The sequence below is a fragment of the Amia ocellicauda genome, unplaced genomic scaffold (assembly GCF_036373705.1).
Source record: "Amia ocellicauda isolate fAmiCal2 unplaced genomic scaffold, fAmiCal2.hap1 HAP1_SCAFFOLD_31, whole genome shotgun sequence".
Lineage (NCBI taxonomy): Eukaryota > Metazoa > Chordata > Actinopteri > Amiiformes > Amiidae > Amia > Amia ocellicauda.
Window position 1 is genome coordinate 1,163,090 of NW_027102876.1, and position 140,811 is coordinate 1,303,900.

A 140,811-nucleotide genomic window follows, 5' to 3' on the forward strand; every position below is an offset into this window, starting at 1 on the left:
AGTAGCCTAATGTTTAGTGCATGCTGAAGACTTGCCGCTTCTCAGTACGGACATTTCTGATGATTGAGGCCACAGTTGATCCTGAGTTGATTCTGAGGTTTGATTGAATCATTGTAGCTGCCTTAGTCATGGTCATGCCATGATTTACAACATGTTCTACAACTATTTCTCGGATTTCACTGGACACTATTTGCTGTTGCTGCCGCTGTCTGGTCCGTGGCCTTGTCCTCTACCACGTTCCCCCAACACCTCTCAAATGAGGCCCATGGCTGCCTCTCTGGTGAGGCCTAAGCCCTCCTCTATGACGAGGCCCACGACCACCTCTCAGAAGGGGTGCATGTCCCCTTCCATTCCTTTGACCACCACGTCTTCCTCCTCCCACTGCTTGACCTCTATTGTGACCTGGATGACCTGCCGGCTCCATGTTATCACTGTGTTGCTCGGGTGGATAGCACTCATTTCACTCGATACTCGTACCACAATGTGAAATCAATCATCAATAACCAGTTGGCAGTATTGGAAAAGCAATTACAAGGGCCTGCATACATACAGTAATGTCAAATCTGATGTGGAAGAACAATCATCTTCAACCAGGTTGGAGCGTTAGTTGCAATGCCTTTAATACACGCAGCGTGGAGAGGAACAGTGACTCAAGAAGATCCCAAAGTCGCTCTGCCTTCATTTTAACAGTCAGAGCTTTTATACACAAAAATCAAAGAGCTGGTTATAATCAGAAAGTCATTACTATGTTATCTTAAAAGTTAGCTAAGCAGAATTTATATCATTATAGGACAGAGTTCATAGATCAACACATGGATTAGGGAGCAGGCACTTCAATCATACTGTTTGACATTGTCTCCAAGATTCTCATCGTAAATAACAAGCAGAAATCAAACTACCTTCTGGCCTGACCTTCTAGCTTGACCTTATCTTTCTTAAGTATACAAGAGAGAAAAACAGGTATTAGAGAAAGAATTTCTAACTTTCCTTCCACACTGAAAACATGGTGTGGAAAAGTGCTACATGATGATGAATGATGATGAAATATTACATCCATAGATAATGTAGTTCAACTGGTTCATGCTCCTCGGTTATTGGTGTCAATGGATCTCATTATCCTGAAACTTTCATGATCGAAACATGGAATACTGTTCGTCAGTTTCCATAAAACTATGAATTAAGAGTAATGCAACAGTCACTTATCATTTTGAGCAGCTGTATCAATTGATAGTTAGATCTTTGTAATGAAATGAATAGACAGTGATCTCAGATGTAATGTGTGAATTGCATTTTGAAATGGTAATACTTTGACGTTAAGTTGTATCATTTTAGTTCAATGAACAAATGATCTGAGGTTGATGTGTATTGTATCCAAGCAATTGAAAAATGTGCATTTTGATCATCGGGTGTCAGTTTAGTGTCTAGAGTTTTGAAAAATGACATCAAGGTTCTGAAATGAGTGCCAAAGTGATTGTAAAAAAGTGTAATATCAGGGGACAGTGGCTATTACTGATCTGGCCTTCCGTGGCCTCTGTATTAATGTAACAGGTCACATTGTATGTGTACACTGATACTTGATAGTATAATATAGTACAAGTAAAAAACATACATAGGTATCATAGAAGTATTTTGCAGAAATGATTAAGGATACTTATCAAAATGGAGAGGAAATGCTAAATCCAGTCTCCCCAGGCTGAGCTTCTATTGCTACACCTGCTAAGTGGCTGCTGGCCCCACTATATGGATAGAGCCACACCAAGTACAAGAGTCTCCCCATTGCTATTTATATCTCCCTATCCAGTCTTCTATACGTGTCAGGTATACAAGTGTGTGTGTGTGTGTGTGTGTGTGTGTCTGTCTGTCTGTCTGTCTGTGAAAGTGTGTGTGTGTGTGTGTGTGTGAAAGTGTGTGTGAGTGTCTGTCTGTCTGTCTGTCATGTAACTTGCACATCTGTTAGGGCACCATTAATGCAGAGATGTACACATATTGTTTATTTTCCATATATATGTATGTATGTATGTATGCATGTCCAATTGCTTTGACAATACAAATGCACTGAATTGAGACAGAGAGAGAGAGAGAGAGAGAGAGAGAGAGAGAGAGAGGTGCTAAGGCACATTTGTAACATAAATTAGGGAACATTTGAAACATGCTTAGGGAACATTCATAAGAACATAAGAACATAAGAAAGTTTACAAACGAGAGGAGGCCATTCGACCCATCATGCTCGTTTGGTGTCCATTAATATCTAAGTGATCCATGGATCCTATCCAGTCTATTTTTAAATGTTCCCAAACTTTCAGCTTCTACCACTTTCCATCTTGAATGCCTTGAAGCCCAATTTCCATTTGTTGTCCCCTGGTGCGTGTGTCCCTGCTGATCTGGAAAAGCTCCTCTGGTTTGAGGAACCTTTCATGATTTTGAAGACTTGGATCAAGTCCCCACGTAATCTCCTCTGTTCCAGGGTGAAAAGGTTCAGTTCCCTCAGTCTCTCCGAGTAGGACTTTCCCTTCAGACCTGGAATAAGTCTGGTTGCTCTCCTCTGAACTGTCTCTAAAGCAGCAATATCCTTCTTGAAGTGTGGTGCCCAGAACTGTACACAGTATTCCAGATGAGGTCTAGCGCATTGTACAGTCTTAACATTACTTAAATTCTACACTTTTGACGATATACCCTAGCATTCTGTATGCCTTTTGTATTGCTTCCCCACATTGTTTGGATGGAGAAAGTGAATCCACATAGATTCCTAGGTCTTTCTCATGCATTACTTCATCTAGATCTGTACCTCCCATAGTGTAATTATAGTGGACATTTTTGTTTTACTGCATGTATTACCTTGCACTTGTCCACATTGAATTTCATTTGCCAGGTGTCAGCCCACAACTGAATTTATCTAAGTTCCTCTGAATAGCATGTGCTGCCAAGATTGTATCTGCTAAGCCACCTATTTTAGTATCATCTGCAAATTTGACAAGGTTGCTAAGTATCCCAGAGTCCAGATCATTAATATAGATTAGAAAAAGCAAAGGCCCTAGTACTGATCCCTGTGGAACTCCACTAACAACCTCACTCCAGTTAGAAGTGACTCCTCTAATCTGTTTCCTATACATCAACCAGTTCATAATCCATCTACTTACATGACCCTGAATGCCTACAGCTTCCAATTTGAGGATCAGTCTTTGGTGTGGAACCTTATCAAAAGCTTTTTGGAAATCTAAGTATATCATATCATATGCTTTCACGTGATCTACAGCTGCAGTTGCATGTTCAAAAAAATGTATTAAGTTAGTAAGACATGATCTGCCTCGTCTAAACCCATGTTGACTATCTCCAAGAATATGGTTTTCATTGAGATGCTCCTCTATTTTCTGTCTAATCATTTTTTCCAACATTTTACAGGTGATGCAGGTGAGACTGATTGGTCTGTAATTTCCTGGCTCAGTTTTGTCCCCTTTCTTGTGGATTGGTATGAAATTTGCTGTCTTCCAGTCAGTGGGAACATCCCCTGTTCTAAGTGTCATTTGAAATAATCGAGTTAACGGCCTATACATAATTTCCCTCATTTCTTTAAGTACTGTTGGAAATATCCCATCTGGCCCAGGTGATTTGTTTGATTTTAATTCTGCTAGTCCCTTTAGTACCTCCTCCTCATTTATCCTGATCTCTCTTAGGGTTTGACTGGATTGATTGTCAACCTGTGGCATGTCATCTGTTTTTTCTTTTGTAAAAACCTCTGTGAAATACTCATTTAGAATATTTGCCACATCTTGTTCATTTTCCAAGATACCTCCATTTTTGCCCTTTATCTGTTTCACCTCCTCCTTAATTGACCGCTTGCTGTTGTAATTTTGAAAAAAGCTCATTGCATTGGTTGTAGCTCCAAGAGCTATGTTTCTTTCTATTTCCCTCTTTGCTTTCCTGATCCCTTTCTTAAGATCTCTTTGCAGCTCAACATATTCTATGTATTTTGTTTCATCACCATCCCTTTTGTATGTGCTATACAACATTTTCTTCCTCTTTATATTTTTTTGCATGCCTCTGGTTTGTATGTATGTATGTATGTATGTATGTGTGGAAGGAAAGTTAGAAATTCTTTTCTCACAACTGTTTTTCTCTCTTGTATACTTAAGAAAGATAAGGTCAAGCTAGAAGGTCAGGAGGCCATAAGGTAGTTTGATTTCTCTTTGTTATTTACAATGAGAACCTTGGAGACAATGTCAAACAGAATGACCTACGTGCCTGTTCACTAATACCATGTATAGACCTATGAACTCTGTTCGATAATGATATATGTTCTGCTTAGTTAGCCTTTAAGATAACATAGTAATGACTTTCTAGCATGTATGTATGCATGTATATATATATATATATATATATATGTATGAATGTATGTATGTCCAATTGCTTTTGACAATACAAATGAATTGAGAGGGAGAGAGAGAGAGAGAGAGACAGACAGACAGACTGACAAACAGAAAAACAGACACACACACAAACACACACACACACAGAGCCAGCCAGCCCGCCAGCCAGCCAGTCAGCCAGCCAGCTCAGCGATGACATCACGAGCCTCTCTCAGCTGACTGCTATGACATCACAGAGCACGTACATTCCGTTGCTTGCCGTCTGTCAACCACTCAGTCACTGCCAGCCAGACTGGCTGGCTGGCTGGATGTGGGGGCTGCTTGCTGCTGCTGCGTACCTTAGCAAGCTTATTTGCTTGACCGGCCTTCCTACTCCTCTGCCCACATGCCCACCTATGCCTCTACTCCAAGATACTTATACAATAGAAAAACTATGGTAATAATAATATAGCCCAAGACAAAAAATATTAATCTTTCTAGACTGTATTAAAGTTCAGCACTTCGGAAAAATAGAATTATTTTGTATTTCAATAAAACAAAAATTATTACTGGTATCCACACACCCAACCAATGTAAATGTCACGGACGGTGTTAATTAGCTCCTTAATCACCATTACTTATTATATTTATATTTCACTTCACTTTATGCAATATGGCTTGTGTATTTTGTTTGGTTCTATATTGCCATTATTTTGTGTGTTGATTATCTTTCACTTTATTGTTTAATTTGTTATTCACTTAGTATTATTTTGATTGTTTGCACGCGTGCCTTATTATTTTTGTTTCTTCTTTCTTTCACAACTCACCTGGGTCCACCTGCACTCTTCACACGCGTCCCCACTTAATCACCCTGCCCTGGGAGAGGAGAGGATTATCTGCTGTAGTCCACTTTCCAATGTGGGAGGTCTCTGCGGCTCATATCTCATTCAATTATTTATTCATTTATCCTACATCAAGTTTATTTATTTTCCCACGTTTCATTCAATCACCATCAGAAGCTCTCTGTGCTAAAAGTGGCAGCACATTTGTCTCACACACATCAAACTCACCTTTTCCTGCTTCCCAAGCCTTATCAACTTACTCAGACCCTCGTCAACTTACTCAAACCCTCTTCAACTTTGGTTAACATTGCTCTGCATTCTAACAGCTATTCTTTCTCCTATTCTTAATTTCTTACAAGAAATGTATTCAGGTTTTTTTATCAATATGTTTTATTTATATTTATACAGATGTCACTCCATTATTCGTTTATTGAAGTCATATATGTACCTAACAAAATATTAGCCAATAGGCCATTGATCTCAATAATGATTCCCATAATCCTAGGACACCTTCTCTTTTACTCTTCCTTTCCATTCTTACTTTTCTCCTGTAAAGCATTTTATATTACTTGAGCTTACTTATTCTATAGTTGTAATCTTATACTTCTGCGGTATCTTACCCTTTTCCTACATCACTCATCTTAAAACCATGGTCTACTTTGACTTTCATTTCAGGTATTATATGCTAGGCACCAATAACCAAACATTTTCTGAAAGACTGTAACATGTCACCAGACTGTTTACATTCTCCTGCTTTCACAGGCTGTCAGGGCTGCACCAGGCTCTCTTCTAGCCTTTCGTTTCCTTGAATTTGACTTTTGACAGAGCTTGTCCATAACATGATGTTTAACAAACAAATTCTGGTTCTTCTTGTGGAGACACCATGACTATTTATGTATTACTATTATTATCCATCTGTTTATTCAATGTATATTTTGGATTACTTTTCTTATAATAGTCTTTCTTTCTGATTTCTGATGCTTGAGGCACTCTGTATAGAGCCAAAGATCCTCATGAATATGATAAATCTGTTGTTACATTTTTAAATATAATTCTAAAATGATTGCCAAAACATAGACATTTACCTTATATCACCTTCAAACTATACATATTCATAAACACACAAAGCACATACACATTGATATCTAAAGATAATTCAGATATCCGATCTGTGGCATGTTTTATTGACCCTGCAGTGTCTCAAACAGCCCTTATAACTTATTATTTAAGCTTATGATTATTTAGAATAAAATGTCAAATAATCCCACTCGATTATTTCATTATTTCACTATCTCAGTTTTCTTGATCCATTGTGAAAAAGTTCTGTTATTTCCTCCTCATCTGTAGAGGCTACATTAGCCCACTCCCCGGTCTGATATTCTCGTAGTAACTGTATCCAAATGTTGGGCGGACATTTAGCCTTCACGATGATGTGTACATCGTGCGGGTGAAGGAGGTGAATAACCATCTTTTCATCTAAAATATCCCAAAAAGTTGTGTTACCCTGGTTTGGTTTTAATTTTGGGAGGGACACCCATATCATTTCTTTTTCTCCTGGGGAGAAGGGGACATGGGTTTTAGTCGTATAGACTATTGATTGACCTTCCTCTTTACTCTGTCTAGTTTTGACTTGCATGGGTGCAGCTGGGACCGTTTTCAGAGCGGTCAGATCTGGATACAATGTATTATTATAACCAAAATCAGTGATTGATTTATATTCCGGATTATATGGGGGAGGAGCGCTAGCAAAACCTCCTTTTTCATATTCCCATGCTTTGCGATCTAAATCATCCCAATCGGGCCTGTCGTCCTCGGAGTGATCTGTGTCGCGACGCGCTGCTAACACGGCAGCACATCGCGCACCTACACCTTCACCTTTTCTGACCACTTTTCTTGCCCTTCTAATTTGCCTTGTAGTTCTATTAATTCTATCGTATTTTTCACAACTTCTTCTCTCAATTCACATTACTGTTTATGATGATCTTCCATTTCTGTTATTTTCTTTTCTTGATTCTCACCAACCTGACACAATATCACAATTCCTTTCTCTGTCTTATCTGGTTGTTGTTGCTTCCACCAGTCCCGGTGCTCCTTCGGAGACCAGTCTTTCTCCCAACTTCCTTCCAACATTTTCTTCTCTACATTCTGTTTTTTTATTTCTCAAAAAACCAATAATGCTGGTGTCACTCACTGTGACGATTTATCTGAAATATTACATTATTATATATTATTTTATGTATATATATTATAATAAAAACAAACACTCCAGTAAGGTACGGACACCCGTACATGACACTGGCTAAGGTAAGGGAACCCATAAACAACCATAAGCACCCCCGGACCTAGGACAGACTGTAACTTGCTAACTTGCTAACTTGCTAACTGTTTTGTTTGCTTCACATCGTTTGCTGCTAGTTGCATGCCAAACGAGTTCGTTCTGTCCAAAATATAAGCTTTTTTCTTCTAATAAACTCAATAAAAATACAGTGCACTAGCAACTATTTCCCTTTCAAAAGTTGTAGTCCCGTTTCAGTTAAAACAAAATGTGTTCTTCAAACAAAGAAAATACTTGTGTTTCTTTTCCCTCTTTACCTGTTCTTATCACAAAGCTTCTCAACACAATCTCAGGTGCAGGTGCACTCTGCGCTATCCTTTGCCCGAGCTTTGTCCAGGAAAACTCACTGTAGCCATCTTAGTTCAACACGGGCTCTCCTTACCTGCGAGTCACACGGGTCCAGTTCACTTTGCAAGTGAACAGTCTCTTCTCAGAAACAATAAGGAAACTTGGAAAGAAACACAATCCCAGGTCGGTGTTAAAAAAAAGTTCTTTGTTTTCATATTAAAAGAAAACATTTGTATTTTCTCTGCACACTTCACAGCTCCAATTAGCACACTCAACTAATCCCTGCCCCCCTCAGAACCGTCACTAAAGAAAGGTACTCACAGTCATTTTAAATATGACATCCTGTAGTGTTTCATTTCAAAATATGATCTTATTATCACTTGAACCAAATAAATCCTTTGACCCACTAATACCAAATTACAGTTATGGGGGCCACAGATGTGATTTGAAAATACGATCTTCCATGTCTTTCTGTTGTGTTTTGACCTGGGGATCTGTAATTGTCCAAGTGGCTACTGCACATGTACTTATTTAATATTAAATGTGTTATTTAATTAGGCTTGGTTCTGGTGAGCATGTACAAGACGTCAGCTTTTTAAATAACTGTGTGTATTGGATCATACACATTTTAGAAATACTCTCTCAAACTTCCCGCATTGGTACCTCACCAGGGAGGTAGAAAACAGCAATAGCATTGAAAAAGTGTGATTGTAGTTCTGCTCTTCTGCAATATATTTCTACAATATCTTTAACATCTTCTTTAACATTGTTTTAAAGGCTGGGACCAATATGGTGGAATATCTCCAACACACGGACATTGAGAGACTCGACCCCTTTGTGCTGCTGCTCAGAGACCAACTCTCAGTTGTCTCTGAGTAGGCTATGGATCAACTTCCTTTCCTAATATGAAGGAGACCATGGATACAAAACCTATGAAAAACAGGTGATTATTGTTATTCTTCTCATTATAAACTACTTAATACATCTCTCCCATAAAGTACAACAGGATAGTGGTGACGTCATTCAGGATTGGATTGCCATTGGTCAAAAGCCCTCTGAGAGAAATTGTGTGGCGACACTCCACACTCTTAGAAGAAATTGTTCTGCACAGAACCATAAAGGGTTCCTCGAGTAATCGCTCTGGTGGATCCCTTTATGGTTCTATGTAGAACCCCTTCAAAGGGGTTACATGAAGAACCCCCAAACATAGCGTTCTACACAGAACCATTCGTTTTAAAATGTTATATATAGAACCCATTCAAAAGGGGGACACGTGCTATACCTGAATTTGTTTTCCAAATACAATCTTTAAAAAATGTATGAGTTCATATATACAAACACACATACACAACGTAGAAATCGCACTACTAGTGAAGTAACTTCATTTACATTATATGCCACAACTCCTCAATTTGGAACGCAAAAACAAGACATCTGATGTAAAAGTGTAAACTAATTACGAACAGCACTTTTGATTTTTATCTTCAATTCAGGGGCTACTTATTCGAACAGTAAACTGTATTCTCTCTTCAGAGTGACTGGAATGTTTTTGCCTACATTCAACTTAAATATGAAAGTTTCCAAAAACGGCATAGTTTTCTTTAAGGCTATTCAATGCCAAACACAAAATTCTCTCTGCTTTCAGTGCTTGTCCTTCAGCACAATTACACAGGTTCATGATGTTCTCATTTCAATACATTGTTTTCTTATTTAAACTATTTGACTTTGAGCTTACATTGAGAATAAAATCACTTTTGCAAGTAAAACCTGGCCAAGAAAGGAAGCAGCACTACAATAAAACAATACACAGAATACAAAGCAGTTCCTTCAAAAGTGAAAGTGATAAAGAGTGATGTCTGTCAGTAAATTACGTTGAGATACATATTGGTTATTTTGAATTAGGAGTCCAACTTCAATAACTTCTATTAACAAGCCAAAATACAGATCAGAATTACGGGTAATTGAAAATAATATGTAGCGCCTAGGTAAGCTTGGATGTGTTCAGAGAAACACTAAAAACGGACCTTCCTCACACCCGTCTTGTTGAGGTGGACGTGGTCATACAGGTGATGTGGCTGGATGTCTCAGTGGTGTGCCAGGTGGACGTTGGGGAGGAGGGCACATCTTCGGGATACTTCTGCGTTGATGGCCTGGATGATGTGCAGGGGCACGTCTGTGCGGGGCAGCAGTGTGGAGATGGTGATTTTGGCAGTTTGGAATTCCTCTGTGGCTTTCTTTGCCACCTGTCTCAGGGCTGAGGCCACATCGCCCCTGCGGGCACTCAGGTCGTTAGTGCCGGTGTGGATGAGGATGTGTTTGACCTGGCACAGCCTCCTCTTGGAGAGCAGCTCCAGGGCTCTCTGTGCTGTCGGGCACCAAAGCTTTTTCACTTTTCGCCCAGGGAAGAGGCGCCTCTCATCCAGGAACTTCCCATTGGAGTCGCTCAGAATGACCACCTCTGTGTTGACCTGCCACTCCGGGTTTTGCGTCGGGAGTGGTGGGGGCAGCGGGTGTGTTTTAGGGGAGTGGCGTTTCAGGGGTTTGTGTATTAGTGGCAGGTCTGGTGATAGTGGGGGTGTCAGGAGTGGTGGGGAGTGTGGGTGGATCAGTGGGTGCGTCAGTGGGTGCGTCAGGGGTTGTAGGTGTTGTGGGGTCAGTGCAGTGCAGTCTCTGTGCTCCTCTCTTAGCTTCTCCAGCTGGCTCTGCAGGCTCCTCAGCTGGCTGTGCTGGGGTGTCCTGGTCAGCTCCTCCCTCGCTCTGTGCAGCTCCGTCCTCAGGGTTTGGCTCTGCTCCTCCTGGTCTCTTACTGCTGCTCTCAGCTTATGGATCTCAGCCTTGTGGTGCATCTTTAGTCCCTGAACTCCGCAAACTTCAGCTCCAGCACTGATAGGCATTCCTTTAGTGTTTTAATGTTGCTGGAGAGTTTTGGGGAGACAGGGGGGCAGTCTGTGGGAGATGGGGCAATGTCTGGCTCCGTGTGGCTGGGGGCAGACTGCAGGGTGGCCGGCTCTGGCTCGTGTTTCTCTACCTCAGTCTGCTGCTTTGAGGTGTGGAAGCCGAGAGATAATTGGTCCAGGCTGCTCTCGCTGTCCTGCACCATGATGGTCCCGTTGTGGTATACATTAAAAGTGAGCATCACACTGTCTGTGTCTTTCTCTACCAGCACTGAGATCTGCCTGCCTCTGCTAATGCCCCTCTTGTTGTTATTGGGGTATGTCTGGCACAGGGTTTTGTGAAAGGCGGTGTAGAACAGTAGATTGTTCTTGACCCTGTTTTCTCCTTTACCGGTGTAGTCTAGGATGAGGGTCTCAGGAGATGCTCTCATCACAGCTTGTTTGTAGTCCTTCTTAGCCTGTGCAGAGCGAATGTCTTCAGGGTATCGGATTTCAAAAGGCAGCTCTGCAGTCAGACTGCTGTTCGATAGATTTCTATCAGTCTCAGTGGCAGTTGGGCTCTCTCCTACTGTCACTCTATTCAAATTGGAGCTCTGCATTTTCATTGGCTGAGTCAACTACTGAGAATGCTTATTTATTTTATTAATACATATTTTTTTGTTTAATTATTTGTCTCTATAGGTGAAAGGTCTTACCTCCAATTCTTGTCTTCAGCTTTTCTTTTCTGACTTTTCTTCCTGAACTGTCTCTCTGCTTTCTTCTTTTTGTGTTTCTCTTAAAATTAATATTTTTTGAATACTTTTTCTTCTGAATTTCTATTCCATGTCTTCTGTGTATGTTTATAGTGCTATATATTCATTTGTAAATGACAAATTAAATCCGCTTATGTATAAAAACAAATGTTTTTTAGGAGCTCATATTCCTCTCTCTCTCTCTCTCTCTCTCTTTCTCTCTCTCCCTCTCAATTCAATTCATTTGTATTGTCAAAGCAATTGGACATACATACATATACATACATACATACATACATACATACATACATACATCTACACGGAAAATAAATAATAGAATTATGAATCACAATAAGATGTAATGAAGTACAGAAAATGAAAATGTAAAAAAATGTGATCTTTAATACATACAAATAAAGAAAATAGGTTTACTATTTCCAGATTCCTTTTTTGAAATACAATGACATGCATAACAAACAAGTATTTACATTATATTTACAGCCGGTGCTCGTGTGTCACTGTGTCCCTCAGGCTGTGGTAGGCGCTGACATATTGGGCAGCCAGGGTGGCTGTGTGTCCCTCCCCCAGGAGGACTGGCGTTTTTCTTTTTTCTCAGTTTTGTCACAGGTTGGGTGGGCATCCATTATGTTGTTACAGAATTTGTCCCTTATTTTGGGCTAAAGCTTTCCGTGGAGGGGAACGTGGATCAGTTTGTACCATTTTTGGGAGAATCTGCCTTGTTGGGGCGGAGCTGTGACCAGGTGAACAGCAGATCGGGCATAGGTGGGCATGTGGGCAGAGGAGTTGGAAGGCCGGTCAAGCAAATAAGCTTGCTAAGGTACGCAGCAGCAGCAAGCATCCCCCACATCCAGCCAGCCAGCCAGTCTGGCTGGCGGTGACTGAGTGGTTGTCAGACGGCAAGCAACGGAATGTACGTGCTCTGTGATGTCATAGCAGTCAGCTGAGAGAGGCTCGTGATGTCATCGCTGAGCTGGCTGGCTGGCTGGCTCTGTGTGTGTGTGTGTATGTCTGTGTGTGTGTGTGTGTGTCTGTTTGTCTGTTTTTCAGTCTGTCTGTCTCTCTCTCTCTCTCTCTCTCTCTCTCTCTCTCTCTCTCTCTCCTCTCAATTCAATTCATTTGTATTGTCAAAGCAATTGGACATACATACATTCATACATACATATATATATATATATATATATATATATATATATATATATATATATATATATATATACATACATACATGCATACATGCTAGAAAGTCATTACTATGTTATCTTAAAGGCTAACTAAGCAGAACATATATCATTATAGAACAGAGTCCATAGGTCTACACATGGTTTTAGGGAACAGGCACGTAGGTCATACCGTTTGACATTGTTTCCAAGGTTCTCATCGTAAATAACAAACAGAAATCAAACTAGCTTCTGGCCTGACCTTCTAGCTTGACTCTATCTTTCCGCCTTATATACTTGGTGAATAATTGAGGAAGTAGCACCAAGTGACCACATTAGGCTGCCTGAGGGTTTCTGGGGAGTGTAGTTGTCTAGGGTCGGTTTTCTTCCCTAGAGTGCAGACCTTGCAGCAGACCTGGCCTGACATGTCTGCCATGTATGACCCTGCCCCTTGGTTTGTCCCACATCCTCCCCCCCAGCTGCGACCCCATAGGTCGAGCGACAGCCGCAAAAAAGCATGCACCCGGGACAGCCCATCAACATTCCCCATGGCCTTCCCTGGCCTGTGCTGCAGGGTGAAATGAAAATGTTGGAGACTCAAAAACCACCTCATCACACGGGCATTCCTGTCTTTCGAACGATGCATCCAAGTGAGGGGGGCATGGTCAGTGATCAGGGTGAAGTGCCTGCCCAACAAATAGTATCGAAGACTGTCCAAAGCCCACTTCACTGCCAAACATTCTTCTTCAACTACCAAATAATTTATTTCATTGGATTCCAACTTTCTGCTAAGGAACAACACCGGGTGTTCGTGATCACCCATTCTTTGGGACAAAACCACTCCGATCCCCACCTCAGAGGCGTCCGTCTGGACTATAAATTCTTTCTGAAAGTCAGGTACCATTAAAACGGGGTTGCGGCAGAGCGCCTCCTGTAGGCTCCGGAAAGCCCGGTTTGCTGTATCACCCCATCTAACCATATTGGGTTCTGTAGCCTTAGTCATATCAGTCAGAGGGGCCGCTAAGGTAGCATAGTTGGGAATAAACCTCCGGTAATACCCAGTTAACCCTAAAAATGCCCTAACCTGCTTTTTATTGACAGGCCTAGGCCAAGAGTTTATGGCTTCAACCTTGGATATTTGGGGTTTCACCATACCCCTCCCTACTGTATAGCCCAAGTATTTGGCCTCTTCCAACCCCAAATTGCATTTGGTTGGATTAGCCATCAGGCCTGCTGCATGTATTGAATCCAATACCGCTTGGAGCTGAGACAAATGTGATTCCCAATCTGGACTGTGAATGACCACATCATCTAAATATGCTGCCGCATACGTCCTGTGTGGTCTAAGTATGTGGTCCATCAACCTTTGAAAGGTGGCAGGAGCACCATGCAGGCCAAAGGGCATCACTGTGTAGTGAAACAGACCATCTGGGGTTGCAAAGGCTGTTTTTTCTTTGGCACCCGGGGTCAAGGGAATCTGCCAGTAGCCCTTGGCTAAGTCAATAGTTGAAATATAGCGAGCATTCCCAATATTCTCTAACAATTCATCTACTCGGGGCATTGGGTATGCATCAAACTTTGAAATTTCATTAACCTTTCTAAAATCATTACAGAATCTCCAGGAGCCATCAGGTTTGGAAACCATGACTATAGGGCTGGACCACTCACTGTGGGATTCTTCAATAACCCCTGCCTCCAGCATTTCCTTAACCTCATTTCTAATAGTGTTCCTGCGAGCTTCTGGTACCCTGTAAGGCCTCATATTTACCTTCTTTCCTGGGAGAGACACAATGTTGTGAGAGACTAAATGGGTACGCCCCGGTATGCCTGAGAAAACTTCCCTATTACGTATTATCAAGTCGTTCACCTCCTTCAACTGGTCAGGTGACAAGGCAGCTGCAATATTCACCTTCGGTGTCCCTAGTGGCTGAGGGGGGTAAGTCAACATCAACACTTCCCTGTCCTTCCAGGCTTTTATTAAGTTGACATGATATATTTGTTCTGGGGGTCGGCGGCCGGGTTGCTGAACCTTATAGTTCACTTCCCGTATTCGCTCTATAATCTCATAAGGTCCCATCCACGTAGCCAGAAATTTACATTCTACAGTGGGAACCAACACCAACACCCTATCACCAGGCTGGAACACCCTCAGTGTAGCCTGACGATTATAGGCGAATTGTTGGTGTTCCTGTGCCTGCCTTAGGTGCTCTCTCACAATGGGAGTGACTGTGGCTATTCTCTCTTGCATAGCATTGATGTGCTCGACTACACTCCGGAAAGGAGTGGAATCGTGTTCCCACGTTTCACGGGCTATGTCTAATATCCCCCTGGGGTGCCTCCCATATAACAGTTCAAAAGGCGAAAAGCCCAGGGAAGCCTGTGGGACTTCCCTAATGGCAGACATCAAGTAGGGCAGCATGAATTCCCAATTTTTCCCATCCTTATCGATTACCTTTCTTAGCATGGACTTCAGGGTCCTATTAAATCTCTCAACCAACCCATCTGTTTGTGGGTGGTAGACTGATGTTCTCAACTGCTTAACCTGCAACAATTTACACAGATCGGTCATAACCTTAGACATAAAGGGTGTGCCCTGATCTGTTAATATCTCCCTCGGTATCCCCACCCTACTACACATCAACATTAGCTCTTTTGCAATACCTTTTGAAGCCATGGTCCGCAGTGGAATGGCTTCTGGGTACCTGGTGGCATAATCCAAAATAACCAGTATATACTGATGCCCTCTGGCTGATTTCGGGAGAGGTCCCACCACATCCATAGCTATCCTAGCAAAGGGGGTCTCTATGATGGGCAAAGGGACCAGTGGGCTTCTGAAGGCTGGTTTAGGAGCATGTAGTTGACATTCAGGACATGAGCTACAATGTTCTGTCACGTCTGCATGTACGCCTGGCCAGTAAAACCTCCTCAGGAGTCTATCCTTGGTTTTGTCCATCCCCAGATGTCCCCCCAGGATATGCCCATGTGCCAGATTGAGAACTGTTCGTCTGAATGGGGTGGGAACTAGCAATTGCTCCACAATGTCCACCCCTATCTTATTTACACGGTACAATAGGTCATTTTTTACCATAAAATAAGGATAAGCTGTTGGCGGGTCTGCAGTAGTCATAGGGGTCCCATTTACTACCTTCACATTTTCTTTAGCATAGTGTAGAGTGAGATCTCGCACCTGTGCGCTGCCAAAATCAGTGGGGAGTCCCTCTAACACTGACACTTCTACATTGTCAGCTTCAGGGGTCTCTATGAATGGATTCTCACCCACCCTGCTAGTGCTGGGTTCCTCACCCTCCATAGGGTCATCTACGTCACTACATTCCACCCCTATGTTTTCAGTTTAATTTTCCCCAACCAAAACCTTCACTGTCGACTCAACTGGAACCAGGTCTACTTTTAGCTCTAGTTGTGGGATCGAGGCAACTTCTGGCTTACAGTTTTCAGTGTGCATTTCCAATTTACTATGTTTTCTATCTAGTTTTCCAAAATTAGGAAAATATCGTCCCAGTATCACATCATATGGCATGTTGGGTACCACACCGACTTCGTAATCTAGTTTCCCGGCCTCTGTCTGTATGTTTACAAGGGCTGTGGGATAGGGGCGTGTGTCACCATGTGTGCATGTGATACTGAGCTCCTGATGTCTATCCAGCTTGTTGGTCGCTACTAATTTTTCTGTGACCAGTGTAACCATACTGCCAGAGTCGAGTAGAGCAGCCACTTCTTTCTCATCGACTATCACTGTACACATGTGTTTTGGATTAGGTACTCCGCCTATGAAAACATCCGTCCCAACAGGGCAGGCATAAAATACCGGTTTCTCTTTCCCCATATCACACACATTACATTGCATTGGTTCCTCTCTACCTGGGCAGTGGGCCGCAATATGTCCTACTTTGTCACAATTGTAGCAGACAATTGGTTGTGATGGTGACCCCCTATAACCCTTAGTCTCGGCTTTAGGCCCCACCTTTGCCCCCCCCAGTCTTGCTCTTTTCTTCCAGTCCAGCGCGTCATGTTTCCCAGAGTACTTTGGAACCATCTTACCCGGTCCGCTGGTTCGTCATGGCCTGGGGAACGAGTTTTTAACCTCCGGTACATGCTCTGCTGCTCCGGCTGTATAGAACCGCTCTACAATGGCCACCAAGGTGTCAGCGGACAGCACCTCATTCTGGCCAACCCAGCGTCGAACGTCCTTGGGCAAACAGCGTTGGTAGTTGTCAAGGACTATGGCCTCCACCACCTCGGCTGATGAATGGACCTCTGGCTGTAGCCATTTCCTGGCCAGATGGATCAGATCAAACATCTGCGTTCAGATTGGTTGTCCTGGTTGGTAGGCCCACTGCTGAAACCGATGTGCCCTCACTGCGGTGGTCACGCCCAATCGGGTCATTATCTCCGCTTTCAATTTATCATAGTCCTGGGCGTCCTTCAGCTCCAGATCAAAGTACGCTTTCTGTGCATCCCCTGCCAGATAAGGTGCCACAAGCCCTGCCCAGGAATCTTTTGGCCATCCCTCTCTCCGCTGTCCTTTCAAAGGTCATAAGGAAGGCCTCAACATCGTCCTGTTTTGTCATTTTCTGCAGAAAGTGATTGGTGCGGGGAGTGGAATGGGTTGCAGCCCCCTGTGGCCCAATCCTGGTTGCAAGTGCTTCAACACTCTCTTTCAGCTCTTTAGTCACCTTTTCCTGCTCTTCTCTAAACATTTTATTTGTATCATGCTGGACCTGCAGTGCTTCCTGATGCATCCGCATAGCATCCTGGTGAGCCACCTGCTGCACCCTGGTCGCTTCCTGTTGGGCTATTACAGCCTGTAGTTTTTTTTTTTTTGGATAAAAAAATTCACTCAGCCAGTCTGGGTTTCATGAGGTGCTGCCCGCATTCTACACCAAATGTGACAAAACGCCTTGGCTGTACACATGTGCGGGTCTTCTCTGTGATCTTCTTAGGAGTAAAAACCAGTCATGACCCAGGGAGGAGGTTGCAAATACAGGGCTGTGCCTGTATGTTTACTTCAAACAAAACAAATCTGAAAACAAAACCTAACTCACACTGGAGTTGTAACTAATCTTACATAATCATTCTATTTTAAACAAAGTCTGGAATAAATAAGTCTTGGCTTTCTCCTTATGAGCTACCTCTGTTTTCCAGATAACTCACCCTATTGTCTCTCACTTCTCTCTCTCTCAGGCCCGCCTTATATACCTGGTGAATAATTGAGGAAGTAACACCAAGTGACCACATTAGGTGCTAGAATGGCTGCCTGAGGGTTTCTGGGGAGTGTAGTTGCCTAGGGTCGGTATTCTACCCTAGAGTACACACCTTGCAGCAGACCTGGCCTGACATATCTGCCATGTATGACCCTGCCTCTTGGTTTGTCACAATACATACATACATACATATACACGGAAAATAAATAATAGAATTATGAATCACAATAAGATGTAATGAAGTACAGAAAAAGAAAATGTAATAAAATGTGATCTTTAATACATACAAATAAAGAAAATAGGTATACCATTTCCAGATTCCTTTTTTGAAATACAATGACATGCATTACAAACGAGTATTTACATTATATTTACAGCCGGTGCTCGTGTGTCACTGTGTCCCTCAGGCTGTGGTTGGCGCTGACATATTGGGCAGAATGTGTCCCTTATTTTGGGCTAAAGCTTTCTGTGGAGGGGAACGTGGATCAGTTTGTACCATTTTTGGGAGGATCTGCCTTATTGGGGCGGAGCTGTGATCCAGGTGAACAGCAGATCGGGCATAGGTGGGCATGTGGGCAGAGGAGTAGGAAGGCCGGTCAAGCAAATAAGCTTGCTAAGGTACACAGCAGCAGCAAGCAGCCCCCCCATCCAGCCAGCCAGCCAGTCTGGCTGGCAGTGACTGAGTGGTTGACAGACGGCAAGCAACGGAATGTTCATGCTCTGTGATGTCATAGCAGTCAGCTGAGAGAGGCTTGTGATGTCATCGCTGAGCTGGCTGGCTGGCTGTGTGTGTGTCTGTGTGTGTGTGTGTGTGTGTGTGTGTCTGTTTGTGTTTGTCAGTCTGTCTGTCTCTCTCTCTCTCTCTCTCTCCCTCTCAATTCAATTCATTGTCAAAGCAATTGGACATACATACATACATACATACATGCTAGAAAATCATTACTATGTTATCTTAAAGGCTAACTAAGCAGAACATATTTCATTATAGAACAGAGTTCATAGATCTACACATGGTTTTAAGGAACAGGCACGTAGGTCATACCGTTTGACATTGTCTCCAAGGTTCTCATCGTAAATAACAAACAGAAATCAAACTACCTTATGGCCTCCTGACCTTCTAGCTTGACCTTATCTTTCTTAAGTATACAAGAGAGAAAAACAGGTTTGAGAAAATCATTTCTAACTTTCCTTCCATACAATAATACATACATACATACATACGGAAAATAAATAATAGAATTATGAATCTCAATATAATGTAATGAAGTACAGAAAAAGAAAATGTAATAAAATGTGATCTTTAATACATTCAAATAAAGAAAATAGGTTTACTATTTCCAGATTCCTTTTTGAAATACAATGACATGCATTACAAACGAGGCTTAGGTGGGCATTTGGGCATAGGAGTAGGAAGGCCGGTCAGGCAAATTAGCTTGCTAAGATACGCAGCAGCAGCAAGCAGCCCCCCCATCCAGCCAGCCAGCCAGTCTGGCTGGCAGTGACTGAGTGGTTGACAGACGGCAAGCAATGGAATGTACGTGCTCTGTGATGTCATAGCAGTCAGCTGAGAGAGGCTCGTGATGTCATGGCTGAGCTGGCTGGCTGTCTGGCTGGCTGGCTCTGTGTGTGTGTGTGTGTGTGTGTGTGTGTGTGTGCGTGTGTCTGTCTGTCTGTCAATTCATTTCAATTCAATTCAAAGGTTCTTTATTGGCATGATCTATCACAATATTGCCAAAGCAGATACAAATGTTCTATCAATCAAGACAAAACATTGCAATACAAGATTCAGTGGAACAAATATAGTACACATTGAAATAAAATTAAGTAGGATATAAACCATATTTGTTGTTTGTATCAAAATTTGTGTCATGACATCAGAAAAATCACTGTTTTTATTTTGTTTTGCACAGGCTGGTGTCTACACACTGTCTCGCAGGCTGTGGCAGGTGGATACATATTGCGCTGCTAAGAAGGCAGTGCGCTCCTCCTCTCCCAGCAGGACGGGGAGTTTGCAGCAATCGGGGATCATGCTGAACTCAGGGATATGCATTTTTAATATTTTAAAGTATGTCTCCCTGATTTTTGTGTATTTAGGGCAGGACAGCAGGAAATGCGCCTGTGTTTCGACCTCCCCTAGGTCACACTGGCTGCACAGCCGCTCTTCTCTGGCAACCCAGAATTTTCTGTAGCGGCCTTTTTCAATGGCGAGGCTGTGGTCACTGAGCCTGTATTTAGTTAGATTTTGTCTCTCTTTTATATTTTGGATTTTTAAGTATTCAGCCAATGTAATGTTTCTATTCAGGGCCCGGTAGCATTCCAATTTGTTTTGTAATTCTAATTCGTGTCTCTAATCTTTTGTGTATTTGCTTTTCAGGTACATGTCAATTTTCCCAATTGTTGTTGTTTTGGTCATTGTGTGTTCGGGCTCTGTGAGCCTCAGAGCCGTGGGGGCGTTTCTGTGTACGTGTAAGATGTTTTTATTAAATTCTAGGTGGAATATTTCCATGGGGCTTTTGTCCCAATTGTTGTTATTGAGGTTCATGAGGGGACCCCACACTTCGCTCCCATATAGCAGGATTGGTTGGATGATGGAGTTTAATATTTTAATCCAAATAGTTATTGGTATTGTTGTTTTCCCAAATTGTGTCTTTATGGCATAAAATGCCCGGCGTGCCTTGTCTTTTAATGCGTTTATAGCCAGGCTGAAGCTCCCTGACGCACTGATGGTCAGGCCAAGGTAGTTGTATCTGGTGCAGTGCTCTAATCCAGTGCTGCCCAGAGTGAAGCGGTACCTGTTTCCCTGAGATGGGGCTTTTTTCTGGAAAACCATAACTCTGGTCTTGTCCAGATTGACTGCCAGGGCCCATTTCTGACAGTACTGCTCTAGCAGCGCCAGGTTCTGCTGAAGCCCCTGCTCTGTGGGCGACAGCAGCACCAGGTCGTCTGCGTAGAGCAGGAACTTGATCTCTGTGTCATGGAGAGTTAGGCTGCGGGCGTCAGACTGCTCCAACACTGTGGCCAACTCGATGATGTAGATGTTGAACAGTGTTGGACTCAGACTGCAGCCCTGTCTCACTCCCCGCCCCTGAGTGAAGAACTCTGTTCTTGAGTTGCCAATTTGAACTCCGCATTTGTTTTCAGAATACATTGATTTAATGATGTCATAAACTTTACCCCCTACACCACTCTGTAGAAGTTTATAAAATAATCCCTTGTGCCAGATTGAGTCAAATGCCTTTCTAAAGTCTACAAAACAGGCAAATATTTTTCCTTTATTGTTTTGGGTATATTTATTTATGAGGGTGTGTAGAGTGTAAATATGATCGGTTGTGCGGTGTTTTGGTAGGAAGCCAATCTGACTCTTATTCAGGACACTGTGCTTGGTAAGGAAGGCCAGTATCTGGGCGTTGATGATACTGCAGAACACCTTCCCCAGGTTACTGCTCACACAGCTGCCCCAGTAGTTATTGGGGTCTAATTTGTCTCCACTTTTAAAAATCGGGGTGATCAATCCTTGATTCCCGACCTCAGGGAAACACCCGGCTCTCAGCACCAGGTTAAAGAGTTTGAGCAGAGCCTCCTGCAGCTGCGGGCTGCTGTGCTTCAGCATCTCAGGGCTGATGCTGTCGGGGCCGCTGGCTTTCCTGGGTTTGAGGATTTTGAGTTGATGTTTTAGTTCCTGTATTGTAAATGGGTTATCTAAGGGATTTTGGTTATTCTTAATGATTTCTTCCAATTTATTTAGGTTTTTTAATATTTTAACCTGTTCTGGCTTTGGATTGTTTTCAACATTTTGGTAAAGTTTTTCAAAGTGTGTTTTCCAGATTTCTCCATTTTGAATTGGTATTTCATTTTTTGTTTTTGGGGTATTTATTCTGCCCATATAGTGGTCTTTTTTCTTACTGAGGAGTTGCTTGTAGTGCCGCAGGGCCTGGCAGTAGCTGAGGCGAGCCTCCTGGTTGTCGGGCTCTCTGTGTTTAGTGTTGGAGAGATGTCTCAGGTGTTTCCTAGAAGTTTCACACTCCTGGTCACACCACTGTTCTTTTTTTCTTTTAGACGATTTCATATTTTGGTTTTTAATTGTTTTAATGTTTGATTTTAAAGCCAGTCTCTCAAATATTTCATTCAGTGTTTTGGTGGCTGAGTTTATTCCGTTTTGGTTTATTTGATAGTGTGAGGATTGATATCTGTCTAACATGTTTTCAATCTCATCACTATTCAGGGCTCTTGTGTAGTTCTCTGTGCTGGGCTCTGACCATCTCTAACTGGGTGGCAGGGAGACCAGTTTTGTGGGAAGTTTGGCTCTGACTTGTGGCTGCGCTGATCTTTTTAGGTAAAGTGTTATTTGGCTGTGGTCTGATAGTGGAGATTGTTGTCTGACTATAAACGCATTGTTGGCTTGTGGGTCCAGGTCAGTTATGGCGTAGTCCACCACACTGCTGCCCAGAGCCGAGCAGTATGTGAATCTCCCCAGAGAGTACCCCCTGGTCCTGCCATTGATGATATATAGACCCAGGCTTTTACATAGGCGCACTACCTGCTTCCTGCTCTTGTTTACCACGCTGTCGTGGCTGTGTCAGTGTGGAGGTGTGTGTGTGGCACAGCGGGGAGTCTCCGAACAGGTGTGTGTTCCCCTCTGTATTGATGTAGTCCATCTCTCTGCCAGTCCTGGCATTGAGATCGCCACACAGCAGTACAGAGCCCAGGGTCTGGAAGTGGCAGATTTCGTTTTGAAGCTCATGAAAGCCTTCCTCATTATAGTAGGGGGAGTCTGCGGGTGGCATATAAATTGCACATAGGTATATATCTGTGTTATTTTGTAGGGTGTCTTTTCTGATTTTCATCCACAGGTGTGTGTCTCCTCTCTGTACTGGGCATAGGGCTGCTCGGAGCTCCTCCCTGTACCACACGATAATCCCCCACGAGGCCCTGCCACACCTGACTTTGGGTTTTTTATAGGAGGGCACAATCAGCTCCCTGTATCCATTGTATCCATCCAGTGTATAGACATATCTGCACAGCACCAAGTCTCTACAAGAATGAAAACATCTGAACTATTTACAGTGTTGATCAGTTCAGGGCCTGTGCTCTTCATTCCAAAAGTTGAGGAGCGTAAACCCTGCATATTCCAACTGCTTATTTTAAAGGACATGTTAATATATTTTATTATACTTGTCTCTTCTACATAAGAAAGTTTAATTTGTGGTCTACAACTGATATTATATTACTACTAATAATTATACATGGATATACATAATAATCACTCAAAGATTTTATGTTTGCATCAAAATATCAGAATAATTAAATCACATTTTTTCTTACTCTCCATCTCCACAACCATATATATGTGTGTTGAGGCTCAGTTAACTCAGCAGTGTGGAACAGATGACACTGAGGAGTTGCCTTATCTGGGCCAGCTGGGCAGCATCGGGCCTCCAGGCTCTGGAAGCCGCTGCTGCGTGGCTGTGTGGCTGTGCTGGTCCCCGGCTGTCCGCTCTGCTGTGCTGGACGGGCCCTCTGGGGATGGGGGGGTGGGGAATGGGGCCGCGGGGTCTCAGGGGCTGGGGCTGGGGTGGAGCCGGTGGCTGGGGATGTGGCCGGGGGCTGGGGGGTTTGCTCCTGGTCTCGAGGTGGGGGTGTGTGGGGTTTCGGCCCAGGGTTGTGTCCTTGAGGACCTTTGAGATGATCCTCACACCCGTCTTGTTGAGGTGGACGTGGTCATACAGGTGATGTGGCTGGATGTCTCAGTGGTGTGCCAGGTGGACGTTGGGGAGGAGGGCACATCTTCGGGACACTTCTGCGTTGATGGCCTGGATGATGTGCAGGGGCACGTCTGTGCGGGGCAGCAGTGTGGAGATGGAAATTTTGGCAGTTGGGAATTCCTCTGTGGCTTTCGTTGCTACCTGTCTCAGGGCTGAGGCCACATCGCCCCTGCGGGCACTCAGGTCGTTAGTGCCGGTGTGGATGAGGATGTGTTTGACTTGGCAAAGCCTCCTCTTGGAGAGCAGCTCCAGGGCTCTCTGTGCTGTGGAGCACCAAAGCTTTTTCACTTTTCGCCCAGGGAAGAGGCGCCTCTCAACCAGGAACTTCCCATTGGATTCGCTCAGAATGACCACCTCTGCGTTGACCTGCCACTCCGGGTTTGCGTCGGGAGTGGTGGGGGCAGCGGGTGTGTTTTGGGGGAGTGGCGTTTCAGGGGGTTGTGTATTAGTGGCAGGTCTGGTGATAGTGGGTGTGTCAGGAGTGGTGGGGAGTGTGGGTGGATCAGTGGGTGCGTCAGGGGTTGGAGGTGTTGTGGGGTCAGTGCAGTGCAGTCTCTGTGCTCCAGTGATGTGTAGCTCCTCTCTTAGCTCCTCCAGCTGGCTCTGCAGGCTCCTCAGCTAGCTGTGCTGGGGTGTCCAGGTCAGCTCCTCCCTCGCTCTGCGCAGCTCCGTCCTCAGGGTTTGGCTCTGCTCCTCCAGGTCTCTCACTGCTGCTCTCAGCTCATGGATCTCAGCCTTGTGCTGCATCTTTAGTCTGTGCATCTCATCCCGGAGCTGATCACACAAGGAGGTCTGGGCCAGGGTGCTCAAGGTCTGCTCCCTGAACTCCGCAAACTCCAGCTCCAGCACTGATAGGCATTCCTTTAGTGTTTTAATGTTGCTGGAGAGTTTTGGGGAGACAGGGGGGCAGTCTGTGGGAGATGGGGCACTGTCTGGCTCCGTGTGGCTGGGGGCAGACTGCAGGGTGGCCGGCTCTGGCTCTTGTTTCTCTACCTCAGTCTGCTGCTTTGAGGTGTGGAAGCCGAGAGCTAATTGGTCCAGGCTGCTCTCGCTGCCCTGCACCATGATGGTCCCGTTGTGGTATACATTAAAAGTGAGCATCACACTGTCTGTGTCTTTCTCTACCAGCACTGAGATCTGCCTGCCTCTGCTAATGCCCCTCTTGTTGTTATTGGGGTATGTCTGGCACAGGGTTTTGTGAAAGGCGGTGTAGAACAGTAGATTGTTCTTGACCCTGTTTTCTCCTTTACCGGTGTAGTCTAGGATGAGGGTCTCAGGAGATGCTCTCATCACAGCTTGTTTGTAGTCCTTCTTAGCCTGTGCAGAGCGAATGTCTTCAGGGTATCGGATTTCAAAAGGCAGCTCTGCAGTCAGACTGCTGTTCGATAGATTTCTATCAGTCTCAGTGGCAGTTGGGCTCTCTCCTACTGTCACTCTATTCAAATCGGAGCTCTGCATTTTCATTGGCTGAGTCAACTACTGAGAATGCTTATTTATTTTATTAATACATATTTTTTTGTTTAATTATTTCTCTCTTACCTCCAATTCTTGTCTTCAGCTTTTCTTTTCTGACTTTTCTTCCTGAACTGTCTCTCTGCTTTCTTCTTTTTGTGTTTCTCTTAAAATTATTATTTTTTGAATACTTTTTCTTCTGAATTTCTATTCCATGTCTTCTGTGTATGTTTATAGTGCTATATATTCATTTGTAAATCACAAATTAAATCCGCTTATGTATAAAAACAAATGTTTTTTAGGAGCTCATATTCCTCTCTCTCTCTCTCTCTCTCTCTCTCTCTCTCTCTCTCTCTCTCTCAATTCATTTCATTTGTATTGTCAAAGCAATTGGACATACATACACATACATACATATACACTCACCTAAAGGATTATTAGGAACACCTGTTCAATTTCTCATTAATGCAATTATCTAATCAACCAATCACATGGCAGTTGCTTCAATGCATTTAGGGGTGTGGTCCTGGTCAAGACAATCTCCTGAACTCCAAACTGAATGTCTGAATGGGAATGAAAGGTGATTTAAGCAATTTTGAGCGTGGCATGGTTGTTGGTGCCAGACGGGCCGGTCTGAGTATTTCACAATCTGCTCAGTTACTGGGATTTTCACGCACAACCATTTCTAGGGTTTACAAAGAATGGTGTGAAAAGGGAAAAACATCCAGTATGCGGCAGTCCTGTGGGCGAAAATGCCTTGTTGATGCAAGAGGTCAGAGGAGAATGGGCCGACTGATTCAAGCTGATAGAAGAGCAACTTTGACTGAAATAACCACTAGTTACAAACGAGGTATGCAGCAAAGCATTTGTGAAGCCACAACACGTACAACCTTGAGGCGGATGGGCTACAACAGCAGAAGACCCCACCGGGTACCACTCATCTCCACTACAAATAGGAAAAAGAGGTGAGACATTCAGATGGTAGAGTCAGAATTTGGCGTAAACAGAATGAGAACATGGATCCATCATGTCTTGTTACCACTGTGCAGGCTGGTGGTGGTGGTGTAATGGTGTGGGGGATGTCTTCTTGGCACACTTTAGGCCCCTTAGTACCAATTGGGCATCGTTTAAATGCTACGGCCTACCTGAGCATTGTTTCTGACCATGTCCATCCCTTTCTGACCACCATGTACCCATCCTCTGATGGCTACTTCCAGCAGGATAATGCACCATGTCACAAAGGTCGAATCATTTCAAATTGGTTTCTTGAACATGACAATGAGTTCACTGTACTAAACTGGCCCCCACAGTCACCAGATCTCAACCCAATGGAGCATCTTTGGGATGTGGTGGAACGGGAGCTTCGTGCCCTGGATGTGCATCCCACAAATCTCCATCAACTGCAAGATGCTATCCTATCAATATGGGCCAACATTTCTAAAGAATGCTTTCAGCACCTTGTTGAAGCAATGCCACGTAGAATTAAAGCAGTTCTGAAGGCGAAAGGGGGTCAAACACAGTATTAGTATGGTGTTCCTAATAATCCTTTAGGTGAGTTCATCGTAGCTCTTAATACTCTCTTTCTGTCTGGAGGAGATATAATTGAAGTAATGTACACGTACCCGGCTACTTTCAACACCCATTGCTGCACTGATATTTTTCCCTCCATTTTTCTTTATCCATTTTTTTTTTGCTGGAAGTTCCGTCAATACCCGTCAGCCTTTAAGAGACATCATGCAGCCAGGCCTCTTGGCTTGCGGCCACACCGTCCTGAACGCGCCCAATCTCATCAGATCTCGGAAGCTAAACGGGGCAGGTCCTGGTCAGTACTTGGATGGGTGACCTCCTGGAAATTCCAGGTGCTGCTAGCTTTTTCGTCTCCTGGGTAACTTTATCGTAGCTCTTAATACTCTCTTTCAGTCTGCAGGAGATATAATTGAAGAATTGTACACGTACCCGGCTACTTTCAACACCCTTTCCAGCACTGATATTTTTCCCTCCATTTTTCTATTTTTTTTTTTTTTTTTGCTGGAAGTTCCGTCAATACCCGCCAACCTTTAAGAGACATCATGCAGCCAGGCCTTTCGGCTTGTGGCCACACCGTCCTGAACGCGCCCGATCTCGTCAGATCTCGGAAGCTAAACGGGGCAGGGCCTGGTCAGTACTTGGATGGGAGACCTCCTAGAAATACCAGGTGCTGCAAGCTTTTTACGTCTCCTGGGTAACTTCATCGTAGCTCTTAATACTCTCTTTCTGTCTCCAGGAGATATAATTGAAGAATTGTACACGTACCCGGCTACTTTCAACACCCTTTCCTGCACTGATATTTTTACCTCCATTTTTCTATTTTTTTTTTTTTTTTTTTGCTGGAAATTCCGTCAATACCCGCCAGCCTTTAAGAGACATCATGCAGCCAGGCATCTCGGCTTGCGGCCACACCATCCTGAACGCGCCCGATCTCGTCAGATCTCGGAAGCTAAACGGGGCAGGACCTGGTCAGTACATGAATGTGAGACCTCCTGGAAATACCTCGTGCTGCAAGCTTTTACGTCTCCTGGGTAACTTTATCGTAGCTCTTAATACTCTCTATCTGTCTGGAGGAGATTTAATTGAAGTATTGTACACGTACCCAGCTACTGTCAACACCCTTTGCTGCACTGATATTTTTCCATCCATTTTTTTTTTTTTTTTTTGCTGGAAGTTCCGTCAATACCCGCCAACCTTTAAGAGACATCATGCAGCCAGGCCTTTCGGCTTGTGGCCAAACCGTCCTGAATGCGCCCGATCTCGTCAGATCTCGGAAGCTAAACGGGGCAGGGCCTGGTCAGTACTTGGATGGGAGACCTCCTAGAAATACCAGGTGCTGCAAGCTTTTTACGTCTCCTGGGTAACTTCATCGTAGCTCTTAATACTCTCTTTCTGTCTCCAGGAGATATAATTGAAGAATTGTACACGTACCCGGCTACTTTCAACACCCTTTCCTGCACTGATATTTTTCCCTCCATTTTTCTATTTTTTTTTTTTTTTTTTTGCTGGAAATTCCGTCAATACCCGCCAGCCTTTAAGAGACGTCATGCAGCCAGACATCTCGGCTTGCGGCCACACCGTCCTGAACGCGCCCGATCTCGTCAGATCTCGGAAGCTAAACGGGGCAGGACCTGTTCAGTACTTGAATGTGAGACCTCCTGGAAATACCTGGTGCTGCAAGCTTTTACGTCTCCTGGGTAACTTTATCGTAGCTCTTAATACTCTCTATCTGTCTGGAGGAGATATAATTGAAGAATTGTACACGTACCCGGCTACCTTCAACACGCTTTGCTGCACTGATATTTTTCCCTCCATTTTTCTATTTTCTTTTGTTTCTTGCTGGAAGTTCCATCAATACCCTCCAGCCTTTAAGAGACATCATGCAGCCAGGCCTCTTGGCTTGAGGCCACACCGTCCTGAAGATGCAAAATCTCGTCAGATCTCGGAAGAAAAACTGGGCAGGGTCTGGTCAGTAATTGGATGGGTGACCTCCTGGAAATACCAGGTGCTGAAAGCTTTTTACATCTCCTGGGTAACTTCAGCGTAGCTCTTAATACTCTCATTCAGTCTGGAGGAGATATAATTGAAGAATTGTACATGTACCCGGCTACTTTCAACACCCTGTTCTGCACTGATATTTTTCCCTCCATTTTTCTATTTATTTATTTTTTATTTTTTGCTGGAAGTTCCGTCAATACCCGCCAGGCTTTAAGAGACATCATGCAGCCCGGCCTCTTGGCTTGCGGCCACACCGTCCTGAACACGCCCGATCTCGTCAGATCTCGGAAGCTAAACGGGGCAGGGCCTCGTCAGTACTTGGATGGGAGACCTCCTGGAAATACCTGGTGCTGCAAGCTTTTTACGTCTCCTGGGAAACTTCATCGTAGCTCTTAATACTCTCTATCTGTCTGGAGGAGATATAATTGAAGTATTGTACACGTACCCGGCTACTTTCAACAGCCTTTGCTGTACTGATATTTTTCCCTCCATTTTCCATTTTTTTTTTTTTTTTTTTGCTGGAAGTTCCGTCAATACCCGCCAGCCTTTAAGAGACATCATGCAGCCAGGCCTCTTGGCTTGCGGCCACACCGTCCTGAACGCGCCCGATCTCATCAGATTTCGGAAGCTAACGGGGCAGGGCCTGGTCAGTACTTGGATGGGTGACCTCCTGGAAATACCAGGTGCTGCAAGCTTTTTACGTCTCCTGGGTAACTTCATCATAGCTCTTAATACTCTCTTTCAGTCTGTAGGAGATATTATTGAAGAATTGTACACGTACCCGCCTACTTTCAAAACCCTTTGCTGCACTGATATTTTTCCCTCCATTTTTCTTTTTTCTTTTTTTTTTTGCTGTAAGTTCCGTCAATACCCGCCAGCCTTAAAGAGACATCATGCAGCCGTGCCTCTCGGCTTTCGGCCACACCGTCCTGAATGCGCATGATATCGTCAGATCTCGGAAGCTAAACGGGGCAGGGCCTGGTCAGTACTTGGATGGGAGACCTCCTGGAAATACCAGGTGCTGCAAACTTTTACGTCTCCTGGGTAACTTTATCGTAGCTCTTAATACTCTCTTTCAGTCTGCAGGAGATATAATTGAAGAATTGTACACGTACCCGGCTACTTTCAACACCCTTTGCTGCACTGGTATATTTCCCTCTATTTTTCTTTTTTTTTTTTGCTGGCAGTTCTGTCAATACCCGCCAGCCTTTAAGAGACATCATGCAGCCAGGCATCTCGGCTTGCGGCCACACCATCCTGAACGCGCCCGATCTCGTCAGATCTCGGAAGCTAAACGGGGCAGGACCTGGTCAGTACATGAATGTGAGACCTCCTGGAAATACCTAGTGCTGCAAGCTTTTACGTCTCCTGGGTAACTTCATCGTAGCTCTTAATACTCTCTATCTGTCCGGAGGAGATATAATTTAAGTATTGTACACGTACCCGGCTACTGTCAACACCCTTTGCTGCACTGATATTTTTCCATCCATTTTTCTTTTTTTTTTTTTTTTTTGCTGGAAGTTCCGTCAATACCCGCCAACCTTTAAGAGACATAATGCAGCCAGGCCTCTCGGCTTGCGGCCACACCGTCCTGAATGCGCCCGATCTCGTCAGATCTCGGAAGCTAAACGGGGCAGGGCCTGGTCAGTACTTGGATGGGAGACCTCCTAGAAATACAAGGTGCTGCAAGCCTTTTACGTCTCCTGGGTAACTTCATCGTAGCTCTTAATACTCTCTTTCTGTCTCCAGGAGATATAATTGAAGAATTGTACACGTACTAGGCTACTTTCAACACCCTTTGCTGCACTGGTATTTTTCCCTCTATTTTTCTTTTTTTTTTTGGCTGGCAGTTCCGTCAATACCCGCCAGCCTTTAAGAGACATCATGCAGCCAGGCATCTCGGCTTGCGGCCACACCATCCTGAACGCGCCCGATCTCGTCAGATCTCGGAAGCTAAACGGGGCAGGACCTGGTCAGTACATGAATGTGAGACCTCCTGGAAATACCTCGTGCTGCAAGCTTTTACGTCTCCTGGGTAACTTTATCGTAGCTCTTAATACTCTCTATCTGTCTGGAGGAGATTTAATTGAAGTATTGTACACGTACCCAGCTACTGTCAACACCCTTTGCTGCACTGATATTTTTCCATCCATTTTTTTTTTTTTTTTTTGCTGGAAGTTCCGTCAATACCCGCCAGCCTTTAAGAGACATCATGCAGCCAGACATCTCGGCTTGCGGCCACACCGTCCTGAACGCGCCCGATCTCGTCAGATCTCGGAAGCTAAACGGGGCAGGACCTGGTCAGTACTTGAATGTGAGACCTCCTGGAAATACCTGGTGCTGCAAGCTTTTACGTCTCCTGGGTAACTTTATCGTAGCTCTTAATACTCTCTATCTGTCTGGAGGAGATATAATTGAAGAATTGTACACGTACCCAGCTACTGTCAACACCATTTGCTGCACTGGTATATTTCCCTCTATTTTTCTTTTTTCTTTTGTTTTTTGCTGGAAGTTCCATCAATACCCTCCAGCCTTTAAGACACATCATGCAGCCAGGCCTCTTGGCTTGAGGCCACACCGTCCTGAAGACGCAAGATCTCGTCAGATCTCGGAAGAGAAACTAGGCAGGGCCTGGTCAGTAATTGGATGGGTGACCTCCTGGAAATACCAGGTGCTGAAAGCTTTTTACATCTCCTGGGTAACTTCAGCGTAGCTCTTAATACTCTCATTCAGTCTGGAGGAGATATAATTGAAGAATTGTACATGTACCCGGCTACTTTCAACACCCTGTCCTGCACTGATATTTTTCCCTCCATTTTTCTATTTATTTATTTTTTATTTTTTGCTGGAAGTTCCGTCAATACCCGCTAGCCTTTAAGAGACATCATGCAGCCCGGCCTCTTGGCTTGCGGCCACACCGTCCTGAACACGCCCGATCTCGTCAGATCTCGGAAGCCAAACGGGGCAGGGCCTCGTCAGTACTTGGATGGGAGACCTCCTGGAAATACCTGGTGCTGCAAGCTTTTTACGTCTCCTGGGAAACTTCATCGTAGCTCTTAATACTCTCTATCTGTCTGGAGGAGATATAATTGAAGTATTGTACACGTACCCGGCTACTTTCAACAGCCTTTGCTGCACTGATATTTTTCCCTCCATTTTTCTTTTTTCTTTTTTTTTTTGCTGGCAGTTCCGTCAATACCCGCCAGCCTTTAAGAGACATCATGCAGCCAGGCATCTCGGTTTGCGGCCACACCATCCTGAACGCGCCCGATCTTGTCAGATCTCGGAAGCTAAACGGGGCAGGACCTGGTCAGTACATGAATGAGAGACCTCCTGGAAGTATCTGGTGCTGCTAGCTTTTACGTCTCCTGGGTAACTTTATCGTAGCTCTTAATACTCTCTATCTGTCTGGAGGAGATATAATTGAAGAATTGTACACGTACCCAGCTACTGTCAACACCCTTTGCTGCACTGATATTTTTCCATCCATTTTTTTTTTTTTTTTTGCTGGAAATTCCGTCAATATCCGCCAGCCATTAAGAGACATCATGTAGCCAGGCCTCTCGGCTTGCGGCCACACCGTCCTGAATGCGCCCGATCTCGTCAGATCTCGGAAGCTAAACGGGGCAGGGCCTGGTCAGTACTTGGATGGGAGACCTCCTAGAAATACCAGGTGCTGCAAGCTTTTTACGTCTCCTGGGTAACTTCATCGTAGCTCTTAATACTCTCTTTCTGTCTCCAGGAGATATAATTGAAGAATTGTACACGTACCCGGCTACTTTCAACACCCTTTGCTGCACTGGTATATTTCCCTCTATTTTTCTTTTTTTTTTTTGCTGGCAGTTCCGTCAATACCCGCCAGCCTTTAAGAGACATCATGCAGCCAGACATCTCGGCTTGCGGCCACACCATCCTGAACGCGCCCGATCTCGTCAGATCTCGGAAGCTAAACGGGGCAGGGCCTGGTCAGTACTTGGATGGGAGACCTCCGAGAAATACCAGGTGCTGCAAGCCTTTTACGTCTCCTGGGTAACTTCATCGTAGCTCTTAATACTCTCTTTCTGTCTGGAGGAGATATAATTGAAGAATTGTACACGTACTAGGCTACTTTCAACACCCTTTGCTGCACTGATATTTTTCCCTCCATTTTTCTTTTTATTTAATTTTTTTGCTGGAAGTTCCGTCAATATCCGCCAGCCTTTAAGAGACATCATGCAGCCAGGCCTCTTGGCTTGTAGTCACACCGTCCAGAACGCGCCCGATCATATCAGATTTCGGAAGCTAAACGGGGCAGGGCCTGCTCAGTACTTGGATGGGAGACCTCCTGGAAATACCAGGTGCTGCAAGCTTTTTACGTCTCCTGGGTAACTTCATCGTAGCTCTTAATTCTCTCTTTCTGTCTCCAGGAGATATAATTGAAGAATTGTACACGTACCCGGCTACTTTCAACACCCTTTGCTGCACTGGTATATTTCCCTCTATTTTTCTTTTTTTTTTTTGCTGGCAGTTCCGTCAATACCCGCCAGCCTTTAAGAGACATCATGCAGCCAGGCATCTCGGCTTGCGGCCACACCATCCTGAACGCGCCCGATCTCGTCAGATCTCGGAAGCTAAACGGGGCAGGACCTGGTCAGTACATGAATGTGAGACCTCCTGGAAATACCTCGTGCTGCAAGCTTTTACGTCTCCTGGGTAACTTTATCGTAGCTCTTAATACTCTCTTTCTGTCTGGAGGAGATATATTTGAAGTATTGTACACGTACCCAGCTACTGTCAACACCCTTTGCTGCACTGGTATATTTCCATCCATTTTTTTTTTTTTTTTTGTTTTTTGCTGGAAGTTCCGTCAATACCCGCCAACCTTTAAGAGACATCATGCAGCCAGGCCTCTCGGCTTGCGGCCACACCGTCCTGAATGCGCCCGATCTCGTCAGATCTCGGAAGCTAAACGGGGCAGGGCCTGGTCAGTACTTGAATGGGAGACCTCCTAGAAATACCAGGTGCTGCAAGCCTTTTACGTCTCCTGGGTAACTTCATCGTAGCTCTTAATACTCTCTTTCTGTCTCCAGGAGATATAATTGAAGAATTGTACACGTACTAGGCTACTTTCAACACCCTTTGCTGCACTGATATTTTTCCCTCCATTTTTCTTTATATTTTATTTTTTTGCTGGAAGTTCCGTCAATATCCGCCAGCCTTTAAGAGACATCATGCAGCCAGGCCTCTTGGCTTGTAGTCACACCGTCCTGAACGCGCCCGATCATATCAGATTTCGGAAGCTAAACGGGGCAGGGCCTGGTCAGTACTTGGATGGGAGACCTCCGAGAAATACCAGGTGCTGCAAGCCTTTTACGTCTCCTGGGTAACTTCATCGTAGCTCTTAATACTCTCTTTCTGTCTGGAGGAGATATAATTGAAGAATTGTACACGTACTAGGCTACTTTCAACACCCTTTGCTGCACTGATATTTTTCCCTCCATTTTTCTTTTTATTTTATTTTTTTGCTGGAAGTTCCGTCAATATCCGCCAGCCTTTAAGAGACATCATGTAGCCAGGCCTCTCGGCTTGCGGCCACACCGTCCTGAATGCGCCCGATCTCGTCAGATCTCGGAAGCTAAACGGGGCAGGGCCTGGTCAGTACTTGGATGGGAGACCTCCTAGAAATACCAGGTGCTGCAAGCTTTTTACGTCTCCTGGGTAACTTCATCGTAGCTCTTAATACTCTCTTTCTGTCTCCAGGAGATATAATTGAAGAATTGTACACGTACCCGGCTACTTTCAACACCCTTTGCTGCACTGGTATATTTCCCTCTATTTTTCTTTTTTTTTTTTGCTGGCAGTTCCGTCAATACCCGCCAGCCTTTAAGAAACATCATGCAGCCAGACATCTCGGCTTGCGGCCACACCGTCCTGAACGCGCCCGATCTCGTCAGATCTCGGAAGCTAAACGGGGCAGGACCTGGTCAGTACTTGAATGTGAGACCTCCTGGAAATACCTGGTGCTGCAAGCTTTTACGTCTCCTGGGTAACTTTATCGTAGCTCTTAATACTCTCTATCTGTCTGGAGGAGATATAATTGAAGAATTGTACACGTACCCAGCTACTGTCAACACCATTTGCTGCACTGATATTTTTCCCTCCATTTTTCTTTTTTCTTTTGTTTTTTGCTGGAAGTTCCATCAATACCCGCCAGCCTTTAAGACACATCATGCCGCCAGGCCTCTTGGCTTGCAGCCACACCGTCCTGAACGCCCCCGATCTCATCAGATCTTGGAATTTAAACGGGGCAGGGCCTGGTCAGTACTTGGATGGGTGACCTCCTAGAAATGCCAGGTGCTGCAAGCTTTTTACGTCTCCTGGGTAACTTCATCGTAGCTCTTAATACTCTCTTTCTGTCCGGAGGAGATATAATTGAAGAATTGTACACGTGCCCGGCTACTTTCAAAACCCATTACTGCACTGATATTTTTCCCTCCATTCTTCTTTTTCTTTTTTTTTTTTTTTTTTTTTTTTGCTGGAAGTTCTGTCAATACCCGCCAGCCATTAAGAGACATCATGCAGCCAGGCCTCTCGGCTTGCGGCCACACCGTCCTGAACGCGCCCGATCTCGTCAGATCTCAGAATTTAAACGGGGCAGGGCCTGGTCAGTACTTTTATGGGTGACCTTCTGGAAATACGAGGTGCTGCAAACTTTTTACGTCTCCTGGGTAACTTCATCGTAGCTCTTAATTCTCTCTTTCTGTCTGGAGGAGATATAATTGAAGAGTTGTACACGTACCTCGCTACTTTCAACACCCTTTGCTGCACTGATATTTTTACCACCATTTCTCTTTTTTTTTTTTTGCTGGCAGTTCCGTCAATACCCGCCAGCCTTTAAGAGACATCATGCAGCCAGGCGTCTCGGCTTGCGGCCACACCATCCTGAACGCGCCCGATCTCGTCAGATCTCGGAAGCTAAACGGGGCAGGACCTGGTCAGTACTTGAATGTGAGACCTCCTGGAAATACCTGGTGCTGCAAGCTTTTACAACTCCTGGGTAACTTCATCGTAGCTCTTAATACTCTCTATCTGTCTGGAAGAGATATAATTGAAGTATTGTACATGTACCCAGCTACTGTCAACACCCTTTGCTGCACTGATATTTTTCCATCCATTTTTCTTTTTTTTTTTTTTGCTGGAAGTTCCGTCAATACCCGCCAACCTTTAAGAGACATCATGCAGCCAGGCCTCTCGGCTTGTGGCCACACCGTCCTGAATGCGCCCGATCTCGTCAGATCTCGGAAGCTAAACGGGGCAGGGCCTGGTCAGTACTTGGATGGGAGACCTCCTAGAAATACCAGGTGCTGCAAGCTTTTTACGTCACCTGGGTAACTTCATCGTAGCTCTTAATACTCTCTTTCTGTCTGGAGGAGATATAATTCAAGTATTGTACACGTACCCGGCTACTTTCAACACCCTTTGCTGCACTGGTATTTCTCCCTCCATTTCTCTTTTTTTTTTTTGCTGGCAGTTCCGTCAATACCCGCCAGCCTTAAAGAGACATCATGCAGCCAGGATCTCGGCTTGCGGCCACACCATCCTGAACGCGCCCGATCTCGTCAGATCTCGGAAACTGAATGGGGCAGGGCCTGGTCAGTACTTGGATGGTGGACCTCCTGGAAATACCAGGTGCTGCAAGCTTTTTACGTCTGCTGGGTAAGTTTATCGTAGCTCTTAATACTCTCTTTCTGTCTGGAGGAGATAAAATTGAAGTATTGTACACGTACCCGGTTACTTTCAACACCCATTGCTGCACTGATATTTTTCCCTCCATTTTTCTTTTTCTTTATTATTATTTCTGGAAGTTCCGTCAATATCCGCCAGCCTTTAAGAGACATCATGCAACCAGGCCTCTCGGCTTGCGGACACACAGTCCTGAACGCGCCCGATCTCGGAAGATCTCGGAAACTAAACGGGACAGGACCTGGTCAGTACTTGGATGGGAGATCGTCTGGAAATACCAGGTGCTGCCAGCTTTTTACGTCTCCTGGGGAACTTCATCGTAGCTCTTAATACTCTCTTTCTGTCTGGAGAATATATAATTGAAGAATTGTACACGTACCCGGCTACTTTCAACACCCTTTGCTGCACTGGTATTTTTCCCTCTATTTTTCTTTTTTTTTTTTTTTTTTTTGCTGGAAGTTCCGTCAATACCCACCAGCCTTTAAGAGACATCATGCAGCCAGGCCTCTTGGCTTGCGGCCACATTGTCCTGAACGCGCCTGATCTCGTTAGATCTCGGAAGCTAAACGGGGCAGGGCCTGGTCAGTACTTGGATGGGAGACCTCCAGGAAATACCTGGTGCTGCAAGCTTCTTACGTCTCCTGGGAAACTTAATCGTAGCTCTTAATACTCTCTATCTGTCTGGAGGTGTTATAATTGAGGAATTGTACACGTACCCGGCTACTTTCATCAGCCTTTGCTGCACTGGTATTTTTCCCTCTATTTTTCTTTTTTTTTTTTGCTGGCAGTTCCGTCAATACCCGCCAGCCTTTAAGAGACATCATGCAGCCAGGCGTCTCGGCTTGCGGCCACACCATCCTGAACGCGCCCGATCTCGTCAGATCTCGGAAGCTAAACGGGGCAGGACCTGGTCAGTACTTGAATGTGAGACCTCCTGGAAATACCTGGTGCTGCAAGCTTTTACGTCTCCTGGGTAACTTCATCGTAGCTCTTAATACTCTCTTTCTGTCTGGAGGAGATATAATTCAAGTATTGTACACGTACCCGGCTACTTTCAACACCCTTTGCTGCACTGGTATTTCTCCCTCCATTTCTCTTTTTTTTATTGCTGGCAGTTCCGTCAATACCCGCCAGCCTTTAAGAGACATCATGCAGCCAGGCATCTCGGCTTGCGGCCACACCGTCCTGAACGCGTCCGATCTCGTAAGATCTCGGAAACTGAGTGGGGCAGGGCCTGGTCAGTACTTGGATGGGTGTCCTCCTGGAAATACCAGGTGCTGCAAGCTTTTTACGTCTCCTGGGTAACTTCATCGTAGCTCTTAATACTCTCTTTCAGTCTGGAGGAGATATAATTGAAGAATTGTACACGTACCTGGCTACTTTCAACACCCTTTGCTGCACTGATATTTTTACCACCATTTCTCTTTTTTTTTATTTGATGGATGTTCCGTCAAAACCCGCCAACCATTAAGAGACATCATGCAGCCAGGCCTCTTGGCTTGCAGCCACACCGTCCTGAACGCCCCCGATCTCATCAGATCTTGGAATATAAACGGGTCAGGGCCTGGTCAGTACTTGGATGGGTGACCTCCTAGAAATGCCAGGTGCTGCAAGCTTTTTACGTCTCCTGGGTAGCTTCATCGTAGCTCTTAATACTCTCTTTCTGTCCGGAGGAGATATAATTGAAGAATTGTACACGTACCCGGCTACTTTCAAAACCCATTACTGCACTGATATTTTTCCCTCCATTTTTCTTTTTCTTTTTTTTTTTTTTTTTTTTTTGCTGGAAGTTCTGTCAATACCCGCCAGCCATTAAGAGACATCATGCAGCCAGGCCTCTCGGCTTGCGGCCACACCGTCCTGAACGCGCCCGATCTCGTCAGATCTCAGAATTTAAACGGGGCAGGGCCTGGTCAGTACTTTTATGGGTGACCTTCTGGAAATACGAGGTGCTGCAAACTTTTTACGTCTCCTGGGTAACTTCATCGTAGCTCTTAATTCTCTCTTTCTGTCTGGAGGAGATATAATTGAAGAGTTGTACACGTACCCGGCTACTTTCAACAGCCTTAGCTGCACTGATATTTTTCCCTCCATTTCTCTTTTTTTTTTTGCTGGCTGTTCCGTCAATACCCGCCAGCCTTTAAGAGACATCATGCCGCCAGGCATCTTGGCTTGCGGCCACACCGTCCTGAACGCGCCCGATCTCGTCAGATCTCGGAAGCCAAACGGGGCAGGGCCTGGTCAGTACTTGGATGGGTTTCCTCCTGGAAATACCAGGTGCTGCAAGCTTTTTACGTCTCCTGTGTAACTTCATCGTAGCTCTTAATACTCTCTTTCAATCTGGAGGAGATATAATTGAAGAATTGTACACGTACCCGGCTACTTTCAAAACCCATTACTGCACTGATATTTTTCCCTCCATTTTTCTTTTTCTTTTTTTTTTTTTTTTTTTTTGCTGGAAGTTCCGTCAATACCCGCCAGCCTTTAAGAGACATCATGCAGCCAGGCCTCTTGGCTTGCGGCCACATTGTCCTGAAAGCGCCCGATCTCGTCAGATCTCGGAAGCTAAACGGGGCAGGGCCTGATCAGTACTTGGATGGGAGACCTCCAGGAAATACCTGGTGCTGCAAGCTTTTAACGTCTCCTGGGTAACTTCATCGTAGCTCTTAATACTCTCTATCTGTCTGGAAGAGATATAATTGAAGTATTGTACACGTACCCAGCTACTTTCAACACCCTTTGCTGCACTGGTATTTCTCCCTCCATTTCTCTTTTTTTTTTTTGCTGGCAGTTCCGTCAATACCCGCCAGCCTTTAAGAGACATCATGCAGCCAGGATCTCGGCTTGCGGCCACACCATCCTGAACGCGCCCGATCTCGTCAGATCTCGGAAACTGAATGGGGCAGGGCCTGGTCAGTACTTGGATGGGAGACCTCCTGGAAATACCTGGTGCTGCAAGCTTTTACGTCTCCTGTGTAACTTTATCGTAGCTCTTAATTCTCTCTTTCTGTCTGGAGGAGATATAATTGAAGAATTGTACACGTACCCGGCTACTTTCAACACCCTTTGCTGCACTGATATTTTTCCCTCCCTTTTTCTATTTTTTTTTTTTTTTTTTTTTTGCTGGAAGTTCCGTCAATACTTGCCAGCCTTTAAGAGACATCATGCAGCCAGGCCTCTCGGCTTGCGGCCACACCGTCCTGAACGCGCCTGATCTCATCATATCTCGGAAGCTAAACGGGGCAGGGTCTGGTCAGTACTTGGTTGGGTGACCTCCTGGAAATACCAGGTGCTGCAAGCTTTTTACGTCTCCTGGGTAACTTCATCGTAGCTCTTAATACTCTCTTTCAGTCTGGAGGAGATATTATTGAAGAATTGTACACGTACCCGGCTACTTTCAACAGCCTTTGCTGCACTGATATTTTTCCCTCCATTTTTCTTTTTTTTTTTTGCTGGCAGTTCGTCAATATCCGCCAACCTTTAAGAGACGTCATGCAGCCAGGCCTCTCGGCTTGTGGCCACACCGTCCTGAATGCGCCCGATCTCGTAAGATCTCGGAAGCTAAACGGGTCAGGGCCTGGTCAGTACTTGGATGGCTGACCTCCTAGAAATACCAGGTGCTGCAAGCTTTTTACGTCTCCTGGGTAACTTCATCGTAGCTCTTAATACTCTCTTTCTGTCTGCAGGAGATATAATTGAAGAATTGTACACGTACCCGGCTACTTTCAACACCCTTTGCTGCACTGGTATTTCTCCCTCCATTTCTCTTTTTTTTTTTTGCTGGATGTTCCGTCAAAACCCGCCAACCATTAAGAGACATCATGCAGCCCGGCCTCTTGGCTTGCAGCCACACCGTCCTGAACGCCCCCGATCTCATCAGATCTTGGAATTTAAACGGGGCAGGGCCTGGTCAGTACTTGGATGGGTGACCTCCTGGAAATGCCAGGTGCTGCAAGCTTTTTACGTCTCCTGGGTAACTTCATCGTAGCTCTTAATACTCTCTTTCTGTCTGGAGGAGATATAATTGAAGAATTGTACACGTACCCGGCTACTTTCAAAACCCATTACTGCACTGATATTTTTCCCTCCATTTTTCTTTTTCTTTTTTTTTTTTTTTTTTTTTTTTTGCTGGAAGTTCCGTCAATACCCGCCAGCCATTAAGAGACATCATGCAGCCAGGCCTCTTGGCTTGCGGCCACACCATCCTGAATGCGCACGATCTCGTCAGATCTCGGAAGCTAAATGGGGCAGGGCCTGGTCAGTACTTCGATGGGTGACCTCCTGGAAATACCAGGTGCTGCAAGATTTTTACGTCTCCTGGGAAACTTCATCGTAGCTCTTTATACTCTCTTTCTGTCTGGAGGAGATATAATTGAAGAATTGTACACGTACCCGGCTACTTTCAAAACCCTTTGCTGCACTGATTTGTTTCTCTCCATTTTTCTTTTTTCTTATTTTTTTTGCTGGAAGTTCCATCAATACCCGCCAGCCTTTAAGAGACATCATGCAGCCAGGCCTCTTTGTTTGCGGCCACACCGTCCTGAACGTGCCCGATTTCGTCAGATCTCGGAAGCTGAACGGGGCAGGGCCTGATCAGTACTTGGATGGGAGACCTCCTGGAAATACCAGGTGCTGCAAGCTTCTTACGTCTCCTGGGTAACTTCATCATAGCTCTTAATACTCTCTTTCTGTCTGGAGGAGATATAATTGAAGAATTGTACACGTACCCGGCTACTTTCAACTCCCTTCGCTGCACTGAAATTTTTCACTCCATTTTTCTTATTTCTTTTTTTTTTGCTGGCAGTTCCGTCAATACCCGCCAGCCTTTAAGAGACATCATGCAGCCAGGCCTTTTGGTTTGCGGCCACACCGTCCTGAACGCGCCCAATCTCATCAGATCTCGGAAGCTAAACGGGGCAGGACCTGGTCAGTACTTGGATGGGAGACCTCCTGGAAATACCAGGTGCTGCAAGCTTCTTACGTCTCCTGGGTAACTTCATCATAGCTCTTAATACTCTCTTTCTGTCTGGAGGAGATATAATTGAAGAATTGTACACGTACCCGGCTACTTTCAACTCCCTTTGCTGCACTGATATTTTTCCCTCCATTTTTCTTTTTTCTTCTTTATTTTGCTGGAAGTTCTGTCAATATCCTCCAGCCTTTAAGAGACATCATGCAGCCAGGCATCTCGGCTTGTGGCCACACCATCCTGAATGCGCACGATCTCGTCAGATCTCGGAAGCTAAACGGGGCAGGGCCTGGTCAGTACTTAGATGGGAGACCTCCTGGAGATACCAGGTGCTGCAAGCTTTTTACATCACTTGGGTAACTTCATCGTAGCTCTTAATACTCGCTTTCTGTCTGGAGGAGATATAATTGAAGTATTGTACACGTACCCAGCTACATTTAACACCCTTTGCTGCACTGATATTTTTCCCTCCATTTTTCTTATTTCTTTTTTTTTTGCTGGAACTTCCGTCAATACCCGCCAGCCTTTAAGAGACTTCATACATCCAGGCCTCTTGGCTTGCGGCCACACCGTCCTGAACGCGCCCGATCTCGTCAGATCTCGGAAGCTGAACGGGGCAGGGCCTGGTCAGTATTTGGATGGGTGACCTCCTGGAAATACCAGGTGCTGCAAGCTTTTTTCGTCACTTGGGTAACTTCATCGTAGCTCTTAATACTCTCTTTCTGTCTGGAGGAGATATAATTGAAGTATTGTACACGTACCCGGCTACATTCAACACCCTTTCCTGCACTGATATTTTTCCCTCCATTTTTCTATTTTTTAAAAAAAAAAATTTCTTGGATGTTCCGTCAATACCCGCCAGCCTTTTAGAGACATCATGCAGCCAGGCCTCTAGGTTTGCGGCCACACCGTCCTGAACGCGCCCGATCTCATCAGATCTCGGAAGCTAAACGGGGCAAGACCTGGTCAGTACTTGGATGGGAGACCTTCTGGAAATACCTGGTGCTGCAAGCTTTTTAGTCTCCTGAGTAACTTCATTGTAGCTCTTAATACTCTCTTTCTGTCTGGAGGTGTTATAATTGAGGATTTGTACACGTACCCGGCTACTTTCAACACCATTTGCTGCACTGGTATTTTTCCCTCCATTTTTCTTTTTTTTGCTGGAAGTTCCGTCAATACCCGCCAGCCTTTAAGAGACATCATGCAGCCAGGCTTTTTGGCTTGCGGCCACACCGTCCTGAACGCGCCCGATCTTGTCAGATCTAGGAAGCAAAACGTGGCAGGACCTGGTCAGTATTTGGATTGGTGACCTCCTGGAAAAACTAGGTACTGCAAACTTTTTACGTCTCCTGGGTAACTTTATCGTAGCTCTTAATACTCTCTATCTGTCTGGAGGAGATATAATTGAAGTATTGTACACGTACCCGGCTACTTTCAAAACCCATTACTGCACTGATATTTTTCCCTCCATTTTTCTTTTTCTTTTTTTTTTTTTTTTGTTTTTTGCTGGAAGTTCCGTCAATACCCGCCAGCCATTAAGAGACATCATGCAGCCAGGCATCTTGGCTTGCGGCCACACCATCCTGAACGCGCCCGATCTCGTCAGATCTCGGAAGCTAAACGGGGCAGGGCCTGGTCAGTACTTGGATGGGAGACCTCCAAGAAATACCAGGTGCTGCAAGCCTTTTACGTCTCCTGGGTAACTTCATCGTAGCTCTTAATACTCTCTTTCTGTCTGGAGGAGATATAATTGAAGAATTGTACACGTACTAGGCTACTTTCAACACCCTTTGCTGCACTGATATTTTTCCCTCCATTTTTCTTTTTATTTTATTTTTTTGCTGGAAGTTCCGTCAATATCCGCCAGCCTTTAAGAGACATCATGAAGCCAGGCCTCTCGGCTTGCGGCCACACCGTCCTGAATGCGCCCGATCTCGTCAGATCTCGGAAGCTAAACGGGGCAGGGCCTGGTCAGTACTTGGATGGGAGACCTCCTAGAAATACCAGGTGCTGCAAGCTTTTTACGTCTCCTGGGTAACTTCATCGTAGCTCTTAATACTCTCTTTCTGTCTCCAGGAGATATAATTGAAGAATTGTACACGTACCCGGCTACTTTCAACACCCTTTGCTGCACTGGTATATTTCCCTCTATTTTTCTTTTTTTTTTTTTGCTGGCAGTTCCGTCAATACCCGCCAGCCTTTAAGAAACATCATGCAGCCAGACATCTCGGCTTGCGGCCACACCGTCCTGAACGCCCCCGATCTCATCAGATCTTGGAATTTAAACGGGGCAGGGCCTGGTCTGTACTTGGATGGGTGACCTCCTAGAAATGCCAGGTGCTGCAAGCTTTTTACGTCTCCTGGGTAACTTCATCGTAGCTCTTAATACTCTCTTTCTGTTCGGAGGAGATATAATTGAAGAATTGTACACGTACCCGGCTACTTTCAAAACCCATTACTGCACTGATATTTTTCCCTCCATTTTTCTTTTTCTTTTTTTTTTTTTTTTTTTTTTTTGCTGGAAGTTCCGTCAACACCCGCCAGCCATTAAGAGACATCATGAAGCCAGGCCTCTCGGCTTGCGGCCACACCGTCCTGAACGCGCCCGATCTCGTCAGATCTCGGAAGCTAAACGGGGCAGGACCTGGTCAGTACTTGAATGTGAGACCTCCTGGAAATACCTGGTGCTGCAAGCTTTTTACGTCTCCTGGGTAACTTCATCGTAGCTCTTAATACTCTCTTTCTGTCTCCAGGAGATATAATTGAAGAATTGTACACGTACCCGGCTACTTTCAACACCCTTTGCTGCACTGGTATATTTCCCTCTATTTTTCTTTTTTTTTTTTGCTGGAAGTTCCATCAATACCCGCCAGCCTTTAAGACACATCATGCCGCCAGGCCTCTTGTCTTGCAGCCACACCGTCCTGAACGCCCCCGATCTCATCAGATCTTGGAATTTAAACGGGGCAGGGCCTGGTCAGTACTTGGATGGGTGACCTCCTAGAAATGCCAGGTGCTGCAAGCTTTTTACGTCTCCTGGGTAACTTCATCGTAGCTCTTAATACTCTCTTTCTGTTCGGAGGAGATATAATTGAAGAATTGTACACGTACCCGGCTACTTTCAAAACCCATTACTGCACTGATATTTTTCCCTCCATTCTTCTTTTTCTTTTTTTTTTTTTTTTTTTTTTTGCTGGAAGTTCTGTCAATACCCGCCAGCCATTAAGAGACATCATGCAGCCAGGCCTCTCGGCTTGCGGCCACACCGTCCTGAACGCGCCCGATCTCGTCAGATCTCAGAATTTAAACGGGGCAGGGCCTGGTCAGTACTTTTATGGGTGACCTTCTGGAAATACGAGGTGCTGCAAACTTTTTACGTCTCCTGGGTAACTTCATCGTAGCTCTTAATTCTCTCTTTCTGTCTGGAGGAGATATAATTGAAGAGTTGTACACGTACCCGGCTACTTTCAACAGCCTTAGCTGCACTGATATTTTTCCCTCCATTTCTCTTTTTTTTTTTGCTGGCTGTTCCGTCAATACCCGCCAGCCTTTAAGAGACATCATGCCGCCAGGCATCTTGGCTTGCGGCCACACCGTCCTGAACGCGCCCGATCTCGTCAGATCTCGGAAGCCAAACGGGGCAGGGCCTGGTCAGTACTTGGATGGGTTTCCTCCTGGAAATACCAGGTGCTGCAAGCTTTTTACGTCTCCTGTGTAACTTCATCGTAGCTCTTAATACTCTCTTTCAATCTGGAGGAGATATAATTGAAGAATTGTACACGTACCTCGCTACTTTCAACACCCTTTGCTACACTGATATTTTTACCACCATTTCACTTTTTTTTTTTTTTGCTGGCAGTTCCGTCAATACCCGCCAGCCTTTAAGAGACATCATGCAGCCAGGCGTCTCGGCTTGCGGCCACACCATCCTGAACGCGCCCGATCTCGACAGATCTCGGAAGCTAAACGGGGCAGGACCTGGTCAGTACTTGAATGTGAGACCTCCTGGAAATACCTGGTGCTGCAAGCTTTTACAACTCCTGGGTAACTTCATCGTAGCTCTTAATACTCTCTATCTGTCTGGAAGAGATATAATTGAAGTATTGTACATGTACCCAGCTACTGTCAACACCCTTTGCTGCACTGATATTTTTCCATCCATTTTTCTTTTTTTTTTTTTTTTGCTGGAAGTTCCGTCAATACCCGCCAACCTTTAAGAGACATCATGCAGCCAGGCCTCTCGGCTTGTGGCCACACCGTCCTGAATGCGCCCGATCTCGTCAGATCTCGGAAGCTAAACGGGGCAGGGCCTGGTCAGTACTTGGATGGGAGACCTCCTAGAAATACCAGGTGCTGCAAGCTTTTTACGTCACCTGGGTAACTTCATCGTAGCTCTTAATACTCTCTTTCTGTCTGGAGGAGATATAATTCAAGTATTGTACACGTACCCGGCTACTTTCAACACCCTTTGCTGCACTGGTATTTCTCCCTCCATTTCTCTTTTTTTTTTTTGCTGGAAGTTCCGTCAATAACCGCCAGCCTTTAAGAGACATCATGCAGCCAGGATCTCGGCTTGCGGCCACACCATCCTGAACGCGCCCGATCTCGTCAGATCTCGGAAACTGAATGGGGCAGGGCCTGGTCAGTACTTGGATGGGAGACCTCCTGGAAATACCAGGTGCTGCAAGCTTTTTACGTCTGCTGGGTAAGTTTATCGTAGCTCTTAATACTCTCTTTCTGTCTGGAGGAGATATAATTGAAGTATTGTACACGTACCCGGTTACTTTCCACACCCATTGCTGCACTGATATTTTCCCCTCCATTTTTCTTTTTCTTTATTATTATTTCTGGAAGTTCCGTCAATATCCGCCAGCCTTTAAGAGACATCATGCAGCCAGGCCTCTTGGCATGCGGACACATTGTCCTGAACGCGCCCGAACTCATCAGATCTCGGAAGCTAAACGGGGCAGGGCCTGGTCAGTACTTGAATGTGAGAACTCCTAGAAATACCAGGTCCTGCAAGCTTTTTACGTCTCCTGGGTAACTTCATCGTAGCTCTTAATACTCTCTATCTGTCTGGAGGAGATATAATTGAAGAATTGTATACGTACCCGGCTACTTTCAACACCCTTTCCTGCACTGATATTTTTCCATCCATTTTTTTATTTTTATTTTTATTTTATTTTTCTGCTGGAAGTTCCGTCAATACCCGCCAACCTTTAAGAGACATCATGCAGCCAGGCGTCTTGGCTTGTGGCCACACCGTCCTGAATGCGCCCGATCTCGTCAGATCTCGGAAGCTAAACGGGGCAGGGCCTGATCAGTACTTGGATGGGAGACCTCCTGGAAATACCAGGAGCTGCAAGCTTATTACGTCACTTGGGTAACTTCATCGTAGCTCTTAATACTCTCTTTCTGTCTGGAGGAGATATAATTGAAGTATTGTACACGTACCCGGCTACTTTCAACACCCTTTGCTGCACTGAAATTTTTCCATCCATTTTTCTTATTTCTTTTTTTTTGCTGGCAGTTCCGTCAATACCCGCCAGCCTTTAAGAGACATCATGCAGCCAGGCCTCTTGGTTTGCGGCCACACCGTCCTGAATGCGCCCGATCTCGTCAGATCTCGGAAGCTAAACGGGGCAGGGCCTGGTCAGTACTCAGATGGGAGACCTCCTGGAAATACCTGGTGCTGCAAGCTTTTTACATCACTGGGGTAACTTCATCGTAGCTCTTAATACTCTCTTACAGTCTGGAGGAGATATAATTGAAGAATTGTACACGTACCCGGCTACTTTCAACACCCTTTGCTGCACTGATATATTTCCCTCCATTTTTCTTTTTTCTTTTCTTTTTTGCTGGAAGTTCCGTCAATACCCTCCAGCCTTTAAGAGACTTCATGCAGCCAGGCCTCTTGGCTTGCGGCCACACCGTCCTGAACGCGCCCGATCTCGTCAGACCTTGGAAGCTGAACGGGGCAGGGCCTGGTCAGTACTTGGATGGGTGACCTCCTGGAAATACCAGGTGCTGCAAGCTTTTTTCGTCACTTGGGTAACTTCATCGTAGCTCTTAATACTCTCTTTCAGTCTGGAGGAGATATAATTGAAGTATTGTTCACATACCCGGCTACTTTCAACACCCTTTGCTGCACTGATATTTTTCACTCCATTTTTCTTTTTTCTTTTTTTTTTTGCTGGAAGTTCCGTCAATACCCGCCAGCCTTTAAGAGACATCATGCAGCCAGGCCTCTTGGTTTGCGGCCACACCGTCCTGAACGCTCCCGATCTCGTCAGATCTCGGAAGCTAAACGGGGCAGGGCCTGGTCAGTACTTAGATGGGAGACCTCCTGGAAATACCTGGTGCTGCAAGCTTTTTACATCACTTGGGTAACTTCATCGTAGCTCTTAATACTCTCTTTCTGTCTGGAGGAGATATAATTGAAGAATTGTACACGTACCCGGCTACTTTCAACAACCTCTCCTGCACTGATATTTTTCCCTCCATTTTTCTATTTTTTTTTTTTTTTTTTTGCTGGAAATTCCGTCAATACCCGCCAGCCGTTAAGAGACATCAGGCAGCCAGGAATCTCGGCTTGCGGCCACACCGTCCTGAACGCGCCCGATCTGGTCAGATCTCGGAAGCTAAACGGGGCAGGACCTGGTCAGTACTTGAATGTGAGACCTCCTGGAAATACCTGGTGCTGCAAGCTTTTACGTCTCCTGGGTAACTTTATCGTAGCTCTTAATACTCTCTTTCTGTCTGGAGGAGATATAATTGAAGTATTGTACACGTACCCAGCTACTGTCAACACCCTTTGCTGCACTGATATTTTTCCATCCATCTTTTTATTTTTATTTTTATTTTATTTTTCTGCTGGAAGTTCCGTCAATACCCGCCAACCTTTAAGAGACATCATGCAGCCAGGCGTCTTGGCTTGTGGCCACACCGTCCTGAATGCACCCGATCTCGTCAGATCTCGGAAGCTAAACGGGGCAGGGCCTGGTCAGTACTTAGATGGGAGACCTCCTGGAAATACCAGGTGCTGCAAGCCTTTTACATCACTTGGGTAACTTCATCGTAGCTCTTAATACTCTCTTACAGTCTGGAGGAGATATAATTGAAGAATTGTACACGTACCCGGCTACTTTCAACACCCTTTGCTGCACTGATATATTTCCCTCCATTTTTCTTTTTTCTTTTATTTTTTGCTGGAAGTTCCGTCAATACCCTCCAGCCTTTAAGAGACTTCATGCAGCCAGGCCTCTTGGCTTGCGGCCACACCGTCCTGAACGCGCCCGATCTCGTCAGATCTCGGAAGCTGAACGGGGCAGGGCCTGGTCAGTACTTGGATGGGTGACCTCCTGGAAATACCAGGTGCTGCAAGCTTTTTTCGTCACTTGGGTAACTTCATCGTAGCTCTTAATACTCTCTTTCAGTCTGGAGGAGATATAATTGAAGTATTGTTCACATACCCGGCTACTTTCAACACCCTTTGCTGCACTGATATTTTTCACTCCATTTTTCTTTTTTCTTTTTTTTTTTGCTGGAAGTTCCATCAATACCCGCCAGCCTTTAAGAGACATCATGCAGCCAGGCCTCTTGGTTTGCGGCCACACCGTCCTGAACGCTCCCCATCTCGTCAGATCTCGGAAGCTAAACGGGGCAGGGCCTGGTCAGTACTTGGATGGGAGACCTCCTGGAAATACCAGGTGCTGCAAGCTTTTTTCGTCTGCTGGGTAACTTTATCTTAGCTCTTAATACACTCTTTCTGTCTGGAGGAGATATAATTGAAGTATTGTACACGTACTCGGCTACTTTTAACACCCTTTGCTGCACTGATATTTTTCCCTCCATTTTTCTTTTTCTTTTTTCTTTTTTCTGGAAGTTCCGTCAATATCCGCCAGCCTTTAAGAGACATCATGCAGCAAGGCCTCTTGGCTTGCGGCCACACCGTCCTGAACGCGCCCCATCTCGTCAGCTCTCGGAAGCTAAACTGGGCAGGGCCTGGTCATTACTTGAATGTGAGACCTTCTGGAAATTCCAGGCGCTGCAAGCTTTTTTCGTCACCTGGGGAACTTCGTCGTAGCTTTTAATACTCTCTTTCTGTCTGGAGGAGATTTAATTGAAGAATTGTACACGTACCCGGCTACTGTCAACACCCTTTGCTGCACTGATTTTTTTCCCTCCGTTTTTCTTTTTTTCTTTTTTTTTTTTATTTGCTGGCAGTTCCGTCAATACCCGCCAGCCTTTAAGAGACATCATGCAGCCAGGCCTCTTGGTTTGCGGCCACACCGTCCTGAACGCGCCCAATCTCATCAGATCTCGGAAGCTAAACGGGGCAGTGTCTATTCTGTACCTGGATGGGAGACCTCCTGGAAATACCAGGTGCTGCAAGCTTCTTACGTCTCCTGGGTAACTTCATCATAGCTCTTAATACTCTCTTTCTGTCTGGAGGAGATATAATTGAAGAATTGTACACGTACCCGGCTACTTTCAACTCCCTTTGCTGCACTGATATTTTTCCCTCCATTTTTCTTTTTTCTTCTTTATTTTGCTGGAAGTTCCGTCAATATCCTCCAGCCTTTAAGAGACATCATGCAGCCAGGCATCTCGGCTTGTGGCCACACCATCCTGAATGCGCACGATCTCGTCAGATCTCGGAAGCTAAACGGGGCAGGGCCTGGTCAGTACTTAGATGGGAGACCTCCTGGAGATACCAGGTGCTGCAAGCTTTTTACATCACTTGGGTAACTTCATCGTAGCTCTTAATACTCACTTTCTGTCTGGAGGAGATATAATTGAAGTATTGTACACGTACCCAGCTACATTTAACACCCTTTGCTGCACTGATATTTTTCCCTCCATTTTTCTTATTTCTTTTTTTTTTGCTGGAACTTCCGTCAATACCCGCCAGCCTTTAAGAGACATCATGCAGCCAGGCATCTTGGCTTGCGGCCACACCGTCCTGAACGTGCCCGGTCTCGTCAGACCTTGGAAACTAAACGGGCCAGGGCCTGGTTAGTACTTGGATGGGTGACCTCCAGGAAATACCAGGTGATGCAAGCTTTTTACGTCTCCTGGGTATCTTCATCGTAGCTCTTAATACTCTTTATCTGTCTGGAGGAGATATAATTGAAGTATTGTACACTTTGTCTTAGGGACAGTCTGGCTAGCAGTGACTGAGTGGTTGACAGACGACAAGCAACGGAATGTACGTGCTCTGTGATGTCATAGCAGTCAGCTGAGAGAGGCTCGTGATGTCATCGCTGAGCTGTCTGTCTGTCTGTCTGTCTCTCTCTCTCTCTTTCTCTCTCTCTCTCTCTCTCTCTCTTCCTCTCAATTCAATTCATTTGTATCGTCAAAGCAATTGGACATACATACATATGTATATATATATATATATATACATACATACATACATCCATACATGCTAGAAAGTCATTACTATGTTATCTTAAAGGCTAACTAAGCAGAACATATATCATTATAGAACAGAGTTCATAGGTCAACACATGGTTTTAGGGAACAGGCACGTAGGTCATACCGTTTGACAATGTCTCCAAGGTTCTCATCGTAAATAACAAACAGAAATCAAACTATCTTCTGGGCTGACCTTCTAGCTTGACCGTATCTTTCTTAAGTATACAAGAGAGAAAAACAGGTGTAAGAAAATAATTTCTAATTTTCCTTCTACACATATATACATACATACATACATATGTAGCGTTATGTTGGGTGTATTTGGATAAGAGCATTTGGGCTCTGAGCTGAAGCACTGATCTAAAGAAGACCTCTCCCCCCCCAAAGTTATCAGATTTCCTTAGCTCATCAGCTTGGAACTGGTTTGCATCAAAGTGACAGTTTTGGGGAGGATGGCACCGAGAAGAGGCCAAATAGTTTGGAATTCTGCTATGAGATGTCTGGAGAAAGGGGCCTGTAGGTGATAAAAACTCTTTGAAGTGGATGAGAGCCGAAATCCCGACATAGAGCTACGAACCCAGGCCAACCGGCGTTTCCAAAAGATGGCATGGATTGACATCAGTCATAAATAAAGCGAAATCCAATCTCAAGAACTCAGGGACCAATCACCTACTGATCTGACAGACTATAAGGAACAGCGGACAGTCTTTCTCTCTCTCTCTCTCTCACCTGAACCAGAAACTCGCTGCCACAGCTCAACCTGTAGCTCTGTTGCCAGAACCGGAATCAGAAACCAACCAAGTCTTTGCCGGCAACAGAAGAGTTAAACTATGAGAAGGAGATTGAGCGAAGAATTATTTTAAAGGACTTTATTAAATAAATAACTTCACAGACCCACCTGATCAGTGGAGTTTTACAGCTGGACAATTGACTAAGTCGACTGAATACGAAAGTGTCAGTCACTTAAATAGCTATTTGAGTCTTAAGAAACTTGACCCTTGGAACAAACAGGGCCCTGCTTTCCTCAAAGACTTCGTCTTCAAGTAACTACGGTGGAACCATGCTTACAAAGAAGATTTTGTGCACAACCTTGGAGCCTTCAAACCAATGGAAAATCTGTTTGGAAACGACTCTACATTCCCGAAACCCCAACTTCCAGGTGCATCGACTGAGTGGAAGTTCTTGGACAAAGCCGAACCGGACTGCCTTTGTTCCAAACCACACGGACCTCGTGCCGTGTGCTGTTATCTGAGCCCGAAGCCAGAGAGGCCTCTCTGCGACGAAGTTCACATAAGTTTAACAGTTTGGAGTTTGTGATTCATGACATTTGAGAAATCAATTAGAAATGTTAATCTGTGATTCATAACTCTAGAATGTGTAATATCATTTAGTTTTCTTAAATATAAATGTGAGTTGCATTAAACTGTTTTGTTGATAATTTTAGAAATAAAATCTGTCAACGCCGAGAAATATCTTCTCATTCCTGTTTAACTGTTTAGTCTGAAATTGACACAAGTTAATAGACATTAGATTATTGGTGGCCCTGCCTATCCTTAATCATTGAATAATAATCAGTTAAGGGAAATTGTGGTAACAAATAGGATCTTTCTCGGCACCTAAACGTAAATGAGACTGATATATATATAACGAGAAGTTACCTGACATAAATACTAACCTGCGTAGTTATTTAATGTCTGACTAATAATACTAACGAGAGACTCACCTTCGTCTTACTAACCGGTATTGTAGTCAATGTGTTTATAACCTTTTTTGTTTAACGATTTGTTAAACGGAATGTACGTGCTCTGTGATGTCATAGCAGTAAGCTGAGAGAGGCTCGTCATGTCATCGCTGAGCTGGCTGGCTGGCTCTCTGTGTGTGTGTGTGTGTGTGTGTGTGTGTCTCTCTGTCTGTCTGTCTGTCTGTCTCTCTCTCTCTCTCTCTTACTCTCTCTCTCTCCCTCTCAATTCAATTCATTTGTATTGTCAAAGCAATTGGACATGCATACATACATACATACATATATATGGAAAATAAACAATATGTGTACATCTCTTTCTGCATTAGTGGTGCCCTCACAGATGTGCAAGTTACATGACAGACAGACAGACAGACACACACACACTTTCACACACAGACAGACAGACACAGACACACACAGAAACACACACACATACTTTGACAGACAGACAGACAGACACACGCATATTATGGGTCTTTGTTGGGTAGTGAAATGGGTAGCATCAGTCGCAGTGTGGGTAATGTCAGGGAGCCAATCATAGTCCCCGTTCATATCGTGGCGCAAAGCATTCTGGGAAAAGCAACTAAACACGTTTAGTCATGTATTTGTCCATAGTTTACACATGAGATGAAAGAGACAGTATGACGTATTGAGCACCTGGGATTCCTCATGTGTATGTGAGGGGCAGAGGAACCGGATCCCAAGTGTGCGTCCCAGGTGCTATAGGTTTCAAAGCATGCAGGGGAATAGGCACCCCACCCTGACACATAAAGAAGACTGGATAGGGAGATATAAATAGCAATGGGGAGACTCTTGTACTTGGTGTGGCTCTATCCATATAGTGGGGCCAGCTGGTGCAGCAATAGAAGCTCAGCCTGGGGAGACTGGATTTAGCATTTCCTCTCCATTTTGATAACTATCCATAATCATTTCTGCAAAATACTTCTATGATACCTATGTATGTTTTTTACTTGTACTATATTATACTATCAAGTATCAGTGTACACATACAATGTGACCTGTTACATTAATACAGAGGCCACGGAAGGCCAGATCACTAATAGCCACTGTCCCCTGATATTACACTTTTTTACAATCACTTTGGCACTCATTTCAGAACCTTGATGTCATTTTTCAAAACTCTAGACACTAAACTCACACCCGATGATCAAAATGCACATTTTTCAAAACTCTAACACTTTTTTACAATTGCTTGGATACAATACACATCAACCTCAGATCATTTGTTCATTGAACTAAAATGACACAACTTAACATCAAAGTATTACCATTTCAAAATGCAATTCACACATTACATCTGAGATCACTGTCTATTCATTTCATTACAAAGATCTAACTATCAATTGATACAGCTGCTCAAAATGATAAGTGACTGTTGCATTACTCTTAATGCATAATTTTATGGAAACTGACAAACAATATTCCATGTTTCGATCATGAAAGTTTCAGGATAATGAGATCCATTGACATCAATAAACGAGGAGCATGAACCAGTTGGACTACATTATCTATGGATGTAATATTTCATCATCATTCATCATCATGTAGCACTTTTCCACACCATGTTTGCAGTGTGGAAGGAAAGTTAGAAATTCTTTCTCTAATACCTGTTTTTCTCTCTTGTATACTTAAGAAAGATAAGGTCAAGCTAGAAGGTCAGGCCAGAAGGTAGTTTGATTTCTGTTTGTTATTTACGATGAGAATCTTGGAGACAATGTCAAACAGTATGATTGAAGTGCCTGCTCCCTAATCCATGTGTTGATCTATGAACTCTGTCCTATAATGATATAAATTCTGCTTAGCTAACTTTTAAGATAACATAGTAATGACTTTCTGATTATAACCAGCTCTTTGATTTTTGTGTATAAAAGCTCTGACTGTTAAAATGAAGGCAGAGCGACTTTGGGATCTACTTGAGTCACTGTTCCTCTCCACGCTGCGTGTATTAAAGGCATTGCAACTAACGCTCCAACCTGGTTGAAGATGATTGTTCTTCCACATCAGATTTGACATTACTGTATGTATGCAGGCCCTTGTAATTGCTTTTCCAATACTGCCAACTGGTTATTGATGATTGATTTCACATTGTGGTACGAGTATCGAGTGAAATGAGTGCTATCCACCCCAGCAACACAGTGATAACATGGAGCCGGCAGGTCATCCAGGTCACAATAGAGGTCAAGCAGTGGGAGGAGGAAGACGTGGTGGTCAAAGGAATGGAAGGGGACATGCACCCCTTCTGAGAGGTGGTCGTGGGCCTCGTCATAGAGGAGGGCTTAGGCCTCACCAGAGAGGCAGCCATGGGCCTCATTTGAGAGGTGTTGGGGGAACGTGGTAGAGGACAAGGCCACGGACCAGACAGCGGCAGCAACAGCAAATAGTGTCCAGTGAAATCCGAGAAATAGTTGTAGAGCATGTTGTAAATCATGGCATGACCATGACTGAGGCAGCTACAATGATTCAATCAAACCTCAGAATCAACTCAGGATCAACTGTGGCCTCAATCATCAGAAATTTCCGTACTGAGAAGCGGCAAGTCTTCAGCATGCACTAAACATTAGGCTACTCTCAATTGTCAAATGACTGTATACTGCATACCAATGTGTAGCACAGAGTATAGTGTGCCTTTTGAAAGAAATGCAGACAGAGTGAAGCAGCTGATGACTGAGTATGTTCAGGTATGTTCAGTTTCAAGATGCCTCTTGTGAAAAATGGTTGTGAGAACCTGAACCTGAACACAGGGCTGATGGAAATTCAGAAGTACAGTAATCAATCCTTTGTTTTACACTAAGCCAGGTGAGGAACACTGCAGTTGACATTTTACTGTAGTTTTGTTCTTTTTTGTAGCTAATTATTGTTGCATGGATTCAAAGAAACCTATGGTGTGATTTGATTGTATTGCATCAATACATTTCAGATTTTGTTCAATGATTCCACTGTGTCTGTAGTATTCTCTCTACTAGTCCTTTTACAGTGATGTATTTATGTGTAGTACCATAATGAAACATGTATCACATATTTTGTACTACAATATTTAATGATTGTACGAACAACTACACAGTGAAACTATCGGTATCTTCTGTGTGGGTGATCTAAATAAATGTTACTATGGTATTTCATGATAAATGAATTATTTGAACCAACAAGTCTGCAAGTGCAAGGTTTCTTTAAAGATATGAATGCACAATGCAATGTTTTGAACATTGGACAGCCTGTGTTACAAGTGATGACCGTTTTGAGTTTTGTGTCTAGAGTTTTGAAAAATGACATCAAGGTTCTGAAATTAGTGACAAAGTGATTGTAAAAAACTGTATATTCATCCTATTTAATGTGCTCTTTTAAAATGTACTTTTCTTTTTTATGTTGCCATTTCTGTTCTACCAATGTTTCAGTTGTTAGCCAAAGATTGACAGAGTACATCTCATACACACAGGCCAGACAGCAAGGATTTCTTTTTGAAATTCAATTACAAATGCTGCATGAACTCATCAATACGATTAGAGCTCCTGAAAGCAATATAACTAACTCACTCTACAGCATCTCATTAGCAGTGAAAAGAAACCAAGAAAGTTGGGACAGTCGACTGTTTACCACTATGTAACATCACCTTTTCTTTTAATAACACTTATTAAGCACTTGGGCACTGAAGACACCACTTGGTTAAGTTTAGCAAGTGGGATTTCCCCCCATTCATCCATTATGCATTTCCTCAGCTGCGCAACTGCACAGGGCCTTCGTTGTCTTAATTTGCACTTCATAGTGCGCCACACATTCTCAATTCGGAGACAGGTCAGGACTGCAGGCAGGCCATGCTAGCACCCGCACTCTCTGCCTACGCAACCATGCGCTTGTAATCTGGGCAGAATGTGGTTTGGCGTTATCCTGCTGAAAAATGCAGGGATGTCCCTGGAAAAGACGATGTCTGGATGGCAGCATATGTTGCTCCAAAATGTGTACATCTCTTTCTGCAAAAATGGTGCCCTCACAGATGTGCGAGTTACATGACAGACAGACACTCATACACACTGTCACACCCACACACACACACACACTTTCACAGACAGACACACGCACACACACTCACTTTCACACAGAGACAGACACACAAACACAGAGACAGACACACACACACTCACTTTCACACAGAGACACACAAACACATACACTTTCACACAGACACACACACACATACATACATACATACATACATATATAAGGAAAAGAAACAATACATTTAAAAATCACAAAAAGATGTAATAAAGTACAGAAAATCTAAATGTAATAAAATGTGATCTTTAATACACACAAATATGTATGGCTGGTCGGATGCGTCTTGGACTCGGGTTCCTCTTCATTACGTATAATGCTTTTGCCTTTTGCTATAGCTTTCCGTGGAGGGGATCGTGGGTGAGTTTGTACCATTCTTGGGAGGCTCTGCCTTGTTGGGGCGGAGCTGTGATCCAGGTGAACAGCAGATCGGACATAGGTGGGCATGTGGGCGGAGGAGGAAGGCCGGTCAAGCAAATAAGCTTGCTAAGGTACGCAGCAGCAGCAAGCAGCCCCACCATCCAGTCAGCCAGCCAGTCTGGCTGGCAGTGACTGAGTGGTTGACAGACGGCAAGCAACGGAATGTACGTGCTCTGTGATGTCATAGGAGTCACCTGAGAGAGATGTTTGTGATGTCATCGCTGAGCTGGCTGGCTCTGTGTGTCTTGCTGGCTGTGTGTGTGTGTGTGAGAGAGAGAGAGACTTTTTGACTTTTATCAGACTTCATTGCCTGTTTGCAACACGCAATAATTCATACAAAAGAAAATAAATAAATAAATAAAAAATAGTGTTCCCCTTTGTTTGTCTCCCCCCAACAAGCATTAACTCCGCCACTGATCTGTACACTTTTAAAGAAAGCAACCCAATACACACAACAAAACAACCATCAAATACTAAACCCTATAAATGAATTACATAATAAAAACCAACTCCCCGTCATACAATTCACAAAGGGCATCATTAATACACCAGACCTGTTCAAAACTCTCCAAATCATTCATCAGCCTGTAATAGTTAAACTCTAGTCTGACTCTGCACTTGACCAGCATGGCAAACACTCTCACTGCATCCTCACTGCCCTCCCCACACACTCTGTTCTTCCTAGTCTTATAGACGGCCATTTTAGCCTGGCCCAGCAAGAAGTTTACCAGCTGGTCCACATGTTTGGTCTTTCTGGTGTATCGCGCCCCTAAAATAAAAACCTTTGTGTTAAAAATCAGGTTAAGATCAGTAAAAAGACGAGTTAAAAGACTAAAAATGGGTGACAACCGAGAGCAAGTGCTGAAACAGTGAAACACGGTCTCTCTCTGAGCACAGAATGGGCAGGCGTCGGACACAGCAGGGTTAAGAACAGTAATAAAAGAATTGACAGCAATAATGGTGTGTAACACCCTCCACTGCAGATTGCCAGCTCTCTTATTGAGGGGGGCTTGTACAGGCTTCTCCAGGCGGGCACAGTGTCTTCCCCCAGCCCCAGCCTGTAAAGTAATTTTAGGAATCACAAAGAAACAGTTGAAAGTGCTAAATAAGTATTTTGATGCACCATATTAATTTAGGAAATTTACATGTTGTTTTTCATCAGCTTCTGTATCTGATGGCTCCACATCACTGGCTGGATTGACAGCAACGACACTCTAAAAAAAGAAGTGTTAAGTTTGAGCATTCAGGACTTGTTTTGAAGATCCTGAATATCACTGGTCCACAATTTATCTGTGAAACTATGGGTTAATCTCCATATACAAAATACTTTTCACACACACTTTAAATTTACAACTAAATTTACATGTTGATGTCTTTCGTCAGCTTCTGTATTTGATGGCTCAATATAACTGGTTGCATTAACAGCAACGGCACACTACAAGAAAATAACATTATATTTAAACATTCAGGACTGGTTTAGCATCACCTCGAATATCCCTAGCCCTTGAGGTCGATTGTTATTGTGGTCTTCAAGACCAGTGCTTCTCAACCTTAGTCCTGGAGGAGGCCCACTGTCTGCTGATTTTCATTACAACAACATTGTAGGTTATATCAGTGACTGTGGTCCTAAAGTACCCCTATGCCTGCTGTTTTTTTTCCAGTTGAGCTCTTAATTACCTAATTGGCTTAACTGAAGCCATTTAACCCTTTTCCCAGGTCTTTGGTTGTTGATGAGTTACAAAGAGCTGGATTGTGGCCCGCCATGACTGGAAGTGAAGAACACTCACTCTAGGCCTTTAACTTAATGTTCATATGTAGGGGCCTATCCATCTGATTTGTTTTTGCACATTTATTAACAGAAAAATTGATGGTACGTGAAATCATCTGAGCTGAAAAACATAATGTTCCACCAATAATAAAATAAATGTATTAATTAAAATTATAGAGATAATAGAATGTTCACAGATTATTAGTTCAGAAAATAAAATATTTTTTTATATCTTAAATAGAATTAACACTCAAATCAGTTGTAGGGTAAACAAGGTCTATTTTTTGGATTGATTTTATAATTATACATGTATGGCTGCATGAAGCTTACCTGAGAATCTGATATTTTAGTAACTTTGTTGCTTCTTGTTGGGTAGTCCACGTTTGCCGCCGTTCTTTTTCTGTAAATGTAAATCAAAAGGCAATAATTACATACTGTAATTAAAATACAAAAAGTATAAACATTGTATTATTATTTTTGTATCCTGTTTCTCCATCTCGATGCTGATCTTTTTGGAATTGCATATCTAGGTTTACTTAAATACTGTTTATAAGATTGTAAACTCATCATCCAAATTTCTTCATTTGCCAAACTTTATGTAGTGCGCTTGCAGTTTCAGAAGAAGAAAAAAAACTGTAACAGATGGGATATGTAGTACTTTATACTCGAGTGGTCTATGCGATTACACCCTGTTGGTGTTATTAAGAACGCCAAGTACCAGAATGCAGAGCGGGACTGTTTTTTGTGCCGTGACTTGTTGGGGGAAAAAGGCGCAGAAAAAACGGACGAGAAGGTGAAGGTAGTATGGCGGTGATGCACGCGTTGGTGAAGTGGGAAAGCGGGGTCGACAAAGACTCTTACAGCGTGATTCCCACTGCTTGCTTTCGCAATTTTGATTTATTCAGCATTGCTGATGATGACGAAGAGACGACTCGAAACTTCAGAGCAGAGTGGAGAGACACGAACAAACCTCCAAAAGGTGGATGGCCTGTCCATGAAGCGCAGATCATTATGACTGGTAACAATGTTTATTTAAAAAAAAAAAACATTAAAGTCTTTACATGCTATTTGATATATACAATCACAGTATATTTGAAATGAATGTTTAAGTTATTAATGTGTTGTACGTCTAACATACTCTTATAACATGGTAGGTGGTGGTGAGGGCGCTAAAAACTCGTCATACTTGACTGGCATTTGTAAGAACGATTTATTGTGTGTTGTGCTTTACAATAAAATCCCCCAAATCACAAAATAAATTAAACCAGATATAATTTAACTTCAGTTTTGATTCAGTGTTGGCTGTTCATCTTAATTTGTATGGTCAAAGCACAGTATTTTTATGACAAATAAATATAATCCCCAAATATCTGTGGACATAATGCAGGGTTTTATTTATTTTATTTTTATTTTAGGAAAAGAAGGCGAACTAAGAAGAAAACTTAATGACCTAACAAAAATGCCCTGTCCTAAAATGAAGAGAGTACCTAAACCAAACAAAAAACTTCAAATTTCAGATGATAGTGACCTTGATGAACCACAGTTACCGGTGAGATAATTACTGCAAATATTAAATAAATGTATTGCAGGATTGTTTTTTTTTAATCATATTCATATATATATATATTTTCATTTTAAACTCTTTTTCTCTCTGAATACAGCACAGAATAAGAAAGAAAACCGATGGAGCTTCAAGAATTAGATCCCGTCATATTCCATATTCTACAGACATTTAAAGAGTCCAGTGAAGTTGAGCTACAGCAAAACGTTAAGCAGCTCGAAAAGGAAAACACAAGACTTAAAAATGAAAACCAATGTCTTCGAAACCGTATGGTTGATGGTAAGTTTTTTTATTTATAGCAAATAATTCCTTACCTTGATAAATGTTATTCTTCAGTAATTTAGATTCCAGAGTAATGTATTATAGTTGATCATACTGAAGTAATCTAGAACCACAATACAGACTCTTAATGTGCACTGTCTAATAGTTTAATAATACTGATTATTAAATAAAGTTTTTCAACATAACTTCATAATCCTACATTAATGACTATATGCATTACATTAGACCTGGAAATTCTTGTATTTTATCTTTTTTATTTTTTTCGTAGCTAATGTTAATGACCCACAAAAAGGTCAGTTTGCCAATAACATAGAGCAAGTCTCTCAAGTATAATTGCAGGCATTGATGGTTTTGTTTTCACTTTGCATTAAATATATTACTAGAAATGATTATCATTTAATACTAAGGTTTTTTTCTCCAGAGATTCCAGACCTTTTGGACAATCTGAAAAAAATTGTAACAAAAGCCACATTTATCAGCAATGAAGACAAAAGTGTGTCACCATCAAGTGGTTCTGACAGCCCCACAGCAAATTGTTCTGAATCTGACAAAGAATCACCAAAACAGGTATAACACTCTTGGTCTACAATATTACAAAGACAAGGTAAAAATATATATATTGAAAACAAATATTGGTTGTAAACAATCTAATGATGCTACATTATCAGTTATATTCATAGTTATAGTTGATAATAAGAATGTAATTGAATTATGGGTGTCACAGATTCACTGACTTTATTATGTCTGTAAATTAATAAACTTAGAATTGAGACATACTGTGGTCTTTAATAACACATTTCTGTAACAAAATCACAGCCTTACTGATAATGTATTCCACTTAACATAATATAAGAATAGTTTGGGGATAAACTTGTTTTTTATTTACCATTGTCTTTTAGGTGGAAAAGTTCCCAGGCACTGGAGTTTACATTGACAAACTGTCCTGGATCCTTGCAGAGAGGTGCAGCACGAATACGTCATATGCAAGAACCCTGACGGTTGCTGTCTTTGACTTTCCAACATTACTAAAGAGCAATCTTCGTGGTGGTGGCAGCAAGAGAGATCCAACTTCGGAGACATTAAGATCCTCATTGATGTTATTGAGGATCATATACAGCTGCCTTCGGAAGGACACGACGTGTTTCAGTTGCGGGGCTTTGCAGCCCAGCGGGACCCTCTTAATGCCGGACATCAGCTGCCCGAGCCGGTGCGGATGAACGGAGGGACGTTAGACAGCGTTACCTTCCGGGCAGGAGCAGCGAGCGGCAACACCGGGGTGAAAGTGTCGTCTAACACTGTGCCATTAGCCACTAGCTGATTGAGCAGATCAGTGGTTTTTAAGAAGATAACAATGGCAGCAGACTTGATATTTTCACACCCTGCTACCTCCCCAACCGCTAACACACACTGCTCTAGGGGGCAGAACTGCACCGGAGCGATCTTGACTCCATGGCGTCGGGTCAGTTTTTCAAAAGACGCATTCAGGGGGTCCGACCCCCCGACCCGGGAAGAACTACCGGTACTCCCCCCTCCCCTCCCCTGTTCCCCCACAATAAGAAAAGCACTGAAAACAGAAGACAAAATAAACAAACTGAAAAAAGTAAAGCAACAAAAAAACGCAGCCAAAGGACAGAGCTCTCAGCAGCACTCCCGCTCACTGCAGACCCCTCCCACACACTCCCAGCTGAGAGAGAGAGAGAGAGAGAGAGAGAGAGAGAGTTAGTGTCTGTCTGTCTCTCTCTCTCTGTAGATGCATCATAGGGAACATATGTAACAATCTCTCTTTTTGTTTACCAAAAATGAGAATGAACGTATTTCAAGTGGGTGTTGCCTTGGTTGGAAACGTTTTAAGATTATTTATGAAGTGTAAAGTGGATTTGTCTCAGTTCTCCGTAGTTTTCAATGTATGTGCCATTCAGTAGCGTTCATGTTACAGATGTGCCCTATGCAGTGGTAGGGTCAATAAAATGTCAGTAAAACTTTATTTTAGCAATTATGGAGGGGAAGAACTGCAAATAGAGGGTCCCCACTAATTATCTAACTTACCAACAACGTTTCAAATTAGGTCTTGCGAAGCTGCCAAATAATGCTGTATAATCGTATGTGTCTTCATACACCGGCTGCTATAGTCTGATAGCTTTGATTATATATACATATTTTCTCGTGAACCACAAATGCTATTTTCTTGATTTTTACAGAGTATGTTATAAATACCATTGTTATGAAGCCTGACAAATTGTATGCTGTAATTATGAATATTTTCAAATCATTTGTTTGTTTTTCCTAACATGTTACAAATGTTCCCTATGTGAAAGATGCATTATATCTTAATAACGTCTAAACAATTAAAGATATACAGATTATTATTTTCGGTAAAGTTATAACACATTGCTATTAACTATGTGTGTCAGTAAAAGTTTAAAAAATCCTAATAATTTTTTATTGATCCTGCAAAATAGGTGTTTAGGGAACATTTGTAACATTAGGGTTACGATTTGCCATAGACGCGGAATGAGTTTGATTGTGATGTTAAATGGGGTTTAAAGACGCAGTCGCCTCGGTGCTGATTACTATTGCTGTGTTTCTCCACTTCTACTCCATGCTTGGGAACGCCCACATCCAGTGACGTCAAAACCGGTGGAAAAGCGGGCCGGTTCAAAAAAGATCAGCTGGATCCCAGGCCGAGCAGCAGCTCCGGCTCCAGCACCGGCACCATGTCGCTGGAAAAGCGCTAAGTGAGCTCACAGTGAGCTCAGTGTAATGTCTGCTCTGGTGAGCTCACAGTGTGACCTAGTCGTGAGTTCACGTCTTCACTGGGTAGTCCTTGACAACTTAATTGACTCAAATCTTGGGCTTAATTGGTCAAAATGACCATTGGTTGAAGGTACTCAGGGACTGATGTGTAGAGAGACTTATTAAACCTGCAGGATTGTGGTTTTCCCAGATCAGAATTAACCAGATCACCACAAAGGAACATGGTAGGTGCTATTGCAACACAGATTACACAAATACATTGAAATCCAAGTTTGCAGTGGTCCTTGGGCCATTGTGTGGTGATCCAGATCACTTCAGCAGGAATTTTGCAGTGGTCTGGACTACAACTCTCTCTCTCTCTCTCTCTCTCTCTCTCTCAATTCAGTGCATTTGAATTGTCAAAGCAATTGGACATGCATACATACATACATACATATACACTCACCTAAAGGATTATTAGGAACACCTGTTCAATTTCTCATTAATGCAATTATCTAACCAACCAATCACATGGCAGTTGCTTCAATGCATTTAGGGGTGTGGTCCTGGTCAAGACAATCTCCTGAACTCCAAACTGAATGTCTGAATGGGAATGAAAGGTGATTTAAGCAATTTTGAGCGTGGCATGGTTGTTGGTGCCAGACGGGCCGGTCTGAGTATTTCACAATCTGCTCAGTTACTGGGATTTTCAAGCACAACCATTTCTAGGGTTTACAAAGAATGGTGTGAAAAGGGAAAATCATCCAGTATGCGGCAGTCCTGTGGGCGAAAATGCCTTGTTGATGCTAGAGCTCAGAGGAGAATGGGCCGACTCGATTCAAGCTGATAGAAGAGCAACTTTGACTGAAATAACCACTCGCTACAACCGAGGTATGCAGCAAAGCATTTGTGAAGCCACAACACGTACAACCTTGAGGCGGATGGGCTACAACAGCAGAAGACCCCACTGGGTACCACTCATCTCCACTACAAATAGGAAAAAGAGGCTACAATTTGCACAAGCTCACCAAAATTGGACAGTTGAAGACTGGAAAAATGTTGCCTGGTCTGATGAGTCTCGATTTCAGAGTCAGAATTTGGCATAAACAGAATGAGAACATGGATCCATCATGCCTTGTTACCACTGTGCAGGCTGGTGGTGGTGGTGTAATGGTGTGGGGGATGTTTTCTTGGCACACTTTAGGCCCCTTAGTGCCAATTGGGCATCGTTTAAATGCCACGGCCCATTGTTTCTGACCATGTCCATCCCTTTATGACCACCATGTACCCATCCTCTGATGGCTACTTCCAGCAGGATAATGCACCATGTCACAAAGGTCGAATCATTTCAAATTGGTTTCTTGAACATGACAATGAGTTCACTGTACTAAACTGGCCCCCACAGTCACCAGATCTCAACCCAATAGAGCATCTTTGGGATGGGGTGTGTAGCGTTATGTTGGGTGTATTTGGATAAGAGTATTTGGGCTCTGAGCTGAAGCACGGATCTAAAGAAGACCTCTCCCCCCCAAAGTTATCAGATTTCCTTTGCTCATCAGCTTGGAACTGGTTTGCATCAAAGTGACAGTTTTGGGGAGGATGGCACCGAGAAGAGGCCAAATAGTTTGTTATTCTGCTATGAGATGTCTGGAGAAAGGGGCCTGTGGTTGATAAAAACTCTTTGAAGTGGATGAGAGCCGAAATCCCGAAATAGAGTTACGAACCCAGGCCAACCGGCATTTCCAAAAGATGGCATGGATTGACATCAGTCATAAATAAAGCCCCCCTCCAATAGGACACTGGGGGCTGAAACCGAAATCCAATCTCAAGAACTCAGGAACCAATCACCTATTGATCTGACAGACTATAAAGGACAAACACGGCCTTTCTTTCTCTCTCTCTCTCACCTGAACCAGTAACTCGCTGCCACAGCTCAACCTGTAGCTCTGTTGCCCGAACCGGAACCAGAAACCAACCAAGTCTTTGCCGGCAACAGAAGAGTTAAACTGGGAGAAGGAGATTGAGCCGTACAAAGAATTCTTTTAAAGGACTTTATTAAATAAAGAACTTTACAGACTGCGCTGCCCGCCTGTGCCCACCTGATCAGTGGAGTTTTACAGCTGGACAAATGACTAAGTCGACTGAATACGAAAGTGTCAGTCATTTAAATAGCTATTTGAGTTTTAAGAAACTTGACCCTTGGAACAAACAGGGCCCTGCTTTCCTCAAAGACTTTGTCTTCAAGTAACTACGGTGGAACCCTGCTTACAAAGAAGATTTTGTGCAAAACCTTGGAGCCTTCGAACCAGTGGAAAATCTGTTTGGAAACGACTCTACTTTCGCGAAACCCCAACTTCCAGGTGCATCGACTGAGTGGAAGTTCTTGGACAAAGCCGAACCGGACTGCCTTTGTTCCAAACCACACGGACCTCGTGCCGTGTGCTGTTATCTGAGCCCGAAGCCAGAGAGGCCTCTCTGCGACGAAGTTCAGATAAGTTTAACAGTTTGGAGTTCATGATTCATGACATTTGAGAAATCAATTAGAAATGTTAATCTGTGATTCATAACTCTAGAATGTGTAATATCATTTAGTTTTCTTAAATATAAATGTGTGTTGCATTAAACTGTTTTGTTGATAATTTTAGAAATAAAATCTGTCAACGCCGAGAAATATCTTCTCATTCCTGTTTAACTGTTTAGTCTGAAATTGACACAAGTTAATAGACACCAGATTATAGGTGGCCCTGCCTATCCTTAATCATTGAATAATAATCAGTTAAGGGAAATTGTGGTAACAAGTAATGATAGGATCTTTCTCTCCACCTAAACGTTAATGAGACTGATATATATATAACGAGAAGTTACCTGACATAAATACTAACCTGCGTAGTTATTTAATGTCTGACTAATAATACTAACAAGAGACTCACCTTCATCTTACTAACTGGTATTGTAGTCAATGTGTTTATAACCTCTTTTGTTTAACGATTTGTGTTATCATATGCGATCCCATGGTCTTTGATTTGGTCACGGAAGTGATTTGTCTTTGATTTGTTGATATAGAGTTGAATTAATTTAATTAGTTTTTCCCTTTTGTATAATTAGTGTAGTGCTACATTTAGTCTTTGTTTTGAATAAATTTGACAATTTATATCTTTGGAATTGGTGTCTGCGTCCAATTATTACAGAAATTGAGTTCTACAAGATTCCAGGATTCGTGATAAGGTGATACTATAAATTCACTTCTTTAATTGAAATTTATAAGTGTACCTTACGCTACAGGTGGAACGGGAGCTTCGTGCCCTGGATGTGCATCCCACAAATCTCCATCAACTGCAAGATGCTATCCTATCAATATGGACCAACATTTCTAAAGAATGCTTTCAGCACCTTGTTGAATCAATGCCACGTAGAATTAAGGCAGTTCTGAAGGCGAAAGGGGGTCAAACACAGTATTAGTATGGTGTTCCTAATAATCCTTTAGGTGAGTGTATATGGAAAAGGAACAATATGTGTACATCTCTGCATATGGTGCCCTAACAGATGTGCAAGTTACATGACAGACAGACACTCACACACACTTTCAAAGACAGACAGGCAGACAGACACTCACACACACTTTCACACACTCACTTTCACAGACAGACAGACACAGACACAGACACACTCACTTTCACACAGAGACAGGCACATTTTCACACAGAGACAGACACACAAACACACACAAACAGACACAGACACACATACTTTGACAGACAGACAGACAGACAGACACATGCATATTATGGGTCTTTGTTGGGTAGTGAAATGGGTAGCATCAGTCGCAGTGTGGGTAATGTCAGGGAGCCAATCATAGTCCCCGTTATTTGCATATTGTGGCGCAAAGCATTCTGGGAAAAGCAACTTAACACGTTTAGTCATGTATTTGTCCATAGTTTACACATGAGATGAAAGAGACAGTATGACGTGTTGAGCACCTAGGATTCCTCATGTGTATGTGAGGGGCAGAGGAACCGGATCCCAAGTGTGCGTCCCAGGTGCTATAGGTTTCAAAGCATGCAGGGGAATAGGCACCCCACCCTGACACCTATAGAAGACTGGATAGGGAGATATAAATAGCAATGGGGAGACTCTTGTACTTGGTGTGGCTCTATCCATATAGTGGGGCCAGCAGGTGCAGCAATAGAAGCTCAGCCTGGGGAGACTGGATTTAGCATTTCCTCTCCATTTTGATAACTATCCATAATCATTTCTGCAAAATACTTCTATGATACCTATGTATGTTTTTTACTTATACTATATTATACTATCAAGTATCAGTGTACACATACAATGTGACCTGTTACATTAATACAGAGGCCACGGAAGGCCAGATCACTAATAGCCACTGTCCCCTGATATTACACTTTTTTACAATCACTTTGGCACTCATTTCAGAACCTTGATGTCATTTTTCAAAACTCTAGACACTAAACTCACACCCGATGAACAAAATGCACATTTTTCAAAACTCTAACACTTTTTTACAATTGCTTGGATACAATACACATCAACCTCAGATCATTTGTTCATTGAACTAAAATGACACAACTTAACATCAAAGTATTACCATTTCAAAATGCAATTCACACATTACATCTGAGATCACTGTCTATTCATTTCATTACAAAGATCTAACTATCAATTGATACAGCTGCTCAAAATGATAAGTGACTGTTGCATTACTCTTAATGCATAATTTTATGGAAACTGACAAACAATATTCCATGTTTCGATCATGACAGTTTCAGGATAATGAGATCCATTGACACCAATAACCGAGGAGCATGGTTTCTTAGGGTTACCATAGACTTGACTGTGTCTTCTTGTTTGTGAAGGAACAGGACTGTGTTTTCCTGTCTGGGTTCCCGCAGGCTTAAGTGTGTTTGTAAACTGCAGCGTAGGTTTGACCTACTATTAGAAAAAAAAAAAAAAAGGAGTGCTAATTAATTGTTCAATATCTGATACGCCGGTGATAATATAAAATATCGTGTTTATAGTTTATAGAAGTTTATAGTGTTTATGGTAAATGAAGAAAAGTCATTAAGTTATATACAAGTTCTATAAATGCAAACATTGAAAAGCATGTTTGTTGTTATTCCTATATAGGATTTAGTATTATTTGTGTTTTCTTGTTTTTTGCTATGTTTTCTCCCCTGTCGTTTATTGTTATTTTGCGGGCTTGCACGCCTTGGTTGTTGTGTACAAAACGATACATAGAAAATGGGAAAACGTGTTACTGTGTGGGAACAGCTCTAGTAAGATGGGCGACCCGCCACTTAAAGGTACACATGTAAGGTACATGTATGATAACTATGGAGTGAAGCGGTGCGTTTGACTGGACAATAGGTGACAGAAAATTAAGGTTTCCAGAAGATGGGACTTTTGATTCAGATAGACTTGAGCACCTAAAAACGGTTTTGCAAAATAGGAATACAAAGCATTAAGAAATGAGAAACCAAAGCTAGCTATCTTAAAACATTTGTTAGAGAAAAGAAAGAAAAGACAACAGGCATAATTCAATCTGAATGGCCCGAAGACAAATTAAAAATATATATATATATATGTTTTTCAGTATAAATGACAGTCCTCAAGATACTGAAGGAAAATTACTAGATAAGTAATAAATAAGGGTAGTTTGAGACACTGCAGGTCAATATAACATGCCAACCAAAACCATGGTTTCTGAATTTACTATGGATATAAATTAATATGTGTCTCTTTGTATGTTTGTACGTTTTCAGTTTGCGCAAGGTAAATGTCCATATTTTGACTTTTTCATGTACTGTATAGTCCAGAATATGACTAAGAGAGTCATAAGTCACAAATAGTTACAGAATGATAGCTAAAAAACGCCAGTTAAATATGTTGTAATAACAGACCTACAAGAAAGTCAGCATTTAACTGTACACAGAATGCTATTGCAAACAGAAATAATAATACAAAATTAAGTTATTTAAATAGGTCTTACGAATACAGAAGTTAAAAGTAACATGTTAGAAATGGAATTAGAGCCAAATTTAGAAATAGGAATCCGAGGCAACCACAAACATTCGGTGAAGGTTTCTTACATATTGATAAATAGATAACCAGATACTCCAGGAAATTAACGATGTGCTCATTTGGAAGCTATGAGTTCCACAATGAAGAGTTTTTAAATCCCTAGAAATAGATCCCTAAATACAATGTGTAGGTAAGAAATTAACTATTGATCAGTTCAATCTGGATTCGGGAACAGTTCTTCTGAACCTGTACTGGTGTAGATTGGACTTCAATAGGAGGAAGTGACACAATAAAGACATGAGCCGCGCAGGAGGACAGTCTTAGTGCCCACGCAGGTTCTTAGTTGGGGAAATCATTGACTGGACACATTTTTTGAAAATGTGCTTTCCTGAAGTACCTGGACATCATTATTGAGATCAATGAAAAGGCTTATTTTCCAAAGATTAAATACATTCATTAACTACAATAATGTAGTGAAATGTATATAAATAGTAATAATACAAATCGATCAAATATAACTTGCATTTTCTTGTAAGAAATTAGGAATAGGAGAAAGAACAGCTGTTGGGATGCAGTGCGATGTTATCCAAAATTGAAAGCGGTTGAGAAAGGAGAGTTTGTTCTGTGTGAGACAAATGTACTGCCACGAGAGACTCTGATGGTGATTGACTGGAATATGAGGGAAAATAATGAAGTTACTACAGGTATAACTAAAGGTGTAACATAACTAATTTAATGAAACATAGTCATGGCAAGTTATAAAACTGTTTGGAAATAGTCCTTTCACAAACAGAAATACCCTATCAGGTATTAGGAAGAGGGGGGCAGGGGGCAAGGGCCGTATGTGCTCCTCTGCTCCCCCTGTTCGCCTGAGCAGACAAGCAGCCTGAGATGAGAGAGAGAGAGAGAGAGAGAGAGAGAGAGAGAGAGAGAGAGAGAGAGAAGTCAGAGACAAGGCAGAGACTGTAAGTACGTGTAAGGGTTCATAACTTATTACAAACAGAGCAAGAGTGTAATGAATGGTAATTTACACTGCTTGTATTAATAATGATAATAATATTGATGTTGATACAGACGAATACATCACATACTAGATGACAACCGCATAAAACTAATAATAATGAAAATAGGAATAATAGGAGTATGGAAATAATTTCAAATTATGGTTTATTGGTAAAAAATGAATTGAGAAACAAAGATTAATAACTGCCATCATTTACCCAACTACTATTAACTATGGTGTTGAAGGAGCTGCTGTAATAGTTATTGTAATGTTCTCAGGTATTTAAGTTAGATAAAAGGACAAAGATAAGCACATTGTTTTGAAACTTTGACAACTCCACACAAAAAGAGTATCTACACTAGGAAGTAAAGCTGATTCAATAAACACAGGAGATATGATGCTGCTGACGACAGCTGAGTGCTGTACTGAAATAATTTGATAAATGAGATAAATTGGAATCAAGATTATTATTATTTTGAATTGTCCCTTTACTAGAAACCTTATAGATTGTGCGAATGTCAACTAATGTGATAGAGATGCCTTTTATAAGGACGATCTCTGATGTTGTGTGAACCACACATTGTGTCTTCAGACTGATTTATTCCACATGGCAGATATGCATATTATGAATCGTGTCCTGAAGGAACCGATGTCTGACCCATATGGAGAAGATGCTGGTGTTCTTGTTGAGACACAGTAGGCCGAGGGCGCGGCTTTAAAGACAGCCTCACAGCAACTTGAACAGACCAATGCTGAGGTCCACTACGCTGAAGTGATGCTTGACTCAGTGGAGAAATAAGTTAAAATACTATAATTAAAGGTTTTCCAGATTATAGGAATCTACAATATATTGTGAAACTGCTCAGATGACGTCCGCAGTAGCACATATTCTTCTATTGATAGTTTAATTTATAATGTACTATTAGTGGAGATGTCACATTATTCAAATGAATAGAATGACAGCCATGAAGTCAGAATCAGTCCATTGCCCTTCACTTAAGATTTGTACAATGTATAATGTTTATAAATCAAAACGCAACAAATATATGTACAATACAGTTTACAAACTGAATTTGTAAAAAAGAATGTTTTGCTGACTTTTGTATTCTCTTTGAAGCAACAAAATGTATGTGTTATGTATGTCGTAACTAGGGTTTGACTTTTATGACCTGGGGCTGGATGAAATTTAATTTGAGATGCACTGTAAAAGCTCCAGGAAATTGCAACTGGCCACTGCACCTTCCATAAGAGAGCTCAAACATTTGCTAATGCATTGGTTGCCTCACAGGCACTCTTTCCCTGGTTTGCCCATGTGGCGCATGGTGTTGGCCACACGGGCAAAGGGGGGATGTGTGCATCAGTCTTTTAAATTGGTTTGCCCCAGGTTTTATAGTAACAGCTTAGCAATATTGTAGAACTTGCCACATTTGTCAAGCTCATAATCCTGCAATATGCAAATAGATTGTGTTCAAAAGCTTAAATGTTGTGGATATGAATATATACTTGTAATAATATATAGGTGTTCTAAATGGGTTGAAGCCTATCCCGTAGGAAGGCTGAAGTAGTAAAAGTAGCAAAAATACAGTTAAGGGATGTTATATGTAGATTTCGCATTCCAGGGAAATTTCCAGTGATAGGAACACTCACTTCACTGGGACAATAGTGCAGGAACTATGCAAAGCCCTGCGAGGTAAACAACATTTTCACTGCCCCATCAGGCTCAGTCAGCTGGAGCAGTGGAGAAACAAAATGGGATATTAAAGAATAAGCTGTCTAATATATGCAAACAAACAGGACTCAAACGTCCAGATCCCCTTCCTATAGTCCTAATGACAATGAAATCGTCAGCAAATTGAGAAAAACAGGTCTTTCTCCGTGTGAGATTATTATGGGATGACTTATGAGACTCTCCATCACTCCTCCATTGTCTGTAAGGGAAATGGACATCCACTTGATGGATGATGCTATGTTGTCTTTTTGTATGGGACTAACACGTGCTTTCGAAGCTGTCCATTCACAGATGAAAGCTGCCCAGACTGAACCATCCCAGCAGGTTTACCACCCCTTCCAGCAAGGTGACTGTGTATATCAAAGCACACAAGAGAAAGTCCTCCCAACAGCCCAGGTGGACAGGGCCCTACCAGGTGCTCCTGACCACCCACACAGCTGTAAAGTGCCTAGGAACGACGACATGGATCCACTCCTCACACTGCATACTTGCCAATCGAGGCGATCAGCACAACCCTGGTGGAGAACAGAGGGATAAAGGAATTGTTCTTCCACATCAGATTTGACATTACTGTATGTATGCAGGCCCTTGTAATTGCTTTTCCAATACTGCCAACTGGTTATTGATGATTGATTTCACATTGTGGTACGAGTATCGAGTGAAATGCGTGCTATCCACCTCAACAACACAGCGATAACATGGAGCCGGCAGGTGATCCAGGTCACAATAGAGGTCAAGCAGTGGGAGGAGGAAGACGTGGTGGTCAAAGGTGTAGCGTAAGGTACACTTATAAAATTCAATTAAAGAAGTGAATTTATAGTATCACCTTATCACGGATCCTGGAATCTTGTAGAACTCAATTTCTGTAATAATTGGATGCAGACACCAATTCCAAAGATATAAATTGTCAAATTTATTCAAAAACAAAGACTAAATGTAGCACTGCACTAATTATACAAAAGGGAAAAACTAATTAAAATTCAACTCTAGATCAACAAATCAAAGACAAATCACTTCCGTGACCAAATCAAAGACCATGGGATTGCATATGATAACACACAAATCATTAAACAAAAAAGGTTATAAACACATTGACTACAATACCGGTTAGTAAGACGAAGGTGAGTCTCTCATTAGTATTGTTAGTCAGACATTCAATAACTACGCAGGTTAGTATTTATGTCAGGTAACTTCTCGTTATATATATATCAGTCTCATTAACGTTTAGGTGGAGAGAAAGATCCTATCATTACTTGTTACCACAATTTCCCTTAACTGATTATTATTCAATGATTAAGGATAGGCAGGGCCACCTATAATCTGGTGTCTATTAACTTGTGTCAATTTCAGACTAAACAGTTAAACAGGAATGAGAAGATATTTCTCGGCGTTGACAGATTTTATTTCTAAAATTATCAACAAAACAGTTGAATGCAACACACATTTATATTTAAGAAAACTAAATGATATTACACATTCTAGAGTTATGAATCACAGATTAACATTTCTAATTGATTTCTCAAATGTCATGAATCACAAACTCCAAACTGTTAAACTTATGTGAACTTCGTCACAGAGAGGCCTCTCTGGCTTCGGGCTCAGATAACAGCACACGGCACGAGGTCCGTGTGGTTTGGAACAAAGGCAGTCCGGTTCGGCTTTGTCCAAGAACTTCCACTCAGTCGATGCACCTGGAAGTTGGGGTTTCGCGAATGTAGAGTCTTTTCCAAACAGATTTTCCACTGGTTTGAAGGCTCCAAGGTTGTGCACAAAATCTTCTTTGTAAGCAGGGTTCCACCGTAGTTACTTGAAGACAAAGTCTTTGAGGAAAGCAGGGCCCTGTTTGTTCCAAGGGTCAAGTTTCTTAAGACTCAAATAGCTATTTAAATGACTTTCGTATTCAGTCGACTTAGTCAATTGTCCAGCTGGATGGCTGGGCACAGGCGGGCAGCGCAGTCTGTAAAGTTCTTTATTTAATAAAGTCCTTTAAAAGAATTCTTCGTACGGCTCAATCTCCTTCTCCCAGTTTAACCCTTCTGTTGCTGGTAAAGACTTAGTTGGTTTCTGGTTCCGGTTCTGGCAACAGAGATACAAGTTGAGCTGTGGCAGCGAGTTACTGGTTTAGGTGAGAGAGAGAGAGAGATGCCGTGCGTTACCCTTTATACGCCTGTCAGATCAATAGGTGATTGGTTCTTTAGTTTGTGAGATTGGATTTCGGCTTCAGCCCCCAGTGTCCTATTGGAGGGGGGCTTGATTTATGACTGATGTCAATCCATGCCATCTTTTGGAAATGCCGGTTGGCACGGGTTCGTAGCTCTGTGTCGGGATTTCGGCTCTCGTCCATTTCAAAGAGTTTTTATTTCCTACAGGCCCCCTTCCCCAGACATCTCACAGCAGGGATTCCAAGCTATTTGGCCCATTCTCTGTGCCATCCTCCCAAGACTGTCACTTTGATGTAAACCAGTTCACATGCTGATGAGTTAAGGAAATCTGATAAATTTGGGGGGGAGAGGTCTTCTTTAGATCAGTGCTTCAGCTCAGAGCTAAAATGCTCTTATCAGAATACACCCAACATAACGCTACACTGGTTAATTCTGTTCTGGGAAAAACACAATCCTGCAGGTTTAATAAGTCTCTCTACACATCAGTCCCTGAGTACCTTCAACCAATGGTCATTTTGACCAATTAAGCCCAAGAATTGAGTCAATTAAGTTGTCATGGACTACCCAGTGAAGACGTGAACTCACGACTAGGTCACACTGTGAGCTCACCAGAGCAGACATTACACTGAGCTCACTGTGAGCTCACTTAGCGCTTTTCCAGCGACATGGTGCCGGTGCTGGAGCCGGAGCTGCTGCTCGGCCTGGGATCCAGCTGATCTTTTTTGAACCGGCCCGCTTTTCCACCGGTTTTGAAGTCACTGGATGTGGGCGTTCCCAAGCATGGAGTAGAAGTGGAGAAACACAGCAATAGTAATCAGCACCGAGGCGACTGCGTCTTTAAACCCCATTTAACATCACAATCAAACTCATTCCGCGTCTATGGCAAATCGTAACCCTAATGTTACAAATGTTCCCTAAACACCTATTTTGCAGGATCAATAAAAAATTATTAGGATTTTTTAAACTTTTACTGACACACATAGTTAATAGCAATGTGTTATAACTTTACCGAAAATAATAATCTGTATATCTTTAATTGTTTAGACGTTATTAAGATATAATGCATCTTTCACATAGGGAACATTTGTAACATGTTAGGAAAAACAAACAAATGATTTGAAAATATTCATAATCATACAATTTGTCAGGCTTCATAAGAATGGTATTTATAACATACTCTGTAAAAATCAAGCAAATAGCATTTGTGGTTCACGAGAAAATATATATATATAATCAAAGCTATCAGACTATAGCAGCCGGTGTATGAAGACACATACGATTATACAGCATTATTTGGCAGCTTCGCAAGACCTAATTTGAAACGTTGTTGGTAAGTTAGATAATTAGTGGGGACCCTCTATTTGCAGTTCTTCCCCTCCATAATTGCTAAAATAAAGTTTTACTGACATTTTATTGACCCTACCACTGCATAGGGCACATCTGTAACATGAACGCTACTGAATGGCACATACATTGAAAACTACGGAGAACTGAGACAAATCCACTTTACACTTCATAAATAATCTTAAAACGTTTCCAACCAAGGCAACACCCACTTGAAATACGTTCATTCTCATTTTTGGTAAACAAAAAGAGAGATTGTTACATATGTTCCCTATGATGCATCTACAGAGAGAGAGAGACAGACAGACACTAACACTCTCTCTCTCTCTCTCTCTCTCTCTCTCTCTCTCAGCTGGGAGTGTGTGGGAGGGGTCTGCAGTGAGCGGGAGTGCTGCTGAGAGCTCTGTCCTTTGGCTGCGTTTTTTTGTTGCTTTACTTTTTTCAGTTTGTTTATTTTGTCTTCTGTTTTCAGTGCTTTTCTTATTGAGGGGGAACAGGGGAGGGGAGGGGGGAGTACCGGTAGTTCACATAATTCACATAATAAAGTGAATCTGTGACACCCATAATTCAATTACATTCTTATTATCAACTATAACTATGAATATAACTGATAATGTAGCATCATTAGATTGTTTACAACCAATATTTGTTTTCAATATATATATTTTTACCTTGTCTTTGTAATATTGTAGACCAAGAGTGTTATACCTGTTTTGGTGATTCTTTGTCAGATTCAGAACAATTTGATGTGGGGCTGTCAGAACCACTTGATGGTGACACACTTTTGTCTTCATTGCTGATAAATGTGGCTTTTGTTACAATTTTTTTCAGATTGTCCAAAAGGTCTGGAATCTCTGGAGAAAAAAACCTTAGTATTAAATGATAATCATTTCTAGTAATATATTTAATGCAAAGTGAAAACAAAACCATCAATGCCTGCAATTATACTTGAGAGACTTGCTCTATGTTATTGGCAAACTGACCTTTTTGTGGGTCATTAACATTAGCTACGAAAAAAATAAAAAAGATAAAATACAAGAATTACCAGGTCTAATGTAATGCATATAGTCATTAATGTAGGATTATGAAGTTATGTTGAAAAACTTTATTTAATAATCAGTATTATTAAACTATTAGACAGTGCACATTAAGAGTCTGTATTGTGGTTCTAGATTACTTCAGTATGATCAACTATAATACATTACTCTGGAATCTAAATTACTGAAGAATAACATTTATCAAGGTAAGGAATTATTTGCTATAAATAAAAAAACTTACCATCAACCATATGGTTTCGAAGACATTGGTTTTCATTTTTAAGTCTTGTGTTTTCCTTTTCGAGCTGCTTAACGTTTTGCTGTAGCTCAACTTCACTGGACTCTTTAAATGTCTGTAGAATATGACGGGATCTAATTCTTGAAGCTCCATCGGTTTTCTTTCTTATTTTGTGCTGTATTCAGAGAGGAAAAGAGTTTAAAATGAAAATATATATATATATGAATATGATTAAAAAAAAACAATCCTGCAATACATTTATTTAATATTTGCAGTAATTATCTCACCGGTAACTGTGGTTCATCAAGGTCACTATCATCTGAAATTTGAAGTTTTTTGTTTGGTTTAGGTACTCTCTTCATTTTAGGACAGGGCATTTTTGTTAGGTCATTAAGTTTTCTTCTTAGTTCGCCTTCTTTTCCTAAAATAAAAATAAAATAAATAAAACCCTGCATTATGTCCACAGATATTTGGGGATTATATTTATTTGTCATAAAAATACTGTGCTTTGACCATACAAATTAAGATGAACAGCCAACACTGAATCAAAACTGAAGTTAAATTATATCTGGTTTAATTTATTTTGTGATTTGGGGGATTTTATTGTAAAGCACAACACACAATAAATCGTTCTTACAAATGCCAGTCAAGTATGACGAGTTTTTAGCGCCCTCACCACCACCTACCATGTTATAAGAGTATGTTAGACGTACAACACATTAATAACTTAAACATTCATTTCAAATATACTGTGATTGTATATATCATATAGCATGTAAAGACTTTAATGTTTTTTTTTTTTTAAATAAACATTGTTACCAGTCATAATGATCTGCGCTTCATGGACAGGCCATCCACCTTTTGGAGGTTTGTTCGTGTCTCTCCACTCTGCTCTGAAGTTTCGAGTCGTCTCTTCGTCATCATCAGCAATGCTGAATAAATCAAAATTGCGAAAGCAAGCAGTGGGAATCACGCTGTAAGAGTCTTTGTCGACCCCGCTTTCCCACTTCACCAACGCGTGCATCACCGCCATACTACCTTCACCTTCTCGTCCGTTTTTTCTGCGCGTTTTTCCCCCGACAAGTCACGGCACAAAAAACAGTCCCGCTCTGCATTCTGGTACTTGGCGTTCTTAATAACACCAACAGGGTGTAATCGCATAGACCACTCGAGTATAAAGTACTACATATCCCATCTGTTACAGTTTTTTTTCTTCTTCTGAAACTGCAAGCGCACTACATAAAGTTTGGCAAATGAAGAAATTTGGATGATGAGTTTACAATCTTATAAACAGTATTTAAGTAAACCTAGATATGCAATTCCAAAAAGAACAGCATCGAGATGGAGAAACAGGATAAAAAAATAATAATACAATGTTTATACTTTTTGTATTTTAATTACAGTATGTAATTATTGCCTTTTGATTTACATTTACAGAAAAAGAACGGCGGCAAACGTGGACTACCCAACAAGAAGCAACAAAGTTACTAAAATATCAGATTCTCAGGTAAGCTTCATGCAGCCATACATGTATAATTATAAAATCAATCCAAAAAATAGACCTTGTTTACCCTACAACTGATTTGAGTGTTAATTCTATTTAAGATATAAAAAAATATTTTATTTTCTGAACTAATAATCTGTGAACATTCTATTATCTCTATAATTTTAATTAATACATTTATTTTATTATTGGTGGAACATTATATTTTTCAGCTCAGATGATTTCACGTACCATCATTTTTTCTGTTAATAAATGTGCAAAAACAAATCAGATGGATAGGCCCCTACATATGAACATTAAGTTAAAGGCCTAGAGTGAGTGTTCTTCACTTCCAGTCATGGCGGGCCACAATCCAGCTCTTTGTAACTCATCAACAACCAAAGACCTGGGAAAAGGGTTAAATGGCTTCAGTTAAGCCAATTAGGTAATTAAGAGCTCAACTGGAAAAAAAACAGCAGGCATAGGGGTACTTTAGGACCACAGTCACTGATATAACCTACAATGTTGTTGTAATGAAAATCAGCAGACAGTGGGCCTCCTCCAGGACTAAGGTTGAGAAGCACTGGTCTTGAAGACCACAATAACAATCGACCTCAAGGGCTAGGGATATTCGAGGTGATGCTAAACCAGTCCTGAATGTTTAAATATAATGTTATTTTCTTGTAGTGTGCCGTTGCTGTTAATGCAACCAGTTATATTGAGCCATCAAATACAGAAGCTGACGAAAGACATCAACATGTAAATTTAGTTGTAAATTTAAAGTGTGTGTGAAAAGTATTTTGTATATGGAGATTAACCCATAGTTTCACAGATAAATTGTGGACCAGTGATATTCAGGATCTTCAAAACAAGTCCTGAATGCTCAAACTTAACACTTCTCTTTTTAGAGTGTCGTTGCTGTCAATCCAGCCAGTGATGTGGAGCCATCAGATACAGAAGCTGATGAAAAACAACATGTAAATTTCCTAAATTAATATGGTGCATCAAAATACTTATTTAGCACTTTCAACTGTTTCTTTGTGATTCCTAAAATTACTTTACAGGCTGGGGCTGGGGGAAGACACTGCGCCCGCCTGGAGAAGCCTGTACAAGCCCCCCTCAATAAGAGAGCTGGCAATCTGCAGTGGAGGGTGTTACACACCATTATTGCTGTCAATTCTTTTATTACTGTTCTTAACCCTGCTGTGTCCGACGCCTGCCCATTCTGTGCTCAGAGAGAGACCGTGTTTCACTGTTTCAGCACTTGCTCTCGGTTGTCACCCATTTTTAGTCTTTTAACTCGTCTTTTTACTGATCTTAACCTGATTTTTAACACAAAGGTTTTTATTTTAGGGGCGCGATACACCAGAAAGACCAAACATGTGGACCAGCTGGTAAACTTCTTGCTGGGCCAGGCTAAAATGGCCGTCTATAAGACTAGGAAGAACAGAGTGTGTGGGGAGGGCAGTGAGGATGCAGTGAGAGTGTTTGCCATGCTGGTCAAGTGCAGAGTCAGACTAGAGTTTAACTATTACAGGCTGATGAATGATTTGGAGAGTTTTGAACAGGTCTGGTGTATTAATGATGCCCTTTGTGAATTGTATGACGGGGAGCTGGTTTTTATTATGTAATTCATTTATAGGGTTTAGTATTTGATGGTTGTTTTGTTGTGTGTATTGGGTTGCTTTCTTTAAAAGTGTACAGATCAGTGGCGGAGTTAATGCTTGTTGGGGGGAGACAAACAAAGGGGAACACTATTTTTTATTTATTTATTTATTTTCTTTTGTATGAATTATTGCGTGTTGCAAACAGGCAATGAAGTCTGATAAAAGTCAAAAAGTCTCTCTCTCTCTCACACACACACACACAGCCAGCAAGACACACAGAGCCAGCCAGCTCAGCGATGACATCACAAACATCTCTCTCAGGTGACTCCTATGACATCACAGAGCACGTACATTCCGTTGCTTGCCGTCTGTCAACCACTCAGTCACTGCCAGCCAGACTGGCTGGCTGACTGGATGGTGGGGCTGCTTGCTGCTGCTGCGTACCTTAGCAAGCTTATTTGCTTGACCGGCCTTCCTCCTCCGCCCACATGCCCACCTATGTCCGATCTGCTGTTCACCTGGATCACAGCTCCGCCCCAACAAGGCAGAGCCTCCCAAGAATGGTACAAACTCACCCACGATCCCCTCCACGGCAAGCTATAGCAAAAGGCAAAAGCATTATACGTAATGAAGAGGAACCCGAGTCCAAGACGCATCCGACCAGCCATACATATTTGTGTGTATTAAAGATCACATTTTATTACATTTAGATTTTCTGTACTTTATTACATCTTTTTGTGATTTTTAAATGTATTGTTTCTTTTCCTTATATATGTATGTATGTATGTGTGTGTGTGTCTGTGTGAAAGTGTATGTGTTTGTGTGTCTCTGTGTGAAAGTGAGTGTGTGTGTGTGTGTCTGTAAGTGTGTGTGTCTGTCTCTGTGTTTGTGTGTCTGTCTCTGTGTGAAAGTGAGTGTGTGTGCATGTGTCTGTCTGTGAAAGTGTGTGTGTGTGTGTGGGTGTGACAGTGTGTATGAGTGTCTGTCTGTCATGTAACTCGCACATCTGTGAGGGCACCATTTTTGCAGAAAGAGATGTACACATTTTGGAGCAACATATGCTGCCATCCAGACATCATCTTTTCCAGGGACGTCCCTGCATTTTTCAGCAGGATAACGCCAAACCACATTCTGCCCAGATTTCAAGCGCATGGTTGCGTAGGCAGAGAGTGCGGGTGCTAGCATGGCCTGCCTGCAGTCCTGACCTGTCTCCGAATTGAGAATGTGTGGCGCACTATGAAGTGCAAATTAAGACAACGAAGGCCCTGTGCAGTTGCGCAGCTGAGGAAATGCATAATGGATGAATGGGGGAAAATCCCGCTTGCTAAACTTAACCAAGTGGTGTCTTCAGTGCCCAAGTGCTTAATAAGTGTTATTAAAAGAAAAGGTGATGTTACATAGTGGTAAATAGTCGACTGTCCCAACTTTCTTGGTTTCTTTTCACTGCTAATGAGATGCTGTAAAGTGAGTTTTCAGGAGCTCTAATCGTATTGATGAATTCATGCAGCATTTGTAATTGAATTTCAAAAAGAAATCCTTGCTGTCTGGCCTGTGTGTATGAGATGTACTCTGTCAATCTTTGGCTAACAACTGAAACATTGGTAGAACAGAAATGGCAACATAAAAAAGAAAAGTACATTTTAAAAGAGCACATTAAATAGGATGAATATACAGTTTTTTACAATCACTTTGTCACTCATTTCAGAACCTTGATGTCATTTTTCAAAACTCTAGACACAAAACTCAAAACGGTCATCACTTGTAACACTGCACAATACAATGTTTTGAACATTGGACAGCCTTTCATATCTTTAAAGAAACCTTGCACTTGCAGACTTGTTGGTTCAAATAACTAATTTATCATGAAATACCATAGTAACATAGTAACACAGAAGATACCGATAGTTTCACTGTGTAGTTGTTCGTACAATCATTAAATATTGTAGTACAAAATATGTGATACATGTTTCATTATGGTACTACACATAAATACATCACTGTAAAAGGACTAGTAGAGAGAATACTACAGACACAGTGGAATCATTGAACAAAATCTGAAATGTATTGATGCAATACAATCAAATCACACCATAGGTTTCTTTGAATCCATGCAACAATAATTAGCTACAAAAAAGAACAAAACTACAGTAAAATGTCAACTGCAGTGTTCCTCACCTGGCTTAGTGTAAAAAGCAAAACAAAGGATTGATTACTGTACTTCTAAATTTCCATCAGCCCTGTGTTCAGGTTCAGGTTCTCACAACCATTTTTCACAAGAGGCATCTTGAAACTGAACATACCTGAACATACTCAGTCATCAGCTGCTTCACTCTGTCTGCATTTCTTTCAAAAGGCACACTATACTCTGTGCTACACATTGGTATGCAGTATACAGTCATTTGACAATTGAGAGTAGCCTAATGTTTAGTGCATGCTGAAGACTTGCTGCTTCTCAGTACGGAAATTTCTGATGATTGAGGCCACAGTTGATCCTGAGTTGATTCTGAGGTTTGATTGAATCATTGTAGCTGCCTCAGTCATGGTCATGCCATGATTTACAACATGCTCTACAACTATTTCTCGGATTTCACTGGACACTATTTGCTGTTGCTGCCGCTGTCTGGTCCGTGGCCTTGTCCTCTACCACGTTCCCCCAACACCTCTCAAATGAGGCCCATGGCTGCCTCTCTGGTGAGGCCTAAGCCCTCCTCTATGACGAGGCCCACGACCACCTCTCAGAAGGGGTGCATGTCCCCTTCCATTCCTTTGACCACCACGTCTTCCTCCTCCCACTGCTTGACCTCTATTGTGACCTGGATGACTTGCCGGCTCCATGTTATCACTGTGTTGCTGGGGTGGATAGCACTCATTTCACTCGATACTCGTACCACAATGTGAAATCAATCATCAATAACCAGTTGGCAGTATTGGAAAAGCAATTACAAGGGCCTGCATACATACAGTAATGTCAAATCTGATGTGGAAGAACAATCATCTTCAACCAGGTTGGAGCGTTAGTTGCAATGCCTTTAATACACGCAGCGTGGAGAGGAACAGTGACTCAAGTAGATCCCAAAGTCGCTCTGCCTTCATTTTAACAGTCAGAGCTTTTATACACAAAAATCAAAGAGCTGGTTATAATCAGAAAGTCATTACTATGTTATCTTAAAAGTTAGCTAAGCAGAATTTATATCATTATAGGACAGAGTTCATAGATCAACACATGGATTAGGGAGCAGGCACTTCAATCATACTGTTTGACATTGTCTCCAAGATTCTCATCGTAAATAACAAACAGAAATCAAACTACCTTCTGGCCTGACCTTCTAGCTTGACCTTATCTTTCTTAAGTATACAAGAGAGAAAAACAGGTATTAGAGAAAAAATTTCTAACTTTCCTTCCACACTGCACACATGGTGTGGAAAAGTGCTACATGATGATGAATGATGATGAAATATTACATCCATAGATAATGTAGTCCAACTGGTTCATGCTCCTCGTTTATTGATGTCAATGGATCTCATTATCCTGAAACTTTCATGATCGAAACATGGAATATTGTTTGTCAGTTTCCATAAAATTATGCATTAAGAGTAATGCAACAGTCACTTATCATTTTGAGCAGCTGTATCAATTGATAGTTAGATCTTTGTAATGAAATGAATAGACAGTGATCTCAGATGTAATGTGTGAATTGCATTTTGAAATGGTAATACTTTGATGTTAAGTTGTGTCATTTTAGTTCAATGAACAAATGATCTGAGGTTGATGTGTATTGTATCCAAGCAATTGTAAAAAAGTGTTAGAGTTTTGAAAAATGTGCATTTTGATCATCGGGTGTGAGTTTAGTGTCAAGAGTTTTGAAAAATGACATCAAGGTTCTGAAATGAGTGCCAAAGTGATTGTAAAAAAGTGTAATATCAGGGGACAGTGGCTATTAGTGATCTGGCCTTCCGTGGCCTCTGTATTAATGTAACAGGTCACATTGTATGTGTACACTGATACTTGATAGTATAATATAGTACAAGTAAAAAACATACATAGGTATCATAGAAGTATTTTGCAGAAATGATTATGGATAGTTATCAAAATGGAGAGGAAATGCTAAATCCAGTCTCCCCAGGCTGAGCTTCTATTGCTGCACCTGCTGGCCCCACTATATGGATAGAGCCACACCAAGTACAAGAGTCTCCCCATTGCTATTTATATCTCCCTATCCAGTCTTCTATAGGTGTCAGGGTGGGGTGCCTATTCCCCTGCATGCTTTGAAACCTATAGCACCTGGGACGCACACTTGGGATCCGGTTCCTCTGCCCCTCACATACACATGAGGAATCCTAGGTGCTCAATACGTCATACTGTCTCTTTCATCTCATGTGTAAACTATGGACAAATACATGACTAAACGTGTTAAGTTACTTTTCCCAGAATGCTTTGCGCCACGATATGCAAATAACGGGGACTATGATTGGCTCCCTGACATTACCCACACTGCGACTGATGCTACCCATTTCACTACCCAACAAAGACCCATAATATGCGTGTGTCTGTCTGTCTGTCTGTCAAAGTATGTGTGTGTGTGTCTGTGTGTGTCTGTGTCTGTCTGTCTGTGTGTGAAAGTGTGTGTGTGTCTGTCTGTCTGTCTGTCATGTAACTTGCACATCTGTGAGGGCACCACTAATGCAGAAAGAGATGTACACGTATTGTTTATTTTCCATATATATGTATGTATGTATGTATGCATGTCCAATTGCTTTGACAATACAAATGAATTGAATTGAGAGGGAGAGAGAGACAGACAGACAGACAGACAGACAGAGAGACACACACACACACACACACACACACACACAGAGAGCCAGCCAGCCAGCTCAGCGATGACATGACGAGCCTCTCTCAGCTTACTGCTATGACAGCACAGAGCACGTACATTCCGTTTAACAAATCGTTAAACAAAAAAGGTTATAAACACATTGACTACAATACCGGTTAGTAAGACGAAGGTGAGTCTCTCGTTAGTATTATTAGTCAGACATTAAATAACTACGCAGGTTAGTATTTATGTCAGGTAACTTCTCGTTATATATATATCAGTCTCATTTACGTTTAGGTGCCGAGAAAGATCCTATTTGTTACCACAATTTCCCTTAACTGATTATTATTCAATGATTAAGGATAGGCAGGGCCACCAATAATCTAATGTCTATTAACTTGTGTCAATTTCAGACTAAACAGTTAAACAGGAATGAGAAGATATTTCTCGGCGTTGACAGATTTTATTTCTAAAATTATCAACAAAACAGTTGAATGCAACTCACATTTATATTTAAGAAAACTAAATGATATTACACATTCTAGAGTTATGAATCACAGATTAACATTTCTAATTGATTTCTCAAATGTCATGAATCACAAACTCCAAACTGTTAAACTTATGTGAACTTCGTCGCAGAGAGGCCTCTCTGGCTTCGGGCTCAGATAACAGCACACGGCACGAGGTCCGTGTGGTTTGGAACAAAGGCAGTCCGGTTCGGCTTTGTCCAAGAACTTCCACTCAGTCGATGCACCTGGAAGTTGGGGTTTCGCGAATGTAGAGTCTTTTCCAAACAGATTTTCCATTGGTTTGAAGGCTCCAAGGTTGTGCACAAAATCTTCTTTGTAAGCAGGGTTCCACCATAGTTACTTGAAGACAAAGTCTTTGAGGAAAGCAGGGCCCTGTTTGTTCCAAGGGTCAAGTTTCTTAAGACTCAAATAGCTATTTAAGTGACTGACACTTTGGTATTCAGTCGACTTAGTCAATTGTCCAGCTGTAAAACTCCACTGATCAGGTGGGTCTGTAAAGTTATTTATTTAATAAAGTCCTTTAAAATAATTATTCGCTCAATCTCCTTCTCCCAGTTTAACTCTTCTGTTGCCGGCAAAGACTTGGTTGGTTTCTGATTCCGGTTCTGGCAACAGAGCTACAGGTTGAGCTGTGGCAGCGAGTTTCTGGTTCAGGTGAGAGAGAGAGAGAGAGAAAGACTGTCCGCTGTTCCTTATAGTCTGTCAGATCAGTAGGTGATTGGTCCCTGAGTTCTTGAGATTGGATTTCGGTTTCAGCCCCCAGTGTCCTATTGGAGGGAGGCTTTATTTATGACTGATGTCAATCCATGCCATCTTTTGGAAATGCCGGTTGGCCTGGGTTCGTAGCTCTATGTCGGGATTTCGGCTCTCATCCACTTCAAAGAGTTTTTATCACCTACAGGCCCCTTTCTCCAGACATCTCATAGCAGAATTCCAAACTATTTGGCCTCTTCTCGGTGCCATCCTCCCCAAAACTGTCACTTTGATGCAAACCAGTTCCAAGCTGATGAGCTAAGGAAATCTGATAACTTTGGGGGGGGAGAGGTCTTCTTTAGAACAGTGCTTCAGCTCAGAGCCCAAATGCTCTTATCCAAATACACCCAACATAACGCTACATATGTATGTATGTATGTATATATGTGTAGAAGGAAAATTAGAAATTATTTTCTTACACCTGTTTTTCTCTCTTGTATACTTAAGAAAGATACGGTCAAGCTAGAAGGTCAGCCCAGAAGATAGTTTGATTTCTGTTTGTTATTTACGATGAGAACCTTAGAGACAATGTCAAACGGTATGACCTACGTGCCTGTTCCCTAAAACCATGTGTTGACCTATGAACTCTGTTCTATAATGATATATGTTCTGCTTAGTTAGCCTTTAAGATAACATAGTAATGACTTTCTAGCATGTATGGATGTATGTATGTATGTATATATATATATATATATATATATATATGTATGTATGAATGTATGTATGTCCAATTGCTTTGACAATACAAATGAATTGAATTGAGAGGAAGAGAGAGAGAGAGAGAGAGAGAGAAAGAGAGAGAGAGAGACAGACAGACAGACAGACAGCTCAGCGATGACATCACGAGCCTCTCTCAGCTGACTGCTATGACATCACAGAGCACGTACATTCCGTTGCTTGTCGTCTGTCAACCACTCAGTCACTGCTAGCCAGACTGTCCCTAAGACAAAGTGTACAATACTTCAATTATATCTCCTCCAGACAGATAGAGAGTATTAAGAGCTACGATAAAGTTACCCAGGAGACGTAAAAGCTTGCAGCACCAGGTATTTCCAGGAGGTCTCACTTTCATGTACTGTCCAGGTCCTGCCCCGTTTAGCTTCCGAGATCTGACGAGATCGGGCGCGTTCAGGATGGTGTGGCCGCAAGCCAAGATGCCTGGCTGCATGATGTCTCTTAAAGGCTGGAGGGTATTGACGGAACTTCCAGCTAAATAAAAAAGAAAAAAGAAAAATGGAGGGAAAAATATCAGTGCAGCAAAGGGTGTTGAAAGTAGCCGGGTATGTGTACAATTCTTCAATTATATCTCCTCCAGACAGAAAGAGAGTATTTAGAGCTACGATAAAGTTACCCAGGAGACGAAATAACTTGCAGCACCTGATATCTCCAGGAGGTCACCCATCCAAGTACTGACGAGCCCTTGCCCCGTTTAGCTTCCGAGATCTGATGAGATTGGGCGCGTTCAGGACGGTGTGGCCGCAAGCCAAGAGGCCTGGCTGCATGATGTCTCTTAAAGGCTGACGGGTATTGACGGAACTTCCAGCAAAAAAAAAATGGATAAAGAAAAATGGAGGGAAAAATATCAGTGCAGCAATGGGTGTTGAAAGTAGCCGGGTACGTGTACAATACTTCAATTATATCTCCTCCAGACAGAAAGAGAGTATTAAGAGCTACGATGAACTCACCTAAAGGATTATTAGGAACACCATACTAATACTGTGTTTGACCCCCTTTCGCCTTCAGAACTGCTTTAATTCTATGTGGCATTGCTTCAACAAGGTGCTGAAAGCATTCTTTAGAAATGTTGGCCCATATTGATAGGATAGCATCTTGCAGTTGATGGAGATTTGTGGGATGCACATCCAGGGCACGAAGCTCCCGTTCCACCACATCCCAAAGATGCTCTATTGGGTTGAGATCTGGTGACTGTGGGGGCCAGTTTAGTACAGTGAACTCATTGTCATGTTCAAGAAACCAATTTGAAATGATTCGACCTTTGTGACATGGTGCATTATCCTGCTGGAAGTAGCCATCAGAGGATGGGTACATGGTGGTCAAAAAGGGATGGACATGGTCAGAAACAATGCTCAGGTAGGCCGTAGCATTTAAACGATGCCCAATTGGCACTAAGGGGCCTAAAGTGTGCCAAGAAGACATCCCCCACACCATTACACCACCACCACCAGCCTGCACAGTGGTAACAAGACATGATGGATCCATGTTCTCATTCTGTTTACGCCAAATTCAGACTCTACCATCTGAATGTCTCACCTCTTTTTCCTATTTGTAGTGGAGATGAGTGGTACCCGGTGGGGTCTTCTGCTGTTGTAGCCCATCCGCCTCAAGGTTGTACGTGTTGTGGCTTCACAAATGCTTTGCTGCATACCTCGTTTGTAACGAGTGGTTATTTCAGTCAAAGTTGCTCTTCTATCAGCTTGAATCAGTCGGCCCATTCTCCTCTGACCTCTAGCATCAACAAGGCATTTTCGCCCACAGGACTGCCGCATACTGGATGTTTTTCCCTTTTCACACCATTCTTTGTAAACCCTAGAAATGGTTGTGCGTGAAAATCCCAGTAACTGAGCAGATTGTGAAATACTCAGACCGGCCCGTCTGGCACCAACAACCATGCCACGCTCAAAATTGCTTAAATCACCTTTCATTCCCATTCAGACATTCAGTTTGGAGTTCAGGAGATTGTCTTGACCAGGACCACACCCCTAAATGCATTGAAGCAACTGCCATGTGATTGGTTGATTAGATAATTGCATTAATGAGAAATTGAACAGGTGTTCCTAATAATCCTTTAGGTGAGTGTATATGTATGTATGTGTATGTATGTCCAATTGCTTTGACAATACAAATGAAATGAATTGAGAGAGAGAGAGAGAGAGAGAGAGAGAGAGAGGGAGAGGAATATGAGCTCCTAAAAAACATTTGTTTTTATACATAAGCGGATTTAATTTGTGATTTACAAATGAATATATAGCACTATAAACATACACAGAAGACATGGAATAGAAATTCAGAAGAAAAAGTATTCAAAAAATAATAATTTTAAGAGAAACACAAAAAGAAGAAAGCAGAGAGACAGTTCAGGAAGAAAAGTCAGAAACGAAAAGCTGAAGACAAGAATTGGAGGTAAGAGACAAATAATTAAACAAAAAAATATGTATTAATAAAATAAATAAGCATTCTCAGTAGTTGACTCAGCCAATGAAAATGCAGAGCTCCGATTTGAATAGAGTGACAGTAGGAGAGAGCCCAACTGCCACTGAGACTGATAGAAATCTATCGAACAGCAGTCTGACTGCAGAGCTGCCTTTTGAAATCCGATACCCTGAAGACATTCGCTCTGCACAGGCTAAGAAGGACTACAAACAAGCTGTGATGAGAGCATCTCCTGAGACCCTCATCCTAGACTACACCGGTAAAGGAGAAAACAGGGTCAAGAACAATCTACTGTTCTACACCGCCTTTCACAAAACCCTGTGCCAGACATACCCCAATAACAACAAGAGGGGCATTAGCAGAGGCAGGCAGATCTCAGTGCTGGTAGAGAAAGACACAGACAGTGTGATGCTCACTTTTAATGTATACCACAACGGGACCATCATGGTGCAGGGCAGCGAGAGCAGCCTGGACCAATTAGCTCTCGGCTTCCACACCTCAAAGCAGCAGACTGAGGTAGAGAAACAAGAGCCAGAGCCGGCCACCCTGCAGTCTGCCCCCAGCCACACGGAGCCAGACAGTGCCCCATCTCCCACAGACTGCCCCCCTGTCTCCCCAAAACTCTCCAGCAACATTAAAACACTAAAGGAATGCCTATCAGTGCTGGAGCTGGAGTTTGCGGAGTTCAGGGAGCAGACCTTGAGCACCCTGGCCCAGACCTCCTTGTGCGATCAGTTCCGGGATGAGATGCACAGACTAAAGATGCAGCACAAGGCTGAGATCCATGAGCTGAGAGCAGCAGTGAGAGACCTGGAGGAGCAGAGCCAAACCCTGAGGACGGAGCTGCGCAGAGCGAGGGAGGAGCTGACCAGGACACCCCAGCACAGCCAGCTAAGGAGCCTGCAGAGCCAGCTGGAGGAGCTAAGAGAGGAGCTACACATCACTGGAGCACAGAGACTGCACTGCACTGACCCCACAACACCTCCAACCCCTGACGCACCCACTGATCCACCCACACTCCCCACCACTCCTGACACACCCACTATCACCAGACCTGCCACTAATACACAACCCCCTGAAACGCCACTCCCCCAAAACACACCCGCTGCCCCCACCACTCCCGACGCAAACCCGGAGTGGCAGGTCAACGCAGAGGTGGTCATTCTGAGCGAATCCAATGGGAAGTTCCTGGTTGAGAGGCGCCTCTTCCCTGGGCGAAAAGTGAAAAAGCTTTGGTGCTCCACAGCACAGAGAGCCCTGGAGCTGCTCTCCAAGAGGAGGCTTTGCCAAGTCAAACACATCCTCATCCACACCGGCACTAACGACCTGAGTGCCCGCAGGGGCGATGTGGCCTCAGCCCTGAGACAGGTAGCAACGAAAGCCACAGAGGAATTCCCAACTGCCAAAATTTCCATCTCCACACTGCTGCCCCGCACAGACGTGCCCCTGCACATCATCCAGGCCATCAACGCAGAAGTGTCCCGAAGATGTGCCCTCCTCCCCAACGTCCACCTGGCACACCACTGAGACATCCAGCCACATCACCTGTATGACCACGTCCACCTCAACAAGACGGGTGTGAGGATCATCTCAAAGGTCCTCAAGGACACAACCCTGGGCCGAAACCCCACACACCCCCACCTCGAGACCAGGAGCAAACCCCCCAGCCCCCGGCCACATCCCCAGCCACCGGCTCCACCCCAGCCCCAGCCCCTGAGACCCCGCGGCCCCATTCCCCACCCCCCCATCCCATCCCCAGAGGGCCCATCCAGCACAGCAGAGCGGACAGCCGGGGACCAGCACAGCCACACAGCCACGCAGCAGCGGCTTCCAGAGCCTGGAGGCCCGATGCTGCCCAGCTGGCCCAGATAAGGCAACTCCTCAGTGTCATCTGTACCACACTGCTGAGTTAACTGAGCCTCAACACACATATATATGGTTGTGGAGATGGAGAGTAAGAAAAAATGTGATTTAATTATTCTGATATTTTGATGCAAAGATAAAATCTTTGAGTGATTATTATGTATATCCATATATAATTATTAATAGTAATATAATATCAGTTGTAGACCACAAATTAAACTTTCTTATGTAGAAGAGACAAGTATAATAAAATATATTAACATGTCCTTTAAAATAAGCAGTTGGAATATGCAGGGTTTACGCTCCTCAACTTTTGGAATGAAGAGCACAGGCCCTGAACTGATCAACACTGTAAATAGTTCAGATGTTTTCATTCTTGTAGAGACTTGGTGCTGTGCAGATATGTCTATACACTGGATGGATACAATGGATACAGGGAGCTGATTGTGCCCTCCTATAAAAAACCCAAAGTCAGGTGTGGCAGGGCCTCGTGGGGGATTATCGTGTGGTACAGGGAGGAGCTCCGAGCAGCCCTATGCCCAGTACAGAGAGGAGACACACACCTGTGGATGAAAATCAGAAAAGACACCCTACAAAATAACACAGATATATACCTATGTGCAATTTATATGCCACCCGCAGACTCCCCCTACTATAATGAGGAAGGCTTTCATGAGCTTCAAAACGAAATCTGCCACTTCCAGACCCTGGGCTCTGTACTGCTGTGTGGCGATCTCAATGCCAGGACTGGCAGAGAGATGGACTACATCAATACAGAGGGGAACACACACCTGTTCGGAGACTCCCCGCTGTGCCACACACACACCTCCACACTGACACAGCCACGACAGCGTGGTAAACAAGAGCAGGAAGCAGGTAGTGCGCCTATGTAAAAGCCTGGGTCTATATATCATCAATGGCAGGACCAGGGGGTACTCTCTGGGGAGATTCACATACTGCTCGGCTCTGGGCAGCAGTGTGGTGGACTACGCCATAACTGACCTGGACCCACAAGCCAACAATGCGTTTATAGTCAGACAACAATCTCCACTATCAGACCACAGCCAAATAACACTTTACCTAAAAAGATCAGCGCAGCCACAAGTCAGAGCCAAACTTCCCACAAAACTGGTCTCCCTGCCACCCAGTTAGAGATGGTCAGAGCCCAGCACAGAGAACTACACAAGAGCCCTGAATAGTGATGAGATTGAAAACATGTTAGACAGATATCAATCCTCACACTATCAAATAAACCAAAACGGAATAAACTCAGCCACCAAAACACTGAATGAAATATTTGAGAGACTGGCTTTAAAATCAAACATTAAAACAATTAAAAACCAAAATATGAAATCGTCTAAAAGAAAAAAAGAACAGTGGTGTGACCAGGAGTGTGAAACTTCTAGGAAACACCTGAGACATCTCTCCAACACTAAACACAGAGAGCCCGACAACCAGGAGGCTCGCCTCAGCTACTGCCAGGCCCTGCGGCACTACAAGCAACTCCTCAGTAAGAAAAAAGACCACTATATGGGCAGAATAAATACCCCAAAAACAAAAAATGAAATACCAATTCAAAATGGAGAAATCTGGAAAACACACTTTGAAAAACTTTACCAAAATGTTGAAAACAATCCAAAGCCAGAACAGGTTAAAATATTAAAAAACCTAAATAAATTGGAAGAAATCATTAAGAATAACCAAAATCCCTTAGATAACCCATTTACAATACAGGAACTAAAACATCAACTCAAAATCCTCAAACCCAGGAAAGCCAGCGGCCCCGACAGCATCAGCCCTGAGATGCTGAAGCACAGCAGCCCGCAGCTGCAGGAGGCTCTGCTCAAACTCTTTAACCTGGTGCTGAGAGCCGGGTGTTTCCCTGAGGTCGGGAATCAAGGATTGATCACCCCGATTTTTAAAAGTGGAGACAAATTAGACCCCAATAACTACTGGGGCAGCTGTGTGAGCAGTAACCTGGGGAAGGTGTTCTGCAGTATCATCAACGCCCAGATACTGGCCTTCCTTACCAAGCACAGTGTCCTGAATAAGAGTCAGATTGGCTTCCTACCAAAACACAGCACAACCGATCATATTTACACTCTACACACCCTCATAAATAAATATACCCAAAACAATAAAGGAAAAATATTTGCCTGTTTTGTAGACTTTAGAAAGGCATTTGACTCAATCTGGCACAAGGGATTATTTTATAAACTTCTACAGAGTGGTGTAGGGGGTAAAGTTTATGACATCATTAAATCAATGTATTCTGAAAACAAATGCGGAGTTCAAATTGGCAACTCAAGAACAGAGTTCTTCACTCAGGGGCGGGGAGTGAGACAGGGCTGCAGTCTGAGTCCAACACAGTTCAACATCTACATCATCGAGTTGGCCACAGTGTTGGAGCAGTCTGACGCCCGCAGCCTAACTCTCCATGACACAGAGATCAAGTTCCTGCTCTACGCAGACGACCTGGTGCTGCTGTCGCCCACAGAGCAGGGGCTTCAGCAGAACCTGGCGCTGCTAGAGCAGTACTGTCAGAAATGGGCCCTGGCAGTCAATCTGGACAAGACCAGAGTTATGGTTTTCCAGAAAAAAGCCCCATCTCAGGGAAACAGGTACCGCTTCACTCTGGGCAGCACTGGATTAGAGCACTGCACCAGATACAACTACCTTGGCCTGACCATCAGTGCGTCAGGGAGCTTCAGCCTGGCTATAAACGCATTAAAAGACAAGGCACGCCGGGCATTTTATGCCATAAAGACACAATTTGGGAAAACAACAATACCAATAACTATTTGGATTAAAATATTAAACTCCATCATCCAACCAATCCTGCTATATGGGAGCGAAGTGTGGGGTCCCCTCATGAACCTCAATAACAGCAATTGGGACAAAAGCCCCATGGAAATATTCCACCTAGAATTTAATAAAAACATCTTACACGTACACAGAAACGCCCCCACGGCTCTGAGGCTCACAGAGCCCGAACACACAATGACCAAAACAACTACAATTGGGAAAATTGACATGTACCTGAAAAGCAAATACACAAAAGATTAGAGACACGAATTAGAATTACAAAACAAATTGGAATGCTACCGGGCCCTGAATAGAAACATTACATTGGCTGAATACTTAAAAATCCAAAATATAAAAGAGAGACAAAATCTAACTAAATACAGGCTCAGTGACCACAGCCTCGCCATTGAAAAAGGCCGCTACAGAAAATTCTGGGTTGCCAGAGAAGAGCGGCTGTGCAGCCAGTGTGACCTAGGGGAGGTCGAAACACAGGCGCATTTCCTGCTGTCCTGCCCTAAATACACAAAAATCAGGGAGACATACTTTAAAATATTAAAAATGCATATCCCTGAGTTCAGCATGATCCCCGATTGCTGCAAACTCCCCGTCCTGCTGGGAGAGGAGGAGCGCACTGCCTTCTTAGCAGCGCAATATGTATCCACCTGCCACAGCCTGCGAGACAGTGTGTAGACACCAGCCTGTGGCACTCCATTTGCAAAACAAAATAAAAACAGTGATTTTTCTGATGTCATGACACAAATTTTGATACAAACAACAAATATGGTTTATATCCTACTTAATTTTATTTCAATGTGTACTATATTTGTTCCACTGAATCTTGTATTGCAATGTTTTGTCTTGATTGATAGAACATTTGTATCTGCTTTGGCAATATTGTGATAGATCATGCCAATAAAGCACCTTTGAATTGAATTGAAATGAATTGACAGACAGACAGACACACGCACACACACACACACACACACATACACACACACACACAGAGCCAGACAGCCAGCCAGCTCAGCCATGACATCACGAGCCTCTCTCAGCTGACTGCTATGACATCACAGAGCACGTACATTCCGTTGCTTGCCGTCTGTCAACCACTCAGTCACTGCCAGCCAGACTGGCTGGCTGGCTGGATGGGGGGGCTGCTTGCTGCTGCTGCGTATCTTAGCAAGCTAATTTGCCTGACCGGCCTTCCTATTCCTCTGCCCAAATGCACACCTAAGCCCAATCTGCTGTTCACCTGGATCACAGCTCCGCCCCAACAAGGCAGATCCTCCCAAAAATGGTACAAACTGATCCACGTTCCCCTCCACGGAAAGCTTTAGCCCAAAATAAGGGACACATTCTGTAACAACATAACGAATGCCCACCCAACCTGTGACAAAACTGATAAAAAAGAAAAACGGTCAGTCCTCCTGGTGGAGGGACACACAGCCACCCTGGCTGCCCAATATGTCAGCGCCTACCACAGCCTGAGGGACACAGTGACACACGAGCACCGGCTGTAAATATAATGTAAATACTCGTTTGTAATGCATGTCATTGTATTTCAAAAAGGAATCTGGAAATAGTAAACCTATTTTTTTTATTTGAATGTATTAAAGATCACATTTTATTACATTTTCTTTTTCTGTAATTCATTACATTATATTGAGATTCATAATTCTATTATTTATTTTCCGTATGTATGTATGTATGTATGTATTATTGTATGGAAGGAAAGTTAGAAATGATTTTCTCAAACCTGTTTTTCTCTCTTGTATACTTAAGAAAGATAAGGTCAAGCTAGAAGGTCAGGAGGCCATAAGGTAGTTTGATTTCTGTTTGTTATTTACGATGAGAACCTTGGAGACAATGTCAAACGGTATGACCTACGTGCCTGTTCCTTAAAACCATGTGTAGATCTATGAACTCTGTTCTATAATGAAATATGTTCTGCTTAGTTAGCCTTTAAGATAACATAGTAATGATTTTCTAGCATGTATGTATGTATGTATGTATGTATGTCCAATTGCTTTGACAATACAAATGAATTGAATTGAGAGGGAGAGAGAGAGAGAGAGAGAGAGACAGACAGACAGACAGACTGACAAACACAAACAGACACACACACACACACACACACACAGACACACACACAGCCAGCCAGCCAGCCAGCCAGCCAGCTCAGCGATGACATCACAAGCCTCTCTCAGCTGACTGCTATGACATCACAGAGCATGAACATTCCGTTGCTTGCCGTCTGTCAACCACTCAGTCACTGCCAGCCAGACTGGCTGGCTGGCTGGATGGGGGGGCTGCTTGCTGCTGCTGTGTACCTTAGCAAGCTTATTTGCTTGACCGGCCTTCCTACTCCTCTGCCCACATGCCCACCTATGCCCGATCTGCTGTTCACCTGGATCACAGCTCCGCCCCAACAAGGCAGATCCTCCCAAAAATGGTACAAACTGATCCACGTTCCCCTCCACAGAAAGCTTTAGCCCAAAATAAGGGACACATTCTGCCCAATATGTCAGCGCCAACCACAGCCTGAGGGACACAGTGACACACGAGCACCGGCTGTAAATATAATGTAAATACTCGTTTGTAATGCATGTCATTGTATTTCAAAAAAGGAATCTGGAAATGGTATACCTATTTTCTTTATTTGTATGTATTAAAGATCACATTTTATTACATTTTCTTTTTCTGTACTTCATTACATCTTATTGTGATTCATAATTCTATTATTTATTTTCCGTGTATATGTATGTATGTATGTATTGTGACAAACCAAGGGGCAGGGTCATACATGGCAGATATGTCAGGCCAGGTCTGCTGCAAGGTGTGTACTCTAGGGTAGAATACCGACCCTAGGCAACTACACTCCCCAGAAACCCTCAGGCAGCCATTCTAGCACCTAATGTGGTCACTTGGTGTTACTTCCTCAATTATTCATCAGGTATATAAGGCAGGCCTGAGAGAGAGAGAAGTGAGAGACAATAGGGTGAGTTATCTGGAAAACAGAGGTAGCTCATAAGGAGAAAGCCAAGACTTATTTATTCCAGACTTTGTTTAAAATAGAATGATTATGTAAGATTAGTTACAACTCCAGTGTGAGTTAGGTTTTGTTTTCAGATTTGTTTTGTTTGAAGTAAACATACAGGCACAGCCCTGTATTTGCAACCTCCTCCCTGGGTCATGACTGGTTTTTACTCCTAAGAAGATCACAGAGAAGACCCGCACATGTGTACAGCCAAGGCGTTTTGTCACATTTGGTGTAGAATGCGGGCAGCACCTCATGAAACCCAGACTGGCTGAGTGAATTTTTTTATCCAAAAAAAAAAAACTACAGGCTGTAATAGCCCAACAGGAAGCGACCAGGGTGCAGCAGGTGGCTCACCAGGATGCTATGCGGATGCATCAGGAAGCACTGCAGGTCCAGCATGATACAAATAAAATGTTTAGAGAAGAGCAGGAAAAGGTGACTAAAGAGCTGAAAGAGAGTGTTGAAGCACTTGCAACCAGGATTGGTCCACAGGGGGCTGCAACCCATTCCACTCCCCGCACCAATCACTTTCTGCAGAAAATGACAAAACAGGACGATGTTGAGGCCTTCCTTATGACCTTTGAGAGGACAGCGGAGAGAGGGATGGCCAAAAGATTCCTGGGCAGGGCTTGTGGCACCTTATCTGGCAGGGGATGCACAGAAAGCGTACTTTGATCTGGAGCTGAAGGACGCCCAGGACTATTATAAATTGAAAGCGGAGATAATGACCCGATTGGGCGTGACCACCGCAGTGAGGGCACATCGGTTTCAGCAGTGGGCCTACCAACCAGGACAACCAATCCGAACGCAGATGTTTGATCTGATCCATCTGGCCAGGAAATGGCTACAGCCAGAGGTCCATTCATCAGCCGAGGTGGTGGAGGCCATAGTCCTTGACAACTACCAACGCTGTTTGCCCAAGGACGTTCGACGCTGGGTTGGCCAGAATGAGGTGCTGTCCGCTGACACCTTGGTGGCCATTGTAGAGCGGTTCTATACAGCCGGAGCAGCAGAGCATGTACCGGAGGTTAAAAACTCATTCCCCAGGCCATGACGAACCAGCGGACCGGGTAAGATGGTTCCAAAGTACTCTGGGAAACATGACGCGCTGGGTTGGAAGAAAAGAGCAAGACTGGGGGGGGCAAAGGTGGGGCCTAAAGCCGAGACTAAGGGTTATAGGGGGTCACCATCACAACCAATTGTCTGCTACAATTGTGACAAAGTAGGACATATTGCGGCCCACTGCCCAGGTAGAGAGGAACCAATGCAATGTAATGTGTGTGATATGGGGAAAGAGAAACCGGTATTTTATGCCTGCCCTGTTGGGACGGATGTTTTCATAGGCGGAGTACCTAATCCAAAACACATGTGTACAGTGATAGTCGATGAGAAAGAAGTGGCTGCTCTACTCGACTCTGGCAGTATGGTTACACTGGTCACAGAAAAATTAGTAGCGACCAACAAGCTGGATAGACATCAGGAGCTCAGTATCACATGCACACATGGTGACACACGCCCCTATCCCACAGCCCTTGTAAACATACAGACAGAGGCCGGGAAACTAGATTACGAAGTCGGTGTGGTACCCAACATGCCATATGATGTGATACTGGGACGATATTTTCCTAATTTTGGAAAACTAGATAGAAAACATAGTAAATTGGAAATGCACACTGAAAACTGTAAGCCAGAAGTTGCCTCGATCCCACAACTAGAGCTAAAAGTAGACCTGGTCCCAGTTGAGTCGACAGTGAAGGTTTTGGTTGGGGAAAATTAAACTGAAAACATAGGGTTGGAATGTAGTGACGTAGATGACCCTATGGAGGGTGAGGAACCCAGCACTAGCAGGGTGGGTGAGAATCCATTCATAGAGACCCCTGAAGCTGACAATGTAGAAGTGTTAGTGTTAGAGGGACTCCCCACTGATTTTGGCAGCGCACAGGTGCGAGATCTCACTCTACACTATGCTAAAGAAAATGTGAAGGTAGTAAATGGGACCCCTATGACTACTGCAAACCCGCCAACAGCTTATCCTTATTTTATGGTAAAAAATGACCTATTGTACCGTGTAAATAAGATAGGGGTGGACATTGTGGAGCAATTGCTAGTTCCCACCCCATTCAGACGAACAGTTCTCAATCTGGCACATGGGCATATCCTGGGGGGACATCTGGGGATGGACAAAACCAAGGATAGACTCCTGAGGAGGTTTTACTGGCCAGGCGTACATGCAGACGTGACAGAACATTGTAGCTCATGTCCTGAATGTCAACTACATGCTCCTAAACCAGCCTTCAGAAGCCCACTGGTCCCTTTGCCCATCATAGAGACCCCCTTTGCTAGGATAGCTATGGATGTGGTGGGACCTCTCCCGAAATCAGCCAGAGGGCATCAGTATATACTGGTTATTTTGGATTATGCCACCAGGTACCCAGAAGCCATTCCACTGCGGACCATGGCTTCAAAAGGTATTGCAAAAGAGCTAATGTTGATGTGTAGTAGGGTGGGGATACCGAGGGAGATATTAACAGATCAGGGCACACCCTTTATGTCTAAGGTTATGACCGATCTGTGTAAATTGTTGCAGGTTAAGCAGTTGAGAACATCAGTCTACCACCCACAAACAGATGGGTTGGTTGAGAGATTTAATAGGACCCTGAAGTCCATGCTAAGAAAGGTAATCGATAAGGATGGGAAAAATTGGGAATTCATGCTGCCCTACTTGATGTCTGCCATTAGGGAAGTCCCACAGGCTTCCCAGGGCTTTTCGCCTTTTGAACTGTTATATGGGAGGCACCCCAGGGGGATATTAGACATAGCCCGTGAAACGTGGGAACACGAGTCCACTCCTTTCCGGAGTGTAGTCGAGCACATCAATGCTATGCAAGAGAGAATAGCCACAGTCACTCCCATTGTGAGAGAGCACCTAAGGCAGGCACAGGAACACCAACAATTCGCCTATAATCGTCAGGCTACACTGAGGGTGTTCCAGCCTGGTGATAGGGTGTTGGTGTTGGTTCCCACTGTAGAATGTAAATTTCTGGCTACGTGGATGGGACCTTATGAGATTATAGAGCGAATACGGGAAGTGAACTATAAGGTTCAGCAACCCGGCCGCCGACCCCCAGAACAAATATATCATGTCAACTTAATAAAAGCCTGGAAGGACAGGGAAGTGTTGATGTTGACTTACCCCCCTCAGCCACTAGGGACACCGAAGGTGAATATTGCAGCTGCCTTGTCACCTGACCAGTTGAAGGAGGTGAACGACTTGATAATATGTAATAGGGAAGTTTTCTCAGGCATACCGGGGCGTACCCATTTAGTCTCTCACAACATTGTGTCTCTCCCAGGAAAGAAGGTAAATATGAGGCCTTACAGGGTACCAGAAGCTCGCAGGAACACTATTAGAAATGAGGTTAAGGAAATGCTGGAGGCAGGGGTTATTGAAGAATCCCACAGTGAGTGGTCCAGCCCTATAGTCATGGTTTCCAAACCTGATGGCTCCTGGAGATTCTGTAATGATTTTAGAAAGGTTAATGAAATTTCAAAGTTTGATGCATACCCAATGCCCCGAGTAGATGAATTGTTAGAGAATATTGGGAATGCTCGCTATATTTCAACTATTGACTTAGCCAAGGGCTACTGGCAGATTCCCTTGACCCCGGGTGCCAAAGAAAAAACAGCCTTTGCAACCCCAGATGGTCTGTTTCACTACACAGTGATGCCCTTTGGCCTGCATGGTGCTCCTGCCACCTTTCAAAGGTTGATGGACCACATACTTAGACCACACAGGACGTATGCGGCAGCATATTTAGATGATGTGGTCATTCACAGTCCAGATTGGGAATCACATTTGTCTCAGCTCCAAGCGGTATTGGATTCAATACATGCAGCAGGCCTGATGGCTAATCCAACCAAATGCAATTTGGGGTTGGAAGAGGCCAAATACTTGGGCTATACAGTAGGGAGGGGTATGGTGAAACCCCAAATATCCAAGGTTGAAGCCATAAACTCTTGGCCTAGGCCTGTCAATAAAAAGCAGGTTAGGGCATTTTTAGGGTTAACTGGGTATTACCGGAGGTTTATTCCCAACTATGCTACCTTAGCGGCCCCTCTGACTGATATGACTAAGGCTACAGAACCCAATATGGTTAGATGGGGTGATACAGCAAACCGGGCTTTCCGGAGCCTACAGGAGGCGCTCTGCCGCAACCCCGTTTTAATGGTACCAGACTTTCAGAAAGAATTTATAGTCCAGACGGACGCCTCTGAGGTGGGGATCGGAGTGGTTTTGTCCCAAAGAATGGGTGATCATGAACACCCGGTGTTGTTCCTTAGCAGAAAGTTGGAATCCAATGAAATAAATTATTTGGTAGTTGAAGAAGAATGTTTGGCAGTGAAGTGGGCTTTGGACAGTCTTCGATACTATTTGTTGGGCAGGCACTTCACCCTGATCACTGACCATGCCCCCCTCACTTGGATGCATCGTTCGAAAGACAGGAATGCCCGTGTGATGAGGTGGTTTTTGAGTCTCCAACATTTTCATTTCACCCTGCAGCACAGGCCAGGGAAGGCCATGGGGAATGTTGATGGGCTGTCCCGGGTGCATGCTTTTTTGCAGCTGTCGCTCGACCTATGGGGTCGCAGCTGGGGGGGAGGATGTGGGACCAACCAAGGGGCAGGGTCATACATGGCAGACATGTCAGGCCAGGTCTGCTGCAAGGTCTGCACTCTAGGGAAGAAAACCGACCCTAGACAACTACACTCCCCAGAAACCCTCAGGCAGCCTAATGTGGTCACTTGGTGCTACTTCCTCAATTATTCACCAAGTATATAAGGCGGAAAGATAGAGTCAAGCTAGAAGGTCAGGCCAGAAGCTAGTTTGATTTCTGTTTGTTATTTACGATGAGAACCTAGGAAACAATGTCAAACGGTATGACCTACGTGCCTGTTCCCTAAAACCATGTGTAGACCTATGGACTCTGTTCTATAATGATATATGTTCTGCTTAGTTAGCCTTTAAGATAACATAGTAATGACTTTCTAGCATGTATGCATGTATGTATGTATATATATATATATATATATATATATATATGTATGAATGTATGTATGTCCAATTGCTTTGACAATACAAATGAATTGAATTGAGAGGGAGAGAGAGAGAGAGAGAGAGAGAGAGAGAGAGAGAGAGAGAGAGACAGACAGACTGAAAAACAGACAAACAGACACACACACACACACACACAGACATACACACACACACACAGAGCCAGCCAGCCAGCCAGCTCAGCGATGACATCACGAGCCTCTCTCAGCTGACTGCTATGACATCACAGAGCACGTACATTCCGTTGCTTGCCGTCTGACAACCACTCAGTCACTGCCAGCCAGACTGGCTGGCTGGCTGGATGTGGGGGATGCTTGCTGCTGCTGCGTACCTTAGCAAGCTTATTTGCTTGACCGGCCTTCCAACTCCTCTGCCCACATGCCCACCTATGCCCGATCTGCTGTTCACCTGGTCACAGCTCCGCCCCAACAAGGCAGATTCTCCCAAAAATGGTACAAACTGATCCACGTTCCCCTCCACGGAAAGCTTTAGCCCAAAATAAGGGACAAATTCTGTAACAACATAATGGATGCCCACCCAACCTGTGACAAAACTGAGAAAAAAGAAAAACGCCAGTCCTCCTGGGGGAGGGACACACAGCCACCCTGGCTGCCCAATATGTCAGCGCCTACCACAGCCTGAGGGACACAGTGACACACGAGCACCGGCTGTAAATATAATGTAAATACTTGTTTGTTATGCATGTCATTGTATTTCAAAAAAGGAATCTGGAAATAGTAAACCTATTTTCTTTATTTGTATGTATTAAAGATCACATTTTTTTACATTTTCATTTTCTGTACTTCATTACATCTTATTGTGATTCATAATTCTATTATTTATTTTCCGTGTAGATGTATGTATGTATGTATGTATGTATGTATGTATGTATGTATGTATGTATGTATGTATATGTATGTATGTCCAATTGCTTTGACAATACAAATGAATTGAATTGAGAGGGAGAGAGAGAAAGAGAGAGAGAGAGAGAGAGAGAGAGAGAGAGAGGAATATGAGCTCCTAAAAAACTTTTGTTTTTATACATAAGCGGATTTAATTTGTCATTTACAAATGAATATATAGCACTATAAATATACACAGAAGACATGGAATAGAAATTCAGAAGAAAAAGTATTCAAAAAATTATAATTTTAAGAGAAACACAAAAAGAAGAAAGCAGAGAGACAGTTCAGGAAGAAAAGTCAGAAAAGAAAAGCTGAAGACAAGAATTGGAGGTAAGACCTTTCACCTATAGAGACAAATAATTAAACAAAAAAATATGTATTAATAAAATAAATAAGCATTCTCAGTAGTTGACTCAGCCAATGAAAATGCAGAGCTCCGATTTGAATAGAGTGACAGTAGGAGAGAGCCCAACTGCCACTGAGACTGATACAAATCTATCGAACAGCAGTCTGACTGCAGAGCTGCCTTTTGAAATCCGATACCCTGAAGACATTCGCTCTGCACAGGCTAAGAAGGACTACAAACAAGCTGTGATGAGAGCATCTCCTGAGACCCTCATCCTAGACTACACCGGTAAAGGAGAAAACAGGGTCAAGAACAATCTACTGTTCTACACTCAGTACCCCACCGCCTTTCACAAAACCCTGTGCCAGACATACGCCAATAACAACAAGAGGGGCATTAGCAGAGGCAGGCAGATCTCAGTGCTGGTAGAGAAAGACACAGACAGTGTGATGCTCACTTTTAATGTATACCACAACGGGACCTTCATGGTGCAGGACAGCGAGAGCAGCCAGGACCAATTAGCTCTCGGCTTCCACACCTCAAAGCAGGAGACTGAGGTAGAGAAACACGAGCCAGAGCCGGCCACCCTGCAGTCTGCCCCCAGCCACACGGAGCCAGACAGTGCCCCATCTCCCACAGACTGCCCCCCTGTCTCCCCAAAACTCTCCAGCAACATTAAAACACTAAAGGAATGCCTATCAGTGCTGGAGCTGGAGTTTGCGGAGTTCAGGGACTAAAGATGCACCACAAGGCTGAGATCCATGAGCTGAGAGCAGCAGTGAGAGACCAGGAGGAGCAGAGCCAAACCCTGAGGACGAAGCTGCACAGAGCGAGGGAGGAGCTGACCAGGACACCCCAGCACAGCCAGCTGAGGAGCCTGCAGAGCCAGCTGGAGAAGCTAAGAGAGGAGCACAGAGACTGCACTGCACTGACCCCACAACACCTACAACCCCTGACGCACCCACTGACGCACCCACTGATCCACCCACACTCCCCACCACTCCTGACACCCCCACTATCACCAGACCTGCCACTAATACACAAACCCCTAAAACGCCACTCCCCTAAAACACACCCGCTGCCCCCACCACTCCCGACGCAAAACCCGGAGTGGCAGGTCAACACAGAGGTGGTCATTCTGAGCGACTCCAATGGGAAGTTCCTGGATGAGAGGCGCCTCTTCCCTGGGCGAAAAGTGAAAAAGCTTTGGTGCCCGACAGCACAGAGAGCCCTGGAGCTGCTCTCCAAGAGGAGGCTGTGCCAGGTCAAACACATCCTCATCCACACCGGCACTAACGACCTGAGTGCCCGCAGGGGCGATGTGGCCTCAGCCCTGAGACAGGTGGCAAAGAAAGCCACAGAGGAATTCCAAACTGCCAAAATCACCATCTCCACACTGCTGCCCCGCACAGACGTGCCCCTGCACATCATCCAGGCAATCAACGCAGAAGTATCCCGAAGATGTGCCCTCCTCCCCAACGTCCACCTGGCACACCACTGAGACATCCAGCCACATCACCTGTATGACCACGTCCACCTCAACAAGACGGGTGTGAGGAAGGTCCGTTTTTAGTGTTTCTCTGAACACATCCAAGCTTACCTAGGCGCTACATATTCTTTTCAATTACCCGTAATTCTGATCTGTATTTTGGCTTGTTAATAGAAGTTATTGAAGTTGGACTCCTAATTCAAAATAACCAATATGTATCTCAACGTAATTTACTGACAGACATCACTCTTTATCATTTTTACTTTTGAAGGAACTGCTTTGTATTCTGTGTATTGTTTTATTGTAGTGCTGCTTCCTTTCTTGGCCAGGTGTTACTTGCAAAAGTGATTTTATTCTCAATGTAAGCTCAAAGTCAAATAGTTTAAATAAGAAAACAATGTATTGAAATGAGAACATCATGAACCTGTGTAATTGTGCTGAAGGACAAGCACTGAAAGCAGAGAGAATTTTGTGTTTGGCATTGAATAGCCTTAAAGAAAACTATGCCGTTTTTGGAAACTTTCATATTTAAGTTGAATGTAGGCAAAAACATTCCAGTCACTCTGAAGAGAGAATACAGTTTACTGTTCGAATAAGTAGCCCCTGAATTGAAGATAAAAATCAAAAGTGCTGTTCGTAATTAGTTTACACTTTTACATCAGATGTCTTGTTTTTGCGTTCCAAATTGAGGAGTTGTGGCATATAATGTAAATGAAGTTACTTCACTAGTAGTGCGATTTCTACGTTGTGTATGTGTGTTTGTATATATGAACTCATACATTTTTTAAAGATTGTATTTGGAAAACAAATTCAGGTATAGCACGTGTCCCCCTTTTGAATGGGTTCTATATATAACATTTTAAAACGAATGGTTCTGTGTAGAACGCTATGTTTGGGGGTTCTTCATGTAACCCCTTTGAAGGGGTTCTACATAGAACCATAAAGGGATCCACCAGAGCGATTACTCGAGGAACCCTTTATGGTTCTGTGCAGAACAATTTCTTCTAAGAGTGTGGAGTGTCGCCACACAATTTCTCTCAGAGGGCTTTTGACCAATGGCAATCCAATCCTGAATGACGTCACCACTATCCTGTTGTACTTTATGGGAGAGATGTATTAAGTAGTTTATAATGAGAAGAATAACAATAATCACCTGTTTTTCATAGGTTTTGTATCCATGGTCTCCTTCATATTAGGAAAGGAAGTTGATCCATAGCCTACTCAGAGACAACTGAGAGTTGGTCTCTGAGCAGCAGCACAAAGGGGTCGAGTCTCTCAATGTCCGTGTGTTGGAGATATTCCACCATATTGGTCCCAGCCTTTAAAACAATGTTAAAGAAGATGTTAAAGATATTGTAGAAATATATTGCAGAAGAGCAGAACTACAATCACACTTTTTCAATGCTATTGCTGTTTTCTACCTCCCTGGTGAGGTACCAGTGCGGGAAGTTTGAGAGAGTATTTCTAAAATGTGTATGATCCAATACACACAGTTATTTAAAAAGCTGACGTCTTGTACATGCTCACCAGAACCAAGCCTAATTAAATAACACATTTAATATTAAATAAGTACATGTGCAGTAGCCACTTGGACAATTACAGATCCCCAGGTCAAAACACAACAGAAAGACATGGAAGATCGTATTTTCAAATCACATCTGTGGCCCCCATAACTGTAATTTGGTATTAGTTGGTCAAAGGATTTATTTGGTTCAAGTGATAATAAGATCATATTTTGAAAACAAGCACTACAGGATGTCATATTTAAAATGACTGTGAGTACCTTTCTTTAGTGACGGTTCTGAGGGGGGCAGGGATTAGTTGAGTGTGCTAATTGGAGCTGTGAAGTGTGCAGAGAAAATACAAATGTTTTCTTTTAATATGAAAACAAAGAACTTTTTTTTAACACCGACCTGGGATTGTGTTTCTTTCCAAGTTTCCTTATTGTTTCTGAGAAGAGACTGTTCACTTGCAAAGTGAACTGGACCCGTGTGACTCGCAGGTAAGGAGAGCCCGTGTTGAACTAAGATGGCTACAGTGAGTTTTCCTGGACAAAGCTCGGGCAAAGGATAGCGCAGAGTGCACCTGCACCTGAGATTGTGTTGAGAAGCTTTGTGATAAGAGCAGGTAAAGAGGGAAAAGAAACACAAGTATTTTCTTTGTTTGAAGAACACATTTTGTTTTAACTGAAACGGGACTACAACTTTTGAAAGGGAAATAGTTGCTAGTGCACTGTATTTTTATTGAGTTTATTAGAAGAAAAAAAGCTTATATTTTGGACAGAACGAACTCGTTTGGCATGCAACTAGCAGCAAACGATGAGAAGCAAACAAAACAGTTAGCAAGTTAGCAAGTTACAGGCTGTCCTAGGTCCGGGGGTGCTTATGGTTGTTTATGGGTTCCCTTACCTTAGCCAGTGTCATGTACGGGTGTCCGTACCTTACTGGAGTGTTTGTTTTTATTATAATATATATACATAATATAATATATAATAATGTAATATTTCAGATAAATCGTCACAGTGAGTGACACCAGCATTATTGGTTTTTTGAGAAATAAAAAAACAGAATGTAGAGAAGAAAATGTTGGAAGGAAGTTGGGAGAAAGACTGGTCTCCGAAGGAGCACCGGGACTGGTGGAAGCAACAACAACCAGATAAGACAGAGAAAGGAATTGTGATATTGTGTCAGGTTGGTGAGAATCAAGAAAAGAAAATAACAGAAATGGAAGATCATCATAAACAGTAATGTGAATTGAGAGCAGAAGTTGTGAAAAATATGATAGAATTAATAGAACTACAAGGCAAATTAGAAGGGCAAGAAAAGTGGTCAGAAAAGGTGAAGGTGTAGGTGCGCGATGTGCTGCCGTGTTAGGAGCGCGTCGCGACACAGATCACTCCAAGGACGACAGGCCCGATTGGGATGATTTAGATCGCAAAGCATGGGAATATGAAAAAGGAGGTTTTGCTAGCGCTCCTCTCCCATATAATCCGGAATATAAATCAATCACTGATTTTGGTTATAATAATACATTGTATCCAGATCTGACCGCTCTGAAAACGGTCCCAGCTCCACCCATGCAAGTCAAAACTAGACAGAGTAAAGAGGAAGGTCAATCAATAGTCAGGGTCAATAAAACATGCCACAGATCGGATATCTGAATTATCTTTAGATATCAATGTGTATGTGCTTTGTGTGTTTATGTATATGTATAGTTTGAAGGTGATATAAGGTAAATGTCTATGTTTTGGCAATCATTTTAGAATTATATTTAAAAATGTAACAACAGATTTATCATATTCATGAGGAACTTTGGCTCTATACAGAGTGCCTCAAGCATCAGAAATCAGAAAGAAAGACTATTATAAGAAAAGTAATCCAAAATATACATTGAATAAACAGATGGATAATAATAGTAATACATAAATAGTCATGGTGTCTCCACAAGAAGAACCAGAATTTGTTTGTTAAACATCATGTTATGGACAAGCTCTGTCAAAAGTCAAATTCAAGGAAACGAAAGGCTAGAAGAGAGCCTGGTGCAGCCCTGACAGCCTGTGAAAGCAGGAGAATGTAAACAGTCTGGTGACATGTTACAGTCTTTCAGAAAATGTTTGGTTATTGGTGCCTAGCATATAATACCTGAAATGAAAGTCAAAGTAGACCATGGTTTTAAGATGAGTGATGTAGGAAAAGGGTAAGATACCGCAGAAGTATAAGATTACAACTATAGAATAAGTAAGCTCAAGTAATATAAAATGCTTTACAGGAGAAAAGTAAGAATGGAAAGGAAGAGTAAAAGAGAAGGTGTCCTAGGATTATGGGAATCATTATTGAGATCAATGGCCTATTGGCTAATATTTTGTTAGGTACATATATGACTTCAATAAACGAATAATGGAGTGACATCTGTATAAATATAAATAAAACATATTGATAAAAAAACCTGAATACATTTCTTGTAAGAAATTAAGAATAGGAGAAAGAATAGCTGTTAGAATGCAGAGCAATGTTAACCAAAGTTGAAGAGGGTTTGAGTAAGTTGACGAGGGTCTGAGTAAGTTGATAAGGCTTGGGAAGCAGGAAAAGGTGAGATTGATGTGTGTGAGACAAATGTGCTGCCACTTTTAGCACAGAGAGCTTCTGATGGTGATTGAATGAAACGTGGGAAAATAAATAAACTTGATGTAGGATAAATGAATAAATAATTGAATGAGATATGAGCCGCAGAGACCTCCCACATTGGAAAGTGGACTACAGCAGATAATCCTCTCCTCTCCCAGGGCAGGGTGATTAAGTGGGGACGCGTGTGCAGGTGGACCCAGGTGAGTTGTGAAAGAAAGAAGAAACAAAAATAATAAGGCACGCGTGCAAACAATCAAAATAATACGTGAATAACAAATTAAACAATAAAGTGAAAGATAATCAACACACAAAATAATGGCAATATAGAACCAAACAAAATACACAAGCCATATTGCATAAAGTGAAGTGAAATATAAATATAATAAGTAATGGTGATTAAGGAGCTAATTAACACCGTCCGTGACATTTACATTGGTTGGGTGTGTGGATACCAGTAATAATTTTTGTTTTATTGAAATACAAAATAATTCTATTTTTCCGAAGTGCTGAACTTTAATACAATCTAGAAAGATTAATATTTTTTGTCTTGGGCTATATTATTATTACCATAGTTTTTCTATTGTATAAGTATCTTGGAGTAGAGGCATAGGTGGGCATGTGGGCAGAGGAGTAGGAAGGCCGGTCAAGCAAATAAGCTTGCTAAGGTACGCAGCAGCAGCAAGCAGCCCCCACATCCAGCCAGCCAGCCAGTCTGGCTGGCAGTGACTGAGTGGTTGACAGACGGCAAGCAACGGAATGTAGGTGCTCTGTGATGTCATAGCAGTCAGCTGAGAGAGGCTCGTGATGTCATCGCTGAGCTGGCTGGCTGGCTGGCTGGCTGGCTGGCGGGCTGGCTGGCTCTGTGTGTGTGTGTGTTTGTGTGTGTGTCTGTTTTTCTGTTTGTCAGTCTGTCTGTCTGTCTGTCTCTCTCTCTCTCTCTCTCCCTCTCAATTCATTTGTATTGTCAAAAGCAATTGGACATACATACATTCATACATATATATATATATATATATATATATACATACATACATACATGCTAGAAAGTCATTACTATGTTATCTTAAAGGCTAACTAAGCAGAACATATATCATTATCGAACAGAGTTCATAGGTCTATACATGGTATTAGGGAACAGGCACGTAGGTCATTCTGTTTGACATTGTCTCCAAGGTTCTCATTGTAAATAACAAAGAGAAATCAAACTACCTTATGGCCTCCTGACCTTCTAGCTTGACCTTATCTTTCTTAAGTATACAAGAGAGAAAAACAGTTGTGAGAAAAGAATTTCTAACTTTCCTTCCACACATACATACATACATACATACATACATACATACATACATACATACAAACCAGAGGCATGCAAAAAAATATAAAGAGGAAGAAAATGTTGTATAGCACATACAAAAGGGATGGTGATGAAACAAAATACATAGAATATGTTGAGCTGCAAAGAGATCTTAAGAAAGGGATCAGGAAAGCAAAGAGGGAAATAGAAAGAAACATAGCTCTTGGAGCTACAACCAATGCAATGAGCTTTTTTCAAAATTACAACAGCAAGCGGTCAATTAAGGAGGAGGTGAAACAGATAAAGGGCAAAAATGGAGGTATCTTGGAAAACGAACAAGATGTGGCAAATATTCTAAATGAGTATTTCACAGAGGTTTTTACAAAAGAAAAAACAGATGACATGCCACAGGTTGACAATCAATCCAGTCAAACCCTAAGAGAGATCAGGATAAATGAGGAGGAGGTACTAAAGGGACTAGCAGAATTAAAATCAAACAAATCACCTGGGCCAGATGGGATATTTCAAACAGTACTTAAAGAAATGAGGGAAATTATGTATAGGCCGTTAACTCGATTATTTCAAATGACACTTAGAACAGGGGATGTTCCCACTGACTGGAAGACAGCAAATTTCATACCAATCCACAAGAAAGGGGACAAAACTGAGCCAGGAAATTACAGACCAATCAGTCTCACCTGCATCACCTGTAAAATGTTGGAAAAAATGATTAGACAGAAAATAGAGGAGCATCTCAATGAAAACCATATTCTTGGAGATAGTCAACATGGGTTTAGACGAGGCAGATCATGTCTTACTAACTTAATACATTTTTTTGAACATGCAACTGCAGCTGTAGATCACGTGAAAGCATATGATATGATATACTTAGATTTCCAAAAAGCTTTTGATAAGGTTCCACACCAAAGACTGATCCTCAAATTGGAAGCTGTAGGCATTCAGGGTCATGTAAGTAGATGGATTATGAACTGGTTGATGTATAGGAAACAGATTAGAGGAGTCACTTCTAACTGGAGTGAGGTTGTTAGTGGAGTTCCACAGGGATCAGTACTAGGGCCTTTGCTTTTTCTAATCTATATTAATGATCTGGACTCTGGGATACTTAGCAACCTTGTCAAATTTGCAGATGATACTAAAATAGGTGGCTTAGCAGATACAATCTTGGCAGCACATGCTATTCAGAGGAACTTAGATAAATTCAGTTGTGGGCTGACACCTGGCAAATGAAATTCAATGTGGACAAGTGCAAGGTAATACATGCAGTAAAACAAAAATGTCCACTATAATTACACTATGGGAGGTACAGATCTAGATGAAGTAATGCATGAGAAAGACCTAGGAATCTATGTGGATTCACTTTCTCCATCCAAACAATGTGGGGAAGCAATACAAAAGGCATACAGAATGCTAGGGTATATCGTCAAAAGTGTAGAATTTAAGTAATGTTAAGACTGTACAATGCGCTAGACCTCATCTGGAATACTGTGTACAGTTCTGGGCACCACACTTCAAGAAGGATATTGCTGCTTTAGAGACAGTTCAGAGGAGAGCAACCAGACTTATTCCAGGTCTGAAGGGAAAGTCCTACTCGGAGAGACTGAGGGAACTGAACCTTTTCACCCTGGAACAGAGGAGATTACGTGGGGACTTGATCCAAGTCTTCAAAATCATGAAAGGTTCCTCAAACCAGAGGAGCTTTTCCAGATCAGCAGGGACACACGCACCAGGGGACAACAAATGGAAATTGGGCTTCAAGGCATTCAAGATGGAAAGTGGTAGAAGCTGAAAGTTTGGGAACATTTAAAAATAGACTGGATAGGATCCATGGATCACTTAGATATTAATGGACACCAAACGAGCATGATGGGTCGAATGGCCTCCTCTCGTTTGTAAACTTTCTTATGTTCTTATGTTCTTATGAATGTTCCCTAAGCATGTTTCAAATGTTCCCTAATTTATGTTACAAATGTGCCTTAGCACCTCTCTCTCTCTCTCTCTCTCTCTCTCTCTCTCTCTCTGTCTCAATTCAGTGCATTTGTATTGTCAAAGCAATTGGACATGCATACATACATACATACATATATATGGAAAATAAACAATATGTGTACATCTCTGCATTAATGGTGCCCTAACAGATGTGCAAGTTACATGACAGACAGACAGACACTCACACACACTTTCACACACACACACACACACACTTTCACAGACAGACAGACAGACAGACACACACACACACACACACACACACTTGTATACCTGACACGTATAGAAGACTGGATAGGGAGATATAAATAGCAATGGGGAGACTCTTGTACTTGGTGTGGCTCTATCCATATAGTGGGGCCAGCAGCCACTTAGCAGGTGTAGCAATAGAAGCTCAGCCTGGGGAGACTGGATTTAGCATTTCCTCTCCATTTTGATAACTATCCTTAATCATTTCTGCAAAATACTTCTATGATACCTATGTATGTTTTTTACTTGTACTATATTATACTATCAAGTATCAGTGTACACATACAATGTGACCTGTTACATTAATACAGAGGCCACGGAAGGCCAGATCAGTAATAGCCACTGTCCCCTGATATTACACTTTTTTACAATCACTTTGGCACTCATTTCAGAACCTTGATGTCATTTTTCAAAACTCTAGACACAAAACTCACACCCGATGATCAAAATGCACATTTTTCAATTGCTTGGATACAATACACATCAACCTCAGATCATTTGTTCATTGAACTAAAATGATACAACTTAACGTCAAAGTATTACCATTTCAAAATGCAATTCACACATTACATCTGAGATCACTGTCTATTCATTTCATTACAAAGATCTAACTATCAATTGATACAGCTGCTCAAAATGATAAGTGACTGTTGCATTACTCTTAATTCATAGTTTTATGGAAACTGACGAACAGTATTCCATGTTTCGATCATGAAAGTTTCAGGATAATGAGATCCATTGACACCAATAACCGAGGAGCATGAACCAGTTGGACTACATTATCTATGGATGTAATATTTCATCATCATTCATCATCATGTAGCACTTTTCCACACCATGTTTTCAGTGTGGAAGGAAAGTTAGAAATTCTTTCTCTAATACCTGTTTTTCTCTCTTGTATACTTAAGAAAGATAAGGTCAAGCTAGAAGGTCAGGCCAGAAGGTAGTTTGATTTCTGCTTGTTATTTACGATGAGAATCTTGGAGACAATGTCAAACAGTATGATTGAAGTGCCTGCTCCCTAATCCATGTGTTGATCTATGAACTCTGTCCTATAATGATATAAATTCTGCTTAGCTAACTTTTAAGATAACATAGTAATGACTTTCTGATTATAACCAGCTCTTTGATTTTTGTGTATAAAAGCTCTGACTGTTAAAATGAAGGCAGAGCGACTTTGGGATCTTCTTGAGTCACTGTTCCTCTCCACGCTGCGTGTATTAAAGGCATTGCAACTAACGCTCCAACCTGGTTGAAGATGATTGTTCTTCCACATCAGATTTGACATTACTGTATGTATGCAGGCCCTTGTAATTGCTTTTCCAATACTGCCAACTGGTTATTGATGATTGATTTCACATTGTGGTACGAGTATCGAGTGAAATGAGTGCTATCCACCCCAGCAACACAGTGATAACATGGAGCCGGCAGGTGATCCAGGTCACAATAGAGGTCAAGCAGTGGGAGGAGGAAGACGTGGTGGTCAAAGGAATGGAAGGGGACATGCACCCCTTCTGAGAGGTGGTCGTGGGCCTCGTCATAGAGGAGGGCTTAGGCCTCACCAGAGAGGCAGCCATGGGCCTCATTTGAGAGGTGTTGGGGGAACGTGGTAGAGGACAAGGCCACGGACCAGACAGCGGCAGCAACAGCAAATAGTGTCCAGTGAAATCCGAGAAATAGTTGTAGAACATGTTGTAAATCATGGCATGACCATGACTGAGGCAGCTACAATGATTCAATCAAACCTCAGAATCAACTCAGGATCAACTGTGGCCTCAATCATCAGAAATGTCCGTACTGAGAAGCGGCAAGTCTTCAGCATGCACTAAACATTAGGCTACTCTCAATTGTCAAATGACTGTATACTGCATACCAATGTGTAGCACAGAGTATAGTGTGCCTTTTGAAAGAAATGCAGACAGAGTGAAGCAGCTGATAACTGAGTATGTTCAGGTATGTTCAGTTTCAAAATGCCTCTTGTGAAAAATGGTTGTGAGAACCTGAACCTGAACACAGGGCTGATGGAAATTTAGAAGTACAGTAATCAATCCTTTGTTTTGCTTTTTACACTAAGCCAGGTGAGGAACACTGCAGTTGACATTTTACTGTAGTTTTGTTCGTTTTTGTAGCTAATTATTGTTGCATGGATTCAAAGAAACCTATGGTGTGATTTGATTGTATTGCATCAATACATTTCAGATTTTGTTCAATGATTCCACTGTGTCTGTAGTATTCTCTCTACTAGTCCTTTTACAGTGATGTATTTATGTGTAGTACCATAATGAAACATGTATCACATATTTTGTACTACAATATTTAATGATTGTACGAACAACTACACAGTGAAACTATCGGTATCTTCTGTGTTACTATGTTACTATGGTATTTCATGATAAATTAGTTATTTGAACCAACAAGTCTGCAAGTGCTAGGTTTCTTTAAATATATGAATGCACAATGCAATGTTTTGAACATTGGACAGCCTGTGTTACAAGTGATGACCGTTTTGAGTTTTGTGTCTAGAGTTTTGAAAAATGACATCAAGGTTCTGAAATGAGTGACAAAGTGATTGTAAAAAACTGTATATTCATCCTATTTAATGTGCTCTTTTAAAATGTACTTTTCTTTTTTATGTTGCCATTTCTGTTCTACCAATGTTTCAGTTGTTAGCCAAAGATTGACAGAGTACATCTCATACACACAGGCCAGACAGCAAAGATTTCTTTTTGAAATTCAATTACAAATGCTGCATGAACTCATCAATACGATTAGAGCTCCTGAAAGCAATATAACTAACTCACTCTACAGCATCTCATTAGCAGTGAAAAGAAACCAAGAAAGTTGGGACAGTCGACTGTTTACCACTATGTAACATCACCTTTTCTTTTAATAACACTTATTAAGCACTTGGGCACTGAAGACACCACTTGGTTAAGTTTAGCAAGCGGGATTTTCCCCCATTCATCCATTATGCATTTCCTCAGCTGCGCAACTGCACAGGGCCTTCGTTGTCTTAATTTGCACTTCATAGTGCGCCACACATTCTCAATTCGGAGACAGGTCAGGACTGCAGGCAGGCCATGCTAGCACCCGCACTCTCTGCCTATGCAACCATGCGCTTGAAATCTGGGCAGAATGTGGTTTGGCGTTATCCTGCTGAAAAATGCAGGTACGTCCCTGGAAAAGACAATGTCTGGATGGCAGCATATGTTGCTCCAAAATGTGTACATCTCTTTCTGCAAAAATGGTGCCCTCACAGATGTGCGAGTTACATGACAGACACTCATACACACTGTCACACCCATACACACACAAACACACACTTTCACAGACAGACACACGCACACACACACACACACACACACACACACTTTCACAGACAGACAGACAGACAGACACACTTTCACACACAATCACTTTCACAGACAGACACACACACACACTTTCACACAGAGACAGACACACACACACTTACATACATACATACATACATACATACATACATACATACAGTGAGGGAAAAAAGTATTTGATCCCCTGCTGATTTTGTACATTTGCCCACTGACAAAGAAATGATCAGTCTATAATTTTAATGGTAGGTGTATTTTAGCAGTGAGAGACAGAATAACAACAAGAAAATCCAGAAAAACGCATTTCAAAAAAGTTATGAATTGATTTGCATGTTAATGAGGGAAATAAGTAATAAGGGAAATAATAAGGGAAATAAGATGCACGGCATCTCTCTCTCTCTCTCACCTAAACCAGTAACTCGCTGCCACAGCTCAACTTGTATCTCTGTTGCCAGAACCGGAACCAGAAACCAACTAAGTCTTTGCCAGCAACAGAAGGGTTAAACTGGGAGAAGGAGATTGAGCTGTAGGAAGAATTCTTTTAAAGGACTTTATTAAATAAAGAACTTTACAGACTGCGCTGCCCGCCTGTGCCCAGCCATCCAGCTGGACAATTGACTAAGTCGACTGAATACGAAAGTCATTTAAATAGCTATTTGAGTCTTAAGAAACTTGACCCTTGGAACGAACAGGGCCCTGCTTTCCTCAAAGACTTTGTCTTCAAGTTTGTGGTTAAAATACTTAATTTAATCCCTGTATTGTATGGAATAATAATAACAACTGTAAAACATAAGAGAAGGGCCTAATAATAAACACAATACACAATAGACTAGAACCCTTAGAATATAATAATACGAACATCTTCATGATTAGTATGATTGTACTTTGGATAATATATTAATGCAAGTTGATAACATATTTTACAGAAAATGGGTTTTAGGAATTGTGACCAAAAAACTAAAATAATTGCTTCAGGGACCACTGCTCCTTTTATCAAGACCAATGTATAGCCCACTTTTCTTTTAAATTATGTTTAAAACAAAATTGAAGAAGCAGTGGTTAGTTCTGAATCAAACATATTGACCCCCTCACTCAATCTGTAAGTCCTGCAGCAAACATTGGAATATGCATAGATATTTGCACAGACTGGTATAAATGTCCCTTATAACTAACCAAATGCCATTTTTGTTGTTTGAAAAGTGCCCAACATCTTACCAGTATGTCCTTTTAGTATGTCACAAAGGTTCCCTAAGGCACAGAAACTTAGAATACAGAGCAAACACAAGTTTCAACCATTGAAATACTTACTAATTTGATTGTTTCACGGACATCAATATCTGGACAATCATAAATATCAAGACTGGCCGTTTCTGGTGCACCTCCAAGCAGCACATGGATCATTGCAGGACTTCCGATATGGAGGGAATTAAGTGGTCAGGTTCTCCTTCAAATAACAATGTTTTATCAGTGATTCCTGAGGAGGGAGGAAATCAAATAAGAATACACATCAAATCACATATATATATATACAGTGAGGGAAAAAAGTATTTGATCCCCTGCTGATTTAGTATGTTTGCCCACTCACAAAGAAATGATCAGTCTATAATTGTAATGGTAGGTGTATTTTAACAGTGAGAGACAGAATAACAACAAAAAAATCAAGAAAAACGCATTTCAAAAAAGTTATACATTGATTTGCATGTTAATGAGGGAAATAAGTATTTGACCCCTTCGACTTAGTACTTGGTGGCAAAACCCTTGTTGGCAATCACAGAGGTCAGACGTTTCTTGTAGTTGGCCACCAGGTTTGCACACATCTCAGGAGGGATTTTGTCCCACTCCTCTTTGCAGATCCTCTCCAAGTCATTAAGGTTTCGAGGCTGACGTTTGGCAACTCGAACCTTCAGCTCCCTCCACAGATTTTCTATGGGATTAAGGTCTGGAGACTGGCTAGGCCACTCCAGGACCTTAATGTGCTTCTTCTAGAGCCACTCCTTTGTTGCCTTGGTTGTGTGTTTTGGGTCATTGTCATGCTGGGTTACCCATCCATGACCCATTTTCAATGCCCTGGCTGAGGGAAGGAGGTTCTCACCCAAGATTTGACGCTACATGGCCCCGTCAATCGTTCCTTTGATGTGGTGCAGTTGTCCTGTCCCCTTAGCAGAAAAACACCCCCAAAGCATAATGTTTCCACCTCCATGTTTGACGGTGGGGATGGTGTTCTTGGGGTCATAGGCAGCATTCCTCCTCCTCCAAACACGGCGAGTTGAGTTGATGCCAAAGAGCTCGATTTTGATCTCATCTGACCACAACACTTTCACCCAGTTCTCCTCTGAATCATTCAGATGTTCATTGGCAAACTTCAGACAGGCCTCTACATGTGCTTTCTTGAGCAGGGGGACCTTGCAGGCGCTGCAGGATTTCAGTCCTTCACTGCATAGTGTTACTAATTGTTTTCTTGGTGACTATGGTCCCAGCTGCCTTGAGATCATTAACAAGATCCTCCCATGTAGTTCTGGGCTGATTCCTCACCGTTCTCATGATCATTGAAACTCCACGAGGTGAGATCTTGCATGGAGCCCCAGACTGAGGGAGACTGACAGTTATTTTGTGTTTCTTCCATTTGCGAATAATCGCACCAACTGTTGTCACCTTCTCACCAAGCTGCTTGGTGATGGTCTTGTAGCCCATTCCAGCCTTGTGTAGGTCTACAATCTTGTCCCTGACATCCTTGGACAGCTCTTTGGCCATGGTGGAGAGTTTGGAATCTGATTGATTGATTGCTTCTGTGGACAGGTGTCTTTTATACAGGTAATGAGCTGAGATTAGGAGCACTCTCTTAAAGGGAGTGCTCCTAATCTCAGCTCGTTACCTGTATAAAAGGGGACAATATTAGGTATAGATATCCTTAGAGAAGCCGGCGCACTAGTGGATGCTAATAATAATTGCATAATATGGACCAATACACACGGGAATAAAAAGAATACACAAAGATACGCAACAAATTGTGCTAGTATCTCACTCACACCGTCAACACCTCATATATGGCCAGACACACCACTTGGACACGTATGTCAGGAATTTCCTGATGTTTGGGCAACACATAAACTAGATTGTGGTCTGGCACAAATTGAACCTATAGTAATCCCAGGTCCAGTACACAAAGCACATAAACAGTATCCTATTAAACCAGAAGCTTTTACAGCAGTTCAGACAATTATTCAAACATTGCAAAATGAAGGAATAATACGTGAAACGCATTCAACCACTAATTCTCCAATCTGGCCAGTGGCAAAACCAGACGGCTCATGGTGACTCACAATTGATTACACACAATTGAATAACGTTACACCCCGGTTACACCCGATTGTAGCCAATCCCAACACTATATTAAATGATTTGAAACCTGAACACTCTATTTTTACCATCCTGGATATTAGCAATGGATTTTGGAGCCTGCCACTCCACTCTGATTCCCAAGATAAATTTGCGTTTACTGTATGTGACAAACAGTACACATGGACTAGAGTGCCACAGGGATTTCACAACAGTCCGACACTCTTTCACCAGGCAATGGCCAAGACCTTAGAAGGAATGGATCTGACACCCTGGAATAGTTTAATCATCCAGTACGTGGATGATCTTTTGATTGCGTCTCCTGATGAGTCCTCGGTGTCTTACAAAAGGCAGGATTTAAAGCAAGCCCTAAGAAAGCACAAATAGGCTTAACTAAGGTTCAATATCTCGGACACAACATTTCACAAGGACAAAAATCTATGACGCATAATAGGCAAGAAGCCATTCTAAATATGCCAAAACCACATAATGTTAGGGCTGTGCGTAAAGTTATGGGGCTCCTTAATGATTGCCGCACTTTCATCCCTAATTTCACACAAGCCACAGGTCCGATACAGGCGTTAATCAAAGGGAGCCCGGCTCCCTTGGACCCCATAGACTGGGGACATGAACAGGAAATAGCCTATCGTGTAATAAAACAGGCTCTCAGCAATGCCCCCGCCCTCGGGTTACCAGATCATACTAAACCATTTCACCTCTACTGTTCCCAAGATGGGATCTATTATACAGCAGTTCCGACACGTCCCGTCGCCTATTACTCCACAAAGCAACCTACGGTAGCAGCAGGCATGCATCGCTGTATGGCAGCAGTAGACTGCGCCTCTTGGGCAGTGCAGGCATGCGATTCGATTGTAATGAACACACAGTTGATTCTGCACACAGGACACACGTTAGTTGAATTATTACACACCGGCAAATTGCGTTCAGTCTCCGATAGTAGACGAGCTAGATGGGAAGCTGTTTTGCTCCCCAGAGATAAATCCATACAAATAATAAAAGACACACGAGTAAACCCAGCAGATGGGATGTTAGGGGAGGGAGAAGAGCATACATGCTCTGAGCTGGTTCTCCAGGAGGACCACAGTCGCTTCCTAGAAAACCCCCTCACAGACCCTGACTTGGAACTATATGTTGATGGATCCAGGAAAATAAAAGATGGAATTCCCCACACTGGGTGGGCGGTGGTATTGGATGATAGCACCGTCGTAAAAACAGGATCCCTGCCAGGACACTGTTCAGCCCAAGTGGCAGAACTCGTGGCGCTGACTGAGTCATTAAAAATAGCGAAAGACATTAAAGTTAACATTTTCACTGACAGTCACTATGCATTTGGAGTAGTACACGACTATATGGCAACCTGGGAACGTAGAGGGTTTATAACAACAGCAGGAGAAGTAATCAAAAATTATGAGTATGTCCTTAGTTGAATCATGGACAGATAACAAATGTATCCAAATGACACGCACCTATGAAAATGCCCTTAATAAAACAAAATGTTGGGTTTGTTCCCACATTCCACACGACACTAAGAAAGGGGTTCCAATGATCCCCATTCCAATTCCAGGATTTTCTGATTATTCACAACTTAGAGTTGCCTCTAATGTACGGTATGCATATGATTATGCCTTAGGCATCACAGGAGAATGGTACTTTAGACCGAAGATGGATCAGAATAATCAAAGCAACTACAAAGATACACCAGTCCTCCGGAGGAAAAACCCTCTGGGGATGGCTTGCTGATACCTTTGGTAATCTGGGTATGATTGTGTTACATGGATTGATATCGGTAGTTACTATTCTGCTATGTCTGTATGTTTCTTTTTTATGTCTTAAATACACTGTTCAAAGAGCATCTCAACAACTTTGTAAACCTCATAATGTATCTACTATGGTTACAGCTGCAATTAAAACACCCTCGTTGGCAGACTTTCTCTAAATTTCTACTAAACGACACCGTCCCTCACTCGGGAGGAGCAAAACTCACACACCCATTGACACAAATCTTATTCTATCCCCTTGGTTCTGGAGGCTCCATGTGACTGAGGACAAATGGATTTAGTATCAAAGGCAATAAACCTCATGACTCAAGGAAAACCAAAGGATGCATTGGAAAGATACTATTACAAAGGTCACTCTGCTCCATGAGACACCTTCAGGACATTCTGTACATTCACATTTAGGGACACACACTTATCGCTCTCCCAGACAGCAGGGACACCCTTACACTCGCCGTACACACATATACACCCCACGGGGAAGGGTTGGGATGAAGGAGCTGAAAACGCAGCGTCAAATCTTCCTAACCCCTAAGGGGATTTGCTTGTAACTGACAAACATAACTTTTTGGCTTCTTTCTGCTTTGCTCTATTGCCAAACAGCAGAGAATGAAGACTCTGTATAGGAAGTTGAAGAAAGTGTTTTGTGATAACTATATAATGTTTTATATTAATACTAGCATTAGAAGTAGTTTGTATACAGACTGAGCAGATTAGATTTAGCAGCACAAGTAAAGGGTCAACAAGGTTGGTTTGTTAGAAACTCCTGTCAGTAATGAAAGATCACACAGTGCCGAAATAGCCTACAGATGTCTGCTGAGAATTTGTTTATGACTTAATCGTTTCTCCAGATAGGCAGGAATTGTTTCTGTTAACGAGCGATTGACACTAGGTAAATGACGACCGTGGGATCGCATCTTCCTAGTGCACATCAAAGACGGACATCTGCTTTGGATCCATCACCTCTTCACGGGAGGACAGATCATAAAACGGACCCGGACCTGTATCTTCTGATTGGATGAACGGCCATAAGATGTTACGTCATTTTCCTATAAAGCTGCACTCATGTTGGTAAACATTAAGTCTCACTGAAGGAATTATTCCTGACGTGGGGCTTCCGAGCGGCTCGATTAAAGTTCTATTTGCTTTATCTCCACGATTTCTCCACTTATTTCCCACACGGTTCTACACCATATAATCACAGTTTAAACGATATTAAATCAAATCGCAGCCAATCAGCTTTTCTTCATTTTGAAATCATTTAATGAGAGCATTACATTTATTTTGGTAAGACTAAATTAGAATGCATATTTCCTGTAACCAACTAAACACATTTATACATTTTGCTACAAGTAAGACTTTAAAAATAGATCATGTAGTACTGTATACCCGCTGCTACAGCCATCACTGTGATTCTCTCTCCGTCACAAGAGGCACGTCATCAGGGGCCCAGTTGATAAGGACAGTACAGGAACCTAAAACATGCACTGCAGCAGTCACATGATTCACAGCAAAAAAAATGTTACAATACAGCTTCATGTGAAACCCTCAAAACCCAGCACAGAAGACTGGTGAATAATCATGTACTGGCACTAGGAAACACATGAAAACAAAAAACAATAAGCTCGTACCTTATCCATATTAAGATCTCTTTGTAGTGGCCTTACATAGATCATGGCAGAGCCAATGTGGATTTCTGGGTCCCTTCAATATTTCATGAGTACCCCTCATCAGGGCAAGGAATAACATCCAAGATCCTGAAATCTTCATGAGTTCAAATCCAGCCCCTCACTCAGTTTAGGATACGATTCCAAGAACTGATTTCTGAATCCTTCACAACTGCGCTCACATCCTGACATGAAATACAACTCAAATGTGAATCTAATGAACATCTTACTCACTAATAGACAACCTTGGATTCACAATAGGTTTCTATTCTTTTCATTTGTATAGCATGTGCACGTAGAACAAGCGAATGGATCACAAACGGGCAAATATTCCCGATCTGAATTCCACACATTTCATTAGGAGAGGCATCTGAAAGGATTTGGGGAGCTTTCAAATTGTAATAGTTGATGATATTTCAGTAGCACAGGACAGTGCTTTAATAAAACGTCTAAAATATCCAAGGTACATATAACATTACATGTCACTCATATAGCTGTCTTGTTTTCCCAATGTTTCTTGTGCTGTGCAGTATATGTACAACTAAATAACACTTTATAAGATCTGTCTTCTAGTTGTTTTACGGTGCTGCTCCGGTTGCGCTGCGGGTTAAACGCCCAGAGCATCAGAGCGGCGGCGTCGGAGCAGCACTGGGCCCCCAAACAGCGCGGCTCGAAACCTACATAGAGCCAAACATTTTAACCTTTTGACTTGTCCATTATAACCTCAATTAAATCATTAATATCATATATAACTCTTTTAATAATCATTATTGTAATCATCGCTTCACTGCACCGGCTCTTTTCATGCTGTATTACAGCAGTGCTCTGTTCACACAATCTCTCTCTCTCTCTCTCAATTCAATTCAATTCAATTCAAGGGTGCTTTATTAGCATGACAAACAGTTTCGTAGTGTTGCCAAAGCAGTTAATATTATATACATAAATTGAAAAATAATAAAAGGTAAGAAAAATAATGTATAAATAAAATCTTAATAGACATGTACATTTACTTTATTTATACTTAACAAGTTTACAGCTGGTGCTCCTGTATGTTTTCACAGTGAGCCCCTCAGGCTGTGGCAGGCGGCTACATATTGGGCGGCCAGGGGGGCAGTGTGTTCCTCCCCCAGGAGGATAGCTATTTGTTTTTCATGTATCAATTCAGAAAATGATTTTACAATATTTATGAATTTATTAAAGAATGTGTCCCTTATTTTGGCATATTTATTGCAGTGGAGGAGGAAGTGCATCTCTGTCTGGACCTCTCCTGTCTCGCAGTGACCACAGCGCCGCTCCTCTCTGGGCAGCCAGCTCTGCCTGTGTCGGCCTGTCTCTATGGCCAGGCTGTGGTCACTGAGCCTGTACTTGGTCAGGATGCGTCTCTGCTTCGTATCTCTGACAGTGAAGAGATACTCTGTCAGGGTGTTTTCTCTGTTTAGGGCCCGATAGCAATCCAGTTTACTTTGGGAATTTGGTTTCATTGTTCCAATGTTCCAGATAGGAGGTTTTGATTATCTTTATGATTTGGTTGACTCTAATTGGGGGCAGGTAAGCAGTGCTGACCTGAAGCTGGTCTCTGTTCGCAGTATTAGCGGGGGTCAGTGCCGTGAGCTTCAGGGCCAGCTGACTCAGGGGACTCTTTTCAGGGCTGAACTCTTGGGTTTGGAGGACCTTGTACTGCAGTGAGTCTGACTCACTTTTCTTCAGGTGCACCAGAATTGCAGTGCTCTTTTCTTTATATTAATGAGAGTTGGGTAGCGGCCTTATTCTGCCCTGCATGCGTGGTTTGGTGTGTTCTTCTTCTGATTGTGTAGAAAGCTCTTCTTGTTTTGTCTTTGAGTGCCTTCACTGCCAGGTTAAAGTCAGGGGTGCTGAGGACCATGTTGAACAATTTAAGCTCAGCCTCCTGCAGTTGTGCGCTGCTGTGTTTGAGCATCTCAGTGCTGATGCTGTCCGGGATGCAGGCTTTTCTGGGTGGAAGTGCCTGGAGCTTTTTAGATATTTCCTGTAGGGTGATTGGAGCATCAGTTGGGTTTTGATTATTTTTAATTGATTGTTCGAGTAATTTCAGTTTTTCCCTGGGTTCAATTTGTTTGTGTGTCAGATCATTTTGTTGGATATCTTTATAAAGCTTTTCAAAGTATTTTTTCCAAATGGTTCCATTTTGTATTGCCAATTCTTGTTGTTTTGTTGAATTTAAATTGTTCCACATTTCCCAGAACTGGATGTTTTTGATTGGATAGGTGCCTTAAATTTGTTCGTATTGATTTACACTCATCATCAAACCATGTCTGTGTGTGTGTGTGTGATTCTGGTTTATCTTTTTCTTTGTCTTTTTAAGATTTGCCATTGTGGCTGCAATTTTAAATATTTGATTGATATCATTTATGGCCAGATTTAGTCCTGAGATGTCAGGCTGATACTGTGAGCTGAGGAAAGAGTTGATGATGTTGGTTATTTCTGTAGAACTGATTGCTTTGTTAAATTCCTCTGTGCTGTTTGGAGCCCATCTGTATGTTTAATTAAGGTTGTACAGCTTACCGGGCTGTGTCTGTGTGTTGCTGGCCTGACTTCTGCTTTTCAGAATCGATTTGCAATGGTCATTTTGACCAATTAAGCCCAAGAATTGAGTCAATTAAGTTGTCAAGGACTACCCAGTGAAGACGTGAACTCACGACTAGGTCACACTGTGAGCTCACCAGAGCAGACATTACACTGAGCTCACTGTGAGCTCACTTAGCGCTTTTCCAGCGACATGGTGCCGGTGCTGGAGCCGGAGCTGCTGCTCGGCCTGGGATCCAGCTGATCTTTTTTGAACCGGCCCGCTTTTCCACCGGTTTTGACGTCACTGGATGTGGGCGTTCCCAAGCATGGAGTAGAAGTGGAGAAACACAGCAATAGTAGTCAGCACCGAGGCGACTGCGTCTTTAAACCCCATTTAACATCACAATCAAACTCATTCCGCGTCTATGGCAAATCGTAACCCTAATGTTACAAATGTTCCCTAAATATGTGTTTTGCAGAATACACAAGCAAACGTTATGGAATATCAGCATTTTATCGACACACATGATAGAACTTATTGTTCTTTAACATTGATGAGAATAATTAACATGAATAAACTTACTGCTGAAGATGTAACCCTTACCCAGTGGCTAACCCTAACTATGTTACAAATGTTCCCTAAACACTTATTTTGCAGGATCAATAAAAAATTGTTAGGATTTTTTAAACTTTTACTGACACACATAGTTAATAGCAATGTGTTATAACTTTACCGAAAATAATAATCTGTATATCTTTAATTGTTTAGACGTTATTAAGATATAATGCATCTTTCACATAGGGAACATTTGTAACATGTTAGGAAAAACAAACAAATGATTTGAAAATATTCATAATCATACAATTTGTCAGGCTTCATAAGAATGGTATTTATAACATACTCTGTAAAAATCAAGCAAATAGCATTTGTGGTTCACGAGAAAATATATATATATAATCAAAGCTATCAGACTATAGCAGCCGGTGTATGAAGACACATACGATTATACAGCATTATTTGGCAGCTTCGCAAGACCTAATTTGAAACGTTGTTGGTAAGTTAGATAATTAGTGGGGACCCTCTATTTGCAGTTCTTCCCCTCCATAATTGCTAAAATAAAGTTTTACTGACATTTTATTGACCCTACCACTGCATAGGGCACATCTGTAACATGAACGCTACTGAATGGCACATACATTGAAAACTACGGAGAACTGAGACAAATCCACTTTACACTTCGTAAATAATCTTAAAACGTTTCCAACCAAGGCAACACCCACTTGAAATACGTTCACTCTCATTTTTGGTAAACAAAAAGAGAGATTGTTACATATGTTCCCTATGATGCATCTACAGAGAGAGAGAGAGAGAGAGAGAGAGAGGTGCTAAGGCACATTTGTAACATAAATTAGGGAACATTTGAAACATGCTTAGGGAACATTCATAAGAACATAAGAACATAAGAACATAAGAACATAAGTAAGTTTACAAACGAGAGGAGGCCATTCGACCCATCATGCTCGTTTGGTGTCCATTAATATCTAAGTGATCCATGGATCCTATCCAGTCTATTTTTAAATGTTCCCAAACTTTCAGCTTCTACCACTTTCCATCTTGAATGCCTTGAAGCCCAATTTCCATTTGTGTCCCCTGGTTCGTGTGTCCCTGCTGATCTGGAAAAGCTCCTCTGGTTTGAGGAACCTTTCATGATTTTGAAGACTTGGATCAAGTCCCCACGTAATCTCCTCTGTTCCAGGGTGAAAAGGTTCAGTTCCCTCAGTCTCTCCGAGTAGGACTTTCCCTTCAGACCTGGAATAAGTCTGGTTGCTCTCCTCTGAACTGCCTCTAAAGCAGCAATATCCTTCTTGAAGTGTGGTGCCCAGAACTGTACACAGTATTCCAGATGAGGTCTAGCGCATTGTACAGTCTTAACATTACTTCCCTTGTTTTAAATTCTACACTTTTGACGATATACCCTAGCATTCTGTATGCCTTTTGTATTGCTTCCCCACATTGTTTGGATGGAGAAAGTGAATCCACATAGATTCCTAGGTCTTTCTCATGCATTACTTCATCTAGATCTGTACCTCCCATAGTGTAATTATAGTGGACATTTTTGTGTCCTGCATGTATTACCTTGCACTTGTCCACATTGAATTTCATTTGCCAGGTGTCAGCCCACAACTGAATTTATCTAAGTTCCTCTGAATAGCATGTGCTGCCAAGATTGTATCTGCTAAGCCACCTATTTTAGTATCATCTGCAAATTTGACAAGGTTGCTAAGTATCCCAGAGTCCAGATCATTAATATAGATTAGAAAAAGCAAAGGCCCTAGTACTGATCCCTGTGGAACTCCACTAACAACCTCACTCCAGTTAGAAGTGACTCCTCTAATCTGTTTCCTATACATCAACCAGTTCATAATCCATCTACTTACATGACCCTGAATGCCTACAGCTTCCAATTTGAGGATCAGTCTTTGGTGTGGAACCTTATCAAAAGCTTTTTGGAAATCTAAGTATATCATATCATATGCTTTCACGTGATCTACAGCTGCAGTTGCATGTTCAAAAAAATTTATTAAGTTAGTAAGACATGATCTGCCTCGTCTAAACCCATGTTGACTATCTCCAAGAATATGGTTTTCATTGAGATGCTCCTCTATTTTCTCCACTTTCTTGTGGATTGGTATGAAATTTGCTGTCTTCCAGTCAGTGGGAACATCCCCTGTTCTAAGTGTCATTTGGAATAATCGAGTTAGCGGCCTATACATAATTTCCCTCATTTCTTTAAGTACTGTTGGAAATATCCCATCTGGCCCAGGTGATTTGTTTGATTTTAATTCTGCTAGTCCCTTTAGTACCTCCTCCTCATTTATCCTCATCTCTCTTAGGGTTTGACTGGACTGATTGTCAACCTGTGGCATGTCATCTGTTTTTTCTTTTGTAAAAACCTCTGTGAAATACTCATTTAGAATATTTGCCACATCTTGTTCGTTTTCCAAGATACCTCCATTTTTGCCCTTTATCTGTTTCACCTCCTCCTTAATTGACCGCTTGCTGTTGTAATTTTGAAAAAAGCTCATTGCATTGGTTGTAGCTCCAAGAGCTATGTTTCTTTCTATTTCCCTCTTTGCTTTCCTGATCCCTTTCTTAAGATCTCTTTGCAGCTCAACATATTCTATGTATTTTGTTTCATCACCATCCCTTTTGTATGTGCTATACAACATTTTCTTCCTCTTTATATTTTTTTGCATGCCTCTGGTGTATGTATGTATGTATGTATGTATGTATGTATGTATGTATGTGTGGAAGGAAAGTTAGAAATTCTTTTCTCACAACTGTTTTTCTTTCTTGTATACTTAAGAAAGATAAGGTCAAGCTAGAAGGTCAGGACAATGTCAAACAGAATGACCTATGTGCCTGTTCCCTAATACCATGTGTAGACCTATGAACTCTGTTCTATAATGATATATGTTCTGCTTAGTTAGCCTTTAAGATAACATAGTAATGACTTTCTAGCATGTATGTATGTATGTATATATATATATATATATATATATATATATATATATATATATATATATATGTATGAATGTATGTATGTCCAATTGCTTTGACAATACAAATGAATTGAGAGGGAGAGAGAGAGAGAGAGACAGACAGACAAACAGACACACACACAAACACACACACACACAGAGCCAGCCAGCCAGCCAGCTCAGCCATGACATCACGAGCCTCTCTCAGCTGACTGCTATGACATCAGAGAGCACGTACATTCCGTTGCTTGCCGTCTGTCAACCACTCAGTCACTCCCAGCCAGACTGGCTGGCTGTCTGGATGGGGGGGCTGCTTGCTGCTGCTGCGTACCTTAGCTAGCTTATTTGCTTGACCGGCCTTCCTACTCCTCTGCCCACATGCCCACCTATGCCCGATCTGCTGTTCACCTGGATCACAGCTCCGCCCCAAAAAGGCAGATCCTCCCAAAAATGGTACAAACTGATCCACGTTCCCCTCCACGGAAAACTTTAGCCCAAAATAAGGGACACATTCTGTAACAACATAATGGATGCCCACCCAACCTGTGACAAAACTGAGAAAAAAGAAAAACACTCAGTCCTCCTGGGGGAGGGACACACAGCCACCCTGGCTGCCCAATATGTCAGCGCCTACCACAGCCTGAGGGACACAGTGACACACGAGCACCGGCTGTAAATATAATGTAAATACTCGTTTGTAATGCATGTCGTTGTATTTCAAAAAAGGAATCTGGAAATAGTAAACCTATTTTCTTTATTTGTATGTATTAAAGATATTAAAGATTAAAGATTAAAGATCACATTTTATTACATTTTCTTTTTCTGTACTTGATTACATGATTCATAATTCTATTATTCATTTTCCGTGTATATGTATATATGTATGTATGTGTGTGTATATATATATATGTATATGTATGTATGTCCAATTGCTTTGACAATACAAATGAATTGAATTGAGAGGGAGAGAGAGAAATAGAGAGAGAGAGAGAGGAATATGAGCTCCTAAAAACATTTGTTTTTATACATAAGCAGATTTAATTTGTCATTTACAAATGAATATATAGCACTATAAACATACACAGAAGACATGGAATAGAAATTCAGAAGAAAAAGTATTCAAAAAATAATAATTTTAAGAAAAACACAAAAAGAAGAAAGCAGAGAGACAGTTCTGGAAGAAAAGTGAGAAAAGAAAAGCTGAAGACAAGAATTGGAGGTAAGACCTTTCACCTATAGAGACAAATTATTAAACAAAACAATATATATTAATAAAATAAATAAGCATTCTCAGTAGTTGACTCAGCCAATGAAAATGCAGAGCTCCGATTTGAATAGAGTGACAGTAGGAGAGAGCCCAACTGCCACTGAGACTGATACAAATCTATCGAACAGCAGTCTGACTGCAGAGCTGCCTTTTGAAATCCGATACCCTGAAGACATTCGCTCTGCACAGGCTAAGAAGGACTACAAACAAGCTGTGATGAGAGCATCTCATGAGACCCTCATCCTAGACTACACCGGTAATGGAGAAAACAGGGTCAAGAACAATCTACTGTTCTACAGCGCCTTTCACAAAACCCTGTGCCAGACATACCCCAATAACAACAAGAGGGGCATTAGCAGAGGCAGGCAGATCTCAGTGCTGGTAGAGAAAGACACAGACAGTGTGATGCTCACTTTTAATGTATACCACAACGGGACCATCATGGTGCAGGGCAGCGAGAGTAGCCTGGACCAATTAGCTCTCGGCTTCCACACCTCAAAGCAGCAGACTGAGGTAGAGAAACGTGCCAGAGCCAGCCACCCTGCAGTCTGCCCCCAGCCACACGGAGCCAGACAGTGCCCCATCTCCCACAGACTGCCCCCCTGTCTACCCAAACTCTCCAGCAACATTAAAACACTAAAGGAATGCCTATCAGTGCTGGAGCTGGAGTTTGCGGAGTTCAGGGAGCAGATCCTGAGCACCCTGGCCCAGACCTCCTTGTGCGATCAGCTCCGGGATGAGATGCACAGACTAAAGATGCAGCACAAGGCTGAGATCCATGAGCTGAGAGCAGCAGTGAGAGACCTGGAGGAGCAGAGCCAAACCCTGAGGACGGAGCTGCGCAGAGCGAGGGAGGAGCTGACCAGGACACCCCAGCACAGCCAGCTAAGGAGCCTGCAGAGCCAGCTGGAGGAGCTAAGAGAGGAGCTACACATCACTGGAGCACAGAGACTGCACTGCACTGACCCCACAACACCTCCAACCCCTGACACCTCCAACACTGATGCACCCACTGATCCACCCACACTCCCCACCACTCCTGACACCCCCACTATCACCAGACCTGCCACTAATACACAAACCCCTGAAACGCCACTCCCCCAAAACACACCCGCTGCCCCCACCACTCCCGACGCAAACCCGGAGTGGCAGGTCAACACAGACGTGGTCATTCTGAGCGACTCCAATGGGAAGTTCCTGGATGAGAGGCGCCTCTTCCCTGGGTGAAAAGTGAAAAAGCTTTGGTGCCCGACAGCACAGAGAGCCCTGGAGCTGCTCTCCAAGAGGAGGCTGTGCCAGGTCAAACACATCCTCATCCACACTGGCACTAACAACCTGAGTGCCCGCAGGGGCGATGTGGCCTCAGCCCTGAGACAGGTGGCAACGAAAGCCACAGAGGAATTCCCAACTGCCAAAATCACCATCTCCACACTGCTGCCCCGCACAGACGTGCCCCTGCACATCATCCAGGCCATCAACGCAGAAGTGTCCCGAAGATGTGCCCTCCTCCCCAACGTCCACCTGGCACACCACTGAGACATCCAGCCACATCACCTGTATGACCACGTCCACCTCAACAAGACGGGTGTGAGGATCTTCGCAAAGGTCCTCAAGGACACAACCCTGGGCCGAAACCCCACACACCCCCACCCCATATCTTGTTCATTTTCCAAAATACTTCAATTTTTGCCCTCTATCTGTTTCACTTCATCCTTTATTGACCTCTTGCTGTTGTAGTATTGAAAAAAGCTCTTTGCATTCGTTATAGAGCTATGTTTCTTTCTATTTCCCTCTTTGCTTTCCTGATCCCTTTCTTAAGATCTATTTGCAGTTCACCATATTCTTTGTATTTTGTTTAGTCTCTATCCCTTTTGTATGCGCTATACCACATTTTCTCTCTCTTCAAATTTTTTTGCATACTTCCATTAAACCATTTTGGCCAATGTTTTTTGGTCCTCAATTTGCTAAGTTTTGGTATAAATTTCTCCTGAGCCTCAAGTAGTATATTCTTAAATATACCCATCCATTTTCAACTGAATCTGATCCAGTGTGCTCCAGTCTACCTCTTCCAAGTGTCGCCTCATACCTTCAAGGTTTGCTTTTCTAAAATTGTAGACCATTGCTTTAGACTTGGGCCTTGTTTCTAGAAAGAATGCCTCAAAGATGACCATATTGTGATCACAGTTTGCTATTGATTCTATAACTAATGTCCCTCTGACTCTATCTAACATCTCGGTTATTTGAAGGGAAATCTGTCAAGGTCACTGTTAAGGTACAACGCTTCAGTTGAAGCAGCCCTTCGGATCCCAGTGAATCGGGCAGTCAGGCCAGTCAGCGTTTCAGCTACAGGGGAGACTTTTCAGCAGGAGACGAGCGCTCGGGAAGAAAAATGCACAGACACAGAAGTAGTCCGTTCGTTTATCTTCAGTTTATTTAAAGTTTCACACAGCCTTTATACAGTCTAACAAACATCTTCAGTGATAGTTACGGGGCAGTCCCGATATGTAGTTACACACCATAATAGTACTGATTTTGCAGTGTTCCCACAAGCAGGTACACATGTCATGCCTCGTGGGAATGTTATTGTCCGAGGATGTGTGTAACCCATAATATATTTGTGTTTCGGGAAGGGGAAAATGTAGCACATACTGTACGAACAACATGTTTTGTGTCTGCCACAGCTGCTTGGATTACAAGCAGTTCTGCAAGCTATTTCAGCAGTGTGCATAAGACATAGATAATAAGTAAAGTTATGAATAACTCACAGTTCCTAACTAGTAACTTACTGGAAAGTTTCCTATATTTTCTAACAGTTATACAGTGGGTATATACAATACATAGGAGGCAATTTTACCCCAACAGTCACCGTTGACAATTGGAAACAGCTCCTCAGTGGAATATGCCAGTAATGAGGACATAAGTGTACAAACATAAAGAAAGTCCTGCTATTACAAACTGCCAGCAAATGCATGTAATGCATTACTCATCTATTCAAAATACCTAGTTTACTGCATTACTATGATTATTATTATCCAATATAGAAATATATTAACACATTAGTCTCAGTAACGTGCATTTTTCACCTTTAATTGTGTGTAATTTCCAGGAAAATAGTGTTGATACATTTTGAATAGTCAGTGAAACATATCAAGACTTCATGTCCCTCTTAACAGCCCTAGCAAACAATGCATTTACAGCATATTAATAAATAAAGAATACTTTAAGGGGGATGGTGTAAAACATCCATAGGAACAGCAGAGAAACTGTAAGTTAAACATGAACCTGAGATATTTCCACAATGTTTCTGGGTTAAAAAATAGGATCACCAAATAAATAAGCAAGTAAATCTTAAAGTACAGCTATAGATAATTCATTTTTGTAAGGATATTATACATTATTGACAATGTTTTCTGTATCAGTTGTTAAAACCCCTAAAAAGAGCACATTATAAATGGTCAATGTGATATATTTCCAGCACACAATCCCCAAAGAAATGACAGGAATTTAGGACTGTGTTGTGGAAATACCATTTTAACTTGTATAAAAGGAAAGCTTTAAAGTTAATCTCTACTTTCTTTGGGTCTCAAATATTTAATTCTTAATTCCCCTAACTGGTCTTGGTTTGTATCGTTGAAATGCAATTTGATCAAAGAATTTATCTATTTAACATGTCAAACAGTAGGTGGCAGAGTTTACATTACATTATTTGTCATTTAGCAGACGCTCTTATCCAGGGCGACTTACATTTATTATTATTATTATTATTATTATTATTATTATTAATATTTTTATTTCTTGGCAGACGCCCTTATCCAGGGCGACTTACAACATAACTGCAAAAATACAGTGAAGTACAATCAATCAATCAATCCATTTTTATTTGTATAGCGCCCTTCGCAGGGTAGCCACAGAGTGCTTTACAGACTGGTAAACATACAACAAACGTACAGCAAAATAAAAAACATAAATACAATAAAATCAAATATAGACCTGTAAACATTTTACATGATCTAGAATAAAGTGAGTGAACATTTAAGTAAATAAAGCATTTAGGAACGGAGGAGAGAAAAACAAGAAAACTCCTAAGGATGGCATGTAGGAGAAAATGAATCTCTGGGGGTCCACGGCCTAGGGCCTAGGCCTAATGGTTGCCTCCCCTCCAGGCAGTATACTTATTACAGCAGCAAGGAGATCAGAAAGTTCTTTATCGGTGCTGCTGGCTGTGGTCTTCCCTGTGGAGGAGGCCTCTCGCTGGCCATCGGGGGTGGAGGGTTTGGACCATCAATAGGCTTTGGGTTGCGATGGCTCATCAAACCTTGGGTGTGGATGCCCCGTTGACCCTCCATTGTGAGGTGCTTCTGGGATGGGTCGTGCCTCATCAGACAGGTAGGGAGGTGCCAGTCCCTTTAGTGCTTTAAATGTTAATAAGAGCACTTTAAAGTCTATCCTGTAGTGCACGGGCAGCCAGTGAAGAGAAGCCAATACTGGAGTGATGTGTTCATGTTTTTATGTTTTTGTTAGGATTCTTGCAGCAGCATTTTGGACTGAAGTGCACAAATAGCTCTGTTTGTGCTGCCTGACAGAATGGCATTACAGTAGTCCAATCTAGATGTAACAAATGCGTGTATCAATTTCTCAGTGTCCTGTAACGAGAGGAATTGTCTTAGTCTAGCATTGTTTCTAAGCTGGAGGAAGGAAGATCTCGACACATTCTGAATGTGTGATTCAAAAGATAGATTATGATCACAGATGACACCCAGGTTTCATGCCATCCCCTTAGGGGAGAAATTAAAGTTATCATTACTCAGTTTTGTTAGTGAATGATGAACAGTTCGATTTTTGTCTCCTAAAATTATGACTTCTGTTTTGTCAGAATTAAGCATAAGATTTTTTTTTCTCATCCATGTTTTAATCTCAGACAGACAGCAGATTCGTTTTTCTAGGTCTATGGTGTTGTTAGGATTTACTGACAGATATAATTGTGTGTCGTCTGCGTAACTGTGAAAGTTAATATTATGTCGTCGAATGATATCACCTAAAGGGAGCATGTACAATGAAAAAAGTATAGGTCCGAGGACTGAGCCCTGTGGGACTCCGTACTTAACCTCAGTTAAATTTGAGTGGTTCTCGTTAATCTGTGCATATTGGAGTCTGTTTGACAGATATGATTTAAACCATGAAAGCACATTGCGAGATAGGCCAATACGGTTTTCTAAGCGGTGTATCAAGATTTTGTGGTCGATTGTGTCAAAAGCCGCACTTAAGTCTAATAAAATAATAACACTGGTGTGCCCTACATTGGAGGACTGAAACACGTCATTCAATACTTTTAACAGGGCCGTTTCTGTACTAAGGCCGGAACGGAAGCCTGATTGAAATTCTTCATAAAGATGATTATCGGTTAAAAAAGCTTGCAGTTGGTTTTCAACTACTTTCTCTAGAACCTTAGAAAGGAAGGGAAGGTTTGAGATAGGTCGATAGTGTTTAAGTTGGTTAGGGTCGACACTGGGTTTCTTAAGAAGTGGTTTAATTACAGCTATTTTAAATGATTCAGGAACAGATCCTGAGAATAAAGAGACATTGATAATATTGTGTATTCTGTGAATAATTCATGGCAGAGATTGTTTTAGCAGTTTAGTGCGTATAGGGTCTAGTGCGCAGGTTGTTGTTTTCATTTTAGTAATTAAGAAGACCAATTCCTGGTGATTTACTACGTTAAACGAGTCCAAGGTAGGCAGGGGCTGTGAAGGACTGCATGTGTCAGCTATAGTATCTGTGTATGTTTCCTGTTCTATCTGTTTTCTAATGCTGTTAACTTTGCTATTGAAATGATCCATGAAGTCACTACAGGTGAAATTGGGGGGGATGACCTCTGAAGGCTTTACCTTCTGGTTAGTAAGTGTCGCTATTGTATTAGAAAGAAAACGCGGGTTATTCTTATGCGTCTCTATTAAATTGGAGTAGTAGGCAGACCTAGCAGAGGACAGGGCCTGCTTGTATCTTATTATACTGTCATTCCATGCCATGTGAAGACCTCTAGTTTTGATTCTCTCCATTTACGCTCACATCTACGGCATTCTGTTTTAAGTGAGCGAGTGTGTTCGTCAAACCACGGTGAGTGTTTTGTTGGTTTTTATTTGTCGTGTCCTTAATGGGGCTACTAAAGCAGTGCTTAGTGTATTGTTGAAATTATTTAATAATTCATCTGCAGATCCTTCTTTTGATAAAGCTAGCATTTGGCAACAGGGTAGTGAATTTATGAATAGCAGTGGGATTTAGGCAGCGAGTTTCTATGTTCCTTTCCGTGTGTCTAATTCTACTCCTCCTACAAGGCAATCAATCATTACAAATTAAATTTAGCTAAAACAGCAATTCAAAATAATACATTTTACAATTTTCAATTTACAATTTACACAAGTACAGTAAGTGACATCCTACATCCTTGACAGTGAAAGCTAAGTGCTGTCAAGATGTAGGGTCACAGTCAAGGGCTACGGGAAAGGGAGCAAGGAGGAAAACAATCAAGAACGCGAGAAGCATAATACAACTGTGAAGTGCTATCTAGCAGGGATAGAGGACTAATATTACAAGTGCTGTCGGAAGAGATGCGTCTTGAGTAAGTGCCGGAATGAGGTCAAGGACTCTGCTGTTTTGACTTCGGTGGGCAGGTCGTTCCACCATTTAGGTGCCAGGGATGAGAAGGAGCGGTTCTGGAGGAGGCAGAGTTGGTCTATACAACTGGGTATTTTACTGGAGCAATCTAAGTGAAGTACCTTGCTCAAGGGTACAACAGCACTGCCCCACCTGGGATTTGAACCCAAAACCCACAATATGAGTCCAGAGCCCTAAGCACTACTCCACAGTGTTGCATTAATCACAGACTGTACCAAGGCTCCATGTGATTCTTTATTGCACTTATACTGTTATTATTGTTTATTTGATTTAATTTTAATTATTCACTGATTGAGTCGTGTTCTCAAATTGTTTGTTTTCATTGATTGTATTCACTGATTGATTGACTTTAATTGATATTCACTATTATTGAACAGGCAGAAGCTTTGATCCCCGATGCGGCGCACCTGTATCACTGAGCAGCGGCCGCCTTCCCTCATGGCCACTACACCTGTGGACACTCAGCTGGAGATAAAGGCTGCCCTGCCAGAACAAAGGGGCACGGCGGAGCACCAGCAGGGACAGTGACTGCGGGACGGGTTACAGAGGAGAGGATATCGGCTGTGAGGGTGCCAGCCGGTAGGCACTAACTCCTCGCAGGGTCGGAGCGGGTCCCTGCAGATCGGGAGCTGCCTGGAGAAACATTAGCCGCTGGACGCAGTGACTCGACAGCGACAAGAGGATCTAAGGGACTATTACTGGCCAGAGACATTGACTTGGCTTCTACAAGACTGTATTCCTGGACTTGCCTTCTTGGCTCTGCGGTTTCCAGCTTCTCGGCGATAGACGGCACTTTGGGGCTCCGGACCAGCAGCCGGAGGGAGAAGCACATAGCGGACGGGTGAGAGGGACGCGCTCAATATCCCTGTGAGCTTGTGATCGCAGCACTTGCCAGTGAGCGAGCGTGTCCTCCTCCTGAGACTGCTCTTTGTCCTGGATTGGGGCTGCTTGTGCGGACGAGCTGCTCGTTTGTGAGGATCTCTAGCCTGGGACGGAACCGGAGGCCGAGCCGGGTTGGGACTGTGTAATTGAGACCATTCTCTCGCCATTCTCCATCGTTTCATACATACGTTTTTTGATTGTGAATATAGGGGGTATTGTCTGGGCTTAGTTTTATTTGGGAATTTAGTATAGTTTATTATATTTTCAGCTTTTGTATAGGTTTCTGTATTTTTATTTTTGCCCAGGTGATTAAAGGCAATTTTAATTGTAAAAAAAACATTGAGAGAACGGTCAGATTTCGTGCCCTGCTAGTTGCCCCTGTTGTATTGTACATGGTGAATTTTATTTAATGGACTAGAATAAGACCTTTCTTATTTACTGGTGACGTCTGTCCTGGGACCTTACCTGCAGGGGGAAATAAGTGAGTGGGAGCGAGTCCCCACCTCGCGTAACTCAGTTGGGATGGCGTAGCTAGACTTCATGCGACCCAGTCAGAGGTGATTCTAGGGTATGTGGGGGCCCCAGGCAAAATAAATCCTGATGGTGAAGCCAGGGAGAGCATGGTGTGGGGTTTCCCATTTGCGACACCCCTGGACCCACTGTTCACTGCCACTCGTGACAATTTTCAGGTTTTTCTGAATGCTTAAACACTAACAGTGATTCTTGAAGTACTATCTCTGAAATAATTAACACTTTTAGGCAATGTATTTAACAAGTGAGCAATGGGTTCAATCAAATATGAGCTGTTATACTGTTGCAGGTATAATTGGGATATTTTGAGATGGAAACCGGTAAGTGCTGTAGTCTTACTGGTACAGTAATATGTACTGTACTTTCATAATGAGAAGGATCTCTCACTACAGTTTCTCAGTCGTTTATACACTGTGACCGAAAGCATGCACAGAGTGATCCGAGGTTCAAGCTAACATCCCAGAACCACTTCTGCAGGACTATGCACACCTTCACCTTGCTTCAACTCAATTGGTGAGTCCAGTTCACTCATGTTGCAAAACATTACTCGCAACTCTCAATGTGTTGGCACAATTGTCATTGAGAAAACACCTGTACCTTTTGTGCAATACATGAGTCATCAGACAAAACTCAAAGTGCTAATGTACTACAACACACTTCACGTCTGCAAACCCATCCATCCATTTTCAAAACACACAATTCTTGTGAGGGTCGCGGGGCAGCCAGAGCCGATCCCGGCAGTGATAGGGCACAAGGCAGGAATACAACCAGGACAGGATGCCAGGCCATCGCTGGGCAACATATACACAGCAATTTAACATAACCTAAACTGCATGTCTTTGGACAGTGGGAGGAAACTGCAGAGCCTGGAGAAAACCCACACGGCACATGGCAAATAATGCGATTAGACTCAGAGAAATCCAAACGTGTATAATAGAGGATAATGGGATGTTTCAGAACATAGACCATGTTTCAATATCCACTATTGATCGTTTGCTGAGAAGGCACAGGATGAGCATGAAGCAAATATATCGTGTACCATTTGAGAGGAACTCTGATCGTGTGAAAGAGATGTGCTACTTTTACATGCAAGTGAGTATGAAACTGTTTCCAGTACTATTGTGCACTTAGAAGAGACAGAGGTCCAGGAAGTGCAGTAATGCACCATGTTCTAATCACTGTTCCTACATGGTCAGAGAATACTCAAGCTTGATGCCAGCGATGACCACATTGAGTTCATCTATGTGGACGAGGTAGGATTCAAGAGGCGGTGCTGGGGAAGGAACATCATTGGCCAGCGAGCAGGTCCCTGGCCAAAGGGGTGGAAACATAACCATGTGGGCTGCTATCAGTCATTGCATTTTGTTGCTTGTTATATATAAATACATTGATAATTTTTGGGTAGGCAGGATCATCCATGCATCCATCCATTTTCAAAACCACTTAGGGTCGCAGGGAAGCTGGAGCTGATCCTAGCACGCATAGGGTGCAAGGCAGGAACACACCCAGGGCAGGATGCCAGGCCAGCACTGGGCAACACACACACACACACATACAGGGCAATTTAGTATGGCCAATTAAGCTAACCCACATGTCGTTGGACGGTGGGAGGAAACCCACATGTACCCGGGGAAAACATGCAAACTCCATACAGACAGGCAACCCAAGCTGGGTCTTGAACCTGGGACCCCTAGAGCTGTAAGGCAACACACCACTGTGCCACGACTGGCCAGGATCAAACATTGTATAATATAAAGTTCTTTACTGTCTGTGTTGATGGATTCTTTTTGTTTTCCTACATGAATCTTCCATTTTGAGGAGAGAGTTTTATTTTTCTAAACACAGTGTATTCTTAATGCTCAGTGTGAGAAACAGATATGATGTATGTGTGTGTGATTCTGACCCAATTCTTTGATTTTGAGGGCTGTGTATATAGTTTTTAGGCCAGAATTTTCCCCTGTGTGTGTTTAGCAGATGTGACTTTTTATTATGGGCATTGTGTTAACAGTTTAGGAGTATTGTGGTATAATAGTGTGTATGCAATTGGGAAAAACTATAAAACCATTCAAATGTTTTTAGAGAACTGCAAGAAAACCAGTATCTGGTCGACTGTTCACCCCAGAGCAGGAAACGCACATTGTAAATATAAAATAACTGCATCACACTCAGAGAACTGCAGGACCACATAATGGCAGATAACACACATTCCACAACATCAACAGAGTGAGTCTCTCGGCACTCTCTCGTCTACTGAAACTTAATAGAATTGGGATGAAGCAGCTATACAGAGTTCCTTTCGAACAAAACTCAGACCGTGTAAAACAACTGAGATATGAATATCTGCACGTAAGCTATACTATCCTATCATTGGTACTGGATCTGGAAGTGCACGGTGCTACATCATATTGACTGATCCCTGTCTTTTCATACTGTGCTACATTGTTTTGTCATGGAGCTAGAAGCAGATTCAGTGCATCGTGAGCTAATATATGTGGACGAGGCAGGTTTCAATCTTGCAAAAACAAGCGGCCACGGCAGAAATATCATCGGACACCGTGCAATCATCAACATCCCAGGACAACGTGGTGGCAACGTAACAATGTGTGCGGTCCTTCACCATCATGCAATCCTTGGCCCATACAACACTGCACACATCATCACATTTCTGGACACCCTCCACAAACAGACTAATCCCTAATGACTGGGTGCCAGAAAAGCCCAGGTACGTTATCATCTGGGACAATGTTAGTTTCCACCGGGCTGCTGTGGTCCGCAATTGGTTCACAGGTCACCCACTTTTCATCAAACTCAATCGCCCCCAT

General features: G+C 42.7%; 26 non-coding genes and 48 pseudogenes across 26 annotated transcripts; 71 read left to right on the plus strand and 3 right to left on the minus strand.

The window, feature by feature from the left end:
- The first annotated feature begins 26,799 nt into the window (after positions 1 to 26,799).
- Positions 26,800 to 26,918, plus strand: LOC136730058 (uncharacterized; annotated as a pseudogene).
- Positions 26,919 to 27,134: 216 nt separating this feature from the next.
- Positions 27,135 to 27,253, plus strand: LOC136729892 (5S ribosomal RNA). Its single transcript, XR_010809153.1, has one exon. It is a non-coding gene; the product is annotated as a 5S ribosomal RNA (ribosomal RNA).
- Positions 27,254 to 27,472: 219 nt separating this feature from the next.
- On the plus strand, positions 27,473 to 27,591 carry LOC136730242 (uncharacterized; annotated as a pseudogene).
- A 209-nt stretch (positions 27,592 to 27,800) lies between these two features.
- On the plus strand, positions 27,801 to 27,919 carry LOC136729886 (5S ribosomal RNA). Its single transcript, XR_010809148.1, has one exon. It is a non-coding gene; the product is annotated as a 5S ribosomal RNA (ribosomal RNA).
- A 219-nt stretch (positions 27,920 to 28,138) lies between these two features.
- On the plus strand, positions 28,139 to 28,257 carry LOC136730102 (uncharacterized; annotated as a pseudogene).
- A 555-nt stretch (positions 28,258 to 28,812) lies between these two features.
- On the plus strand, positions 28,813 to 28,931 carry LOC136729964 (5S ribosomal RNA). The gene has a single exon (XR_010809221.1). It is a non-coding gene; the product is annotated as a 5S ribosomal RNA (ribosomal RNA).
- A 218-nt stretch (positions 28,932 to 29,149) lies between these two features.
- Positions 29,150 to 29,267, plus strand: LOC136729977 (5S ribosomal RNA). Its single transcript, XR_010809234.1, has one exon. It is a non-coding gene; the product is annotated as a 5S ribosomal RNA (ribosomal RNA).
- A 216-nt stretch (positions 29,268 to 29,483) lies between these two features.
- LOC136730298 (uncharacterized) lies at positions 29,484 to 29,602 on the plus strand (annotated as a pseudogene).
- A 209-nt stretch (positions 29,603 to 29,811) lies between these two features.
- Positions 29,812 to 29,930, plus strand: LOC136730215 (uncharacterized; annotated as a pseudogene).
- Positions 29,931 to 30,145: 215 nt separating this feature from the next.
- LOC136729956 (5S ribosomal RNA) lies at positions 30,146 to 30,264 on the plus strand. The gene has a single exon (XR_010809214.1). It is a non-coding gene; the product is annotated as a 5S ribosomal RNA (ribosomal RNA).
- Positions 30,265 to 30,474: 210 nt separating this feature from the next.
- Positions 30,475 to 30,593, plus strand: LOC136730243 (uncharacterized; annotated as a pseudogene).
- Positions 30,594 to 30,802: 209 nt separating this feature from the next.
- Positions 30,803 to 30,921, plus strand: LOC136730046 (uncharacterized; annotated as a pseudogene).
- A 215-nt stretch (positions 30,922 to 31,136) lies between these two features.
- Positions 31,137 to 31,255, plus strand: LOC136730393 (uncharacterized; annotated as a pseudogene).
- A 221-nt stretch (positions 31,256 to 31,476) lies between these two features.
- On the plus strand, positions 31,477 to 31,595 carry LOC136730031 (uncharacterized; annotated as a pseudogene).
- Positions 31,596 to 31,811: 216 nt separating this feature from the next.
- LOC136730328 (uncharacterized) lies at positions 31,812 to 31,930 on the plus strand (annotated as a pseudogene).
- A 208-nt stretch (positions 31,931 to 32,138) lies between these two features.
- LOC136730052 (5S ribosomal RNA) lies at positions 32,139 to 32,257 on the plus strand. Its single transcript, XR_010809251.1, has one exon. It is a non-coding gene; the product is annotated as a 5S ribosomal RNA (ribosomal RNA).
- A 210-nt stretch (positions 32,258 to 32,467) lies between these two features.
- On the plus strand, positions 32,468 to 32,586 carry LOC136729901 (5S ribosomal RNA). The gene has a single exon (XR_010809162.1). It is a non-coding gene; the product is annotated as a 5S ribosomal RNA (ribosomal RNA).
- A 216-nt stretch (positions 32,587 to 32,802) lies between these two features.
- On the plus strand, positions 32,803 to 32,921 carry LOC136730198 (uncharacterized; annotated as a pseudogene).
- Positions 32,922 to 33,131: 210 nt separating this feature from the next.
- LOC136730244 (uncharacterized) lies at positions 33,132 to 33,250 on the plus strand (annotated as a pseudogene).
- A 215-nt stretch (positions 33,251 to 33,465) lies between these two features.
- Positions 33,466 to 33,584, plus strand: LOC136730250 (5S ribosomal RNA). The gene has a single exon (XR_010809270.1). It is a non-coding gene; the product is annotated as a 5S ribosomal RNA (ribosomal RNA).
- Positions 33,585 to 33,800: 216 nt separating this feature from the next.
- LOC136730153 (uncharacterized) lies at positions 33,801 to 33,919 on the plus strand (annotated as a pseudogene).
- Positions 33,920 to 34,135: 216 nt separating this feature from the next.
- Positions 34,136 to 34,254, plus strand: LOC136730063 (5S ribosomal RNA). The gene has a single exon (XR_010809252.1). It is a non-coding gene; the product is annotated as a 5S ribosomal RNA (ribosomal RNA).
- Positions 34,255 to 34,464: 210 nt separating this feature from the next.
- On the plus strand, positions 34,465 to 34,583 carry LOC136730047 (uncharacterized; annotated as a pseudogene).
- Positions 34,584 to 34,798: 215 nt separating this feature from the next.
- On the plus strand, positions 34,799 to 34,917 carry LOC136730072 (uncharacterized; annotated as a pseudogene).
- A 228-nt stretch (positions 34,918 to 35,145) lies between these two features.
- LOC136730267 (uncharacterized) lies at positions 35,146 to 35,264 on the plus strand (annotated as a pseudogene).
- Positions 35,265 to 35,475: 211 nt separating this feature from the next.
- Positions 35,476 to 35,594, plus strand: LOC136730024 (uncharacterized; annotated as a pseudogene).
- Positions 35,595 to 35,805: 211 nt separating this feature from the next.
- LOC136729882 (5S ribosomal RNA) lies at positions 35,806 to 35,924 on the plus strand. Its single transcript, XR_010809144.1, has one exon. It is a non-coding gene; the product is annotated as a 5S ribosomal RNA (ribosomal RNA).
- A 209-nt stretch (positions 35,925 to 36,133) lies between these two features.
- LOC136730160 (uncharacterized) lies at positions 36,134 to 36,252 on the plus strand (annotated as a pseudogene).
- Positions 36,253 to 36,468: 216 nt separating this feature from the next.
- On the plus strand, positions 36,469 to 36,587 carry LOC136730382 (uncharacterized; annotated as a pseudogene).
- Positions 36,588 to 36,805: 218 nt separating this feature from the next.
- LOC136730073 (uncharacterized) lies at positions 36,806 to 36,924 on the plus strand (annotated as a pseudogene).
- A 210-nt stretch (positions 36,925 to 37,134) lies between these two features.
- LOC136730025 (uncharacterized) lies at positions 37,135 to 37,253 on the plus strand (annotated as a pseudogene).
- Positions 37,254 to 37,461: 208 nt separating this feature from the next.
- LOC136730202 (uncharacterized) lies at positions 37,462 to 37,580 on the plus strand (annotated as a pseudogene).
- A 211-nt stretch (positions 37,581 to 37,791) lies between these two features.
- Positions 37,792 to 37,910, plus strand: LOC136730158 (uncharacterized; annotated as a pseudogene).
- Positions 37,911 to 38,136: 226 nt separating this feature from the next.
- On the plus strand, positions 38,137 to 38,255 carry LOC136730268 (uncharacterized; annotated as a pseudogene).
- A 209-nt stretch (positions 38,256 to 38,464) lies between these two features.
- On the plus strand, positions 38,465 to 38,583 carry LOC136729928 (5S ribosomal RNA). The gene has a single exon (XR_010809187.1). It is a non-coding gene; the product is annotated as a 5S ribosomal RNA (ribosomal RNA).
- Positions 38,584 to 38,808: 225 nt separating this feature from the next.
- Positions 38,809 to 38,927, plus strand: LOC136729965 (5S ribosomal RNA). The gene has a single exon (XR_010809222.1). It is a non-coding gene; the product is annotated as a 5S ribosomal RNA (ribosomal RNA).
- A 209-nt stretch (positions 38,928 to 39,136) lies between these two features.
- LOC136730088 (uncharacterized) lies at positions 39,137 to 39,255 on the plus strand (annotated as a pseudogene).
- A 221-nt stretch (positions 39,256 to 39,476) lies between these two features.
- Positions 39,477 to 39,595, plus strand: LOC136730110 (uncharacterized; annotated as a pseudogene).
- A 209-nt stretch (positions 39,596 to 39,804) lies between these two features.
- On the plus strand, positions 39,805 to 39,923 carry LOC136730026 (uncharacterized; annotated as a pseudogene).
- Positions 39,924 to 40,133: 210 nt separating this feature from the next.
- LOC136730001 (uncharacterized) lies at positions 40,134 to 40,252 on the plus strand (annotated as a pseudogene).
- A 229-nt stretch (positions 40,253 to 40,481) lies between these two features.
- Positions 40,482 to 40,600, plus strand: LOC136730056 (uncharacterized; annotated as a pseudogene).
- A 216-nt stretch (positions 40,601 to 40,816) lies between these two features.
- LOC136730096 (uncharacterized) lies at positions 40,817 to 40,935 on the plus strand (annotated as a pseudogene).
- Positions 40,936 to 41,150: 215 nt separating this feature from the next.
- On the plus strand, positions 41,151 to 41,269 carry LOC136729975 (5S ribosomal RNA). Its single transcript, XR_010809232.1, has one exon. It is a non-coding gene; the product is annotated as a 5S ribosomal RNA (ribosomal RNA).
- A 216-nt stretch (positions 41,270 to 41,485) lies between these two features.
- On the plus strand, positions 41,486 to 41,604 carry LOC136730066 (uncharacterized; annotated as a pseudogene).
- Positions 41,605 to 41,819: 215 nt separating this feature from the next.
- Positions 41,820 to 41,938, plus strand: LOC136729993 (5S ribosomal RNA). Its single transcript, XR_010809246.1, has one exon. It is a non-coding gene; the product is annotated as a 5S ribosomal RNA (ribosomal RNA).
- Positions 41,939 to 42,158: 220 nt separating this feature from the next.
- On the plus strand, positions 42,159 to 42,277 carry LOC136729986 (5S ribosomal RNA). The gene has a single exon (XR_010809243.1). It is a non-coding gene; the product is annotated as a 5S ribosomal RNA (ribosomal RNA).
- A 205-nt stretch (positions 42,278 to 42,482) lies between these two features.
- LOC136729843 (uncharacterized) lies at positions 42,483 to 42,601 on the plus strand (annotated as a pseudogene).
- Positions 42,602 to 42,828: 227 nt separating this feature from the next.
- LOC136729890 (5S ribosomal RNA) lies at positions 42,829 to 42,947 on the plus strand. The gene has a single exon (XR_010809152.1). It is a non-coding gene; the product is annotated as a 5S ribosomal RNA (ribosomal RNA).
- Positions 42,948 to 43,163: 216 nt separating this feature from the next.
- LOC136730076 (5S ribosomal RNA) lies at positions 43,164 to 43,282 on the plus strand. The gene has a single exon (XR_010809253.1). It is a non-coding gene; the product is annotated as a 5S ribosomal RNA (ribosomal RNA).
- Positions 43,283 to 43,493: 211 nt separating this feature from the next.
- On the plus strand, positions 43,494 to 43,612 carry LOC136730121 (uncharacterized; annotated as a pseudogene).
- A 228-nt stretch (positions 43,613 to 43,840) lies between these two features.
- On the plus strand, positions 43,841 to 43,959 carry LOC136730048 (uncharacterized; annotated as a pseudogene).
- Positions 43,960 to 44,169: 210 nt separating this feature from the next.
- LOC136730137 (uncharacterized) lies at positions 44,170 to 44,288 on the plus strand (annotated as a pseudogene).
- A 227-nt stretch (positions 44,289 to 44,515) lies between these two features.
- LOC136730269 (uncharacterized) lies at positions 44,516 to 44,634 on the plus strand (annotated as a pseudogene).
- Positions 44,635 to 44,843: 209 nt separating this feature from the next.
- On the plus strand, positions 44,844 to 44,962 carry LOC136729929 (5S ribosomal RNA). Its single transcript, XR_010809188.1, has one exon. It is a non-coding gene; the product is annotated as a 5S ribosomal RNA (ribosomal RNA).
- Positions 44,963 to 45,174: 212 nt separating this feature from the next.
- Positions 45,175 to 45,293, plus strand: LOC136730125 (uncharacterized; annotated as a pseudogene).
- Positions 45,294 to 45,506: 213 nt separating this feature from the next.
- LOC136729883 (5S ribosomal RNA) lies at positions 45,507 to 45,625 on the plus strand. The gene has a single exon (XR_010809145.1). It is a non-coding gene; the product is annotated as a 5S ribosomal RNA (ribosomal RNA).
- Positions 45,626 to 45,834: 209 nt separating this feature from the next.
- LOC136730085 (uncharacterized) lies at positions 45,835 to 45,953 on the plus strand (annotated as a pseudogene).
- Positions 45,954 to 46,169: 216 nt separating this feature from the next.
- LOC136730287 (uncharacterized) lies at positions 46,170 to 46,288 on the plus strand (annotated as a pseudogene).
- A 224-nt stretch (positions 46,289 to 46,512) lies between these two features.
- Positions 46,513 to 46,631, plus strand: LOC136729913 (5S ribosomal RNA). Its single transcript, XR_010809173.1, has one exon. It is a non-coding gene; the product is annotated as a 5S ribosomal RNA (ribosomal RNA).
- Positions 46,632 to 46,845: 214 nt separating this feature from the next.
- On the plus strand, positions 46,846 to 46,964 carry LOC136730262 (5S ribosomal RNA). Its single transcript, XR_010809271.1, has one exon. It is a non-coding gene; the product is annotated as a 5S ribosomal RNA (ribosomal RNA).
- A 216-nt stretch (positions 46,965 to 47,180) lies between these two features.
- LOC136729995 (uncharacterized) lies at positions 47,181 to 47,299 on the plus strand (annotated as a pseudogene).
- Positions 47,300 to 47,515: 216 nt separating this feature from the next.
- LOC136730203 (5S ribosomal RNA) lies at positions 47,516 to 47,634 on the plus strand. The gene has a single exon (XR_010809265.1). It is a non-coding gene; the product is annotated as a 5S ribosomal RNA (ribosomal RNA).
- A 219-nt stretch (positions 47,635 to 47,853) lies between these two features.
- On the plus strand, positions 47,854 to 47,972 carry LOC136730149 (uncharacterized; annotated as a pseudogene).
- Positions 47,973 to 48,195: 223 nt separating this feature from the next.
- LOC136729876 (5S ribosomal RNA) lies at positions 48,196 to 48,314 on the plus strand. The gene has a single exon (XR_010809138.1). It is a non-coding gene; the product is annotated as a 5S ribosomal RNA (ribosomal RNA).
- A 216-nt stretch (positions 48,315 to 48,530) lies between these two features.
- Positions 48,531 to 48,649, plus strand: LOC136729894 (5S ribosomal RNA). The gene has a single exon (XR_010809155.1). It is a non-coding gene; the product is annotated as a 5S ribosomal RNA (ribosomal RNA).
- A 216-nt stretch (positions 48,650 to 48,865) lies between these two features.
- LOC136730002 (uncharacterized) lies at positions 48,866 to 48,984 on the plus strand (annotated as a pseudogene).
- Positions 48,985 to 49,200: 216 nt separating this feature from the next.
- LOC136730374 (uncharacterized) lies at positions 49,201 to 49,319 on the plus strand (annotated as a pseudogene).
- A 222-nt stretch (positions 49,320 to 49,541) lies between these two features.
- Positions 49,542 to 49,660, plus strand: LOC136730326 (uncharacterized; annotated as a pseudogene).
- Positions 49,661 to 49,876: 216 nt separating this feature from the next.
- On the plus strand, positions 49,877 to 49,995 carry LOC136730067 (uncharacterized; annotated as a pseudogene).
- Positions 49,996 to 50,210: 215 nt separating this feature from the next.
- Positions 50,211 to 50,329, plus strand: LOC136730155 (uncharacterized; annotated as a pseudogene).
- A 6,451-nt stretch (positions 50,330 to 56,780) lies between these two features.
- Positions 56,781 to 56,895, plus strand: LOC136729873 (U5 spliceosomal RNA). Its single transcript, XR_010809135.1, has one exon. It is a non-coding gene; the product is annotated as a U5 spliceosomal RNA (small nuclear RNA).
- Positions 56,896 to 80,433: 23,538 nt separating this feature from the next.
- Positions 80,434 to 80,548, minus strand: LOC136729877 (U5 spliceosomal RNA). The gene has a single exon (XR_010809139.1). It is a non-coding gene; the product is annotated as a U5 spliceosomal RNA (small nuclear RNA).
- A 6,481-nt stretch (positions 80,549 to 87,029) lies between these two features.
- Positions 87,030 to 87,148, minus strand: LOC136730201 (uncharacterized; annotated as a pseudogene).
- A 215-nt stretch (positions 87,149 to 87,363) lies between these two features.
- Positions 87,364 to 87,482, minus strand: LOC136730332 (uncharacterized; annotated as a pseudogene).
- Between the last annotated feature and the right edge of the window lie 53,329 nt (positions 87,483 to 140,811).